General features: G+C 35.8%; 9 protein-coding genes across 11 annotated transcripts; 2 read left to right on the forward strand and 7 right to left on the reverse strand.

Annotated features, from left to right (window-relative positions):
* Nucleotides 1-5,770: 5,770 nt before the first annotated feature.
* Nucleotides 5,771-8,925, reverse strand: LOC120348672 (sulfotransferase 6B1-like). Its single transcript, XM_039418873.2, has 7 exons — nucleotides 8,512-8,925; nucleotides 7,998-8,111; nucleotides 7,253-7,362; nucleotides 6,823-6,958; nucleotides 6,594-6,709; nucleotides 6,178-6,334; nucleotides 5,771-6,039 (listed from the first exon to the last, which is right to left on the reverse strand). The coding sequence occupies exons 1-7, from the start codon at nucleotides 8,729-8,731 to the stop codon at nucleotides 5,927-5,929; spliced, it is 966 nt and encodes a 321-aa protein (XP_039274807.1). The 5' UTR covers nucleotides 8,732-8,925; the 3' UTR covers nucleotides 5,771-5,926.
* Nucleotides 8,926-13,252: 4,327 nt separating this feature from the next.
* On the reverse strand, nucleotides 13,253-49,972 carry LOC120340660 (medium-chain acyl-CoA ligase ACSF2, mitochondrial-like). The gene is made up of 16 exons (XM_039408978.2): nucleotides 46,951-49,972; nucleotides 46,298-46,383; nucleotides 45,559-45,671; nucleotides 43,992-44,120; nucleotides 41,466-41,638; nucleotides 40,949-41,114; nucleotides 40,688-40,783; nucleotides 40,098-40,246; nucleotides 38,380-38,471; nucleotides 38,100-38,173; nucleotides 18,108-18,215; nucleotides 17,365-17,513; nucleotides 16,808-16,949; nucleotides 16,039-16,149; nucleotides 15,854-15,922; nucleotides 13,253-14,337 (listed from the first exon to the last, which is right to left on the reverse strand). Exons 1-16 carry the CDS (start codon nucleotides 47,049-47,051, stop codon nucleotides 14,281-14,283), a joined length of 1,815 nt encoding a protein of 604 aa, XP_039264912.2. The 5' UTR covers nucleotides 47,052-49,972; the 3' UTR covers nucleotides 13,253-14,280.
* On the forward strand, nucleotides 23,662-27,010 carry LOC120340632 (uncharacterized). Its single transcript, XM_039408943.2, has 2 exons — nucleotides 23,662-24,509; nucleotides 25,253-27,010. The coding sequence occupies exons 1-2, from the start codon at nucleotides 23,907-23,909 to the stop codon at nucleotides 26,744-26,746; spliced, it is 2,097 nt and encodes a 698-aa protein (XP_039264877.2). The 5' UTR covers nucleotides 23,662-23,906; the 3' UTR covers nucleotides 26,747-27,010.
* Nucleotides 28,940-38,085, reverse strand: LOC120340642 (uncharacterized). The gene is made up of 11 exons (XM_039408955.2): nucleotides 36,057-38,085; nucleotides 35,819-35,974; nucleotides 35,245-35,419; nucleotides 34,017-34,219; nucleotides 32,876-33,216; nucleotides 32,184-32,359; nucleotides 31,572-31,755; nucleotides 31,335-31,438; nucleotides 30,515-30,744; nucleotides 29,846-30,041; nucleotides 28,940-29,255 (listed from the first exon to the last, which is right to left on the reverse strand). Exons 1-11 carry the CDS (start codon nucleotides 36,462-36,464, stop codon nucleotides 29,089-29,091), a joined length of 2,340 nt encoding a protein of 779 aa, XP_039264889.2. The 5' UTR covers nucleotides 36,465-38,085; the 3' UTR covers nucleotides 28,940-29,088.
* A 1,026-nt stretch (nucleotides 49,973-50,998) lies between the features above and the next one.
* LOC120340670 (glucose-6-phosphate isomerase-like) lies at nucleotides 50,999-60,813 on the reverse strand. 3 transcript variants are annotated; one of them, XM_078111083.1, is made up of 14 exons: nucleotides 60,635-60,813; nucleotides 59,854-59,944; nucleotides 59,473-59,541; nucleotides 59,151-59,270; nucleotides 57,965-58,048; nucleotides 57,414-57,560; nucleotides 55,496-55,654; nucleotides 55,043-55,103; nucleotides 54,470-54,666; nucleotides 53,643-53,849; nucleotides 52,929-53,057; nucleotides 52,708-52,850; nucleotides 51,974-52,091; nucleotides 50,999-51,815 (listed from the first exon to the last, which is right to left on the reverse strand). In XM_078111083.1, the coding sequence occupies exons 1-13, from the start codon at nucleotides 60,754-60,756 to the stop codon at nucleotides 51,974-51,976; spliced, it is 1,647 nt and encodes a 548-aa protein (XP_077967209.1). In that variant the 5' UTR covers nucleotides 60,757-60,813; the 3' UTR covers nucleotides 50,999-51,815. The 3 variants fall into 3 exon arrangements, with proteins under 3 accessions (XP_077967209.1, XP_039264933.1, XP_039264925.1); XM_039408999.2 differs by having other exon boundaries at nucleotides 55,496-55,669; XM_039408991.2 differs by having other exon boundaries at nucleotides 50,999-51,822; nucleotides 55,496-55,669.
* On the reverse strand, nucleotides 60,813-65,030 carry LOC120340650 (putative pre-mRNA-splicing factor ATP-dependent RNA helicase PRP1). The gene has a single exon (XM_039408967.2). The coding sequence runs from the start codon at nucleotides 64,924-64,926 to the stop codon at nucleotides 62,731-62,733; it is 2,196 nt and encodes a 731-aa protein (XP_039264901.1). The 5' UTR covers nucleotides 64,927-65,030; the 3' UTR covers nucleotides 60,813-62,730.
* Nucleotides 65,031-83,166: 18,136 nt separating this feature from the next.
* On the reverse strand, nucleotides 83,167-91,258 carry LOC120348408 (uncharacterized). Its single transcript, XM_039418521.2, has 8 exons — nucleotides 90,900-91,258; nucleotides 88,144-88,254; nucleotides 86,595-86,709; nucleotides 86,263-86,399; nucleotides 85,446-85,552; nucleotides 85,217-85,330; nucleotides 84,386-84,484; nucleotides 83,167-84,090 (listed from the first exon to the last, which is right to left on the reverse strand). The coding sequence occupies exons 1-8, from the start codon at nucleotides 91,080-91,082 to the stop codon at nucleotides 84,012-84,014; spliced, it is 945 nt and encodes a 314-aa protein (XP_039274455.1). The 5' UTR covers nucleotides 91,083-91,258; the 3' UTR covers nucleotides 83,167-84,011.
* A 2,228-nt stretch (nucleotides 91,259-93,486) lies between these two features.
* Nucleotides 93,487-104,324, reverse strand: LOC120348287 (uncharacterized). Its single transcript, XM_039418408.2, has 6 exons — nucleotides 104,059-104,324; nucleotides 95,650-95,789; nucleotides 95,478-95,560; nucleotides 95,231-95,308; nucleotides 94,878-94,964; nucleotides 93,487-94,776 (listed from the first exon to the last, which is right to left on the reverse strand). Exons 1-6 carry the CDS (start codon nucleotides 104,167-104,169, stop codon nucleotides 94,616-94,618), a joined length of 660 nt encoding a protein of 219 aa, XP_039274342.1. The 5' UTR covers nucleotides 104,170-104,324; the 3' UTR covers nucleotides 93,487-94,615.
* An 11,609-nt stretch (nucleotides 104,325-115,933) lies between these two features.
* Nucleotides 115,934-116,986, forward strand: LOC144427222 (uncharacterized). Its single transcript, XM_078116082.1, has one exon. It carries the CDS (start codon nucleotides 115,934-115,936, stop codon nucleotides 116,984-116,986), a length of 1,053 nt encoding a protein of 350 aa, XP_077972208.1.
* The last annotated feature ends 11,384 nt before the right edge of the window (nucleotides 116,987-128,370 follow it).

Consider the following 128,370-nt stretch of genomic DNA (forward strand, 5'->3'; position numbering starts at 1 on the left):
ATAAAATGGACTTCGTTTGCGAGACTCGAATTTTTAAAAGTCGACCCTGCCGAAATCGAACGCAAATTAGTATTTCACGTTGATGACGTATGGGTCGGCGAAACTTTGCATTAGGTCAAAGCGTAAATATATACTACTACGGTCAAAGGCAATTAAAGTATTCTGTGTAGCCTACTTATTTTGAACCGTGTGCTAGTTCTATTGGGCGGTGCACTTGGAGGAAGCTTTTGTGATTTAAATCAATACCAATATCTTTAATTAATATTATTGCATTATGAGAAATTGCAGTAAACTCAACTAATCGAGGTTAAGACGTACTCGAGTTCTGTGCCGAACCTTTTGCTGCAATATATTTTCTAGTGAAAAAGCGCATACCAGGCCATTTTTTTGTCTCAAATGATCTTGATTTTATAATTGATGTGTGTTTACTCTGCTTATCTGATCCTATAACTAGTCTTTTTGTTGTATTTTCGGTATATATAGACCATCTGACTATACCGGTATATGCGCAAACACAACCGTAACGTATGGAATGTGTAGTTGGTGGTTACAGCAGATTTCACAGTGATGAATCTGTCTCGAAGCAGGGAACAAGGAGAAAACTATGAATAAAATTTTCGCAAGTAACCTTCTCTGATGTCTCTCCATGGAACTAAAGTCGAAGGATCGTTTCAGCCCTAAAATTATGTTGAAATCCATGCAAACTCCTACCCACAGCCCGAAACAACAATACCTCACACAGTTATTCAAATTTATTTTTAACATTTTATTACAAGTTTTCATCATATGTAATTCATTCATGCCAATAAATGTGTTGTCACGAATTTCCATTAGTCGATCGATAACAGCTGGACTGTGTTGTTAATAGCAGTGTGCTGGGTTGCCAGACCCCAGCGATCAAAAAAAGCCAAATCAAGACATAAAAAAGCCAGAAAAAGCCAACAATTTTACTAAGTACAAAAGACCCATGATTTGTCAGATTTTAAGCCCTTGGCAACGTACTGATGATGATGTAGAGCCATCAGTTCATTCAGTGAGGCACACAAATAGAAAGTAAAGTTCCTATAGAACTGTAGAAAGTAAAATAAATATCAAGCGGGCAGCATTATTTTACCATTCAATATATACAATACAGGGTGCCGCTTCAGTCTGTCAGTATGTAATATACCTACAATATGTTTCTACTTAAACTTGTGCTACACCTTGAAAAATTCTCCCTATATCGTACTTTACTATTGAAATTTTTTTCACTTTTAAAATTTATAAACCATCAATTTTATTAAAAAATTATCTAACCCCCTGCCGCTCACATGTGGATCACTGATATCTAATTCAGTAATTTTAGCGTAGTTAATCACATCGTTACTGCAATTGCAATTGCAGAATTAAACTATAGCTGAAAGCTCACATAACCCATATCAGGCATAATGAAAATTGAGTTATACAACTATTTTTTGGAAACAGAACGTAAACTGACAAATAACACGAAAAACTATAAAAACGAGGCAATGTTTACAACCCTGCTTGAACTGCACTTATTTCTTATTGGGTATGGTTAAGAGTTAATGTAACAAACAAGGAAATCGATGCTCCAGGAAATCCTAATGTTAAGTAGCTAAGTACAGGTAATAGGCTATTGTTCAGTTGTTACACACTAAATATTGTATTTCATTTGATTTTAATAATAGACACTAGAATAGACTTGAAAAAAGCCAAAAAAAGGCCAAAAAGCCAAACGGAAATTCTGACGCCAAACGCGTTTGAAAAAAGCCCAAAATGGCAAATTTGGCGTTAAAAAAGCCAATATGGCAACCCTGGCAGTGTGCACCGGAAAACAAAGTATACAAATTAAATTGATAGAACTGACCATTATTGGGATTCTACGTTTATCTGGTAGTACCGTAAGGCGTAGAAATTGGCAATTTGTATTTGGTCCATACAAAAGTGTGACTGGGTATCATCATGTATTGACTAAATATTTTATCAAACAGTCAATAAACGAAATAAAGTGGTAAATACTTACTCTAGGATCAGTTTTTCAAAGCCTTCTGACGGGCGGTCAGTACCGGTACGATCATTACATAAAACGCCGTGGCTTGATCCCCTCACATTCAGAACTTCTTATGCATTAGCATGTTTAACAATACATTATTGTTTCAATCTTTATTAAAACAGAGGTTGGACCGTAGTAGTATATATTTACGGTTGAACACCTTACTCGCCAATGGCGAGGGAGCTAATTTCTGGAATGAGTTTTCACGTCATCAAAGGCCGTTTCCAAACCTGGGTCGATTTCCGTTGGAGCGGTTTTAATAATTTATAAGTAGAGGACTAAGTCTACTTTATGCAAGCGTAAACGTTAAAAATCTCAAAAAAATATATAGAATCAAATTTTCCACAAAAATGTTCGCGTTATAACCCATCTTTAAAGAGAATGCACATCAAAAAAGAAAGACTTTCCTTTTCTTTTTGGCCCTACATGGACCATTGCAAGACAGAGAAGAGAGCGAACAGAAAACCCACCTCACTCGGAACTATAGGGTAATACCAACCAAAATGCTTCACAGCCTGCAACAATTTCGACATTACAAAGCACAAACGAGAATATCGGTTGGAAACCGAAGACTTATCGATCGATAGTTGGGGGATCCCCCAAAACAGAAACTGCAGTTTCGATTCATCCGCTCTTGTAACTTGCGCACTGCGCATCGCACACACACACTCGGCGGGTTTCAAAATTCTCTCGCTTTACAAAAATCTAGATCACTATATCAATAATTGATTGATAACTCGCTAATTATACGACATAATTCGCCCAAAATCAATAGGCTTCTGGTCCGAGATAAGATGAATGCACATGCAAAATCTGGAGCAGATTCAATCTCGCTTTCGTGAGATATCGCGTGCATCTAACAGACACACCGACAGACAGACAGACAGACATACATACAGACAAATACCTATCAATATACTTACCGATCTTAAGATCGATAAGTAACAATCAAAATGCCGTACAACATGCAACGACTACAAAAAAAAACGGGCATACGAAGCACAAACGATCAAAATGTCTTACAACCAGAAATGACTATGAAAAATACCTCACACGGCACCACAACCAACGACAACATGTGTGACAATACGATTGATTTCGTTACGAATATAAACGAGTTTTTCTCCTCCACCAAATCAAATGACCTAAAGGGAATTAGCAACTGGTCGGAGTGCGAAGTTGCGGGAAACATTCTAAGCCCTCTGTCAACTCCGCCGAATCAGCCGCAATCCAAACCAAAAAAGCAGTCGTCCAGACTCGAACAGACGTCGACGAAACCGACATCCTCCTGGTAATGCTGCATAACAACGAGGCTCGTGACATCTCAACATCCTTCGTCTTCGACACCACACCCGACGGAATATTCTCAGCATCAGCCACCCTGTGCTGGAATACAATGTATCACAACCAAAAACTATGGACTCAACTCAGTCAAAACTGGATAACTCAGACTACACAAACAAAAGACACCGTGAAAATACCTCATCAGATTTCTCTTTCTCAACTTCCTTGGAAGTTAAATTGGCTGGAAAAAAGTGAGTGAAAAAAATGACAGTGAGTAAATTCGGACCCCACAAAATCAAATTTCATAAATGACATAAAACTAAACAAATTTCGGTAATATCATACCACATATATATACCGGTTGTGGTGAAAGGAAGTCTACCTCATAATGTGGTATATGAAATGGTGATCTCTATTGAAGAGAGAATCATCCATAAAACATTCGTCGGCATAGTCTGGGTATGAAGGCATTGGGCTAGATTCAAGACTGTCCTGATCCATAATATATATATATATATATTTGCGTCGAAGCTTGCGGCGTCGTAGCAACTCAACATAGCAGTAAAGCCCTTTATACCAATATGTGAAAGAGTTGCCACAAAGCGTTACACATTGTTTGCCATCCAAGTTTTAACCTCATAAAACGATTCTGATGCATCGGAATCGATTCTAGTCCACTCCGCGAAGAAACGAATCCGGACTCGATTCCGCCATCCCTACTTAGGACCCATAAACATCAGCATCCGCACACGTATAAGATAAAGATAAGTTTATTTCGACTCCATAATCAGCATAAAAGGCGATAAAATGATTGATAAAAATAAATAAATAAAAACTGTTTATGAAATCAGGAGAGCAAACAAAACCTTGGTTAAGATTTAAAACGTACATAATATACGATAGATTTTTTTTGTAAAAACTGAACTAAAATGAACCACAAATTTGAAACGGGATATTCACACAATTTGAAGCAGTGCACACGATAGTCACAGATGAACGCTTTCAATTGAGGCGAATCAACGAAGCATGTTCAATGTAATTTTTTGGGGTAATTAGCCTCGTCATGTCTGCCAAGCGTGACGTCGTTAATTAAGTAAGATGTGAATCAACCCGATCCTCGCCAGCGTGGGGACATTATCAAACATTAGGGCAGGTATGAGTCCATGAGCAATGCACAGGATCGGTCACGAATTGCGCAGTTGTAAATTGTACTCATTGAGATTTTAACGCCGACCTTGGGATTTTTGTAATGACGATATCTTGCTTAAAAATAATCTTGAGGGCTGAAAAACAACACAAACACAGATCGCATGAATACGATTCCAATCTATTTATTGTTCGCATTTTAGCACGCATTTGATGTTATTTTAGAGTACAGGGTGTTCAAGAAGTACCGCAAAATTTATTCCTTAGAAGTTAAAGAGCACGCCGCAATCGTCAGCTATAATGGCCGAGTAGTTGAAGCGTTGGACTTGGAATCCGATGGGATATTTCCGCGCAGGTTCAAACCCCAAAAACAAACAACAGAAAATTTTCGGATTCCGATTTTAGTAAGTCTGGCTGCTGCCTCGACGTTATTTCAACAGACGTTTCATCGAACCCCCCTTCATAACATTTGCGTCGGAATAATATGCAAATTGCGCCAGAAATTGAAGATCAGAGGGGTGCAAGATACGCTCCCGTACGACATGGAAAAATTTCCCATGTTCCAACCCAATTCTGCTCTTCATAGCAGAATTTTTAATTTTTTTTTCGCTTCGGAATTAAACATAAAAAAACGCTTTTCAATCAGTTATTAAAGCAAGAATGACTTCATTTCATAAATACTTCAATTATAGCATGGGCTTCTTAATAAACTATTGGATGTTTTGCTTTAATTAATATAGTGGTTCTTAACCTTTGTGAGCAAGCCGAACCCCTGCGGTATTCTCCAAGCCTCTGTCGAACCCCAATCGTATGGAACGGCTGAAACGGCGTGAGCAATGAGAGTTTATAAATGGGAAGCTAATTTTGCGCAAGGTTTTGAAATGGATCATTATGGTGTAAACTAAGTTAGGATACAAATAGCATTAGCAAGTGAGTGCTAACGTACGGGTGAAAGTGAACCAAGTGCGAAGGTGCTGTTACAATTACCATTGTTAATATATTTATTACGGAGTTCTAAATTGAAATACTTCTGTAAACGTAGCGCTACTTGACGTAGTATGGCGGAATTGTGAATATTGAATTAAGAAAGCATTTGGTACGGCTGTTCCCCATGCAAAACTTTCTTCAGCAACCCCTTTGGTGTTGCCTTCCTTTGAAATTGGATAAGTCTTTTTAAACACGAGGAGTCAAAAATGAAAGTCTAACTCTAAGAAGCATTGCGTTATGTTTCCAAGACTAAAAATCACTATCGTGACCAAATTCACCCACAATGAAATATGTTCAAAATATTATTTCATAATATATTTACAGACAGAAAAAAGATTGTAAGTTGCAAAGTATGACATGAAACAGATTTCTAAGTAAGTATAATCACATATTGAATATTTTGAAACTAAATTAAAAGGTATAATCGAAAGCATATTAATACGACAAAAATGCAGATTACAGTGTATAATCAAATTTTATTCCAGTGCCAGCTAGTCTTTCTTCTATAATTTTGTCCATAATTTCAGACTGTGCAACAGTAAACTGATCTTTCCATCCACCTACAGTACCTGTGTTGCACATATCAAATTTTTGAGTGATAACGAGTTCATTGAAAACAAACGTTGTGTAAAAAATGTTTTAATTTAGTCTAATCAAAGCTTTATTGATATTGAACATTGATCGAGGAGATGTTCATAAAGTCTTACCTTTTCGCACGTTCATCTTTAAAATTCCAGTTTCTTCTGTTTCTGCCCGTTTCTTCATCGATCCAATTGAACAAGCATCAGAAATTCTCTCAACGTCAATATCATCTAGCTCAACTTCCAAAAACTTTGCAATTCTCCGAATTTGGCCAGCAAAGTCCTACAATATGATAACTGGCTTAAAAAGGACGATACTGAAGTGATGAGGTACTTGACAAATAGGGGAATAGTTAAATGAAAAAGTCTTCTTTCACATTTAGTACGTGTTGTAACTATCCGTATTATCTTACAGCCAGTTTTGATATCCGCATGCTTGTGGCATTATGCTAGAATTGAAGCAAGTATAGCCCAAGTAATTTAACTAAATTCATCCATGATCCAAACCATACATCAAGTAGCAACTAAGCATGTCAATTTACCCTTTTCATATCTTCATAGACTACCACAAGAAAGTTATCATCATCTTTATGTTTCATCCATTCCCGAAGATTATCCGGATAGAATCGTCCTTCTTTAGTACAATTTAAATGTTCGCCTGAAATTTTTGTCGCGCATTGAAATTAACAATAAAATAATCCTGACTATCTAGAAGAAATTTTTGTGTATAGCTAGAAAAGTACTTCACTCTAATCAACTAAATCTACTCACCATTGACGTATTTACTAAAAAATTCATTCCAATCTTCTCCCATTTCCTTTTTCAACGAATCAGGGATCGGAATTTTCTTTGCAAAATGAAACCAAGAAACAGCTTGATCTTTTGGGTTTCGCATCACATAAATCACCTGTAATTCAAACTATGAACATGACCACTTCTCAAAAAATAATCGTATAATTCGTTTGCATATGCGCTTGCTGTCGTGCTTTATCTATATCCAATTAACATTGATGTAAGACTAAGAGTTGTATTATATTGAAAATATGATTTCTTCACGGCATATTTACCGTATATGAAGTCCCTCGGGTAGATGCACTCGCATTGGTGACTTAACAGTGTCAAACAGTATACTGCGTTCAAAAAGTGAGAGTCGACAATATAAATTAACAGGTATGTATATATATATTCATTGTCTTGCTACCTTGCTATTTGATTTTTTGACTCTTTCATGATTGAATATCCCTTCAGCAAGATGAGTTGTGTATACTTGCCTTGGAATTGGTAGTTTCTTTAGCACCTCAAATTTTTGCCCTGAAAAAGTTTTGGTTGAACATCTTTAAACTTAGTTATTCAACTTATTATATGTGAAGTTAACTAGCGACGAATGAATTTGGGAAGTAATTAGGGTATTCTGATGATCATGGTAACTCGATTAGCTTCCAACGCAATAGCCGTTGGAGCCAGGTGGGCATCGTAAAACGTGTTCTACTAACGGTAAATTTATATTTTCAAACAAACAAAATGCAGATTGGAAAAATATGGGTCTTTGAAACTTGTTTGGATCAAAGTAAACAAACATTAGTTTACTTAAGGTTGGTCTATTGAGAACTAGAATAAATTGGATGCTGATCTCACATAAACCACAAGCAGTAGATTGGTCAAAATGGGTCATTGGAACTTACCTGGATCAAGGTCAAAAAAACTGTTTACTTGGAGTCGGTCTTTTGAGACCTAATATCATGGCTTCTGATTGCCGATGAGGTTATGTAGTGATTTAAAAACACAAACCAATTCATATATTTTTGATAATTTATTGCGGTTACACTTCTTGTATCCCGCGTTTTAGTACCTAAGTTTAGTGGCTCTATACTTTGGCCAATCATAGAGGTACACTTGGGTTTCAGGCGGCCTCATAGATAATAAAAAAGTACTAAATACCAACTTACTGTTGCCCATTTCTAGTACGAAGAATGGCATGGGGAGTGACTTCACCAGGTCATAAAGGTTTGCATTCTTGCTGTACACGATCTGTCGTACGACTTCGGTACACCAAACAGTCCCTGAATCAACAGCAAACGCACGAGTAAGCAAAGCGAGCATACAGGTCGCCTATCTCCGAGACAAATAATATTTGCCTAGCATTATTCTTTCAAGGATAAAAAGTGTCCAAAATGAATAATAAATAATCGATTATGGTCAATTTTACCAGACGAGCATTCACCTTTATTGGTTTTAACCATATGACGCGAATGAATCAGCGATATATATATATATAAATCTATGGGTAGAATACTTTAGGTCGTTAAAACATATTTGCGCCAACGGCCCTATTGCACATTTACCAACACAGCTTTGTCGATTACAGAGACTTGAGACTAAAAGTTAAATCAATAATAGCCGTAAAGTAAAATATGTCATTTAGCAAATTGTGTAAGTTTTTTTAACCATTTTTAAACATACCTGTTTTTGGAAAACTTGACACAATAACTGAATTTTCAGGCGTTTCCCATTCTTTATGAACATACTCCGTTGCCTCTTTGCTAAATGGAGGGATTGTACGGTAGCCTTGGTATTCGAAAATGTTTTCGGTAACCTTCATTTCAGAGTTTCCTTGACTGAACTTTGCAGATAGTTGTTTTATCATGAACTGTATGTCATCGTTTATCGTGATCTGTTCCATTTTTTGGTTTCGGGTGTCAATTTTTTATAACTTTATTTCGTGTTAGCTGGAAGTAATAATATTCGGTTAGTATGTGAAGCAAAGAGCTCAAAATCCAACACTAATAGTCATATCGTTCAAACATAAATGCACGGACGAATTACTAACGTATATACGGATCTCTTCATGGGAGAAATGACCGAGAACTTGTTAATTATTTGTATCCGTCCTATCTGTTCACCACTGAAGCAGCGAATGATACCATAGCTAGCAGTCGGCTTATATAGCTTTTGAATCGACGCAAAATTTCTCTCGATTATAATGATGAAAAATTAGAGCAAAATTACCGCCACGTAACAAGAGGCGACGCCACACATGATGACGTGATTCGCCATCGCGTACTATCCACGTTGATAAAAATGACGTCGAATATTTACGTCATAAGTTGAGTAGATAGAAACGAAGTTAGCACTAAACACTCCGGCAAACAGTAAATCACGTGTCATGCTTATTATGATATTGACATTGGATATCGCAAACTTATAATCTCATGACTCGACGCAAATTTTCCCTTTATATTTCAACATACTTTTCTTTACTTTATCAACTACTTAACGTTAACGAGAATAACACTGACATACTAAATTGTTGACATAATTAGCCGCGCTTGAGTACATTTGGGTCGTTACCGTGTATTTCAATATTTTAACCAGGTATTGTTAATAGCGCAGGTTATTCGCCTGAAACAAGGTCGTTGCTCTAATTCATTTCCTTCATTATTTATTTCCCTCGCTCAGTGTTGATTGTCTTTACCGTTCCTTGTTAGTTAGAAATTTGGTTTCATCACGTAACTGCATTGAGGTTTTAAGTGTAATTTGTTATCTGTTATTGGGATAAATTTAATTGTGCATCTTTACAATATAAAAACATTTGGCATTCAATCTATTGTGTGCTCATTGACTTCTGAGGAGTTCAGATCGGAGTTGCACTCTGTTAACGTGTGTTCAATAACACGGGAGTGTGGACACGCAGATAGGGTCATAGCCCCCTATAATTACACTTCACTTACCAAGGAGTTCTCAGGCGAAGCGAAGAATCACCGACATGTTAGTTTAACGATTTCTTACTTTTTGGTGTGATAAGGCGACCTTGCGCATTTATTGCGTGGTCGCTTTAGTTTTAATATTTTATATATATACAGTTTTACAGCCAATTTCTGGAATATTTAAAGCACATTGAAAAGATCAAGCGTTCGTACTGTAGGTATCTATGTCCGAGTGACCCAAGTGTTGATCGGGACAAACATACCAACGACGAGGCACCATTTTTATCCCGGAAGGACTAACTGTGGAATATAGGGGGGTATGTCTAATTCGGTTCCATTACATTTGAACCCACGTACATTTGAACCCATGACAATTGCACCTGTATGCTATTGCACCTATGGAATTTTTTTTGTTTCACGGATAGTTAAACCCATACTAACCCTAACCCATGGGTTTAAGCACCCGCATATAGATTGAACCCGTGGATATACGCATGGGTTCAAATGTACATGAGTTCAAATGTACGGTCACCGTCTAATTCTGATATTGTTGGATTTACAAAAACATCACAATTTTGTAATCTCTCCATTTATATGGATGACGTAAGAAGGCGTCATTTTCGAAAACGTGTGCAAGATGCTGCCGAATACTTTCAGTCGAGTGTATAGTCCAGCCGCGTTATTGATATAGCGAGAGACGGTAATTTTTCTCGTTTCAAATAAAAGTGAGAAAAGTGTGCAGGACGTGGTAAATTAGTGATACTTTCAGAGAAGTGGCGTAGACCAGTGTTTCCCAACCTATGGGTCGCGAGCCAAAACTGGGTCAACTGAAATTCCTCTTGGGTCGCTTGTTTTTTAGGAAAAATCTAAAAGTTACTGATTTCTGTTTGTAGTAAATTTTATTATTTATTCAATATTTGATATTGAAGTGTAGCTCAATAGTAATTCTATATTTGGTATTTATCACAGCGCAAGAATTTGACAGCATCTAGTTTGCCTGAAGCAATGCAATGATTTCAGTAACTCGCTGATGGCAAACCATTTATTAGTGCGAGTTTGAAAGTTTTGTTGGAATGAATGTTTTGTAAAAATTATGGTTTTGTATAAGTATTTGATTCTGTGGCCATAAACACACTACACGCGATTTGGTACCGCATGGGAGCATATCGTTGAGTCGCGAAATTTTACAAAATTTATTTTCATAAATATTTGAGTCGCTTGAAAAAAAAGGTTGGGAATCACTGGCGTAAACTACTGTCAAATATGTGCTCAGTCTAAATCATTCAGTTCTGGGGTTCAAGGGTCTTTGTAATGGGTAAAAATAAAGCAAAGTCTTGGTTGTTTGAATTTTAGCGCACTAGATATGGAGAAATATCCACCTAAACGAAGCCGTGATCACTATTCCGTTAAAAATTATTTTAAAAGCAATTGTCTACTTCTGTATCGTGCTTATTCTGCTGCGTAGCTGATTAAATGATTCTTATGGCCCTTTCTAAAGAGTACAACATTTTTTACAAATATATTTGGTTGGTGTATAATGAAGTAATTGATTAGGGGTTTGTATGGTCAACTCGATGACGCGATGCGACAAATACAGACATTTCCTCACAAGAAAAAAATGCTGCCTTTGTGCACAGTTTTGATGGCTTTCTATCACACACCCACCGGTAACCATTGTTTTGGGATTTTCTGCTCCTACACTCATTTGCAACCATTCAGTGCTACCGAATGATTTTCATTTTGTGATTAGCCATTTTTATTAACTTTGATGTCGGTTAAAATGCAAAGTTGTAGTAGTGGAAATTCGAAGTCGTTTTTACTTTTCAGGTATAAAGCATTACCTGAGACAGTCGGAAAAATCACAGTAAGAGGTCTTTATGTGTACTTTGACAGTATTTGTTTACTGTTGACGCTATTTTCCCCCCAATTTTACTAATCACCCGTCTTTCACAACACGTTGTCCTTTTTGCATCAAAATACTTGATAGGTATGGAAAATATGGCATAAATATTTGTGGTTCGAGATATTCGTGGAGCGATGTTCAATTACGGTACTCAAATTAATAGACTCCTCAAAATCGGATAACCGTTTTGTCATGTTTTACTTCTAAGACATAGTGGCTTGGGCAGTATATATATCTTTGTTCTCGAACTATTTAGGATAAGAAGTAATTTTGCCAATTATTGAGCCCTGAAATAGAAGAAAATAGACGAATCCGCTTCACACGTGGTTGGATTTCAGTGAAGACAATGATTTAATCAGTAGCGGATGATGAAAATGTGCCTAAAAAGGTTAAAGACTACGCCTTGATGTCGGAAGATGAAATGACAAGGTGTGCCCTGGTATTAATATTCCACACAAAACCGTACAGTTCTACTAGGACTGAAAAAAGTTTCAATAGGCTGTGACGTTTACATGTCTGGTAACTGCGTTGTAGATGCAATGGCCAGTGATCGACGAGAGAATAAAAAAAAGTTCTATTTCAAATACTATACAATTATTTATTTCTCAGCGATTCAGACTTTCGGCGATATCGATTGTCTCAAATCCGACCCCCGTAAAATGCATAAAATAACATGTACAACTGCTTCAAAAAAAGTTTTATGTATGGTGACGGTGAGCAAATGTTTTCTGTGAATTTGGGTTGAGAACAAATTCAACCCCCAAATTCACTTAGCTTACAGGGGGGGGGGGGGGGGGGGGGGGGGGCAATATGTTGTGTTGCTACACAACTTGGATACTGTAAATAATATATATTGTTTTCCCGATCTCGGCGCTAGTGTCAGCGGGGTCATCAAATTGACTGAAAATGGAGACAGAAATCGACAATTGGTTCACTTCCATAGCTCTTGAGGTTTGTTCTTGCCAACAAAATCTATTGTATTGGAACGACGATACAAAATCGTCTACTAAGGTAAGAAATGGAATCTGACAAAGGTTTGAAAACACGAAGAGAGGTATTTTATCCGGAAAAACGAATGAAAATGAAGAATTACGAGTTGTAATAGATTCTGAAGAGCTTCGTAAACCATCGACTTTTACTTGAACCCCAATTCCGAACAACAGCTACGCCAAAGTACAATAATGAGGTTCAAACAGACGCTGCCGGTTTTAGGACTTAGTGCATGTTAATTCATGGCGATATGTGGAGTTTATTTATACTTGAGCAACACAAAGAATTGTACCAAGATGGCGATTTTGTTTTCCAGTCGATGATAATTCCGGCGTTAATGGTTAAGGTAGTTTCTGTTTTGACTCGCAAAATTCCGGTAGCTCAGTTCGAGAGCAATTTTACGTGTGTCCCTATCCACGACGAAATTTCGTTTCAAATTTTCAAGCAACAGTTTTTAAAACGATTTTGATCACTGTGACATAAACACTGTGATACAAAATAATAGCTGCGTTATTCGATTTTCTAACTCAAATGTGGTAATTTGAGACGCAATAAACTGGACGTCGATGTCTTGAGCAAGATATATGTACTTTTGCAATAGGCCTTGTGAATCGTTTGTTCTATTGAACACATGTACAATAATTGAATAATGACAAAATTATATTGTTTTGATATTGAACAAAAACTATTGCAAAGTAATTACAACAAAACCCAAACAAATTATGTCCTCCAAAATATCTTCACTTGCACTCTGTTACAAGTGAAAGGTAATCTGCCAGAACAGCATGCCACATAAACTTTAGATGGCCTTCAAAATATTCCTAACTGAAGACAAAGATGAGACCATATGAATAAAATAACGTTTGCTTATCAGTGTCAAAAATATCCTAAGAAAAAAATTCAAACATAAATCAATGTCAGTTAATTACAACAATAGATTGGATCGAGGCACATTCACAATGTAAAACGACCAAACGAGAACGATTTTTTATACACAATTGCATACGTATTAATAAATTAAACTGCGACATTTTGTCGTCACCTATCTATTAGATAAAAATATTTCAACTATACAAACCCTCAGTTTAAATGACCTGTATTCGGATTTACTTTATTGGTCTAATATTAAAATTAAGTAGTTAGATGGAATAAACTGAAAAATCATGTGAGATCACCCAAAGAAAAATGAGTTGATTTGTGGTTTCATGAGATAACTCTTTATTAATAATATATAATGAATTTGCAGTGGCCAATAAGAAGGAAGCCTTTGAAATCCTTTTATTTAATCTCTCTCCGCTCCCTCATCGTGGAAATGTATTTCCATATATCACCATTATTTGAAGCTCATATACAGCATATAGATAATTAGCACGCATGCAATAAGGGATACACGAAGTCTTAAATGATCTAACCAAATGACGCAATAAAAGGCTTAAATTTATAATGGTTTTTATGACATCTTTATTCTCTTAATGTCAATGCTTCCTTCATGATCTCTCATCCTTGAATTAGGCTCAGATGTCGTGTCAATGCGATAAAGGGAGGATATTATTTGTAGTATATGATATATGTAAACTAATGTTATTTAAATTTTTTTCTAGTAATTGATTTTCAAGAGTGGAAAATTATTCTTTATTCCGAAATTCCTAGTTCTTTGCTGTAGTCTTCTCTCATCTTGAATTTTTGCACCTGGAATAGAATTTGGATTTCATGAAGATTCAGACAATTTTTTTTCATCAAATATTTCAAGTTAATATCATTACTGGTATAATTTATCATTATTTTATTACTAGCAAGTTCCGTTAAGTAAAGTGAGTATTGGAAACGAGTGGAAACGAGAGTTTATGTCTCGTGCCGACCATCTATTTGCAATAAATCTCACACAATATCCCTACACTAATGATTTGCATAAATCTCCAAATCTATCTTATTTATTCAAATCAGAAGTGTGCAACATTTTTTTTATCAGTGGGCCATATAACCAACTTGGGACATCTAGCCGGAGCACACAAAAAATATTGATTTTTTCATGTATACAACAAATTTTCTCACAATTCTCACAATGTGAAATTTTATTTATTCGACATTTTGGTGTGACACTTGAAATTTCGAATACTTACATAATTTTTTAAAATCAGCTTTGACGGAAGTTTCAGCAATCTTCCACTGACTGGCCGAATGTTTATCGGTCAGCTGACAAGAGAAAAAAATGCGGCGATCGCCTAGCCTTACACTAATGAAGGCGACATACAAAATTTGATTTGATTTCAATTTGATGTAGCGACAAGAGCAAAAAAAAAACATAAGGAATTTTTGCCCAGTTGACAAGGGCCGCACTAAATGTCTTGGCGGGCCGGGTTGTGGTCCGCGGGCCGCTTGTTGCACACTCCTGCTCTAAATGATGAGCACAGAAGATTATTGGCAAAAGTTCTGTCTCTAATAAATACATTCGAAACTACCGAAGACACACAACACATACGGTATGCATTGTGCCATTTGTCGAGTTCGTTGAAGGAAGCAAGAATTTCACTGATTTTAGCTATTTGGCTGCACGATACCCTTATTGTATTGTCTGATCTGGTTAGGTTTGTAAAAGTTGTTAAAACATACGCAAACCGAGTATAACTCACCTACACATTTCAGCGAAGAAATTTATATTTAACGAAATTTCACAGATATATATTTTATTTTTCAATTATCATTGAGAGAAATAAATGTTGTGTTTAAGCTGCAATTGAGTTTCCAGTAAAATTTTATTTTAAAATTGATTTGGGCCAAACTCTCCACTAGGTGCGCTAGCGTGTAGAGAATTTATCAATAGAAACAAGAGAGCTACGCCCAAATATATGGACACGTCTGTTCGCAGTACAGTCTACAAATATATTCACACCAAGCGAAGCAGTACAGTAGGACACAAAATGGCGTCCGATGTCCGCAGAACTTTTAATGACGTCATAGCAAACAAAAACAAATCTCACAGAGCTAACAGAAATATTTAAAATGAATAAAAATAATAGCCTTCTGGGGAAAAATTCTATCTTCAACCACTGAAAATTTCAAAGCAATTGGTCCAGTATTCGAAGAGAAAAGCGGTTTTTTAATATTTCCACTAGGTGTGTTATTCTGTGTCAAACAACAAGAACAAGAACAACATAATATTGAAACGATCGTTATGTCCACTATGTGTCCAATAAACGTTACATACTTTTCTGGTGACGGTGAGCGGGAATTCTTCAACAAACTTGATATGTTTTGGAATTTTATAATGCGCCATCTGAAAAGGAGTAATATAGAAATTATTCAGGAGTCCGGACATGACCGAAATGATCGTGTCATTCTTTCATCGATTCCAAAAGATAAACTAATAAGTGAAATGAGAGGGAATCCTACCTTTCCTTTGCAAAATGATTTAATATCATCCGGAGTTGCTTCTTCTCCCGCTTTTAAACTGATCCAAGCAGCCACTTCTTCGCCTAATCGTTTATCCGGTACACCGAAAACCTACGAATGTCAAGGTTTTATATCAAAGTAACTCTATATTTTCTAGTTTCAAATTTTTCAGTTTCCATTAATGAATGCTCTACTATTATGCTCAAAAATATCATTCAAACTTACTCGGAAATACAGGAGACTCACCTAGGAGCAGAGTCATGTGTACCATTGAAATGCCAATAGTTATAGATTTACTGTAGTGAGTTATTATTACTGTAAGTTGGACGTCCGGCCAAGCTTGGGGGATGTATTAATGTAGATCTAACGATATCGGTTATATATGTGGAACAGCGACATGGAGGTAGTGTAGAATGTGCTGAAGATATCTTTATTCGAAAATCACAGTCGTTTCATCCATAATTTGAATTATATTTCTGGATGGCATAATATCTCGAAAAACTACAATTGGGTTCTGAATGGTTTTTGAATCAGAACAGCTGATATTATTTATAAAAGCAAATTCTGAAACCTTCTACACAAATATTTTCTATAATTGAATGACGAGTAATTACAAATTCTCTGAACTTCGAGAGAGTTTTTGATTGTTAGCGAAGAAAATTGAATTACGACAATTTTAATGAGGTAACCCATTTCCCACCCTATTTCAGAGTTTCCATTTCCAAACAAATCTTCATTTATTCAATAGCCATGATTAAAAATAGCGAACCTGGACGTTATCAATTTTATCCATGGTATGCAGAATATCCTCAACTTCAGCTGGATAGATATTTTCTCCACCTCTGATAATAAGATCTTTTGTTCTACCTACGATGCGCCCATATCCTTTTCCGTCTAGGGTAGCAATGTCACTGAAAATGTTTATCAAAAAATATCACATTAATTAACAACGTTTCAAATCATCCCCAAAAGACAATTTTGTAGATAAACTACGTCATGTCACCAATAAACAATCCGTATCAGCAATTGAGTGACAAATCCAACACAAATATACAATATGAGAAGGTATTCGACGCAAATTTTCATGAGACAACTGTTCTTTACTTACAGCTTTAAATCGTCATTGAATCGGCCCAAATAAGGCGATAGCCGATAGGTAAGCAATGATAACTACGTTTTGATTTACTAGTTCAAGTACCAAAATCTTCTTTCGGTACGGCAAAGTTTACCCACACAATAACCCGCGACTTTTAATATACGATGTCAACATTCAAGCTTACTACTCTATACGTCTATAGCATCATAAAATGTAAGATAAATGCTTACCCAGTCCTGTACCAACCCTCTTTTGTAATTGCTTCAGCAGTTTTATCTTCGGATTCCCAATAACCTTGCATCACACAGTAACCTCGAATCAAGAGTTCTCCAGGTGTGTTAACCGGAACAATTTCTCCCGCTTCGTTGACGATTTTGGCCTGCAGACGATTACAAACATATTATGTTATTATTGACACATCTAGGGCGGTAAGAGAGCTAGACACTCAAGCAAAAACGCGTATATTATGTACATAAACTCTATATCGCAATACATAAAAGTTGAGACGCAATGCCTTCAAATTGTCGAGACTCAAGAGAAAATGGTCGATGTTCCCCACATTCATATTAGTGTACACAAGGACATATTAGTGAACAAATTTATGTTGCGAGGACCTTTTATTGAATATGAGTCTATTGTCTAACGAAAAAAACAAGGAAAATTAGATAAAAAACAGTTATACAAAAAGTTTTATAAATACATTAGCATTTCTAATCAAATTTAGGTACAAAAATAAAACAGAAACTCGATGTAAACTGTAATATTGGGTATTGCATCAGGTATAAACATATATGGACCATTTGGGCCAACTAGGTCAATGCGTTATTTTCTGTGTTTTATTTGGAACGTATGTAAAGCAATGATCTCGAAAATCACAGATAATCTATGACAAAATCATTACTGGCAATACAGTCAAGCAAAATAATCCATTTTTTGCTCTGCGAAATAACAGTAAAAACTATTCAAAACTAACTTCAGTGAATGGAGCAGGCATTCCTACAGTCTGTGTTCTCATATCGTCAGAATCATCCAAATACGTCATGAAAGTAACGGGACTGTTCTCAGTCGTTCCGTAGGCAACCTGGTAAATAATAACAATATGATAAGTATGAACAGGCTATTACATTGTTATGCAAGTATTATATCTGATTATTCACAAGTATCTGCCCAAGCCAACTTGAGTCGTTTTATGACAGGTTCCCAAGCGTAAACAAACAAAATGTAGCAAGTTTAATAATGAAGTAATAACAAACCTAATATGTATTTGATTTTATTTAAACAATATTGTACATATATATTAATATAAACTCTTGAAGATCATAAGATTTGAATGAAACTTGCGGAATCTATGGACTGTACTGGCGAAACCCTAGGGTGTCGCGGAAACTCGATTAAAAACCTTCGCTATAGAAAACCGAAAATGACGAAGATAGTGGTTTTCCATGTTTTTTCGTTTGAAACAAGTTTTAGCACCACCTGGCCAACCCACAAATGTTAATTAGACTCTGGTCAAGGTCAAATATGATTGCAATACCTTTCCAAGAATCCGATTTCTTTGCCAATTTCACTTCTAAGAAATATTGGGATATCCGTATGTTAATTTTAACGCATCGCTAAAATTACCTTTTTCTACAGCAAATCATACCGACGGCCGTACAAGTTAGATAAAATAAATTAATATAAAAAAAAATGATGAAAATTTAGACTTTGATTATCATAATTGAAAGTATGAAAGTATTCCCTACCCCGGGAAATTGAAACGTTTGACTCCAGTATAAGCATGCAAACTCCTACTCCACAAGCCTATAACTTAGACCCCATATCTGCCTTTACAGAACGTAATTTGTACTTACGATACATGAAAAATCCGAATGACATAATGATCCGATTGCTAATTTATATTGTAATTACTGAGTACAAAGAAAATTTGGTTGGATCAGGTTCGGAAAAGACTTGGATCGGATTCGAGTCGTTACCAATACACAAATTGAATTGAACGTTACCAATACACAAATTGAATTGAACACAAATCTGCTAAAAAATTGGGTACTTCCGTGGTATATGTACTATATGTTAGGGTTAGGCCATCATTTTATTCCGATTTTTCTTATTTTAGTTCTATTACGAGTTCGGGGACTGTAAGTGTTAGCGAAGTCGATATACCCCCTGCCCATAGGTTTCAGTCCCTTTATACAACTTGATGTAAAGTAGGCGAACAAAAATAGTTACCGCCATATTGGTACATACACTTCTGGAGCGCCGAAAATTATAATAGAATCATCCTGCTTATGAGTATATACATGGAGACTCCGGCCCACTGTTAGAAACATTTGTTGAATTTGCTCGCCTTCAAACCAGAATAACCATTTAACCCATAAATATAGAGGGTATACTTTATTTTTCGTATTGTTTAGTTTAAATATTATTATTGGATAATAACAAAACCAGCCAAAGTAATTCACTGTTCTATGAGATATTATAGGCAAATTCTGCGGAGGAATCTTATTGAAAATATAACAAAAAAGTTCGTAAAAATTACTATCATTGGATAGTTATTGTATTAGATGTGATTTATACTTCAGCAACGATGGTAAATAATCGGAAAGGGATCGGTTGCAGGTTTAAGCTCGGAACGGTACTTACTAATCAATCATGCGATATAATTTAACCATATTATTTGCCATGATTTGCGGATTTATATTCACAATAATAGCTGTGCGGATCGTGTGATATTATTGAAAATGTTATACAGTACAGTAGGAAACCTTTTCATGTCGTCACGTACCAGGTGAGTTACTGTACTGGCAAACAGTATGCTTTAATCTTTCCGCTATCTGATTCTATATTGGCGAGTATTTTTGCAAAGTTATATGGGAAAACAAACAACCGAAGTATAGGTATCGAAATGGACAACAAGACGCCACAAATGACTACCTTCCAACCTCGAAATAGTCTATATATGACCTGTATATGTCTTGTACACGTCCGATATTGGACATGGATAAGAAATGATTGACACAAAGAGCATTACATCAATGTTTTTAACTTCGGATTATTTTTCATTTCACAAATAACCTACAATACAAGGATGAAAGTATGATCACGCTGTCCAACTCGAGCTCACAAAGCGCCAAAATTAAAATTAACCCCAATCTCTAGAATTGCGCCAAATTTTGTGGTAATTTTGTAAAAACCATGCACGTAACTAAATGTACATATAGCTAATGTTTATTGGAAATAAAACATACATAAATGGTATTGAATGCATAGCCTCTATAAACTCACATGTGCGCCCAAACATAATTTGGATATATTCTAAACCAAGGAGGTTTATCAAGGAGACAGCGAGTGTGCAAGCTGAGAGTTTCACTCTTCGTGTCTTACTCGGACATAAATTTGAATTGACTTAAAAAAGAAAAAAAAAAACAGTTTATGCGTATGATGAAACAACTATCAGTGAAACTACAGATATTTACATATCCTTTGAAAAAAAAAATAATCGGTTGCGCTTTCCTACAACAGAAATCGGTAGGAAGGTAGGAAAGGTATACTAAATGAGTAACGTTCTCAGAAGTTGTGATGTATTTTTGTTTTCTTAAAATCAGGAAGTATTTGTGAATTGTATGGCTTCCGTCCTGCCAAATCTCCGATAAGTATACATTTTCCCACCATCATTGCCTGACAAAGTCATTCAATTTATTCAGTCAGTCGGAGAGTGTGGTTTGAGACAAAATGATCTTGCGAGACCAAAATCAAACCACTACACACAGACGGATACTTTCAGTTCCTGTAAGCAAGTACTAAAATTTTTGGGAAGATGTTTTAGTAGGAGTTTCAGTGCAAAGTAGAAACTAATAGAACTGGAGACTTTATATTTCAAACGCTTGCTTAGCAATTTACTGATTTAATTCAATATGTTAAGAATAAAAATTCAAATATAAATCAGCGAGAAACGAATCAATGACAATCATGACAGCAATCAATTGAGCAAATTGGCGTCGTGGGTGAAATTTGAATTGAATATTAAATGTACAGGTTCAGTAAATAGTCGGGCGTGAAAAAATCTGATCAATTTCTAGTCTAGAATCTTTTTAGTAATAGTCTAGGACAGGTAACCATATATAGACTGAAAAAGGGAATTGCATATTACAATATGCATCTGACATCTTATGGACGTTCTCGTTGTTAATTCAACGAAGAGTATTTGTTAGACAAGTATTTGATGTGTTTTGCAATTTAGTCATAATACAAATTTACTACAATACAAATTCTTTATTGAACTTTATTAACTGAAGTTATTATTCTAAATACAATAGAAAATATCTTCCAGTGGATTGTATAGGCTACAGATATGTCCTCAAATTTATCAAATTAAATAGAAACTCATCAATAAATTTTTTGCCATTTTCACTTTAAACATAAAATAACAATAAAATAAAAAATGGGTGAAGGTGAAAAACGAACTTGGGCCCAGGGTTGTCCAAAACGAATCGAATATTCGAATGTATTCGAATATCAAAGTATTCGAATAACTTTTCTGCTCTTTTTCGAATAATTCCGAATAGTAGCCACTTTTCGCCGTAAACGTGGTGTTTTGTTTTATGGGAATCTTCAAACGACTTTTTACGCTGTCTCACGTATTGTAATGACGATGAAATAGAATCGGCACTTTGATTGTTTATATTCTGTGCGACCGTACGTCGCATAGTGTTGCGACACATTTGCACGTTTGCGTGGGTGGACATTGCCGACATTCGTCTACGAGGCTTTTAATTTACAAATTCATTTCCATTACGTCAAAAAATTGACAATTACCGTATTTCCGTGCAATAAGTCGCTTTTCTAGGGGGGCGTCTAATTGAGAAAGTATGTAGTTCTATGCGGCCTGTTTTTATTCGCATGAGTCTTCTCAAGCATGATTTGTGTAACCTTATATTTGGGTCTTAGGGTCTGCCAATCATGATATTTGATCGCAGACCGGTTATCGTTACTTTAATAAAGAGAAACACGGCCACCGAGATAAAGTGATTTGTGACCATTTTCGTTATGCCGATTCAGCAGAACACGACAGGGACAGGAAAACACAGCTGTGAAATAACCCATGGACGTACAGTGTATTACTTATCACATTCCAAAATTATTTCAACATTCGGGTTAATAGGTTGTCCAAAATGATTGCCGTTTTACAACTTAAATTTACCACTCAATTGTTAAAAATAGTTAATTTGGTAATATGATTCTACCAAACTAACATGATCTGGTTCTAAACATATAAAATTATTAGCGCATATCAGCATAACTGAACAACAGGGACACAATTTTTCTACCCGTCTTATTGGGGGCCTGTATGGAAAAACCCCTTTTTGGGTGCTAAAAATAGACATCGTCCTATTTGCCATGTGGACTTATTAGCCGGGAAATACGGTATTTATAGCCGTCATTGTTACGATATCCAATAAATTGTCACAAGTTGGAAAAACAAGTCGATTTATTAGAAAATAATTTCTGGCAAATAATTCTGATAACGATAGTTAAAAGCCAGGATGATTTTTTGCAATAAATAATCCAATCAATGACTGGTACCAGCATTTAAAATGTCATGCCGTATTAATTAAATTCTGTTCAATGTAACTCATGGTTGTATCGACAATCTGTGGACATAAAATGTGTGGTAAACTGACCGATATTATTAAATATTGATTCCCATTTTTATATTGATAAAATAATGGAAGTATTAATACCAAATACCACGGGTATTTGTGGACATGAAATACGTGGTAAACTGCCCAATTGTAATTAATTTCGGATTCGCATTTACAAAATAATAAAACTATCACAATTCTAAAATGCAACGGCGATCTGTGGCCTTAAAATGTGTGGTAAACTGCCCGATTTACAAAACATTTCAGTTATGATAATAGAATTAAATTAACGTATTATTACTCAAACATACAACGGCGATCTGCGGACTTATAATGTGTGGTAAAGTTCCCGAATATAATTAATTTTTGATTTGCTTTTTTGTACTCACGAAAAAGTTGTCACAAGTCGGAAAAATAACTCAAATAATTTGGATGATGGTTGGTATTTAAAAGTATGAGCGTTTTACTAGGATGATTTTGTGTTACGCAAATATTCAAATCCATCATCGATACCACTATTGCCGTATTAATTTAATTCTGTTAACATGACTCGTGGTATATAAAATATATACTGCAATAATCTGCAAATATGAAATGCCTGGTAATATAGCTAGGTTGTAACTTGTAGATAGCAGTTATTCCATTGCTTATTATATGGAAATTCCTACATACATTTAGATAAGCTTCAATTTGTGGATTTTATTTTCGAAGTATTCGAAATTTCATATTCGAAAAAAATAATTTCGAATGTATTCGAAATAGTGAACTATTCGGTATTGGCCATCCCTGCTTGGGCCCGATCGAAAGATGTTAGTTTACACTTAGAAATGGGTGCTTTGATCACTGGGACAAAAGTGCGCTCAATCTTATAGTCCGAATCCAGAATCAAACCTAATCCAACTCAGGTCCAAAGATAATAGGAAATCATTGCAATACCTATAAAACGGTTTTAGATATTTCAGTATGGTCTTCGTCAACTAAACTTAAAAAAGAACTTCCACAGCAACTACACTATATATTTAAGATAATGTCTTGTGGAACTCAAGTATTTATGAATAGTCTTAATGCAATTTATCGTAAAAATCTGAGATGTGTTTATTATATTACAGAAAGTCAATTAAAAAAAAACAATGACAAACAATATGGCATCATACATTTTCGTGATTATCTGTATATCGGGATTTACATGTGGTATGCCAGCACCTTTTGAAATGCCAATAAATTCTCTGGTGTCGTACTATGAAGACAAGGATAACGACGCAAAGGCGAATCCGATCCCTTATGATAATTATGGTGCTCCGCCTGATCACTATCCTGCTATTATTCCTGATATGTCTCAGAGTTATTACGATGAAAATTCAACATATCCTGGTATCTACGATAATAATGAATGTCATTCCGTCAGAAACTGTCCGTGGGAACTCCAGAATCCGGAAGATCCAAGCGACCCATACGCCCCTATTTTTCTCGGGCCTGGTTATTTAGGGTTCGGGTTAAATCCCGATGAAGACAGAGTGTGGAAATGTAACGTGGAAGTTGACTGTTTTGCACAAGAAATAATTCCCGAAGATTTATCCAATGATACTGAAGTCCTATTTTTGCGTTCTTTCAATTTTACAACATTGGAAATTGGAAATTTATCTGTTCTACCTCCCCTTATCAAGCTAAGAATTGAATATAGTGATCTAAGGACTATCGAACCAGGAGCGTTCGCAAGCCAACCAACACTTGAGGTGAGCTATGTTATATAAAAAGTATTTAATTCAAAGCAATTAGATGAAAAGATATAGAGAGGGTAGCCGAGGCGGGGGGGTCTTTTAATTTAAGGCGTTATAAAGCACGTCGAAGTCTAAAAACAGTGGCCAGCAAATTTAAAATAGCCAAATGCTTTGGTTACTGAGATATTCGCAATACTAAGATAGAAAACATTGACGATAATAGCAACATTACTCAATGCAAAAATAAAATAAAAGGGCGAATAACGCTTTATTTGTCTTCTCATTTACAAATCAATTGATCTCATGAACCGACCGGCTCTAGTTCAAGTATAGGAACAATTGTAAACTGGGGCTCCCGAAGTATGCGAACCAAGATGGCGGACATCGGAATGTAATATGTGTACTAGGTTAGGGTTAGACCATAATTTTAGGTATAAATACTACGGGAGGCTCTTGGCTAGTCTTCGAACTAATAATAGGACTAAAATAAGGAAAATTGGAAAGAAATGATCGCCTAACCCTAACCTGTTACCCATGTTACGTTCCGATGTCCGCCATCTTGGTTCGCATACTTCGGGAGCACCTGTAAACTTTTGAAAAAAACTCGTAAAATCTGTACTATTTATTATGTTAGCTATGGTGGACCGCTAAAAGACAAAAAGAACTTCCCATTAGTTAAAGTCTCCTCTGTATCTGTTGTCGCTCGACTGAGCATTCAAAGCCAATAGTGTATCATAATCATTCGCTCCATTTTTCAGATTTTAGAATTGGAAGGCAATGACATTGAAAATATCCGACCGTCAACTTTCATAGAACTCAAGGATTTGACAAATTTAGATTTATCGAACAATCAGATTCAAAAACTAAGAAGAAATATGTTTGCTGGTCTCGAGTCTGTTACGGAACTTAGCGTAGGCAGCAACAGCCTGGTCGACTTGGATGGTTATACTTTTGCTGAGATGAACAATCTGGAGGAACTGACGATAGACGACAATAATATAACGTTCATTTCAAACAACGCATTCAGCGGATTGCCAAATTTGAAAAGGCTGTATCTGAATCATAACAGACTAAGTTCGGTACCGACTATCGCCCTGAGAGAACCTCCAAGTCTCATCCATCTACATTTGACTGGAAATCCATTACGTGCCATTTTTCGATCTGACTTTCTTGGTTTAGAGACATTGGAAACGCTTTGGCTCGATGAATGTGAACTAGTTAGTATCGGAAGACGAGCTTTTCACAATAAAAAATTGAAAATGTTAGTTTTATCTGACAACTATCTTACAAAAGTGCCAAATTTGGGTACAATGAGACGATTGCAAACAGTGCGACTTGAGCATAATCCATGGAATTGTGATTGTAATATGACACGTACAGTACGATGGTTAAGGCGACACAGCTTAAGCCCACAGTCACAGGACCCCGAATGCGCCACTCCACCGCACTTCGAAGGTAAACGGGTACTAGAGTTAAGCAATGATGACCTATGCTCTCCGCCACCAAAATACATTCCACGGGTTAGACCACCATTTTCGGAAGTTGACCGTAACGGAGTTATTACACAATGGCATCCTCAACCACGCGCAGATGAAGTAAATGAACTGCCTCCCACTACGAAGAGTTATGAACGGAAAGATACCGCGCTTGGACTCATTCCTGAGGGAGGGTGGTCAAAGTTACCTTATGATACAGACAAACTGTATTCTACCAATATTGTAAGAGATCCTGTGAAACCAATACCTACCATTATTGCTCCCAGCACGGAAGTAATGTCTACTACCCAGCTAGCGACCCAGAGGCCATTGACGACAACAGAGCTTACAACGATGCGAGGCAGTGCCGAGCATGAGACCACGCGTGCCATCAAAGTGCGAGAGACAACTTCAACGACCGGTAACAGATCTGTTGCGGCTATAAGTACTCCAGCGACTACTTTTACAAATATAACCAAATTTCAAACTAGGTTCATCACAGAAACTACGGAGCAAAATGAACAGCCGAATGATTATGGAACGCCCATTTCAGTAACAATTGTTATTGGGCTTGTTGTGGCGGTCATTGTTGTCATAACAATAATAGTTGGAGTACTCTGCATTCTACAGCGATATCATGAATTAAAGGCAGAGAAGCAGAATCCCCGTCGAATCGAGATGAAAACAAACTCTTCTAATAACGTTACAAAATCCAGCTCTTCGACAAAAGAGGTGGTAGAAAATGGAAAAGTAGTGAAATCAATAGAAGGTACATGAAGATATTCAATATGATCAGGTATACCTAATTGAAATTAAAATACTGCCAAAATCCAATCTCTGTATACAATAGCAGTCCCGATTATATACGGTATAGTAAGGATTTCGACGAAATTAAAATTAGGAGCGAAATTCAATTTGTAATTGATGTGGATTAGTGTATATATTCATTTACGTCTTTATATTTCTATAATATCGTGTTTACATTACCATATTTGTATTCCAATCTGGTATAATGTCAATAAATGCTCAGAAAGGCAGTAAGTGATCACGTGTCTGAATGTAACGAAATAGCGGGCAATATTTCCGATAGAATTTACAAAACAGTTTTGAACTGAGGAATGATTTTTCCGCAAAAGAATAATTTTGTGTATACGCAAATAGCTTCTTAACATGTTAAGCGCGTACTCAATAATAAGTTGCCTCTAGTACGATTGTTTCTTTGATTCTTGAAATAATATATCAAACTTCCGCCATTTTAGGGTATAGCGCTATGATAACGCTACTCAACTCAATCACCACCATTACGGGGGCTCCAGTAAGACCAAATATAAAGTTCAGGGCCAAGTGCAGTGACTCAAATGTGGTTTAAAATAAATTAACTTTATATATATTATGTTAAGATTCCGGCAAAGGTGAACGACTTTAGATGCCAAATTACAGCAGCCCTTTCTACATGGCCAAATTAGTTACGATTGACAAGTACTTTAATATTAATTTAGGGCTTTGACCTTCTAGAGTTATTCTTAGGATATGCTTGTTATGTTCATTCACAAAATCGAGATATATATGCAGCACATTGCGTCATTTGGCAGCCACTGCGTACTGTAAAAAATTCGGTATAATATACATGCTGTTTTGATGTAATCCGATGCGATAAACTGAAGACATATAGAAACACATTATTCTTTTAAGTTTGACAATAACATGGCAAATCCTTAAAATTTACAACATTTTTAATACGGCAATCAAATTCACAACTGCCTATAAAAACCTCATAAGATTAAGCAACAAATGATGCCAAGATTACCTTCAATTACGTATTTACACTTCAAAGTCGGAAGTTTCCCAACTGTAGGTAACGTTGTGAAAGTCAGCTGAACAGGAAACTTACTAGATTAACCCTCAGGGAGAAAATAACTTAAAAAAATGAGAAAAGGGCGTAAGGAAAAGTAATACAAAAAATTATGGTTATTTTCAATGATATTATAAATAAAATTGATTTTTCTGGTTCGCAATAATTTTGATCGCAATAATGGTTAAAAGTCCGAATAAGAGCAAACAAAATTGCAAAAATTGCATTTTTTACCAAATATCAATATCGAAATACCGATAACAGAGAACAAATATAGACATTTTCTCATTTTTTCTCTCTGTTTACCCCATGCTAAACAGTACCTGAAAGAATGGGAAACTAAAACTGACTCATAAAAAGGTTAATATTTATCAAACCGCCTGGTACTCACACAAAATACAACAAATTTCTCTTGCAATACTGGAAGCAATACTTGATGAAAAAGTCGCCGAGATGTCTCATTCAACCTCATATCCTTGTAATATAATAACCTTTGACTGGGCAACCATAGGAGACAGAAAGTCGTATCCTTAACTTCATATGGGAAACTGACGTCATAATACCGTGACGTAAAATTTATTGGAAAATATTATATGTGTATATATTATATGTTATATAAGTATATAGACAGGCATCGTATAGCTAAAAATACTAGAATCTCGAATAGAAACCAGTATTTGAATAGTTTCATGTTTTTTGAAATTACAACTGTGTTTTAGCAAATTGAATTTGATTGCTTTTTAATTTCTCGACATTTACTTTTAAATAGTGTTTTTTTTGAAAACAGGAGACTTGAAGAAGTTCAAGTAATTACCATCAGGAGAATAGCTGTGAGGTTACGAACCCGCGAAATTGTTCAACGCAGCATTTCAATATTGAATTGTAAAACGAATAAAAAAAACGCATAGAACGTCCTGAAGATTTGATAAAAATCAAATTTCCTCCACAAAAAATACATTCATAAATGCTAGAAACATAAAAGGCCCCTCATCACCACAATGGCAACACCGAAAATGTAACTAAGAGCAATAACGAAGAAGATAGGTATTAGGGATATAACAGTATAAGAAGTTGGTGTTCGATTCACCCCGACTAAGCCAGACAATACACGCCAAGAATGAAATTTATATTTTTCATTGAAATGATGACGATTTATTTTTGCAGGATAACTCGCACGATTTGTATACAAATACTATAGTAATTGAAAGCAACTAAGAATGTACTACATTTTTATATTTAAAGTATTCATTTTCAGTGCTAAAACGCACTATTCCATGAAAAAGCAAACATTCAAACACAACGCAATTCCGTAACTATATTGAGCAGCAACTTCATCCTCGTGTTTTAAACTCATCTCATATGTATCAACGTTTAACAACGAAAAATTCCGCGCTTCTGCTACTAAGCGATACAATTTCCTCTCTCTGAGATTTTCTGTAAAACAAAATACAAAAGCGGTTACTATATTGGTCTAATTAAAGCCGCGATGCCGCCAAAATGCAAGCCGAGGCTAGCAAAGCGATCACATCGTTCTCATGCAAGAGTGTAAACAGTACACAATCATGTAGTAGGCTATATGCTGCCTAATATAGATACAATTTCCCATTCCATACTTTGTCTATGAATAATTCGTTTTTCATTTTTGGAATATCTGTGCGCAAGAATAACTAATAAAACAGGTAGGGCAAACCACTGACCCAACTTGCGCGTCATAAAGTGACTCGTCATTATTTTTTGGTAACTCGCCATGTCACCAATTAATGCAAGAAACTAAAAACGAAATGACCCCTAAAAACAGAACCCAAAAATTTCTCAATTAATTACGAATTCGAAAATAATAAAAACTTAGGTAACACTTGAACTTCTGTTTGTGAATGAATATACCAAAACGTTTCAGTAATCTAGGACGCTTTGCTAGTTATGTTGACTCTGGAATATGTTTTAAATTCCTAAAATTTCGATTCCAATATAGAGCATTTGTCTTGGGTGGTAAACGCCGCAAGTAATTTTTAAAAAGTACATACCCCTGCGCCGTCGATGCCCGCAGAGTTGTTCGTTTGCAATTAACAACATATTCTCATTTTTCAACTTGAGGGGACTGGAACATATGACCGAATCCATAGTCAAGCTCGGATTTATGGTGGTTTTCAACTTTATCAACCAATCACGGAATGGTATAATTTCACAGTCACATCTCCACGGATTTCCTTCTGTATTTATCTGCAAAAAATGTGATTAATTTGGCACTTTAACAATCATATTTGTCGACCAATGACAAAGATCGTAATGTAAAGGCTGTGATATCTGTAATGTATTACAAGCTCGTACATTACTCGCATTGAGGAAATATCTGTGGTTGGATTTAATCTGATATCAATTTGCGTGAATATAACTGTATTAAATTGGGTATGTAATGCCGAACCGGAAAATTACCGGTACTTTCAAAAATAATATTTTCATATATGACTGCTAGTACAAAACCCTGTTCAGAATGAAAGGTTTATAAATGTCGGATGAAAATGGCGGATACTAATAATTTCAACATTATATATTTTAATAATACATATGGTACATAGTAAACCTTATTGAAGTAGGAGAGAGTGAACAAAAAAGAATCATGCGCCATTCTTCAAGTGCAGTTATACCTAATTAAGTATAGTATGCAAAGCAAAATCCAATACTCAGGTACTCACTTCGATCAATGACGATGATCTTTCAAACGGTGGGAGCACTTTTAGATTGTTATTGCTAATGTTGAGCATTTGAAGACTGTGCAAGCCATAAAAAGCTTTTTTATCCACTTCCTGTATTCTATTTGCTCCCAGCAAAAGCTTGCTCAATCGTGGTTGACGACGAAAATTGTTTGTATTTAGTCTATCAATTCGATTTTGACTCAAATCAAGCCACAGCAAATATCCTAAGCCTGTAAAACGACTCATAATTAATATTCGAGACAGGGTCAAGTCTTTTTGAGTCGACTTCGAAAGTCGATGTTTTCAAATCATTGACGTCATCCGTTTTGTTGCCATGACCGCAAGCTACTCAATGGGTTAGGTACTTTCTTAGTTTTTTGGAACTGAGTATAGCCAAGCTGAGATAGATACTAACAATATAAGGGAGAATACAGTCTACCATGTTTTTTATTTTTATTATTTATCGATATTTTCAACGAAATAAGGCTTTGTCTTATCACTTTAGAAATAGGATATTTTCTAATTTGCGTCAATCCTTGTATGTTGACCTAAATGAAGGCAGCGTTAGCTGATACGAGAGCATGTTCTCTTCAGATGGTTTTGGTTCAATGGATTATACAGAGTATTCTAACTAGTTTAAAGCATGATTAAGGTCCAAGATCATTGGAAAAGATAAACATTGCATGACATGTGATTGTTTTATTTGCCAGCTATAACTTGAACATGTCGTTATAACGGTACTTGTGATATTTATAATCGTCGCAGAATTAGGACAATGGAGAAAGGAATAAAAAACATGTATATGTAGTATTGTAGTTACCTTTAAACGCTTCTGCGGGAACAGAAGTGAATTCATTGCGATCAAGTAGAAGACGCTCCATATCGGGAACCGAACGAAAAGTATTGTCTTCGAGATAATTCAGTCTGTAAATCATAAGTAATGAGCATATGTAACGAATATTGCGCGGTAGGCTTGAATATATTTCGTGCACGAAGTTCGACAAAAACATTCTAAGTGTAAGTAAAAAAACTTAATATTGAATAAAGCCCAACTCACCTGTTACCAGATAGGTAAAGCCAACGTAATCTTTCCACTCCGTCAAAGTTTTGCGGTGAAATAGATTCTAACAGATTGTCTCGGATGTAAATTGAAAATACCGAGGTCAAAGGTCGAAATATACCGGGAGGAAGAATACCAAGGCGGTTTCGATCAAGAAATAAATATGATAAACGCCTGAGCCCTGAAACAAAGTATTTAGTAATATTACAAAATGTGTATGTACTTCGCTGTGATTGCATATTCAGATTTGCATGGGATTTCGAAATCATTTTGTTGCAAAAATGGTCATGGTAATAACTGAAATACTGCAAATAGTTCATTGAACAAAAAGACATGCAGATCTAAAAAAACGAATGTTATCAATAAATATTGAAACCCTCCATATAATCGGCTTTATCCAAACCGTGATAGTCCAACACCATCAAAACGGGCTAAAAATTGTAAGATTACGCGGTTAATAAATGTTGGACGTAAAAAAATAAATTTAAAATTAATTAGGGTTGTCTTCAGACTATGATACACCACGCTTCCATTGGAAGTGTTGAGAGTAAATGCTATTTAATTTAGCATTTTTAATATATATTTCATTATAGGTTTTTGTGCTCTTACCTACAAAAGATTCGGCATCTAGTGTATCCAAATTATTATCTTCCAAATACAGATAAACCAAATTATGTAGTCCTTCAAATGCTCTTGATTCGATCCTTCGTATTCTGTTGTATTGGAGATGTAAGGATACCAGACTTGTAAGGCTAAAGAAACTACCTTCCTGGATCGATTTTATTCTGCAAAATCAGACAATTTAAGAACGTTTGAGTTATATATTTTTTGAGGGGGAGATGGGGGTTAAATAAAAAAGAAATTCATAAGTCTCTTATTGCCTTTACATAATTTCACATTTAATTTCCAATTCACAATTTTTTTTGTCGCAAGGACATCGTGAACTCCAAATCACAAGCTCCATCTATTGTGTATTAGTGTGTTTTATGATTCATACTACGTCAAAATTGAAATAATTCAAACACATTAGGTAGCATGAATATTCTTTGAAATCGTATGATTTTGCTACAAAAGTGGGAGATCAGTAAGAATTTTAAAATTATTTTTTATTTTAAGCTCGGACCGTCGATCGAACCCCAATCGTAAATGGAAAGTCAGGACATAAGGACATATATTTATACAACACCGACGTATACGTGAAAATGGAGAAAATTTCATTCAGACGAATAAAATGCCATAATACGCTTCGAATTAAAATAATCTTGCCCCCCCCTCAATTCAAACATAATAAAAAAACTCACCTATTATTTCTCAAATTAATTAACGTCGTCTCCTCTGACAATCCAGTGGGTACGGACGTAAAACTTTTGCTGTCACAATCTAAATGCTTGAGACTAGTATCGCAAGTACATTTATGAGGACAATAAAATTGTTCCTCCTGATTAGCGTGTTCAACAATGTCGTTTCTCTCCAACGTAATTTGTAGTAGAGGCCGAAATCGATCTTTGTGAAGAGCATAGTATTGTTTTTCGTCACAATATAGGTCTTCTATGTCCAAAGATTTGAATTTACGATCATTTAGGTATGATGGTCCTTTGCATTCAAGATCAAATGCCGTTGATTCGATCCAGCGTCGAAATTCCTGATAATGAGTCAAATTAATTAAAAAAGTGCTCAAACATATGAATACCAAAGAAAACGACTAACTGCAGTACGCAGAACCGGATTTAGAGATAAGAGACCCCTCCCCTCCCAGACTATTTCATTTCTGAGGCGTCTCAAACTATGAAATCAATTATGCCGTCATAATGAACCATTTAAATGTTTATGGTAAACACATTATGGTATCATGAACAAATTTTTAAATTGTGTAAAATACGAAAATTCAGTTACAGGCGATAGATTGGATGATAAGTTGAATTTAAAAACACTTTAAATAATTATTGTTCGATTTTTGTAATAAACTGGTCGAGGGTAGAAAAGTTAATTATTCTTAAATCCGTTTTTGCTTAGGTAAATAAGCATAGCTATATATATATATCGATATTTTCAAATTTTTTTCGAAGACTAAAGGTATTATTAGCGTAAAATACTGAAACTGTTCAATTAATTCAAATTAGTATATTTTGTAATTTATATTAATATATTTTGTTAAAGTAAAGAGGCAGAGTTTATGATTTGGAAAAATCCATTCAATTGGTTGTATTTAATTTTTAACTTTGTAAACCGAAAATATTTGCAACAAGAATTTTTAATCCGATTAGGAAATAAATGAATGTCAGTTTAAAAAATTAAACCGGTGAAATTCTTTAAACAAGCCCTTAAAATCGAATTTAAATAAATAACAGATGAATTGAATATTGATAGTGGATAAAAAAAATTTCATAACCATGGTAACAACTATAACAAGAACAATTTAGCAAACTTCGTCACCAATCATACCTGCATTTTGCAGTCACATTCCCATAAATTGTACGCTAATCCAAATTTACCAAGATTCGGCATTGGAGGCATTTCCTGAATATATTTTAGTTTGTTTCCATTTAACTGTAGCGATTTCAACTTTGGTATTCCAGAAAATGAAGTCGGACTCAGAGATGATATTTCATTGTTTGATAAAAATAGTACAACTAGATTCCGCAGGGCTGCAAGAATGGAATAGATAATCAAATATTCAAATTTTGATTGAGCCACATTATAAGCCGGATTTGTCACTGATTACAGAATTGCAATAATCAAATATTCTGCATAAAAATTTCATTTACAAATAGGGGCTATTCCAAGTGACACTACAAGACAATTCCAGAAATTTTGCATGTTGTTGGATGAAATATATTTTCACATTTTCAGCTACATGTTTTGTTTCATTGTCCAAACAGTTGCTTTATTAAATAGGGGAAAAAATGCACAAAAGTTACACCCAAGACTTACTTAATAGATAAAAAAAATATAGTAAAATATAGCGTGACACTACAGGACGGCAAATCCACCATGCACTAACAGTACGTTGTGTTATGCTGTAAATTTTTGCGATGGTACAGTGGGAGCCCATAATATTTTCTGGTGCAGTAGCTGAACTACCCCTCTATGTGTTGCTCAAGTTACTTAATGTAACACTGTAAATCCATGCCAATAATGTGCATATTGTATGTGACACTACAGGACGTGACACCACAGAACATTTTTCCATTTCGGAATAGCGGCCTCTATCATCTCCTAAAATTCTGGTAATAAATCGTTAAATGGGTGAAGAAATGTCCTACAGCACTGCAAACATTTAAACTTTATTAACTTAAATCCAGTGCGTCAATTCCATATGAAATAACTGTACCACACAATCAAACACTTTGTGTCAGGAATCATCACAAAATATGTCAATTATACCAAAATTTCTACATTTCAGGGCATTTTTTATAAACCATCAAAAACCTGGGTGAAATTTTATATTGTTCGATGAAATGAATGCAGTCCAATAAATTTCCAATGTCTTTTGATATCAAAAATAAAAATAAAATTACTTTTACTACACTTTTTTAAAAAATTGATGGAATTCAACTTTTGCTTGGAATGGCCCATAGGAACATCTCAAATCCCAGAAACTTGTATAGAATTTTGTTTATGAACTACAGCATCGTTACTAAAAAAATTGATTTGATTACCGTATACTTACAAGCAAATGCTTTATCCCCTATATGTTGAATTTTGTTATGACGCAGGCTTAATGTTACAAGACGGAACATTGCACCACCTGACAATGCTTGTGAGGGAACACCATTAAGCTGATTATTATCCATAAATAATTTTCTCAAATTTTGAAGAGGGAAGAACGTCGGTGTTGAAATTAACTGAAAAATATTTGAATTCATAAAAAATAAATCGAAGATTAATGTATTCTATGAAATACATCAAAAATAATACTAATATATTATATAATATACCGGTAATGATGCAAAAAATAAATTTTTTTATTTGATAAAATTCTTATTTCGACATTAATTCATTACGGACATTTTAACAACTAAAATAATCTATTAAAATCAACTGGATTTTATTTACAACACACCAGAATACCTGAAATGGTGGAAAGCTAAATTCTTGCCGCTTAAATATTAATGTAGATGACTTCATTTCACTTGTATTTTATTGGACGATTCTAACAACTATAAAAATTTAGTGAAACTTGCTGAATTTTATTAACAATGCACCAGAAGATTTGAAATGTCAAATATTAAACGAAGGCTTACCTCCAACTTATTATTCGATAAATTTAAAACCTTTAATTTTGACAGTCCGGTGAATATATCATCGCTTATTGATATCATTTCGTTGTTTTTTATATTAAAAACAAGAAGATTTTTTAAAGGTTGAAAGACATCATCTTGGATATCTCCAATAGAATTCTTTAAAAAAAAGTATTTTCATTAGTTTGAATGTTCACATTACCAATAAAGATGACTAGAAACATATTGGAAAAATTCTCACCTCGCTTAGGACCAATTCTCGAAGAGCTGTCAACCCTGAAAACACACCCTGACGCAAGGTTGTTAGTTTGTTTCCTGAAAGACGCAAATGTGTCAATCTGCGTAGTCCAATAAATGCATTTGCGGCAATCTTCCTGATTTTGTTTTCTTGAACGTAAAGATGTGTAAGACTGAGTAGGTGGGCAAATGCATATGCTTCGATTGTGTCAAACTCGTTTCCACGCAAATTCAAAATTCGTGTATTCGCTGGAATATCAGAGACATCGACGTTTCCTGAACGTCCCTGGCATCGAACCTCTCGCTTCCGCACATTACATCGGCAGTTGCTGGGGCACTGGCCCTGGCAACAAGTCCAGCAAACGCATAAGACGAGTATAAATAGAGGCAACCTAGTTATATATGCGCTCATCTTTTCATGTATATTATATGTAAACTTCGAATGTTAAAAAATATCTATATATATACAAATTAAACTATATAATATAAACTACCTACATTATACTTATACAAACTGAGCCTGCTAACTAAAACACTTTACAACATAAACTGTGAGATGGCGAACCAGTCGTGGTCTGTCATCTAGTTGTCTTTCCTTGCTGAGTGATAATCTTATTCTACTACCAATGAAATCCCTGTAAATTCGAACCTATTTACGTTACATTATCGATATAGTATTTTAAACTAATATAGCGGCATAAAGTGTGAAGCTCGGTACGAAATGCAAATCATAATATTCAAAAAATTGCTACAGAGACCAAATTTTGATTCGTATTACTCTCTTAATTCAATAAAACAAAAATCGTCAACCTTTTTGACTGCTGTTCTTGAAGAGCGAAGATAGGGAGGATACTAAATACAACTTATATATCAACTCTCTGACTGGCAAATCATACACTGGCCTTAGATACCCGTCATATTCAGCGGAATGACCTGAGACAGCAAATTTCTGAATGGGATTACAAGTCAACAACTTTTTACGCATTCCTTTCCGTCTATTGAGAAACGGATAGACTACTAACTATTAAAAATCAAGTGAATTTACTTAAATATAAATGTAATTTAAGCGATATCAGCATTATAAATCGAGGTTAATTTTCTCATCTTTTAAAATCTTTGTAATAAAGCTAGCTATGAGTACCGATCACGTTGACTAGTGATAACCATAGAAGGTGACACCAAGACTGCGAAGTATGATTATTTGTTTCCGTAAATAAAACGATCACAATCGTAGCTCCGGGAGGATTCCGAAGAATTATCCCTAATGTACACAGAGTAATTTCACACTTTAGTGTTTTTGAGGTCGACAGAAATGAACTTAAAAAGTACGTACGAGTACACGACATCATGTGGAGAACTGAGACTGTAGAACGCTTTATTCTAATTATTGAAGACTCAAATCACTTAGGATGCCTAATTTGGATGCGTGTACGTACGGTTATCTATAAAACATCGTTTCGTAATCGTTCCAGGGGGCACTGCTCATCCAAATCACCATATAATCTGAACAAGTTGAGGTTTCCTGCAGTGAGACCTTTTCCTAGAACCATCAATTTTACAAAGAATCCATTTCCTATTATTGCTGTATACGCCTGACGCTATATATCTTATCGTCACCCCGTTATATACCATTTCAATTTACTTAAAGTACCGCGCTTCATATCGTTTGTTAGGACATAGGTCCTCCGTTACAATATATACTTCGGGCAAAAAATGTACCAAATACGTTTGCTCGCCATTGGTGCTATATAGGCGTCATTCGCTATTAACGCCGAACACAGTAGACTATGATCAACAGCCAAAAAACTATTAACTTTGAGCTATACAATGAATATTCCTAAAAAACCAACCTTCATCAACTTTGACGATCTAAGACGTCTGTTTCATAAAATACAAAATTTTTAATACGTAAAGGTATTTTGTCTGCATGTCAGGACATATAACCGAGCCCTGACATCGAAACAAACAGGTCGCCACAATTTCAATTTGTTGAGTAAAATATTGGCTGTTAAAAAATTAAGTTTTCAAATACTATTTTCAGACATACCATTATCTTTGCTCCAAATGCTGTATCCGATTTCTGAACAACTTCAGCTGGACAAGATGATCCTGCCATAATACCTGGAAAATTTTACAGTGTACAACTTTGAACGAAAATCTGTTCAGACTCATTCGTAGTTTCGATTTGCGAGAAATGAAAGGTGTATAGGAAAAATGTGTATTCTCATTCATTTCACAAAAAATCATCGGTTACTAAAAAAGAATTTAAATCGGAAACATTTAAGAAACAAGCTGATATTACTTCATTGTTAGAAGGAATTAGTTACCTTTCTCCATTGTGGTGTAATCATGCTTATTGAAATCAGGCTGTGATATCATGTCGATGTACATTGTCGGTGTTCCGTACACGACGTTGCATCTGTGACAAAAATGATTTGAATCCAACTACATTTTATCAACGACTACTAGTAATTTTGGGCAAATATATTTGGTGCACTCCAAAAGTGCTATCAAATGGGTTTCTGTTTCTGTGGGACCAACTACACTTTTTGCTTTTGTATCCGCATACGTATGATGCAGGAATTCTGAGCTATGGATAAGGATAATCATTCTATGGGATCCAACAGTACAATAACTAGGGATGGGACGAGTCCGGTATTTGTCAGATTCGGCGAATCAGAGGCATGGACTCGAGGTCGAGTCAAATCTTCCGAGTCCGTGATGTCATAATAAAAATGCAAAAACAACACGTTTTTACTTTATTGAAGCAATGCGCGCCCGTTTACGTCAGTCGTATTTCTTATCTTCTTGACAAACTGTGCCGTAGGTAGCTGTGGAATTATTTTAGGAGTATATTTCTCTTATTTTTGGCCACGATATAAAAGCAAATGGCGGGCTATGTCAACCTTGGTTGTAAGCTGATTCTTTGTCCACCGGCTTCCATTCTTAGTTTTGAGCGACTATTTATTTAACACAACCGGCCTCATGATGTCGTGTTACGTGACTCCCTGGAGAAAAAAAGTCGAAATTCTTTCTTGGCAATATGAAGAAACCTAGTGTTGACTGAGATACGCCCCATTAATTGCAGAAATTTATGCCGTAGACTGTACAATGTCTCCTGCGCAAATGGTAGAGAGTTGCCACTCGACCATACAATGTCATACAGCTACTAACATCTTTTTATTTTATGTGAAGATTCTACAGCTACTCATTTGGAGTTAATTTGCTTTTGCGCTGATGATTAAATTTGCTCTGAGCTAAAATTTTGGAGATTTTGGTGAAACTTTTTTTGAATTTTCAGGAGAACAATTGTACGTAGTGTACTCTATTTGAAAAAGATAAAATGATCCTTTGAGTTGATTCCCTTCATATTCTGTGTTATAATAAATCGATATAAATGTGTCTATTTATCAGACACTGGCAAATACTTGCTAGTGTTAAAGCATGTTTTATTTCTGCGCGAACAGAAAACTCAAATACATTAAGCATCTTTTTGGTTTATGTACCGAAAGCGTATTCATCAGCATATCGCACAAGACTTATGTTTATAATATCAAATTACTATAGCTTGATAAAGCTTTCCGGGTGGTCGTTAGCTAGGAAAAGGGTGAAATGTAATGTAATAAGACGTGTGTTTTCCGAGATCTAATGCGATCGATCACATAATTCCAACTATATATTGTTTGAACTAAGTTTTAGAAGCGCACAACATAGGCGTCGATTAGTAACAGCATAATTGATTAAGGACTATCGAATCCGAGCTCTAAAAATGCGGAAAAAGTCCGCAAAAGTCCGGATCCGAATCTCGGCCCATCACTAACAATAGCACGAATAAATTTTTGTAACGTTTCGTCTGATAATAACATTGAATCAATTATAATGCTATTAACATTTTCTAAATTTTTGGCTATTATTTTTTTGAGACTATTTTTTTAGCACTTTGTATATAGTCGTATGTGGGCCAACTCTCCCGAATACCCCAAATGAAATTCAAACAATTTATATGCAAATATAAAAAAGATTAAGCTAAAAATAATTCAATTACTTTTCTTGGTCGATCGCCTTCAGGGTTAATGCCGGGTCATATCCAGCGCATGGGAAAACGATGCTACTTCCATAGACTGACATAGCAAGTGGTCCACCAACCATACCAAAACAATGGTAGAGAGGGACTTGACATAATATCTTATGATGCTGCAATTACAAAAATATCTTTATTATCGTCTTGACTAGTTTACATGACTAATTGAAATCAATTAACAAACCAAAAGCAGAATATAAATTGTTCAGTTTTCAAGCAGAATAATATGATCATGTTAGAAAACCAATGGCGTATATGACATCGCAGTATTCGAACAAAGAGACATCATTTCAAAATTTTAAACGTGACATCGGAAGGCGATAAATAACATTAAACATATTCAAAAGGGGAGACGAAAACCGTTAGATTTATTGGTAAGATGTAGTGTAAGTTTTTTTTGACAATATTCAAATCGATACAATCGAAGAGCATGATATATTTATTGATGGCGATTCCTTACAAGGCCTATAGTAAAAGATGATAAGCTATCAAAACCGCCATTTTAATATGAATAAGTACATACAACTCGATGTAATCAATATACAAATACTCACGTAGTCTCCATATCCCAATCGCCTTCCAATATAACGTATGTTGTTTATTATGTTATGATGAGACAATGTCGCACCTTTTGGATTTCCAGTAGTTCCCTGAATAACAGAAGTTTGTTTGCATTTAAACATGCCCATGGTATACTATAAAACAAATAATATAGATGAAAATAAGACCAGTCCATTGATAAGATACAACATTTACAAGATGGCGCACAATCATTTTTACATTAAAGCTCATATCTACGATACTTTGTCACCTACCGAGGTGAACTGGATGTTAATCGGGTCATCAAAGTCCAGCATTCGAGATATGTTTTGTATTTCTGAAATGTCTTTCGTACTTCCTATTTTCATGACGTCATCGAATGCATAAGCACCAGGAAAGGCCTTCGCTCCCATCATGATCACAGTTGACAAGTGGGGTAATCTGATAATAAGATTTTGGCCAGTTAAAACTGGACAGGTAAACTTTCAACGCCTGAATTTTGGCTCTATGGCTTTTTACAAGCTAGAGATTTCAATAAGACACATAATATCATGTGGGAAATAAAGTTGCGATATGAATAAGTAGTATAGGAAGGTTTTCACAGAAATAAAATGGCTGATCAATGTGCAATCACCATGATTTGAGTACATAAATAAATAATTCAACGAAGAGCCATTGACATATATAGGATTTTTTTTATACATACAACGGTCTTGAGGTTCGTAAATGTTTTGTGCGTGAAAATAGCTATTCGTTACAGTAATATACACAATATGACGTCAAGAAACTTACTTTTTGCTTCTCAACTTTCCGGCGTCGCAAGATGATAATTCAGGAGCAAGTTGGGTCAGCATTTCATAGTACTTTTGAGTTTTGTAGGTCACTGCAGATATAATGCCTTTTAATTTTGTCTTGTTAAGAGCAAATTCAAGCTCCCGTATCTGATAAGCTGGGTTCACATTCACCTGATATAAAAATCGATTGTTATTCTCGTTTATACATATATAAATATATCACCGATTCAATTCACTATAAAAAATTTAATCATCAATACCGGTACCGGTATTATCAGATATACCGGTAAATAAAAAATACTATTAAAATCATGGTCGCAGTTAAAGTAAAGTGGGGAGTCTAGCCACTTATTGGGCGCTCCAGAAGTGTTTGTACTAAAATGGAGGATGGAGGTAACTAATTTTGTTTGCCTACTTTACATCAAGTTGTGTAAAGGGACTGATTACTATGGATTTATATTCACTCGGCTAACACAGACAGTCCCCGAACTCGTAACAGAACTAAAATAAGGAAAATCAGAATAAAAGTATGGCCTAACCCTCACCTGGTACAGTGATTTCCCTACACCCCCCCTAAAATTTCAAACACCCCCCTAATTTTGAGGTGCGATTCCACACTGTAATTCCTACCTCAAGTATAATTGTATTCAAATATAACGACTATGACATATTTATCAGTGTAGATGAGGGGTTTCAAACCGCAGTCTGCGGGCCAATCACGGCCCGCGTAACGATTTAAAATGGCCCGCCGAACTTGAGTGAAATAGTTTAACACTTCATGTGGTATCTTTTGAGTTTTAGATATCGTCTATCGTTACATCATTAATTCATTATCACAGTTTGAGCACGTTTATTCCGTAACAATTGAATTATACCGGTATCTTATGTATACGTACGTATGGGTATTAGGATTACACACTGCAGTATTTTAGATATCAGCCGTATATTAAGAAAGCTTAAAGATCACAAAACAAAAATTAGGCACTGAAAACAGACGTTTTTTTTTATACGAATGGCAGCGTTTTTCTTTTTTTATCGAAAGAATCAAACTTCAGCGATTTGTCTTCCTTGCCAACAAAATATTTCAGTTCTGAAGGAATACAACATTATGCGCCATTATGATCAGTTGATGCGCGTATTTCAAAATTTAGTTTATTGTTTAATTCATACAAAAGTCAAACAAACATGTTCAAAAAAATGTGAAATGTGTAACAAAACAAGCCATAAGCAGCCATTCATACGATGTCATATGCTAGATGAGCAAATAACTTCATTAGTCATTATCAGTTGCAAATTACTTGTTGAAAGCCGTGCTTGTTATTCATTTTTCGGGAATTCTATCAGCTAACTATTATATATAAGCATTACTTTTATTACATAACAAACTGCGATGCTAGATGTATCTAAAATTAGGCATAGAGCCTATTTCTCAAAATTTGAGCACGCCCTGAACCCCAGCCGTGTCGTCGCGCACTTTTCCTCGCTCCCTTTTTCTGGCCCTACAATTTTATTCTGCTGTGTATTTTGGCTCGCCGTCAATCAACTTGGGGGACCCCTCATGTACATCGTTTCTCAAATACATACCAATTTTTTAAGAATACAAATAGTTTTATCGCTAATAGCAAATTATTTACCACCCCCTAAATTTCGAAACATCCCCCCTAAAATGAAAAGCTAGGGAACATACTGTGGTACACACACTACGGCAGTACCTTTTTGTATTGCAACTTATAGTTTGTAGTCAGAAATCGAATCGACATTTCGAACTTCCCAGAATTTGACCTGAGAGTTGGAATTTTTCAAATCATCTATAGCTATACTTTCTATAGCCACGAGTTAAAGTCAAAATTTCCAACTAAAGCAGTAATTAAGTATGTCCAGTAATAGGTCGAACCTCGTTATCCTGAAAGAGGAAACTGGGGTAGTCCAAATTACACTTTAACTTTAAAGTTGTGAGCCGTAGCCCCGTAGTCAAATCTTTTGTTAACCAGGAATGAGGATTTCGGAACGACTCGAACTCGGAACTTGGAATAGAAATTTTACTCGACAATATGCACAGTTCTACCATACACAGATTAGAAATATAAAAGTAAAACCAAGCTTGAAAATCTTCTAATTGCTGTTTGGATGGAGGTTGAGGTCGACATAGTCGGAAGCAAGCTTACACTCAGACGGAACACTTGAATTTCGGAGCCATGTTAGAATAAGACAGTCCATGAAATTGAGATATGTTCCCCGTTGTCATGGGACAAAACTATGTTCAATCCCCATATTTATATATATATAGAAATGATGAGTTTGGATGCTTTTTGAAAAAAGTTTGCTCGAGCAAGTCAATATTAACCAATTTAAAGTCAAATAGTTGGTTCAGTGACTCACTTCACTATACAATTACATTGCCGCCGTTCAATAAACCCTATACCAAAACAAATATTTGAAAAGCGATATGATCTCGTGTGGCATGCTTCACTCGATTTATTAAGCGAGCCGCATACCTATACAAACTACACGGATGAATACTTACCAATATGGCTCCTATCCTTGCTGATGCAAATTGTGTGACAACCCATTCCAGGGTGCTTGGTCCCCATATTCCAATGCAATCACCTCTCTTGAAACCGAGACTGTGCAGACTGGCGGCTAGTTGATCAACCTAAAGATATGTTATCGTTAATCATGATCGCAACATTACTTTGTCATATTACAATCCCATATGAATCGTTGAAGGTTTCCAGATTTAAAACAAATTGAACAGGTATATCAATTAAAAAAAAAACTGGATCCATTTTTAGAGACAAGTCGATCAGCCTCGCAAAGGTGCCAACTGTATCTATTCCGACGCAACGCATCAGAATTAATCAGCGTTCATAGTAAAGCGAATCGAACTTATACTAAGCAGTGTATAGGCTTAGAATAAGCCTGGTTGGAGAAAAGTATTAATAATTTACAATTTATTTATTCGTGTTCTCTGAACGGCGTACAAAAAACAGCTTGCTTTACGATTTTGCTGCAAAAGTTAATAATTACATTCCCGATAGAATGTGTTGACATAAGCTTGTACGGCGCTGTAGTAGTCTGTTTCAAAGACACGTAAAATGTATATGGAGTCATTCTCGAATTTTATTGAACAGAAAAATAAACATGGTCCTTGTTCGATTCATTGTTAATCTGCTTGTTAACGTGACCGCTAAACGAGCGGTCAAACAATGCTACGCAATCAGCCTGTGCTTTGTTCTGAGGTAATACAAAGGATTAATGAGGTTACATAAACTAATTTCCTAGAAAACTAGGGAAAACAGATGTTCATATACCCCTTGCAACTGAATCGATAACGAGAAACGAATGTCCGTGACCGAGGCGTACCCAGGATTTTGGAAACGAGAACAATTGGAATCAAAAATTCCCGTGTAACGGCTTCAAAAAACATTCGCCCTGATTATGCCGCTTGTCAAAAGAGCTGACATTTTCAGAGGTTAATGATTTTTCTGTTATGCAAAATATTGAATCCATGACCGATACGAGCATTTAGTTTAGCAATGTTTAATTTTGTCCAACGTAAGTCGCGGTTATAACTACGACAAAACAAAGTATTATACTACTCTAAAAAAAACCACGGCAATCAACGAACATAAAACGCGTGATAAACTGCCCGATTATCTTTAGTTTGGATTGGTATTTAAGTGATCTTACGAATTCGCCAAACTTCTCAATAAAGTCAGGACAAATCTTTCGTAATTTTGAAAGGAAAACGACACCGAAGTATGTAGTTACTATAGTACATACATCTTCATTGTATTTACTGAACGTTCGCGTCAACTTCAAACTTCCGCTAACATGCTGAGGTAAATAGAAACGAGAATAAGGGATCATATAATATTGATCGAATAGCCTTGTGGCTAAAATTGCGCTATTACTAAAGTACCGGTGATTCAACTCTCCTTCTCAGTGGTATGCGTTAAGTGGTATGCTTTTATTATTATATTATCGAGTATGTTGCATCAACATTCGCCGGAAAATGTTCTTGATTTTCATGAGTGAATATATAAGGAAGACTAATGCAAATTATCACCAATTCACTTGCTATAACATACCTCTTGCATGAATTGTTGGAATGTTCTCCGCACTTCATCTTCACAAAATGTCAAGCACTCAACATCTGGATATCTTTCGACTGTTTTAAGAAGAGCTTCACCAACGGTATCACCTAAATTTGAATTATTAAGTAGAAGGTCTTTAAAATGAATGTGAAAACGGAAGGTAATTTAATATTCTTCAAAAAGTTCCAACCAATTTTCAAAAAAAAACTCCACGCGAGGGAGATTATTTGGTTATTTTAGTGAGCACAATACGTTAATGAATTTTCAAAGTAAAGTAATAATGGAAAACCAGTGAAGCTAGTTAATTTCTACTATCACAAAATTGGAAACCGTCGAGACATGTTTTGCAGTAGACATAATTCAGTTTAATAACCCCAGACCATATCACTAGTTTCAATATATATAATTTATTATTTATCCCACTTACACTTAATTGGGATATTTTGATGTATTGGTAATTTATTACATAAATTATGGATTTGAAGCTATCTTGCAAGTTTAGAATAGCATTCGAAGCTTACGCATGCTAGCTATCTATAGCACCCGGACGCTAGAAAAGCATAATGGGGATCTTTTTTCACATACATATACATTGCCAAATTACTCAATATTTACACTATATATTTTAGCTATATATTTATTAATTGTTGATAAATCAATTTTTGAAGCTGCGAGACGGCATAACGCAGCTACACGATAGGAGAATAGCTACTACACAACGAAGCACACTCACCCATAAACGGTAATTGCCCTGGCCCATGGCAGTAGCTCCAACTCAAATGTCTATCGGATTCTGATTTTCGTTCATACTGCAGTCGACTAAACGGAAATGAGTGTTATTAGAATTTACTAGAATTAATCAATGCTTTATTGATAGAAGTAATGAATATCAAACATTTATGACTAGCGCGAAATATATGACAGATATCGCTTGCTAGTATTCCGAAGTTATGAAAGTTCAGCATACAATGCGTCGCTAACTTCGCTAAAACGTACCAATAAATGAGCAATTGAACTAAATTTTGTTTTATATCGAGTTACACAAAAAGATATAAAGGAATCTAATGTTACACGATTTTCAGTTTGATTAGTGTTTCAGACTATTTCTAGTCGAAAATTTGATTGGCGTTATATTTTTAGCCCAACGCATAAAACACACCAATGTATCATACGTAGGAAATAAACGACGCACAGAAGACACGTTTTGTTGTTCACCAAGAAAAGTTTAATTAAATGCCATAAAAATAAGACAAACAGATGCCAATACTAAACAAAACCTTATATATACCATTACAGATACGCATTACTGAAGTAACAGGCCGGACATCGCCCACACGTGCTAAGAACACATAATATAGCAAACAATACCACAAATAGACTTCTTACCTGTACAGTGATATGGCTCGAACTTGCCCAGCTATGTGTCGATGCCTTTTTGAGTTGCTTGCTGCTTTATGTACCGACTGGAACAACGACCTGCGCCCCATGTTTATGCTATCGTAAAACTGAGCTGCAATTATGCTGCAACAAAATATAAGCGGGCAGTCCTAATCGACAAAGAGATAACAACGATGTCCGAAGTGTTTGAATGTTTACCAAGTTGCGACCAACCGTATCCAAAAATGTTTGAGGCAATATACTCCTGAACTAAAAATGTACGAGCAATAACGAGCACGTTCTATTTTTGTTTTTGGTACAAATAATGCGCATCGAGGACATATTTGCAGCATAACGAACTCCGCGGCAGGTTGCTTCATTGCATGTCATATGTGGCGATATGATGCCTCACGCCCTATAGATCTAAGACGTAATGGTTATTTACTTCATGTTGTAGAAAAATATGATATTCTCAAGAGTTATCAAGTGTGCATTGGTGCATATATTTATGACCTTGATAGGAGAGGGTTTCTAAAGGGGATTTTGGGGTAAAAAAGTCGCCACACAACAATAGTCTATTGTATGATAACGCTAAACACCGTATGAGACAGCCGAATAGCCTACAAATTATCGTTTATCACTACTCTGTCCTGATTTCTCACTACTTAGTTTTATTGACTAATACAAAATTTGAGTAGCTGTTGTTTTGGGCCTAAATTTATTCTTTCAGCTGTTGTTCGAATTTACAAATGGAAAATGTGTACGGTAAAATTTTCTTCAACTCGCAAAACATTTTGCTTCGAAGTTGTTATGGCACACCTTAATAGATACTGTAATACTGTAGAAGTTTGCGAAACTTGTATCAACCCACCAACTTCAAAATTCATCGGGTTACTTCAACACACAAAAAAAGCACGAGCTTATCTCTCAAATTTTCTCGCTCACCTTCGTTCGCAACCATAAACAACTCGTATGGTCTCGCCCAGATGATGTCTGCTACGGTTCCATTACATTTGTATTTGCACCCGTAATTTGAACCCACGACAATTACACCTGAATACTATTGTATCAATGGAATTATTTTTTACGTATATTCAAACACATACTAACCCTAACCCATGGATTTTTGCACCCGCATATAGATTGAACCCGCGGATATACCGGTGCAAATGTATGGGTTCAAATGTACGTGGGTGCAAATGTATGGTCACCGTCCGATACTGAATTTGTACCATTGCCGATAAGCAATGTTTGATATGTTTCGCCACTCAGCCTTGGCAAAAGCAGGTCACCATTTAGGACGGTTGCAAATTTAACATCTTGTCGGAATGATCTAGATTTAAAAAGTTTGCGTACAAGAATGGCTGACAGCTCTGATATAAGATCTAGCTTTCAATACCAAATTATTTGGTTTAGTCATATATACATGTCTTAACTGCCAAAATCAATGACTGTGATCAAATTATAAACGGCCGCTAGGATTAGGAATAATCATCACTGATCACTCTTGTCAGGGATCGAAGTCTTTTCAGCTTGCTGATATGAAATCATATTCCAAAGAATCACGATTAGAATTTTGTGCAATTTCACAACTACCTTCAACCTCAGCTTCCCCGATTTGGCTGGCATTTAGTACTGGATCGGCTTTTTTGCTGTTGCGGCTGTTTATTCCTATAAGAATAGTTCTGTTACAAAAAAACAGCTGACTCACGGCGGCGATACCCGTATACTCACACTGAGCAAGCAATTGTTTCAATTGCTATAATTCCTGAAAGAGACGACCTGCAGCAAATAATCTACACGCAATATCCAGACAATTTCCTCGCGTATCATTTCCACATTAACTCCTATTCAGTGTAATGCAATGTAAGATTGATTGATAGCCCGAGGGTGCTTACTATTCACAAGATATATATTGTATTGATCGAAGAAAAGAGGATTTACACTTTAATTTGAGGGCTTCTGTCAATTATTATCATCCAAGATTGGTTGTATTTTCTCGGTAAGTTGCGGAAAATTTGTCCGATTGTCCAAAATAATGAGTTGAAACAGGGTTCCATACGAAAAAGGGTATTACAAGAAAGATTTTGTTAGGTTTGAACACACTGTTACCAATATAGGGGTAATCATTCGAAAAATACCAGTAGGCTACTATGTACGTATGTTTATTTGCCTCAAAATGTAACAGCATCTGCATAATAATTGAACAGTGTAAAAGAGATGGGATACATGTTCAAGATCTTACTGGCCTAAGACAGAGATGTGCGACACGCACTCCTAACAATATAACAGCAGTTTATGACTGCTGCGTTATATTAGGACATTAGAAATGAAATAGGCTGAACAAATAAAACTTCAGAACAATACACAGGACAAGGAGGTACGTCACAACGACGATATGTACAATAGTCAGTTTATGGCACGTCCATGTCCCAGTGTGTCTATGGAGGTAGGGCATAAGTCGCTAATTTTTACAATAAATCTCACGAAGAACGTAAAGATTTGTTCGGGACATAAACTTGCCAAAAACCAACGTTGGGTGAGACCACGGCACCAAATGATTAGGTAAGAAAATGGCAATGGCGTATCCAGGGTATGACAACCATGGCTCGTGCCATGGGCACCGTTTGGATTTGGGCGCAAAATCTGTATAAAGTTTCAATCGTTATATAATATTAAATTTGAAATAACTTTATATATATCCCAATAATGCGACAACTAAACCTTCGTATCGCGATATCATATAATGACACGATGCTATGCGGCAATATGTCATTTACAAGTTGGCGACTGTTTGTTAATGTTTAAATCTAATTTCCTTTTCGGTTTGAAAGCACGTAAACAATTGCAACATCAATAAACCTTGAAAATCTACACGACGAATCCTGTCTTACCTTCCTACATTTCAAATACTCGTAAAGGTAGCTGCTAAACAAGCAAAGCCAAGAGAAATTGCTTAATTAACGGTAACGGTTATATGTAATCAGTAGCGAAACTGTCTCAACTCTGTTTGTTTTCACGCAGACAGAGCGAATGAAAAGACTCACCGCTTACTGTAAGCCGTCGCCTTTGTTCGAGAGTATTTCACCGGGAACGAGGCCAAGACTGTGTGCCTTTTTGGTTTTGTCGGTTCACGCGAATTGAACACCCTGACTAGGATTTACATATTTATCCCGAGGTGTAGGGGAAGAAAGCCGATAAAACGACTTGATCATAGGGCAAACTGTTGTGTCGTGAACTCGGTTAATAGACGATGTTTGTAGATAATCAGAATGGATTACTCGCGCCTCTCGCTCGTTTCATTGTCCTTTGAGTAACCAAACCAGTTCTAGGAAAGTTTATCATTGTGTTAAGTAATTGTCTGAATTCTGAGATAGTAGTACTGAAGTTTACTAGTATACCGAGGGAAATATCATTACCAATATATATACTGACATTAGATCACATCAACCTACCGCGAAGAAAGGATTAACTGGATAAATCTCAATATCCTACTTGAACTGGATACAAATCCTTTATTACAAAAATGATTTGTTTGCATTTGGTGTCTAATGCAATGTTCTTGTGAGAAGATTTTGGTAACAACATCAAGTTCAAAATTGCGTTAGAAAACAGGCAAATAGAAACACAGATGATATCGAAAAATATATACTTACTGGGTCCGTAAATTGTTTCTACACTTTACCTTTGCACCTGGCTTTAGTTAGCGATAACAAACAGTAGTGAACCACCTGCTACTTAAAAGCACCGATAGATAGCTAACTTATTATACTCTGTCGCAGCTTTTCATGAGTTAATATTTAATTACCAGCTACCGCAACTAAATTTTCGGTCCATCGAGTTATATCCATCTACGCAATTAAGAAAACACCCAAAACGAGATAATGCTCAAAACCATGCCCAGGTGAGTGAAAAGGTGGTACTGGCAGTTAGCAAGATTTCCATTGTTATTGGAATTTCGAATTGGAATAATAGCCCATGCGATGTTTAGGTCTAACACACAACTACCGGTATATCCCTATTCCCCGAAATATTTTAATTCATCATATATTCCATATTAATTGTGTGATATATATTTCATGAATATAAACAAGGCATAATTAACAAAATCTTGAACTTCAATATCAGGCATTGGCAAAAACACAAAGAAGCAAGTGTGAAGAACCTTGAAGAGCAAAGTCGAATGCATAAGATAAGAACAATTTGCTCATGTAAATGGTACAAGGGTAAGGTAAGCATTACTAAATGAAACCTTAGATAAGAAGATTTGAAATAATGTGAGACACCACAATAAGAGAATACAGCCAGCTGGTGTGTAACAGGCATTATCGATGTAAACATTACATGGCTGAATAGTACTTCAAATACAATAGCCCACTGAAAGTACGAGAAGCACGATGCAAGATTGCAAAAATAGGGGGTTTGAACTTCAAAACAACCCACTTTTTTGAGACACCAGAACAAGAATCTTACAATTATCCATTATGCAGTTAATCGACTCCAAAAATGCAATTTTATAGAAATTTTTTAGTTTCGATATGATACCCATGTAATTGCATGTGGATGTCTTACTTTTGAATAAGATATAAACTAAGAAATATCATCAGACTGAATTTATAAGACATGGTTTGGCTGCAAAATGTGAGGCATAGACTACTATTTGAATTGATAGCAATGAAGGATCCTTAAATAGAATCTCACGTAACACTAAATTTATCTAACGATTTTTATAAAAAAAAATTGAATTATGTAAGTAGATGTAATAATTAATTGGAAGTGCAAAAAACAAGCTTTTCCAGCAACACAAATATTTCATGCAATTTATTAAGATAATATATAGTTGAAGCGTCGTGCAATTCTTGATGGCCGATATTCTGAAATCCGGAAAAAGTTTAAAACTCAATAGTTTATTTTATTCAGAAACATTACTCATACAATAATTTTTGAAGATAAGTTTATTATCTAGATTTTGTCTATCTGTTTTTTTAAATAAATAATGAAAATATTCAAGTAATAATGATCAATACCATACCTAGGTTGTTTTGATGAAGTTGATCAAATTGTTGGTTGAATCATCATGATTTGTTACAGGACCACATTCCGATAGCTGCGGTTCGATAACTTTCGCAAGTTGTTTTCCTAGTTCAACTCTGTATGAATTGTTAAACATTTCATTTTAGTGATTAATAAATAAAATCCTTGATATTTAGTTTAGTACTGGCAATAATAACACATGTCACTGACCATGTGACCACACTTCGTAGAACATGGCAAGTTGATTTTTGAACGTTGTTTTGAATTTTGGAAACTTTAGATTTTTAAAACCACACACTCGCATCAATCAGAATTTAGGTGACACGATCATCAGATCCTCATAAATTTTTATGTATAAATAATGCGGCCTATTATTCTATAGTATTATTGAATATTTGAAAAACCAAGATTGAATTATCACTCTTTCTCCTATTTTTTACAAACAAAAAAAATGCTCAGAGCAAGGTCATGTACTTATACCAAGAAGAAAAAAAGTAAATTTCTGAGCAAAGTTACAGCAAATTACTGAAAGGACAAAGAGCGACAGACACTATAAAGACTTATAGATGTGAATTGTGAATTAGTAAATACTAATTGGCAGGAACTTGAAGCAGCTATGGTCAATATGATCAGAAAAATAGCTACGATATAGTGTATTTCACAGAACTGAAGTTTTTGGAAATTGACATGAACTGGCAACATACATATGGAATAAGAGTATGATGGACTTACCCCCACTGGTCATATGAATTGATGTCCCAAATGATTCCTTGCACAAATATCTTGTGTTCGTACATAGCTATTAAAGCACCCAATGTGTACGGTGTTAACTTCTTAAACAGGATGGAGTTGGTAGGCTTGTTCCCTTCAAACACCTGAACAGATAAGTGTAGGAAATAATGCCGAAAACATCCAATGAATGGGCAAATGATGCCATGTTAAAAATACAATACCTTGAATGGTAGGATCTGTCCGAGAGCATCAGAACTAGTTCCAGCTTTCATTAGTTCTTCTCTCGCTTCATCTGTAGTTTTTCCTTTCATCAAAGCTTCAGTTTGTGCAAGAAAATTAGCTAGAAGAATCTGATGCCATAGATTTAAATATAAATATCAAGATTAGATATTGGCAAAATGATTAATTATTGGGATAGGAAAACTGGTCCAGATTCTTACATATCTTCTGATTATGTAGTTATGCATACATAGTTACCGTTCTGAATTGTTTATTTTCTATAAAAAGGTGATCCAATAAATTAGATAGTGGTTTTCAATTACTCTTTGGTTCAAGATATTATTACTAATAAAAAATTCTCAAATTGAGTTCAAATTAATTTATTAATACCGTACTTCAGAATAGATTATTAAATTGAAGGTCATGCATATCCTCGTTCCTATTTACAGCATTGGCCATTTGTTGAAAAACCCCAGAAAAAGAATTTTTTTTATAAATTGCGATCAGTGAATGCAAAGAATTAATGATCTACCTACATACTTGTTGGCCTAAAAGTTAGAGCTTTGGATCTATTTATGTTGGCTTCGCAACTTGAAGATCTTGGATTCAAACGCCATGTACAAAACTATCCAGAGTGTAACAATAGTAATAGTCTGGAATATTTTGTTTCTTCCAAAAATTAGGCCATTCATTTAATTTAAAAATATAATGTTCACCCTGTGATGCTTTCCATCAGCTACTGGATTATGAGTTTCAACAGGAGCTAAGAAATCCGCAGGTATAAGTTTAGTTCCTTGATGTATAAGTTGATAAAATGCATGCTGACCATTTGTGCCAGGCTCTCCCCAAACAACAGGACCAGTAGAATAGTCAACCTTAGATCCAGCACGAGTCACAAATTTGCCATTAGATTCCATGTCACCCTGAAATTTAGAAAATCAATGATGAATGAATAAAAATAATTGAGTGTTAGGCGAATACAATATTACAGCACGAAAATTTAACAAGTTGTCTGTTCTTTTAGATTCTTCCATAGAAGCAGCAACTTGTGACTTTTAGGTAGATATTTTCATGGGTACTCCCGAAGTACGTGAACCAAGATGGGGGACACTGGAACGTAGTATGCGTACCAGGTTAGGGTTAGGCAATAATTTTTTTTCTAATTTTCCTTATTTCAGTTCTATTACGAGTTCGGGGACTATCTAAGTGACTTCTGAAGTATTTGTATCTGAAATTATGGCCTGACCCTAACCTGGTATACATACTAAGTTCTGGTGTCCGCCATCTTAGTTCACATACTCCGGGAGTAATTTTCTTGAGCGAATATCCATAAGAAATATACATGTATGAGTTTTCTCTCAGATGACTCTAAATTGTTGTGAATATATACTATGAAAATGCCAAACCATGAATCCAGAGTTTTGTATTCCAGACCACCAAACAACTCACAAGCAAAGGCAATAAAAAAGTTTCGAGACACAATGGGCAATCAATCCAATCACTCTTCATGTAAACTCAACATTCAAAACATGATATACTGTACCTGTTGAAAATATGCTGCAAATCTGTGCATGTATTGATCATAGGGCAGCATAGCATGGGTTTGTGCATCAAAGAAGTTGTTGTACCATACTCCCAAAACAGCTAAGATCACTGGGATATTTTTAACAATTGGAGTTTCTTTGAAATGAGAGTCCATGAAATGAGCACCGGCAAGCAGACGTTCGAAGTTGTCGAAACCTAGAAAAGTTTTGGATTTTCAATATTTTGTTGCTGAATAAGGCAGTGCTTTTAAAGCATCTCCCACCACTTGGGATTTATTAAATTTGGGGTTCCAGAAGTTTTGATACTATAAAAAATCTGCCATACTGATCGTTACTTTTGTTTCACATAATTCTTTAAATTACAATCAGTAAATTATTAGCACATAATTTTGAGAATTTATTTACTGTTTTCTCATTTTTAAATATTGATCTAATGCCAAAAAAGTCGTTACCCTGAGTTAAGTCTTACTGGCGGTTGAATGGGGACTTAGTCCCATCAAGCCTTTGTTAAATGGTGGAGCCTCACTCGAAGCGAGTCATGACCTAAACACTTATTATATTATAATACCAACCTATATTCAAAGAAATCGAAAGACCGATTGCTGACCACAGTGAATATCTTCCACCAACCCACTGGAATAATAAAATTCAGATTCAATTATATAAAGTTATTTCAACATAGGCAAAACAGAACAATCCACTTGTCATCCTGAAATATTATTTTTTAAATACGAAATCATTGGATAATTTTCAAGAGTAATTTGGATAGTCAATATTGGGTATTCAAATTAACTATAATCATTGTTTGCAGTTCTCAGAAGTTAAATCAGACTGAAAATCCAAATTCAATATATCAAAATAACGTATTATTTATTTTCAAATGCAAATATTGTGAAGCGATTTCTAAAACCGACAATTCTACAAATATATTAAATAAAACTATTTCGAACATGCCCAAATCGTTGGCTCATTCAAATTACAAAAATCAATATAATGTAATTTTGCTTTGAAATAAAAAAACTTACATCCCAGAATTCGAACATGTTTTTTGTATCGATTCCAAACTCTGAAACTTTCTGACCATTTGTAGAGAGAGCAACAAAATGTTTTGCAACAGATTCTAATTTCCCCCCAGTTTTCTCTAATAGCCAATTTTTTGCTGAAGTTGCGTTTGTGATCGTTTCCTGTGTGGTGAAAGTCTGTAAAAAATATTGTCATATGACAGGGACGCCGAACCACTGTCCCGTGGGTCACAAACTGACCCATCGCGTTTTATTCGTGACCCGCCAAGGCACGAATAAAATAAAAAAATGCTAACATATCAGTGATAAAACCGGCCTTAAATCAATCTAACAATTACTAAACTATTATAATGTGCCGTCAGGGTTGGGATGGCTTATATTCAAATTGTTAATTTCCGGTGAGGTAATTTTCAAAATCCTAATATTGGACGAATGTCTGCACCGCTGTATGCCCTTATTCAGCTATTAGCTCTGACATCGTTTACGACATAACAATACAATTCTTTGGAACCGTAAAATAATTTGCCGCATCATCCTAAACGTTTGTGGTAATTCATATGCGTGTTTTCGTACTCTAATTTCATAAAATCGAGTGCCATAAAAAGTCCCTGATACAAGTGCTGTATAAGTAAAGCCCTAAACTACACCAACACAAACAGAACTGTTGTATCATGATTTGTTTCAGAAGTTTTTTTATAGATACAAACATTGATTAAATATCTGTGATATAATATAATTTTGACCCATTCATTGAAAAAGGTTCGCCATCCCTGTCATATGATTAGAAGTAGAAGTTTCCATTTAATTCATATTTCTAACTAGTAGTGACTGCATCTTGATCGAGACAGTGGTACTAAACAGTGCGCCACAAGATGATTGAGTACATTGCATAATATCAGACCATTTCTAAAAAATACCATCTGTCTACATCTAGAATTGACATAAAATGATTGAATCCGTTAAAAGCAATGTTGCCAAATGAGAGTACCATTGGCATTGGCTAGAAATGTTATGATTAGGGCTGGGAATGGTTAACCGGTTAATCGGTACAAATCATCTCAGGTACAAATTATCTTGATAATGTACAATTTTTTTGAAAATGATTACATCATCGCAAATTAATCTTCTGTGGCGTTTAATTAGAAAGTGGCGTTTAATTAGAAAGAATATCACTAACTGTATTGGTAAGGACCCAATAAATGTGAAAAATAATTGAAGTACCAAGATTGCTAATTATGAAAATTTGACAATGATAAATTCAGAATCTGTTTTTCTTTATGATATCTCAGAGTAGAATTCGCACGTGGAACACTGAAAATTTGTGACATAAATGAAATTTAATAACGGGTTCGGGTTTTAGTAAAATATTTCCATATGTCCTAAGCAGACTGCATATCTCGTTCAGCAGAGCGATAAGATCACACGGAATTTCTTTGTAACCATTGTGATGTAACAAGCTAAAATTATAAATTATTACGTCAAACGTTAACCGGTTAATTTTGACCGATTAATGGGTAAAGTGTTTCCCCTGAAATTCCCAGCCCTAGTTATGATCATTTACACATAGAAAATCAAAAGTTTGCGCATCACAGTGATCAAATGTGCATATGTTACAGTCGGTACATGATAATCAATACCAGAAAGCAGAAATAAATTTAGTTAGCAGTTAGGTTCCAGCTACTCAAATCAACATATTAAAACATAATAATGGAAAAAATCAACACAAAATAGAATGGTTGACACTTGAGCAGACACACAAAAAGGTTTGTTCAAACAGAGTAAGCAACATAATTTTGTAAATAACATAATCAAAATAAGCATTTTCCTTGTTATTATTGAATTCAATTATAAATATTCGAAAACAACTCTTTCGAGAAAAAAAAACCAAAATATTATTCAATGATTAATTATAAAATCTCACCTTGGAAGCAACAATAAACAGAGTTGTCTCATAGTCCAATTTGTCCAGGACGGTTTGAATATGAGTTCCATCAATATTGGATACAAAATGAGCTCTCGGCCCATCTTTTGAATATGGCTTCAAAGCTTCAGTTACCATAAGAGGTCCCTGAAATATAGTTGATAAAAAAATGGCCTCGACTTGCAGACTATAAAATTAACAAGTAAAAAAAAATTACAACCATATATGTTTGAATAGCCAGGGCAGTCTATGTTTATATGAAACTAATCAAGGCTGAAAGTCATTTTGATTTTTGTAATTTAATAAATAAGGAGTTGGAGTTTAAAATGCATTTTTTCATGGGTATCCCCAGAATATATTTCACATGTTTTTCACCCTATTTGCCAGATTGAAAAAGAGTAGATCTGAGTATATTTCATCCCAGTTTTAAAAAGCAACGACTCTTTTGTTACCAATCTACGGGACTAATCAAATTCATTTATAAAACCTTAGTTAATGTAACTAATTTCATTTTTGTGAATTTAAATTAAACTAAGTTATTGATTACTCACCAGATCAGATCCACCAATGCCAATGTTAACAATATTCGTGATTGACTTTCCTGTGTATCCTTTCCATTCTCCAGATCTCACAGACTAAAACAAAAAATCACTTCAGCCTCTAATATTTATTAGCAAATGAAAATTAGAGCATAAATCGATGGTGGTCGACAAACTGCGGTCAGCAAACCAATTTTTTTGTGGTCCTCGAATTGCTCAAAAATTTATCATCATACTCACACAGATGTGTGTCACAAAAATATTACACGGCGATCATTTTGTAGTAAGTACGATGAGTCGTTTACTTGCCGAGCATGCATAAGATCGGCAAATTGCGGTCAGCAAACAATTTTTTGTGGCGCTCGAATTGCTCAAAAATTTATCATCATTACCACACGCATCTGTGTCACAACTCACAACAATGGCTGTTGTATAGCGATCGTTTTGTAGTAAGTAGCATCAGTCGTTTACGTGCCGAACATGCATACCGTTAGTTGCAGGTGCACTATAATTTCAAGTTCAATGAGGTGATATTATAGTCGAGAATCGATGCAGCCTGCACGCTACCATCAATGTGCATATTTGGCCCAGTAGTACATAGTTTGCCGACCATTGCCTTAATTGCTGTGTTGCCATCGTCAAGTTTGGAACCCATGGGAGTAATTATTAAAAGTTGAAAGAAATCAATTTATGCATTGTACGAACCTAAGTCAATGTGTAAAACATTGGACTTTCTCTATGCTTTCTATGTTTTTGTTATTTTTTTCTCTTCTATTCTCATATTTGCCAGTATCTGGGCATATAGCTCAACCATTTATGCTTGCAAGTCACAAATTTTCATGTTATAAATCTAAACTTCTTGTATGTTTTCCCAACCAGTGTCCAAAATATTACGAAAAATTGAATTCGGAACTAATGAAATTTACATAAATTTGTGGAAATCATAACATTGCAATTGGAAAGGTAAAAAAATTTAAAGATAGTTTTCCAAAACTGAATAAAGCTTATTTTTGCCCATGTGTTAAATGTCAATTGCATATAATGGAAATTTCTATGAAATAAAACTATTCCTAAAATCATGAATGCACTATATTAAATGTATTCAAAAATTCAATTTGTTTTGCATTACTTGCACTAACCCAGTAATATAGTTAGTTAAAATTCCAAATAGGTGTTATCCAACATTATCATTCATCACCTGCGTAAATGCTTTCATTTGTTCCAAAACTTTATTTACATTTGGCATAACATCTTGTCCATCAACCATAATGGGAGCGTTCTTGCGATTTCTCAGTGCAATATGCAGGACAGCTCGATTCTAAAAAATTATGCATATTTAAATAACATTCAAAATTTTTGTAGTGAATTTCTTTATTTTCGAATCATACCATAAATCTATATAATATCTCATAGTAAATTAAAATTTAATTGACGAATATATATATTTCATAAATGAAATTGTATTTTCAATATTTTAAATTATTTCCCAATATCAAATTTTTTTTGGAACCATCCCTTACCTCAGTAAAATTAATCCTCTCTCCCGAAAACATTTTATCTCTTGCAGTTTCCACCTCTCGAGACTTTGCCTTGAAACCATAAAAACGAAAGAGTTAGAATAAAAGTTTGTTTTTTTAGCCAATATTCCAATCCATAATCGTCTTAAAATCATCACTGGGAAATAAATATTTTGTCATTTGAAAATAATATGTTTCCAAGTTCATTTAAAAAATATTGTTTCAAATTCATATGCCAATAATAAGAGAAAACTAATACGATAAAACTACAATAAATATCAGTGCCAATTTATATAGAAAAATAACTCATTATGGGAACTTTATATAATTAGTGAGGTAGGACTGTGTGAAAATACAGAAACTCAATTCTGAATCGTAAAATACCAGTTGAAAAAGATGTCCCATGATTTCCTCATTGACACGGTTTTTCGAGTAATCAAATAACAACGGTCCATCCTCAGTGTCCAACTTGCAACTAAAAAATAAAATAAGAGCTTAAAGTATTATATGTTCAAATACAGAAGAGTTTAATACTATTCCTGATAGCGTCCTTCTTCTAATTGTTAGAGCATTGGATCTAATTTTATCAGGGTTGGTCCTCTCAACCTAAAAATCTCGATCAATAAAACCCCATGCCTAAAACCTAACCTAGATCTTAATAAATCGTGTAGGCCAGAAGTTGCCAAACTTTTCAACGTCCTGGCGTACTTGCTTCAATATAGATAGATCGTGACGTATTGAAAAGAAAATTAACTTGTCTACATTAAATTACGAAAAGGAAGAGTTTCATTACAATTCATGAACTTAATCGATACTACACGTTAGATTGTTTTTGTCATAAATATGATAAAAACGTCGATTGTCCAATAACTGCAAGTTGTACTTCTCTACTATCTAAATTTAGTTCAATATAAGTTCTAAATGTGCATGCAACTGCAATATTTGAGCTTCAGTTTAATTGATGATTATCGCGCACAATGACAGAAAGTCATTGCAAAGCTATACTGCTACTGATTAAATATTTTGCCCTTCGAAATACTACTATAATTCAAACCAAACATAAGAAATGCAAATTGCTACGAAAAGTTAAGTATCAATTTGTTAGTAAGACAATACTAGTATTCAAATGAACACACCTAGTTTCAAAGCTCCTAAAATGACTCACCTAAATTTACTGAAACGATTTTTGTCTGTTTCGAAAAGTTCCCTCATATGCATATCTTTGTACTTTTCATAATCACCTCGCAATAGACTCCATTCCTGTGTCTGTGTAAGTGGTGATGCCATAATGCCTGATATTCTACAATGAGCTATCTTTAAACTAAAACCTAATAATATATCTATCTAATAGGAAAAAAAGCACAAAACATTATATATAACATAAGGCGTAAAATATTACCACTATCAATAGTAAATTTTATTTCACCCTAAATCATGTTCATAAGTTATGAAACAAAACATTTACATACATACAGTTTGCAAAAGTATGGCAGCCTAGAAAATGAATTGAAATTCATAAAAGTGTATGGAATACAGACAAATAAAATTACTGTTTTTTTTTCTGTAAAATTGTCTTCTACAGGCACAAAAATGATAATTTTGACAGGAAATTTACCAGGCAAAAAATGATATCTACAAAATCTGACAATTTAAATTTCGCATTTTGCAATCAACTTCAGAATACAATCCTAGGAACCAAAACATTCCCGAAGCCAAATTTTAACTCAATAAAACAAATAAGTAACCATATTTTTGTAATACTGTAATTGCCAATTTCAAGTATATTTTTCAAATTGAATTTCGAATGATAACATTTCAACAGAGCCTGTTCATGCATAATCCAACAAATATCTGACAATGGTAATGGTGAAAGTAGAAATAACCGATTTAGTACACCACTACAACCAAGCACTTCTGACTTATAACAATCACATTCAGATAGACAAGAATTAGTATTTTATGTTTCCATTTGAGCTTGTGACCAATAGTACTGAGGTGCACCAGACCCATTGCTATGTCTGATATTTCTCACAGATTAAACTTGCATTTGAAGTACATTCCATCTATAGCACTATGATTCAATATATACCCTTTTTATCTCAAAATAGACATAATGTTAACTAATAATTCACTATCAATAATCAAAGCCTGAATAACAAACTTGAATTTAACCCAAATTATCATCAATGGCATCGAAAACCAAATTACAAAAACATAAACCATGGATTCAATAGGACAGAAAGGGGCATAATTGCCTGCTGCCTCTGTACAGGTATATCATACATGTGAAACATTGTTCTAAATTTCTTTGTAGAAATACTTGCCAACACTACAAAAAGGGGTGGAACTGTAGTGTTGTTAATTTGATGTGTTAAAAAGAGGCGGTTAGGTCAGTAATATGATACATGATGAACCTTGACTCGTGTGTGCTTCTGGTTAAATGAAAGAATAGCATAAAAGCTAAGTAGTTCCAATATCAACACAACTTTTATTATGAAAGCATATAAAAACTTGCTGTGACAGAGAAGCGTACTGTGATTACAGAAAAGAAAATTATGGCTGAAATCACAAAATAAATATCATCCAAACTTTTCCAATTTGCAATTGTGAGGCCATGTATAGGTAGTTACTTGAAAGAGTTTAAAAGCAATGAATCTGGTTGAGAGGAAACAAATGGAGGTCTGAAAATAGTTACTAATTCGCTAAAAATAGTCTTACTTTTCGCCAGTTAGGTGAAAAAAATTAACCTCAGTGATAAAGTACAAACTTCAGATTTCTACAATACTGCTTCTTTGCACATCTAGTCAGAATTTATCATAACCAACACCCACAATTTTTAGGTTTTCGAAGGTTTGGGATGCTAAATATAAATTATTTTCAAACTTTTCTCCAATCAATAATATAACACAAGGAACATATTCACAAAAGTAACAATATCTTGTAGAAAACTCTGAAAGACAAAAACATGAGAAAATCAAGCAGCCTGTTTTGTTTCGAAGTTTTAACAGTATGAGATAGTATGAGAGACCTTCCATTTAATGCGTTTGTTTTTCCAGACATTTTGAGCCAATACTCAAATTCACAAACTGTGTGAAATTTGGTTCAAACATAAGAAATTCCCCTGATTCATATCTTCCTTACATTGTATGAGCAAACTCACACATATACAACTTTCACCACCACAAGAGTTCATGAGCACATACATTTATGTGGCTAATGTCTAGGAATGATAGTTACATTTCACATATTGTTATTAATGAATCATTCAGCAGATACACGTTCCCTAGCAGCTTGTTTCGCTATAAGTCTTTCTAACTGACGTTTCGCTTCACATTGGGGAAAGTTGTCCATGTGATAATATTGTGGTGCAATCTTGATTAACCAATCAGCTTTAATATCAGAATTGGTGCGAATGTAATTCTTTGTCGTTAATACAAACTCATTATATAGAACCCATTCGGGCTTGTGATCAAGGCATGTTGAAGGATGTAGCTGGACAACTTGATTATCTTTAACTGTTAAATAGTGACCTGTTCTTTCTAGATGAGCAACTTGCATAAAAAATCCTGAAACAAGTGCTTTTCTAATATTGATGTAATAGTCACGACTAGCAAAGTCAGTACTTCTACGAGGTAGTGCGAATCGATCCATAATTCGTGCTAATTGTTGTCGCACATTGTCAGCTGATGCCATCGATCGATGATTAATGAAGTTGTCATAACACCACTGATTATTGGTTTGGTTTTGCTTGTATGCATGATAAACATTAAGTAGAGTCAAATGGTCTCCATCAATATGAGCAAATCTCATTTTCGCTTCATCAGCAGCTTTTTTTGCTTCGCTTGGTCGGACAAAGCATTGTGGGACAGACAACATGGCAGTAATGCTGAGAATTTCATTGGAGCAGTTATAGTCACAACTAGCAACAAGCATTTTTGCAAGTTGAGGATCGAGAGGAAACTCAGCCATGATTGATCCAAGTTCAGTAAGATCACCATCATCATTGAGTGCAGCTAAGTAGTTGAGTAGTTCCAATGCTCGCATGAGGGTTTCTGGAGCAGGAGGATCCATAAAATCAAAATGTACTAAATCATCGATTCCCAACTTTTTGAGCTGTAAAACAACAGAGCCAAGATTGGAACGTAAAATTTCAGGATATGTATTTTCATGCATTTCTGTTTTATAAGCCTTTTCAGTGTAAAGACGAAAACATTTTCCAGGTCTTGTTCGACCAGCACGTCCTGCTCTCTGTTGTGCACTGGCTTTACTTATAGCAGACACCAGAAGCGATTCAACTCTAATACGAGGATTGTAAACTTTTTGCTTGGAAAATCCAGGATCTATGACAAAGACAATTCCATCGATTGTCAAAGATGTTTCTGCAATATTAGTCGATACGACGATTTTTCTTCCAATAGCTCCATTTGGTTTTTTGGGAGGAGCACTTTCAAAAATACGCTGCTGTTGTTGCGGGGGAAGGGTGGAATATAGTGGTATCACTTTGACATCTCCAACTTCTGACCCAAGATTGTCGATTTCATTTTTTATTCGTCGACATGCTTCATCAATTTCTTCTTGGCCAGTAAGAAACATAAGGATGTCGCCTTCCTCTTCTTCGCAAAGATGAATCTGGATAACGGTTCGAATAGCAGCTTCTAAATAATCACGTTCTGGCTCAGGTGTGTAAAAAATCTCAACAGGATGTGTACGACCTGGGATGCTCAACAATGGTGCATTGTCAAAATAATGTTGAAATTTGCCCGCATCAAGAGTGGCACTCATAACAACGATTTTCAGGTCCGGACGTTGCTTTGTGACTTCTTTTATAACACCCAGGAGAATATCAGTGGCTAATGTACGTTCGTGAGCCTCATCTAGCAAAATAACATTGTAACGCTCCATCAATGGATCGGCCATTGCTTCCCTGAGCAACATACCATCAGTCATGTACTTCAAAATAGTGCGTTGAGATGAGCAGTCTTCAAAACGAATAGAATATCCTACCTCTTGGCCAATCATGACATCCATTTCTTCAGACACACGCTGAGCAACGCTCATAGCTGCCACACGACGCGGTTGTGTACAAGCAACACCCTTTCTTGTAGACACCGCACATGCTGTTCTAACATACTCTGCACACCATTGAGGAATTTGAGTAGTTTTTCCAGAACCTGTTTCCCCAACCAAAACAAGTGTTTGATGATTTTCTAGCAATTTCATGAATTTTTCTTTGTATTCCCACACTGGTAAACCGAGCCGCTTCTTCAAAATGTCATAATATCTTTGTGTATATGGAAGTTGAGTGAGAGGGTTGAGTGGCAATGCAGGCTTTGGGATCGGGATAGAAGTGTGGTTATCTGATTTACGATCGTAATCTCTGTCTCGATCCCTGTCGTGCTCTGACCGCCTTTTTTTCTTGTGATCATCGCCGATATCTAACCTGTGCCTCTTCGACATGCTTTCGCGTAGTATGCGGGAAACAAATTTTCAAAAATTTAGAGAATAAATCAGTGCTGGGCGCCTCCCAAAACCAGAATACACGTGGGATAGACCACTGTGAATCCAGCGGAATTTCAGCGGAAAAATATTCTGCAGTTTTCAAATGGTTCCCATGCGGAAAATGATCTCTTATTACAATATTTATGAGGGATAAATGGATCCTATTTGAAATAATATGTTCCGAAGGAAACAACTCAGACCAAAACATAAGTTTAAGCACATTTAGCTGGTAGTGGTAACTACAACATACATAACTGTATATCACATAAAACAGAAAAACTAAAACGTACTAGAATATATTTGCAGAATGAAAAAAAAATACAAAATAAAAATAGGCTACTTTTGATGGGAACACAAAACATCGGAAAATATTTTTTTCAATGTTACATGCAAACTTTAGGGTTCGAGACCAAATGCGAATGTGATCCGCAAAGTTCCGACAATTTTTAACAGTAATTTTGAATAGTACCAATAGTGATAAGTATTATATATAAAAGTTGAAGGAAACAAAGCGGGACTTTATGATTTATGGGGCTCCAAATACAGGCCAAAAACGAGATTTTCCGAAATTTGAGGCGTACTCGATATATCGAGGCCAAATTCGAATATGTTGCTTAATATGCCGACAACTTTTGACAACGATTTCGATCACATGTATAAGTCAAGTGTCTAACACATAAGTATGATCAACAGCGGAATAAAACTTGACAAAATAGGGCCCTTCAAAAATTGACAAAAAATCAGATTTTGCTATATTTCGTGCGAACTCAATGATTCGATGCCGAATTCGAATATGATCCGCAAGGTGCCGACAACTTTTAACAGTAATTTTGAATAGTAGCAATAGTGAAAAGTATTATATATAAAAGTTGAAGGAAATAAAGCGGGACTTTATGATTTATGGGGCTCCAAATACAGGCCAAAAACGAGATTTTCTGAAATTTTATGCGTACTCGATATATCGAGGCCGAATTCGAATATGTTGCTTTATATGCCGACAATTTTTGACAACGATTTCGATCACATGTATAAGTCAAGTGTCTACCACCAAAGTATGATCAACAGCGGAACAAAACTTAACAAAATATGGCCCTTCAAAAATTGACGAAAAATCAGATTTTGCTGTATTTCGTGCGAACTCAATGATTCGATGCCGAATTCGAATATGATCCGCAAAGTGCCGACAACTTTTAACAGTAATTTTGAATAGTACCAATAGTGAAAAGTAATATATATAAAAGTTGAAGGGAACAAAGCTGGACTTTGTGATTTATGGGCTCAAAATACAGGCCAAAAACGAGATTTTCTGAAATTTGAGGCGTACTCGATATATCGAGGCCGAATTCGAATATGTTGCTTAATATGCCGACAAATTTTGACAACGATTTAGATCACATCTATAAGTCAAGTGTCTAACACCAAAGTATGATCAACAGCGGAAAAAAACTTAACAAAATATGGCCCTTCAAAAATTGACGAAAAATCAGATTTTGCTGTATTTCGTTCGAACTCAATGATTCGATGCCGAATTCGAATATGATCCGCAAAGTGCCGACAACTTTTAACAGTAATTTTGAATAGTAGCAAAAGTAAAAAGTATTATATATAAAAGTTGAAGGGAACAAAGCTGGACTTTATGATTTATGGGGCTCCAAATACAGGCCAAAAACGAGATTTTCCGAAATTTGAGGCGTACTCGATCTATCGAGGCCAAATTCGAATATGTTGCTTAATATGCCGACAACTTTTGACAACGATTTCGATCACATGTATAAGTCAAGTGTCTAACACCTAAGTAGGATCAACAGCGGAGCAAAACTTGACAAAATATGGCCCTTCAAAAATTGACAAAAAATCAGATTTTGCTATATTTCGTGCGAACTCAATGATTCGATGCCGAATTCGAACATGATCCGCAAAGTGCCGACAACTTTTAACAGTAATTTTGAATAGTACCAATGGTGAAAAGTATTATATATAAAAGTTGAAGGGAACAAAGCGGGACTTTATGATTTATGGGGCTCCAAATGCAGGCCAAAAACGAGATTTTCTGAAATTTTATGCGTACTCGATATATCGAGGCCGAATTCGAATATGTTGCTTTATATGCCGACAACTTTTGACAACGATTTCGATTACATGTATGAGTCAAGTGTCTACCACCAAAGTATGATCAACAGCGGAACAAAACTTAACAAAATATGGCCCTTCAAAAATTGACAAAAAATCAGATTTTGCTGTATTTCGTGCGAACTCAATGATTCGATGCCGAATTCGAATATGATCCGCAAAGTGCCGACAACTTTTAACAGTAATTTTGAATAGTACCAATAGTGAAAAGTAATATATATAAAAGTTGAAGGGAACAAAGCTGGACTTTATGATTTATGGGCTCAAAATACAGGCCAAAAACGAGATTTTCTGAAATTTGAGGCGTACTCGATATATCGAGGCCGAATTTGAATATGTTGCTTAATATGCCGACAACTTTTGACAACGATTTCGATCACATCTATAAGTCAAGTGTCTAACACCAATGTATGATCAACAGCGGAAAAAAAACATAACAAAATATGGCCCTTCAAAAATTGACGAAAAATCAGATTTTGCTGTATTTCGTGCGAACTCAATGATTCGATGCCGAATTCGAATATGATCCGCAAAGTGCCGACAACTTTTAACAGTAATTTTGAATAGTAGCAAAAGTGAAAAGTATTATATATAAAAGTTGAAGGGAACAAAGCTGGACTTTATGATTTATGGGGCTCCAAATACAGGCCAAAAACGAGATTTTCTGAAATTTTGTGCGTACTCGATATATCGAGGCCGAATTCGAATATGTTGCTTTATATGCCGACAACTTTTGACAACGATTTCGATCACATGTATAAGTCAAGTGTTTACCACCAAAGTATGATCAACAGCGGAACATAACTTAACAAAATATGGTTCTTCAAAAATTGACGAAAAATCAGATTTTGCTGTATTTCGTGCGAACTCAATGATTCGATGCCGAATTCGAATATGATCCGCAAAGTGCCGACAACTTTTAACAGTAATTTTGAATAGTACCAATGGTGAAAAGTATTATATATAAAAGTTGAAGGGAACAAAGCGGGACTTTATGATTTATGGGGCTCCAAATACAGGCCAAAAACGAGATTTTCTTAAATTTTATGCGTACTCGATATATCGAGGCCGAATTCGAATATGTTGCTTTATATGCCGACAACTTTTGACAACGATTTCGATCACATGTATAAGTCAAGTGTCTAACACCAAAGTATGATCAACAGCGGAACAAAACTTAACAAAATATGGCCCTTCAAAAATTGACGTAAAATCAGATTTTGCTGTATTTCGTGCGAACTCAATGATTCGATGCCGAATTCGTATATGATCCGCAAAGTGCCGACAACTTTTAACAGTAATTTTGAATACTACCAATAGTGAAAAGTAATATATATAAAAGTTGAAGGGAACAAAGCTGGACTTTATGATTTATGGGCTCAAAATACAGGCTAAAAACGAGATTTTCCGAAATTTGAAGCGTACTCGATATATCGAGGCCGAATTCGAATATGTTGCTTAATATGCCGACAACTTTTGACAACGATTTCGATCACATGTATAAGTCAAGGGCCTCGATATATCGAGTACGCCTCAAATTTCGGAAAATCTCGTTTTTGGCCTGTATTTGGAGCCCCATAAGTCATAAAGTCCCGCTTTGTTCCCTACAACTTTTATATATAATACTTTTCACTATTGGTACTATTCAAAATTACTGTTAAATGTTGTCGGCACTTTGCGGATCATATTCGAATTCGGCATCGAATCATTGAGTTCGCACGAAATACAGCAAAATCTGATTTTTCGTCAATTTTTGAAGGGCCATATTTTGTTAAGTTTTGTTCCGCTGTTGATCATACTTTGGTGTTAGACACTTGACTTATACATGTGATCGAAATCGTTGTCAAAAGTTGTCGGCATATTAAGCAACATGTTCGAATTCGGCCTCGATATATCGAGTACGCCTCAAATTTCAGAAAATCTCGTTTATGGCCTGTATTTGGAGCCCCATAAATCATAAAGTCCAGCTTTGTTCCCTCCAACTTTTATATATATTACTTTTCACTATTGGTAATATTCAAAATTACTGTTAAAAGTTCTCGGCACTTTGCGGATTATATTCGAATTCGGCATCGAATCATTGAGTTCGCACGAAATACAGCAAAATCTGATTTTTTGTCAATTTTTGAAGGGCCATATTTTGTTAAGTTTTGTTCCGCTGTTGATCATACTTTGGTGTTAGACACTTAATTTATACATGTGATCGAAATCGTTGTCAAAAGTTGTCGGCATATTAAGCAACATATTCGAATTCGGCCTCGATATATCGAGTACGCCTCAAATTTCGGAAAATCTCGTTTTAAGCCTATATTTGGAGCCCCATAAATCATAAAGTCCCGCTTTGTTCCCTACAACTTTTATATATAATACTTTTCACTATTGGTACTATTCAAAATTACTGTTAAAAGTTGTCGGCACTTTGCGGATCATATTCGAATTCGGCATCGAATCATTGAGTTCGCACGAAATACAACAAAATCTGATTTTTCGTCAATTTTTGAAGGGCCATATTTTGTTACGTTATGTTCCGCTGTTGATCATACTTTGGTGGTAGACACTTGACTTATACATGTGATCGAAATCGTTGTCAAAAGTTGTCGGCATATAAAGCAACATATTCGAATTCGGCCTCGATATATCGAGTACGCCTCAAATTTCGGAAAATCTCGTTTTTGGCCTGTATTTGGGCCCCTCAAATCATAAAGTCCCGCTTTGTTCCCTACAACTTTTATATATAATACTTTTCACTATTGGTACTATTCAAAATTATTGTTAAAAGTTGTCGGCACTTTGCGGATCATATTCGAATTCGGCATCGAATCATTGAGTTCGCACGAAATAAAGCAAAATCTGATTTTTCGTCAATTTTTGAAGGGCCATATTTTGTTAAGTTATGTTCCGCTGTTAATCATACTTTGGTGGTAGACACTTGACTTATACATGTGATCGAAATCGTTGTCAAAAGTTGTCGGCATATGAAGCAACATATTCGAATTTGGCCTCGATATATCGAGTACGCATAAAATTTCAGAAAATCTCGTTTTTGGCCTGTATTTGGAGCCCCATAAATCATAAAGTCCAGCTTTGTTCCCTTCAACTTTTATATATAATACTTTTCACAATTGCTACTATTCAAAATTACTGTTAAAAGTTGTCGGCACTTTGCGGATCATATTCGAATTCGGCATCGAATCATTGAGTTCGCACGAAATACAGCAAAATCTGATTTTTCGCCAATTTTTGAAGGGCCATATTTTGTTAAGTTATGTTCCGCTGTTGATCATACTTTGGTGGTAGACACTTGACTTATACATGTGATCGAAATCGTTGTCAAAAGTTGTCGGCATATAAAGCAACATATTCGAATTCGGCCTCAATATATCGAGTACGCATAAAATTTCAAAAAATCTCGTTTTTGGCCTGTATTTGGAGCCCCATAAATCATAAAGTCCAGCTTTGTTCCCTTCAACTCTTATATATAATACTTTTCACTATTGGTAGTATTCAAAATTACTGTTAAAAGTTGTCGGCACTTTGCGGATCATATTCGAATTCGGCATCGAATCATTGAGTTCGCACGAAATACAGCAAAATCTGATTTTTCGTCAATTTTTGAAGGGCCATATTTTGTTAAGTTTTGTTCCGCTGTTGATCATACTTTGGTGTTAGACACTTGACTTATACATGTGATCGAAATCGTTGTCAAAAGTTGTCGGCATATAAAGCAACATATTCGAATTCGGCCTCGATATACCGAGTACGCATAAAATTTCAGAAAATCTTGTTTTTCGCCTGTAGCCTATTTGAAACCCCATAAATCATAAAGTCCGCTTTGTTCCCTTCAACTTTTATATATAATACTTATCACTATTGGTACTATTCAAAATTACTGTTAAAAATTGTCGGAACTTTGCGGATCATATTCGCATTTGGTATCGAACCCTAGAGTTTGCATGTAACATTGAAAAAAATATTTTCCGATATTTTCGTGTTCCCATCAAATGTAGCCTATTTTTAATTTGTATTTTTTTTTCATTCTCATTTTCATTTCATTTCATTCAATTATATTCTAATACGTTTTAGTTTTTCTGTTTTATGTGATATACAGTTATGTATGTTGTAATTACCACTACCAGCTAAATGTGCTTAAACTTATATTTTGGTCTGAGTTGTTTCCTTCGGAACATATTATTCCAAATAGGATCCATTTATCCCTTATAAATATTGTAATTAGAGATTATTTTCCGCATGGGAACCGGTTGAAAACTGCAGAATATTTTTCCGCTGAAATTCCGCTGAATTCACAGTGGTTGGGATAGACACGCTGAAGACCGATGGCAATACGAAAACGTTGGACAATCGTGCACCACGACTTGGAGGCGAAGTAGAGATGATTTGGTGAAAGTTATAGTTCTCTGGCGCCACCTGTTGACTTTTGCAGATAATAGTCAAATACTCACTAGGGCGGAATGAATTTGAAGACAGAGTTCACAAGATGGACCTTTCCCCGAGCATCGACTTCCTTGTTCACTTCGTGGCATTGGCCAATCCCCAAGATGCAAAAGGTGGCGTAACAATGCTCCCTTTTCGCATCCGCATCGCATTTCGCATTATTCGCTGTATAATTAAGATTAATATATAATATACCTAATTAATATAATATAATTACATCTGCTGATCTGGATTCTGAATTAATTGACTGGAGTGATAATGGAACACAAAGATAATGTCTTTGACGAAAGTTTTCTTTATGAAAATGAGACTGCTGCAAAAACACCGGCAAGCTTCAAGAGGATCTCAACATCAGGAAAAGACCCATCTCTTTCTTCAACATCTGAGCTCGATTCATCTATCAACTTGCAACAATTTCAATTTCCCCTGTACAATTTGAATGATGTTCTCCAATCTAGAGAAGACACTCTTATTAGTAAAATGCTTAACTTGATCGAAACTGCAGTAGACAAAAAGCTTGGGGAGGTATTACCATCTTATCTCGACAAGCAAACCAATAAAATTGAAATCATGTGTAATAAGAATGAAGCAGTTTTAATCAATTTAGCCCAGATTCAAGAACAACTTGGAGCTAGAATTGACAGCATTGAAAAAAACACTTCTTGTTTAAACCAATCTTTAAATGAAGTGAAAATGAAACAAGACAATTTTCAAAGAAGCCAATCTGAAGATAAGCAAAAAGTGTTACATCTTGAGGATTTGGTTTTAAAACAAAAAGCTGCAATAAATGAGTTGCAACAAATGTTATCATCTATTGAGGATGAACTTGAATATGTTGCTGAAGTTCAAGAACATTCACAACAGTATGGCAGGAGGTTAAATCTGGAAATTGTAGGAATACCTTACCAGAAAAATGAAATCACAAACCAGAAAGTAATTGAAGTTGCTAAACTGGTTAATGTTGAACTTAATTATAAAGACATTTCTACCTCTCATAGACTGGTTGCGGGTGAGAAATCTCCAATAATTGTTCGGGCGGCTTGTTCGCTTTTGCAGACGAGACAAGAGGAATGAACTATATCGTAAAAAAGCTAACCTCATTAAAGAGAATGGAGGTAAAATTTTTTTTATAAATGAACATTTAACAGAATGGCAAAAGTTTTTATATAATGAAGCTCGTATTTTAAAAGATCAATTTAAGTATAAATACATATGGACACACTCAGGAAATGTATACGTCAGAAAAAATGAGTCGGCAAATAGTCTGAAAATCTTGAATGAGGATGATCTATATAAAATTCGATAATCATTTATTATTATATACCCTTGTTTATAATCATGAGGTTTTCATGTGTAATTTTATGTTACCATTATTCTAATGTCTTCTTCTAAAAAATGTAAAGTCTGCCATAACCATTTCACAGATAATGATAATTTCATCCTATGCGACTTATGCAATAATCTAATTCATTTTACCTGCTCGTAGCTGAACCATCAGCAGTTTGGTCTGTTAGGAAATTCAGACACTTCTCACCATTGTAATTTATGCTTGATCAGTAGTTCACCAATCAGGGCTGTAATGAAAGACCAATGCTGTTCCACTGCTAATTCAATCAGCCAGTCATGTTTGACTGATGTAGATGACTGGTCACTTGGATGTGAATATATTGATCCTAATAATGTTAAAAAACTGATGTCAAATTGCAATGCAAGTTTTAATATTCTTCATTTTAATGTAAGAAGTTTACACAAAAATAGTCCACAAATTGAATATCTGTTAGGTCCAAGCAAAATATTGCCTGATGTAATGGGTATTTCTGAGACTAAGCTGGGAGAGGCCTCACCTGATGTATCCATTACTGGATATGATTTTATTCGTAAAGACTCTTGCACTAAAGCAGGAGGTGTTGGTTTATATATATTAGAAAGTATCACATTTAATATAAACGACGATCTTAATTTAAATTCTACTGGATGCGAAGACCTATGGATTGAAATTGATCAAGCTGGATCAACCCAAAACACAAAAAACATTATTATAGCTGTTGTATATAGGCACCCATCATATAAATTGGATGATTTCCTTGATAAATTTGTTAAGTCCCTAAATGTAATAAGCTCTAGGGGTGTGTGTGCCTTTATAGTTGGTGACTTCAATATTGATTTGATGAAATATCAAATTGATAATAATGTAACTAAATATGTTGATAGTGTCCATTCTTGTGTTTTTTTATGTGGTATTAATAAACCCACACGGGTTACTAGTTCAACAGCTACTTTACTAGATCATTTTTATTTTAATAAGCTAGAATATAAAACGAATACTAGCATCATAAAATATGACATCTCAGATCATTTCCCCATCTTGGCTCATATACACCTCAAATGCAAGAAGTCACAAATCAAAACACTGAGACGTGATTATAGTAACTTTAATGCTGATAATTTCAAAGATCACTTAAGTCTCGTAGTTGATAAAGATATTTCCAGTCCAGATATAAATAAAAATTTCAATTCAGTTATAAATACAATAAAATCTGTGGTTGACCAGCATATTCCCTATAAAGCTAATTCAAAAAATAGTATACTGAAGCTGAAACCATGGATTTCCAAGGATCTTTACAGATTGATAAAAACCAAAAATAAGATGTACAGTAAATGTTGTAAAAATAGATCTCAGTTAAAGTTAAGAGAATACAAAAAGTATCGAAACAAGTTATCTGGGGCTCTTACTAAGGCTAAACAAGATTATTATAAAGCAGTTCTTTCTCGCTACCAAAAAGATATTGCAAAAACATGGATTCAGGTTCGTGAAATTATTGGCACTTCATCAAAGAAAAACAAATTACCTTCATATCTTATAGTTAATGGAAATAAAATTAATGATGGCAATGCAATTTATACTGCTCTTAACCAACATTTTTTAGAAGTTGGTCCTAAACTTGCTTCACGAATAAGTCCAGTTGCAGCACACCATATGCACACTCGAGTCTTTTTCCTTCGTGATACAACTCCCCTGGAAATAGAACAGCAAATTGACAAACTGGATGTGCACAAGGCTGTAGGTAGTGATGACATACCCATAAAGATTTTCAAAATTGCCAAGTTTGTCTTGTCACCTATTTTGTCTGAAATTTTTAACAAAAGTTTCCATGAAAGTGTATATCCAGATATTTTGAAAATAGCAAAGGTTGTGCCACTCCATAAGAAGGGGATTAAATATGACCCAAACAATTATAGGCCTATTTCTCTCTTATCGCAAGTAGCCAAAATGTATGAAAATATTTTATATAATCGAATCAAATATTTTTTTGAAAAAACAGGTGCTTTAAGTCTCTCTCAGTTTGGTTTTAGAAATAATTATTCTACTGAATTAGCAATAGCTAGGCTTAAGGAAATGATAATGCATAATAGTACAAACAAAAAGATAACATGCGCGATTTTTTTGGACCTCGCTAAAGCGTTCGATACGGTTAACCACTCGATCTTACTGCATAAATTACGCCATTATGGTATAAGAGGGAAATCACTTAATCTTATTGCGTCATATTTAAGCGGACGCCAGCAATATGTTCAAAATCGGGAATTTTTTTCTGAAATGGGCATAATCAAATGTGGAGTGCCACAGGGCTCTACAATTGGCCCACTGCTTTTTTTATGCTATATAAATGATCTACCGGCTGCATCTTCTTTCTATTCCACGCTTTTTGCAGATGATACTTCTCTTTTGAAGTCCGCTTCATCTCTGTCTGAACTTGAGACTGTGGTGAACACTGAAATACAAAATGTTCATATTTGGCTTAAGGCAAATAAATTATCTTTAAATTATTCTAAAACAAAATTTATGCTTTTTTGTAATAAGGGAATAGATACTAGTGATACTACTAACTTCAAACTCTCTTTAGGCAGTAAAATAATTGAGCGAACTAATAGTATAAAATATTTGGGGGTCACGATAGATGATAATTTAAGCTGGAAACCGCATATTAGTCAACTAGCCAAGAAGTTATCACAAACCGTCGGTATTTTTTATAGACTAAGACACATTTTGAATTTAAAAACGCTGAAAGTAGTTTATTATAGTTTATTTCATTCACGACTGCAATATGGAATCCTTAGTTGGGGATCAGCCGCCAAGTCTTCATTACAGCCAATCCAAGTCTTACAAAATAAAATAATTAGGTGTATATCATTTTCAGAGAGGAGTCTTATAACAAACATCCGACTTTTCTGTCAAAATGAAATTTTACAGCTATCTGAGATGCATACTTTAGAAATTGCAAAATTTATGCATCGGCATGAAAATGGCTTCTCCCCCCTGCTTTCAAGGACTATTTTACTCATCTTAAAGATGTACATAAGTATGGTACTAGATCCAAAAAAATTAGATCCTATTTTACACCACAGGTTTCCACTGATGTTGGGAAGCGATCTTTAAAATATAATGGCGTGCAGGTTTGGGGTGGTGTCCCATCTGAAATAAAAAATGTGTCTCTATCTCTTTTTACTAAGAAAATGAAAAGGCTTTTGCTAACAATGTATTCAGATTAGTTAACATTTTTTTTTTTTAAATCCGTCATTAATATGATTGAATATTAAAATATCTATTATTCTTTCAGTTTGCAATATATCTTTAACTTCCGATTGTATATCGGTGTATATTTCCTCAGGATTAGTTTATACTGTTTAACAAGAGAGCTATGCTCAAATATATGGACACGTAGAGCCACATAATTTTAATGACGTCATAGAGAAAGAAAAAAAAAGTAATAGCCTCCTGGAAAAAATTCCATCTTTAACCAGTGAAAATTTCAATGGCATTTGGGGTAGTATTCGAAGAGTAAAGCAATTTTTTTAATTATGATGTTGACGAAAAACAACAACAACATAATATTGTTCGTTATGTCCACTACGTGTCCAATAATTGTCTTACCTTAATATTTATATAACATGGTGCAAATGTGTCTGTGCTATTCTGTTCATTCATATTTCATACTGAGCCCGACTCGGTTATGGCGATCTGTAATGTACTAGATCAGTGATTCCCAAAGTGGGCGATATCGCCCCCCGATGGGCGAAAACGATACAGAGGGGGGCGAAAAAGTCGAAGGGGGCGATTTCGCTAAACCTATTTTTGTTAGGCGCATCATGCACTTGATTACTGTACTCTGCGTGCTTTCGTAGGTTTGAATCAGGTGGGCGATTATCACACGCGAAAGGATTGCTAGACTCGTCCTCGCAGTAAGGTACGGCAGTTTGCGTATCCCAGTGGTCTGCAAAATACGGCCGGAGTAAAATAACCAGACCCGGGACGCTTCACTGAATGGACCTTTCCCCGACCTTTGACCCCGGAAAATTCTTCCTATACTTAACCATTTTAAAATTTTCGGTGCTTATTCTAAGAGTGGTTCGCGACTTGTTGCCTGTAAAATGGGGTACTTGTTTCAAACTAGCATTCCAATTCATACCATTGAACAATGTGTTTTTTAAAAGTACCTAATTTTTGATTACTGTAAATAAACTGAAGATCCTAGGAAGACAAAGTGATGATTGACTTATTTGATTTATATTTAAATTCCCGAAAAAACAACTAAAACTAACAAATATAATGCAAAAATGAGGTAATGTTCACGACCGCGCCTGAAAATCTGTCTGAGTGAGAAATGTGTCTGAGCGGATGCGAAAGGGGTCATTGTTACGTTTATTTTTGCATCTTGCTGATTAGCCAATGTCACGAAGTAAACAAGGAAGTCTATGCCCGAGGAAACACCCAAATATTCGAATATATTGCAATGCAATGAGGAAATTAAATTCATATTCTATTCGAGAGATTCGTTCACTGCTTAATTTTTGTAAGAATGTATCTTCTTAAAAAAAATCTTTATCAAAATTTCACAAACCATGCGAAAATATTCACTTCGATGTTTGAAAGTACATATTTGTGCGAACAATTATTTTCGAAAATGAACATTACAAAGAACTAGGATTAGTGATGCCCATTTAGAAAATGTTCCAATCTTGTCGTCGTAAAGCTATCAAGCGTAATACAGCAACAAGACAGTGTCACAATAAATGTCATTGTAATAATTTTTCAATAGGACGACTGAGTTGAGTTCACGAATTGTCGCAGTTTTTGCGCGCTGTACCGTTTTCAACTTTCAAAAAATATATGCGACCCGCAAAAGACTAGCAACCCTAAATTTTGTCCCACGAGCGACATAAAATTTGCTGACACCTGGGTCGTAGCCGATAGTTGGTCACGACTTCTTCCACATCTGAGTGCACGAATCCAAAACAAATAACTGATTAATTTTATGGACTGGAGGATGTGGTAGGATGAGGAATCGGGGATGAATTTTACCGAAGACTGTTATGGCGCAGGTCATCAGGCTGTAGGGACAAACGAGATGTACGAAAATAATTAATATGAGTTTAGAAAAATTAACTTTGTTTTCTCTATTTTAATGTGAAATGGGGTGTATTTAAGGAGTTAAATGCTATAGGGCAAGAGCACACGGCGGTTTTTGAGAAGGCAAAACCCTGGATTGTTTCATTTCCGACCTCTTATATGATGAAAAGGGATTTTCTGCCGTGCTACTATTGCTATCAAAACAACGAAATCGCCTTTCCATCAGTAAACGGGGTAATTTTAGATATAATAAAAAGCTCGCTGAAGGACACCAAGCTCATCCATCTCCGTAAAAAAACACTATAAACTATGAGTTGTCTTCTTATTTGGTCTGTAATATATTCGTTTCTGGCTTTACATTTTTTTTGTAGTGCTGGGGGGGCGATGAAGTTGTATAAACCACTTTAGGGGGGCGATGGTACAAAAAGTTTGGGAACCACTGTACTAGATCACAATGTAGCACTGGTATTATATATATTTTACACATGTCCTCTAAACTCTATCACAATGTGCTTTTAGTGTTGAATCGTGGAACTAAAATATCTGCCGACTCATTCTCCGTCTTTTTTATATTTATTTTGTGACAATTAATTCCGACTTCCTCATCAATAACAGTGTTAAATTGGTCAGGAGCCTTGATGACCTTCAACGGTCTTGCATACTGGCCAACACAAAACAATGTGTAAATTGGACTACTTCTATAAAAATCATCGATATTGTTTTATACTGTTTTTCATTGTTTTCATTATAGTCTAACTCTCTAAAAATTATCGATATTATTTAATATTGTTTTTTCATTGTTTGTGGAAATAAATCTCTCTCTCTCTCTCCGCTCAGACAGATTTCTCACTCAGACAGATTTTCGAGCGTGGTCGTAAACAATACCTCGTTTTCGCGTTTTTGAACCCTGTTCGTTAGTTTTCAGTTGTGTTTCGGAAACCTAAATATAAATCAGATAATTCAATGATCACTCTGTCTTCCTAGGAGTTTTAATTTAATTGCAGTAATAAAAATTTAGTGTAGAAATAGCTGTGATAGACTAGACTAAAATTGTTTACCGGTACTTTTAAAAAACAGAATGTTGTATGCGATGAAACATAATGATGGTTTGAAACACATACCCAATTTCACAGGCGCCAATTCGCAAAAGCACTCTTAAAATAGCCCCGAAAACTTTGCAATGGTAAAGTATAGGGGGAATTTTTCGGAGGTCAAAGGTCGGGGAAAGGTCCATAGAATAGGATTTCCATATTTATCCCGGGAAGAGGAAAATTGATAAGACGACTTAATTATATGGCGAACAGCCTCTCGTCCGGATACCAGTCCATGTCGAGTATGGAATAAGTTAGCCGGTTTGTTTCCGTAAGCATGGACGTACAGTTTGAATAATATTGTTGGTGTGGATCTTCAAGAACGATCAATGTTATCTCGATCCTGTCTCATTTCTGCATCTGCTTTCATTGTTCCTAATTATTCATGATGCTACAGTCATCGATAAATGAGACGACTGGCGATTTCAAGCCCAAGCGCTTTGAAATATATCAACACACACATGTTGCAGTACGGTATTCGGCATGAGACTCAACTTGTTTCTGAATATTTTTAGATTTCAACGTCTACAAATTCAGTGGAAGAGAATTCCAGTTTGAGTCCAGTAAAACCGGTATGTTAGTCGTTGAGTAGAACACAGGAATTGCTGGTTCACAGATTAATTCACGAAAAAATATTTCGAAATTCAGCATCCTCAATTCATTAGTGAGTGGTGATCTGTAGAAATAGTACTGCCGGTTATTGTTTTTGTTTTACTTTCTAAAGATATGTAAATAAAAATGGACTCTTTTGGATTTTTTTCACACGTGATAACAGTGGCGCAACCAGCGGGGGGGTTACGGGGGTCGTGTCCCCCCCGTTTGAAATTCGTTTTTTTTTTATTACTGTTCTACGTTCAAACAACGTCGTTCTACGGTCATAACAATCCGGTGAAAACTACTTTTTTCCAGTGCTTTATCACCTCGACGTAATTTAACACCGCCCGACTTCAATCATACCTTTTTGCTGTTAGTTACGTAATAATCGCTATCCCCGCGTATATGTTTGTATTCGAAAATGAGATATGTTACCTCAAAAAAGTAGAAATCGCGCGCTGTCGATGCGAATTGAAAGCGACAATAGCATAATGCTATCTCTCTCTCTCTTGTGACGAATACTCTCGTGCTTCATCATCTTGACGCAATGTAACGCCGCCCGTCTTCATGTTATAATAATGCAGTAGATACTCTGAAAATCTGGATACGAAAAATATTTTCGGAAAAATATTGCTTCGATTAACCTAAGATTTTCTACATATAAAAGGCCGAAAACGCCGTACACATCCTACCGCCCCCGTCCACGTTCTGATTTAAAAACATTTCACAATTATTTCATTTTTTATCGCAATCGAAAGCAGCCATGTGTGGCACGGCAATAACTAACAGTCGTCGTGAAAGATTTTCAATAAACTCCGACTTGAAGTGCTTATAAGACGTCGAGGACGTTTTTGGTTGAAATTTTTTACATTTGTTATCGTATATTTCAATTTAGTCAAGATATGTTGTGCGCCACGCAATAAACTTGAAAGCAAATCCTGCCCTAATTAATTGTTTTCATACTCAGTTTCGATAGTTATCGAACTTAACGGGAAATTTTTTAATTTCTTGCAATCTATAAAATAGCTTCTAAATATTATTTGGTTTCTATCGGAGATTTTATCGTTATCCCGATTCCCGACGTCGTTGATAACAATATCGTTCATTTTAAGTTGGAGGTATTGGTTTATAATCAAAAAATTATAACACATAGAATGGAAAACGCCGACTCAAAAAGTAAAACACGTTTTTCCATCTTTATTCTCTATTATTGGCGGACGGAAGTTTGGGAATCGGGTTTAACTAATTTGATTATGATGACGATGGTAAACAAAAGTACACAAACACACCATACCGTTCTTAGTTTTTAGTCGTTATTTCTCTGTCCTTTCTTCTTTCTATGTGCATAATTAAGACCATAAAACGTGTTTTATTTTTGAACTCTGCGCTGATTTGAACATTTCATGTCGGCTGTTATGTATTTTTGTTTGTAAATGAATACCGGTAACTTAAACTGAACGATGTTGTCATCAACGCCGGATGCCCACGAAATCCGCGATAGATATTAAATACTATTTTAAGAGCTATTTTATACGCGCTAAATTACAAGAAATGAAAAAATTTCCTGTTATGTTCGGTCACTATCGAAACTGAGGATGAAAACAACTAATCAAGACACAATTTGCCAAGGACGCATAAACCATCTCGACTAGGTTAAAATACACGATAAGAAGATATTTTCAATCAAAAACGTCCTCGAAGTCTTATAAGTTCTTCAAGTCGGCGTTTATCGAAATTCTTTTTATGTCAGATGTAATATATTGCCGAACCACACATGGACGACGATGCTAGGATATGTGCGCCATATTCGGGAATATTATAAACACGAAAAAACAGTATTTGAAGTTTGCGATATTGAAATTTAAATTCGATTTGGACATCCCTGCATTAAATTAGTCAGTTTTTAGTTGTGTTTCCAAAAATTAGTTGTAAATCAATTATTTCAATTGTCATTATGTCTTCCGGTGAGCTTCAGTTTAGTTTAGAATTTTTCTGGGGTTAGGGTCGGGAAAAGGTCCATTCGCAAGAAGTGCATTTTGTTTTTAGTCTTGACGAATTCACCCAACGAGCACGAGGGAAACACTGAAATTTATTCAAGCCGTGTTTCACTATCCACGAGGCGCAAAGCGAGGGAAACGTTGAAAATAATTAACAGTTTTTCGTTAGCAATTCGCTGGAATGTAATGAACGGCGTTTTGCTACCCACAAGGTGCAAGACATAGCGAAGCGCCGTTAATGAACGAGGGCAAGGTAAACGAAAGGCTGGGATTTAATCGATGACGTTTCCCTTTTAACCACGAGCAATTTATCGTGTTTTAGAGGGCGACACCTAGTGGCGTTGCGACTTACGTCGTGGTTGCACTGTGTAAATTCCGGTCTGACCCCCCCGTTGAAAACGGCCTGGTTGCGCCACTGCGTGATAATAATTGTTGCGGACAATGTAGTTCAGGTCATTTCGAATGTAAAGGCCAACATTACCACATCGATGATAAGGTCTACTATTATAGATGCAAACATAGTCATCTAAGGAGTTTGAATGGCCATTTGTATCAAATACAATCCTGGTTTCATTTATAGCAATTACACGTGGCTCACAATTCAATGAATGTATAGGGCTTTAAATATTGTGTAGTGTTTAGGAGGCTGAGAATCTGATATTGATTGGGAGAGTCATGAAGCCACTATAACACAACCACAGTATTAAACTTAATGTCTAAGAACAATGAGTCATTGGTCAACGCTAGGCCTATAAAATTTCTGACTGGGTACGCGGGAGCAGAGCCTGCTTGCATTTTATCTGTTAATATTGTTTTTCAACTAACATGGAATAAAAAGTCGGGTAATGATCTTAATTTATTCTCATATTGCCATGGTTTTCTAAATTTCGGAATAACGCACATTCTTGAACTCGGGCGTGAATAATGCGCTAATTTGGGAGCCAACCTACAAACACAAGTTCATTTCCGAGGTATTTTAATAAACGTGCAGCAGTTTATTACCGGGTTCACCCAGTAAAGACAGGGTCATCCGGAGTTTATTAGTACATTTTCTAGGATTTGATAAGAGGTTTTCTGGACCACATCGATAAAGAATATCCCGTGGAAACGCGTTTACTTACAACCTCAGGTTCATAATGTGATTAAATCTAAGTAATTCAAAATGCATTATAACATGGATGCCAATGTCCCATCATGAAAATATGAATGGCCAGTAGTTACTACTTAACTAAAAATGCGTGTGTTTACTGTGGTCTGAATAAGATTTCCTCATCGTCATTTTAGATTTAGACAATTCATCAAATGATGATTGTGTAATGTCATGACAGCATTTTATCACAGCTCCCTACTTTCAGGTTATTTTTATAAGTGCCAGTACTGAACCAAGTCACAAAAATATATATTCGCGTATTGTATTAAAAGCCTTACTATTATTATGTAAAGCACAATGAAGGAAGATTACTTTCGTACAACAGTTTTGGCTTCAACTTTCACATTTGTTAACTTTCCAGTCTAATATGAAACATGCATATAAATTTTCTTTATTTGGATTTTATACTATGATCTGCAACAAACAACAGGACATCCGAACAATAACCATGCCATAGAATTTAATAACTTCAATTACAGTAATTATTCTCGCTCCCCTTGCTAACAATACGGGAGAGAAATGACCAAAAATCAAAAGAACTGAAATAATAATCACAGGCAAGAAAGGATCAAAGACAATTTAAAATAAACACCTTCAACTCCCAATGTGTTTCATTTTTACAGAATGTGTTATATCACGAAATTTAGAGTACATTTATTATCTATTATAAATAAAGAATAATTCATATTCCAAACAAGTGGAATAATAAAGCTTCATTATCAATATCCTGTAGAATTAAAAAAACACCTCTTAAAAATAAGGTCAACATTAAACTCCTAATAACGTAACTGCATGTGTTCTTCTGGAAATGAACCTAAATAGGCATTTGAAAAATTCCGTGAGAAAGACAGGATTGATTATTCATTATTTGGAGACAATTTATTAATCAAACACTGATCAGTCACTGATAGAAGAAAAATGCCACCAAAAATATTGGAAAAGTAAGAACTGAACATACACTGAAACCACTTCAGCAAATAACTTAAAACAACATCATACAGACTAAAAGACCTCTAAGTGGATGAAACAACTAAAATCCAAATATAAGAACTATCTACACAAGTGCATTGCAATAAAATTATTCTGGCTAAAGAAAACAAAAAGATGGAGAAAGATAAATAATCAAGGCAATTATATATAGGACAGGATAAAACATGGATACGGAAAAAATCTATGATAATAATACAAAATTACTAAAACAAAAATCAATCACGCAATTTTCATGTTTTGGTTTGAAGCAATAAATATCTTTCAATCTGTTTTGGCAGATGTAGTGATCGTACTGCATCAGGTAAATATCTAAAAAATAAAACGAAAATACAAAAATGAATCAAAAACAAAGCTATTTAATTCCTATTACTCGTGACAAAAACATTTAGCAAAATCATTTCTTGTATGTGTAATTGTTAAAAATGAATTCTTAATATAGAATTCTAGAATATCATACTACTTGGATATGGAAAACCATACCCACTCAGTGATAAAACTTTTATTTGCTATTTACTTCTGCTGTAAAATGTGTAGTGGCAGCAGCAATCACGATTGTACCTGATTCAACTGTATTACTCAAAAATAATGAATTTATATATCTTACTTGTTAACTAACTGTTGTCTTATTACTGCTCTGCATAACGATGCCAGTGGTGCTACATGTGTAGTGATAGATAAGATAAAACCAATAATATCTTCGTGTCTGAAATGAAAGTATTGCAAAATTATTATAAATATAAGTATATATTTTAAATATATATCTTAAATATTATCTTAGAAAGAAAAACGAACGAATAATTTCGACTAGTGTACATTGGTTAGAACGTCAACATAGTTTGAACATACCATAAGCTACGTGGTTTGATATTTTCCTCCAAATGTACGATATATTTTCAAATTCTCGTAATACACATTCAGTCAGAAGTAAATGAAACACAATTCGAAGATAAGACTTAGAAATGTCTTGAAATACCAAGAAAATATCTCTAATCATAGCAGGTAGCAGCAATGTTGAAACCAGTACTGGCTGCCAGGAGGTTTGAAGTAGCACAAGTCAATATGTTCAAGGAAACTCAGGTTTTATTTTCAGATCTACATTTCATTCATTCAATCACAAATTGCATTCATAATTATCAGGGGGTCAGATTTACTGGCAAATGTACCAGGTGGCAAATTTTGCCACCAGTGCAAAAAGCCCTTGCTTTTGTGAGTTTTGTAGTGTTCGATCGTAGAATAATATAAGTGCCCAGTATAATTTGAGATGAATTCCAGCCAAAAGGGTTTCCCAGAGGCAGCGAAAATTTTTGACTTCAGAATTTTTGTTTTTTTCTCCATGTTTTTTATTACTGCTGTTTACGTCCTATGGCAAAACATCAATCTCATGCTAAACTGGACCTTTTTTTTCTCAAAAATTTGATATGAAAGCATTACTAACTCAAGGTAGCGGCTAGTATTTGGGTAAGGAGGAGGTGTTCTCACAACAATCCGACCTGACGCTCTCATTAATACATTGAAGCTGGGATCATCCTCATAGTCATCCAAAACACCCCTGCAAAACAAGGTTTTCATAATTTCATTTGTGAATGATAATAAAAGTAGTTAGCAATTATTATAACTCCCATTGTATTGTATTAATCATTCAATTAAAACATGCAGGAAATTACCCATATCTTGTAATGGCAGATTTGATCAGAGGTGTTTTTCCTGCACAATTTTTTACTGTAACATCTGCACCATAATCCAGTAGTAGTTCTATACATTCATAACTTCCCTGGATAAAATTAAATAGAAAATATTGAGACAATCCTATGCGGCCACTACAGTATGGACATCAGTTAGTAAAGATGTCGCCATCCAGGAAAGAGTTTCATTCTGTCAAAAAGCTAATCGTTATAACAGTTGTAAAGCATTTTTGCAAACATTTGCCTGGTATAGCTTGATATTATCTAAATATCAAAATATTCTAGTTCCTCCGCTTGTCTGGTAGGCAAAAGACATGCAAAATACCCCAGTATTTTATTCAAACCTATGACAAAATTTCAACTACATATTCAGTGCAACATGGAGAATATTGTAAATTCGGAGCCAAATTCACATTTCTCAATCGTTTAAAATGAATGTCATTTAATTAAGGTTGATTCATAGATTTTGGTTGGAAGGTTGAAACAGATTTTGTAAGACCACATTTCTTATCACCAAATTTTTTTCAATGAAAAACTGACACATGTATTTTGGCATGTTATAAACATTTTTGAAGGTTTTGCCGGTTGTCTTGAATTTCCCAATCTTCAGTGTGTTCATTGTTTTGGGCATGTTTTTATGTATGTTGTGTATCAGCTATATCAAAATAAACTTATACTTTTGTGAATTGCACAAGAATGTAGAATGAATTGATTGTAACTACTAGATATCTAAAATCGTTTTATTGATCAACAGATTTCAACTATTTCCATACCTAATGATACCATAAATAGCACTTACTCTCATTGCCGCGAAATGCAATGGTTGATCAGTATTGATACTCAAAGCATTGACAGTTGCTTTGCTTTCTAGCAGGTACTTAGCACATTCAAATCTATTTTTATAAGCAGCCCAATGAAGAGGTGTGTGATCATCACCTGAGATGCAAAATCGTGGTAATATCAATAAAATGAAGGACCTTGAAACAACAAGGGAAACTGGATGATAATCAAAATATTACAAGCAACATAAAAAGAATAGCCTACAAAGTTGTATGATGGATTTGAGATGTGTATTTTGCCACCGCTTATATTTAGGTTTTCAAATTTGGCACTAAATAAAAAACTTTATACCGTCTCTAACATCTGGATATGCGCCATGTTTCAGAAGAATTTTCACACAATCTGCACAAATTTCTGCAGCATAGTGAAGTGGAGATCGACTATTGTGTGCATCTACAGTGTTCACCTGAATAAATGGCAGGTAAAGAAAATATCAACATTAAAGGTATCCTTATCCTGTGATAAGGTATGAAATATATCCTGAATCTGTGGTATGTTTGTCCTTTTCATAAATATGGTCAGCAAAAAAGCAAGTAGGCTACATAAAAAAACAATAATGAAATTTAAAAAATGTTTCTAAAAGATTGTCAAAAAAATTTAAGGAACAATTAAATTATTAATCAAAGAATTCCAACAGCTATGCGGTACCATATCAACGTAAACAACAATCTTTTTCCACCGTATGAACAAACTGGATATGAATTATCATATCCGTTAGTCATAAGCACTCAAACAAGAATTAATCCTTATTAGTCTTGAAGATTTTCAGTAGTTATGAATCATAGATATGATTATTCACAAATTCACTCAGCAGATAGTTCTGCCCACTGAAAATTTCAGATTTTCAGGCATGTTGACACAATCAATATTAAAGTTGTAAGAAATTGTTTTAATGTCGTAAAATAAATAGAAATAACAGGAAATTTTCAACACACAGACAAAATTTATTCAATTTATTATACGTAATCAAAAATTTAACCAGTCATTAACGATCTTCAAAAATGAAATGTTGAAAAAGACTCCTTTGAAAAAAATAAGTCACATTGTGTTGTAAACTTGATACAGTGTGACTCCAAAAAACAATCCACTCTTGATGAAGCACACATTCTGCTGTCACAGCACCTCCAAGGAAGTCTTACATAGGTCTTTACACTTAGAAAAATGCATGGCATAAGTAGACATTTCCCCCTGCACAACACTCTTGACGGGCTGAAAGAACGCTCTCAGGAAAGACTGATCAGCAGTCAGCAATGGCGTCAGGTAGGCACTTGGACTTAAACCCCTTAGATTTTTATCTGTGGGAGTATTCAAAAGACAATGCTTATCAGTAAAATCCTCAAACAATGGTGAACTCAAAGCTGCAAGTGCAACAATTAAGACAATCCTTATAGAGAAGTATGCGCAAATTACAATTTTGCACAGCGGATGCAAGTCTGTCTTTAACGCCCACAAAGTCATTTAGAACATATTCTAAAGGGAACATACTTTTGTGTAAACGTCCTAGATTCCTGAGACTTTTGGGTAAAATCATACACAAACTGAGGTTCAAGTGTAATAAACATTGAATAATTTACTCAATTTTTATAGAATTAAGAAATTCAGAAGTTCTGTTTTTTCTGTATCACTCTGTACATTCATTAAATAAGTATTTGTAAATAAAGTTATGTTAGAAATAAGAAATTCAATTGTTCTTTCGTCTTTTTTTGTAGAATTGGGGATCTAATTGAACAGTAATTGATAAAATGAAAATCAAATACATAAATAAAAGTATATACAATTGATGACTGATAAATTTCCCAAGTATTATTATTAGGCTACTCAGTGATCCTCAGGCACTCACTTCTGCACCAGCATCCACAAGAAGAGTAAGTACTTCAGCATTTCCTATTTTAGCTGCTGCATGAATTGGTCGTAGCATAGAAGCCCCAGGCATTCCATTGGGATCAGCTCCCTAAAAATAGTTTACATAAGTGAAAAAAACATTCTAATCTAGCAGTATTTTGCAATGATCTAGACATCTTTGATAAGATGAATATCAAATCTCAGTACTGCAGTAGGCTATGCTGGTATGAAGTTAAGAAACAGTATCCAGTTATTACAATTCCAGATAAGTATATTTGGGCAGTCAAAACACTTCAACCTGTTAATTATACCACATATCTCACGATTCTCACACTAGCACTGACATAGCAGAATGGCCAGACTTACTAACTTATTGATACAGTCAGGGGCGCAGCCAGGGGGGAGGTTACATGGGTCGTAACCCCCCCCCCCCCTTTGGAATCTTTTTTTTTTTTAATAGTGTTACGTTTACTTGCAATAATTTTATTCTTTGCGTTATCACTTTCGCCCAGCGTCCTAATTTATTATTTATGTTTACGATTCGTTATCTCTGTTACGCGGCAGTGGATCTAGCTGCCAGCGGGGGGTCACGGAAGTGACAATCTACACTAAACATTTTTAAATACAATTGTACTACCTTTCACTTGACACAAATAGCAACGGACGTATCACACTATTGCCGTCAAAACTATTCCACAAGCGCGCTCTCGCCTCGCCACATTCAACGCATCCATACTTTTAATCACATACGTTATCGTTGGTTATCGGCTTATCCCTAATTACGAATTTTAGTTATGTAGTGCATCTTTAACAAGCGATGGCACCAGGATCATAAGCAAATAACAGACAAAATGAATTATTGGAAATGTATGGTTCATTAACAAAGGATTGCCAAATGTGGCAGCATCGAAAAAAGGTGTCATAAAATAATATTCAATCTTCGAAAACAAAGCATTGCAAAATAATGTTCAATCTTCGAGTAAAAAGTATCGTAATATAATGTTCAATCTTCGGGATTTTTGGGTAGCAAACTCGTCCAAGACTCGTTTGGAATCGTCTGTCTGCGAAAAGCAGTTACATGCGTTGTCTTCCAGATCTTTTCAATAAACTGGTAACAATATGTTATTAAATTATATTTAAATTATTATAGTTAAATTATTGCTGAAAGTGAAGAATGCAGCAAATTCGCGACGATTTCACTTTCAGTAATATAGGTCTCGATGCATTGCAATAAAAATTAGAATTTATTAACAGTTAATTGCAACAAGCAAGAGTTTTACATTGAAAGACGTTCCCAATCAATACGATACATGAGCTTGTTTTTAAATGATTGTAATGTTTTATGAAGTTATAAATACGGGAACATCAAATATATTTATTTTGGAAATGGATTGATATTTCGTGACGCACTCTTATGAACCATTGGCATTTGGCAAATATCATTAATTTATGCTATTTCTTAATGTTTCATGATTGCTAATATTTCATTCTATTCTTATTTTACATTTTTTGCGGTATTTCAATTAAAATCATGACGATGGCATTTTATTTAACTGTTGACAATGGGGTAATAATCGGCGATTACTAAAAGGTTGAAATGGGACATGCCAAAACAAAATAAACGAATTGACGCCTGTCAAAGGGGGCAGGGTCTGGCGACAAATAGCCACATGTGTCGGTGTTTCTCTATCATCAGCATTTTCGGCATCACTTTGAAACTCTAAATCGCAAGGACACCCCGCGGAATGAAGACTTTCTTTCGCATAGGGAAATATTTGAATTACGATTGCTGAATAAGCGAAAAAAACAAATGCTTATTTTCTTGCTTGAAACAACGATAAACCAATTTAACCCTGTTGCCAAAAGTAATAGCATGCATTATTAACAAACTGGTAATAATATGTTGATAAATCGCCGCTAAAAGTAGAGAAGCGTTATGTGCAAATATCACAGGAATTTGAATTTGCGACGAATTCACTTTCAGTAATATAGTTAACGGCGCATTGAAATGAAAAGTTGATTGATTTTTTTTGACCAAAGAGAATGGTCGGCGATTGCTGAAAGTAGGACATGCAAAGAAAGGCTAATGAGACACAGCGACGCACATGTTGTTTTGCCATCGTCGGAACATCTTTTTAAAGACCTATAAACGCATTTTTATTTCACCGTAACCCCCCCCTAGAAAAAATCCTGGCTGCGCCCCTGGATACAGTAATAATGTTCTATTGTTTCATGTGCATTCATTCAAAATTGTTTACCAAACGAAAAATAGAAGGAAATGTTGTCTATATTCAGATATTCGGCCCGGCGGTGTGGCTCATCGTGCTAAGCATTAGGAATACGCTCGCCACCGCACCTCTGATTACTCTGCGTGGGTTCGCAGGTTCGAATCCCATGCGGAGATGATCATGTGCGAGAGGATTGCTGGACTCCTCGCCGCTGTTGGGTGGTTCACGTAACCGCTGGTCGGTTACGGCTTCCTCCATCATCAAGTCCATGCTTCTGTGCTTCCGAAAACAAGTAATTAACTAATCCCATACCAGACATGGAATGGTAACCGGACGAGAGGCCGTGGTTCGCCAAATGGATAAACCGTCTTATCGGCTTTTCTCTCCCCCGGGATAAATATGAAAATCCTATCCTATCCTACCGTTTGAAGGGCTATCCTATCCAAATGTTTCTTTTGCAGCTTAGTATAATACAAATCAATAAATTTGATGATTGAATCAACTGAATATGAAACAGAATGCTCACCTTGTCCAAATATTCCTTCACTCTTTCTGACAGAACTTTTTTCGGTGGCGGTAAGTCCAATCTTTCATAGCATGAATCATTATTCCGTAATATCTGATCTATCATTTCCTGTGTCAGGAGATATCGCGTTTGTAAGGCCTCCATTATGTGCCACATATCAACATAGCTATCCCTTGTTGTCATTTGAAAATTAATATTTCTTCGTTACAATCTTTCTAATTGCTCGCCCATGCATCTGCGCAGTTTATGATTACAGAATTATGAGCAAAATTCCATATTATTTATGTAAATTTGGACGGACGACATAGCTATTTTACGCCGACGACCCGTATGTCATTGTTTACATCCGACGCCGCTCTTTGGCGTCATCTTACGTTGTAGGAGTAGATCATTTACAATTTATGAGTGGAGTAAAGGAAAGGATAGGATTTACATATTTATCCCGGGGAGAGGAAAGCCGATAAGACGGCTTATCCATAGGGCGAACCACGGCCTCTCGTCCGGTTACCATTCCAAGTCGGGTATGGGATTAGTTTTACTGTATTGTTTGTTTTCGGAAGCATGGACTTGGTGGTGGAGGAAGCCGTAACCGACCAGCGGTTACGTGAACCACCCAACGACGGCGAGGAGTCCAGCAATCCTCTCGCACATAACCATCCCTGCATGGGATGCGAACCTGCGAACCCACGCAGAGTAATTAGAGGTGCGGTGGCGAGCGTATTCCTAACGCTTATCCACACCGCCACACCAGTGTGGACATTACCTCAACGAGTATAGACCAAAATACAGTATTGGGAATGGGAGCGTGTAGCGGTATCCACCCAATAAACGGAAGGATTGTGTGGGTGCCTGTTACCAATGACTACGTTAAGGTAACCATATCTGAAAAGACAAAATCCCTGACAAAATTTAAACCATGGTAATAATGCCATGGTATAAATTCGCGATGTATCCAAGTGCACAAGCTGCCGTCGCTTTCGCGTGAGAATAGAAAAATACAGAACAAAACGAATGGTGCAAAGTTGTTGCATTTCACTAAATCAACTGCATAATATTCGATACCAGTTTCCATAAAACTTTTAAAGGCAGCGGTGCAAGTACAGATGTCATGATCGCTTCCGTCTTTTTTCGGCACAAGAATTTTTTGTTCAAGTCAGAATTAGGGAACGTTTTTTAGCAAGTACAATCATACACAAAAAGCTGTTGTGATGCTTGTGTACGCATAAGCGCCCTCGACAGTTGTAACTACATCTCCTGTTTTACATCCTGTTGTGAGAAAATAATTCGTCACTTTAGTAGAAGAGGAATCTCCTCTCACTGCTAGATGTTATTTTGAATCCGGAAAACTTTGTAAAAAACCGAGATGTATGTTCCTGATTTACAAACTAGGCATTCTGCTTCTCATTCATTTCTGCCATTCCGAAAGCATGGGTGTCATGCCTTCATATCGTCAGTAAATTTACATTTTCGCTTTGTCATTTTCAACAGTACAAAATTGCAGCTTAATCTTCAGCACTAAACCATAGCACGGAGTAAAGTACAAGTAGCCTACCCGAGGTGCAACCTAAATACCGATTACAAAATGCTGACAAAAAAGGTCATATGTGAAATCAAAATTATCTAAATGCGATGCAATCCACGTTGCACAACAAAGCCTGCATGACATATGTCTGAAAAAATCGCTTTATTGGATTGGTGCGCAATATCTGAAAACCACTCGACTGGTTACCAGTACCGTACTAGTCTATATTGGGTATCTGATTAGCCAGCCAGTTATTCGTTTTCAGATGCACGAGCTTGATGGTGTGCATTTATAGGAAAGGGTTTACATATTTCTTCCGGGGGGAGTTGAAAGTCGATAAGACAGCTTAATCATATGACGAACCACAGCATCTCGCCGGTAACCGTACAAGTTCATGCCAGGTATGGGATTAGTCAGCCAGTTATTTGTTTTCAGATACATGGACTTGATGTTGGAAGCCGTATAACCTACTGCGGTTACGTGAACCACCCTACGGCGGCAATGGAGTCCAAAAAATATTCGAATTTGGACAACCCTACTAATAACAATACAACGATATTCAAATATAAGGACACTACCGTCAGGACGAAGGAGGCGAATAATGCGTGATGGATTTCGGCAGCAGTTCTCAAATTTTTTATTCGCGTGGCGCCAAATTATCAGGGAAAAAATCACCGCGCACTGATGTTTTCAAATAAAACTCAATTTTTGTGATCGTTAATTTGTGCCTTTGTTTGTAAACATGTAGGCCTAGAGAATAAAAGTCGAATTTCCCTTCTCATTTATGCCTGGTTCTCCTTTAAAATGCTAAAAAATTCATTGTATCAAGTGGTCTATCTCTATTGTTACGTAACAATAGAGGAAGACACTATATAACATAAAGTGTAAACGACATAGAAAGGTCAAATGAATTCATCGATTCATATACACAGCATTCAAAATAAGAAGCAATAAAACTTTTATAATTGATACAATATGTAAAGTGCTCAATCATATTTTAGTTATGTTTAACACATTCTGTTAATTTTCGCGGCGCACTTAGCAACTCTCCCCTCTTTCGCGTCGCACATTTTGGAAACCGCTGAATTAATTTAATGATTAGTAATTATTTTAGTCGACGATTCGTGAAACCGCAACAATAACTTATAGTGGGCGTGGCGTAACAATTTTTGCATATATATATCATTTCTAACCGCCACGTAACTACGTCATCCAAAACTTACGTAAGACAACATGCCAAAAGCAATACGAAGTAAGCTTGGGAGCATAAATGCTGACTCTCCGTCGGAGACCCCGCAAACGAGTGAGAAGAACGTTCTATATAAATTTATAGTTCAGTGCCTCGACCTGGCGGAAGCAAGATTATGTCGAGCAATTTGTTGCTAGCACTTCTCCTCACTTTGTATTGCTATGTCACCAAGATGTCTACTCTCATAAACCGAGTTTAATTTTGCATCGAACTTGCTAACAACAAGTTCACTCATTTCAGAAAACTTGCAGATCTAAAACTAGAACGGGTCGGCTGATATCACGACATTTCAAGAACGTATTCGCGGGAAGCCACCGAATCCCACCCATGTATATGCCGGTGCTAAAATCTGCGCGTGCAAATGTACTTGAGTGCAAACGTCAATGGGTGCAAGTGTAGGTGGATTCATAGATGATGGAAACTCTTTTTAGTACTGTAGGTCAGGGCTATTCAACTATTTTTACCGAAGATTCGCATACAAAACTTTAAAAATATTTGGGTCCGGACCTTCCAGAAATTATATTCCGGCATCCCTAAACACGCACTCTCTCGGCAGACTAAAATGAATATTAGCTATGTAAAATTGTTTATTATTGCGTTATAGTTTTTTTCATATATATTTAAACCTATAAAAGGGATTTTATAAAAGGATACTTCAAGAGTGGGGCTAATGATTCAAAATAAAGAATTAGTCGCTGTCCGAATCGAATACCCGAAAGGTCCGCCAGTTGAGTAGTCCTGCTGTAGGTTATGGTTTTCCATTATATTTATGAAACAGTACGACATTACTTTTTTGTAATATGATATCACATTTATTTGTGTGTGGTCATTGGCCGATGGATATTATGCAACAATATTATATTTCATGTCTATAACATGAATTGTAAAAGATATTAGTCAGAAGTCCATGTTTCGTACTTCAATACTCAATTTCATGAGTAGAAATTATTTTTCTTCGATTTCGTATTTTGTGAACCGTCTTCTGGTACAAAATCCTTCCCAGTGTGTAATAGGGGCTTCTCCGTGGTTGGAAAATACATTCCATATGTCCGCGACATCTTTTCCCGTTGGTTGCTTTTTCTTGTGCTTGACGAGGGCAATCAGATCTGAATGAAATGAATTGGAATGAATTAGCCGTTCTCATCCAGTATTATAGTTGAAGCAATACGTTTGGAAAGAGCTATCTATAATTTCTACATAGACTTACTAGAATCGGGAGCACATTTTGCCATAATGAAGTATTCATCATAGTCCGTAAGGAAGAAAAAATTTCCAGTCGACATCTTGTATATCACTAGAAAAAAATTTGAGATAGACAATTTTCTGAACATTTTAATTTGACTAAAATACTTCAACAAGTTCAGTTACAACTCTCATCTGCAAATACATAGAGTCAAAATAATAGAAGTTATTTCACCTATAATTCGCAAGATTGACAATCTTCATATTATTTACATATTTTACTATGATATACTATCAGATTCGTTTATTTGTCTTAGCTATTCTTGGCAGATTATTTGGTTTGATTAACAAATGTAAAGTTTGAATTTCGCCACTTACTAGCTTCCACTTTTTGAAGCCCAGTTACGTTGAGTTTATGCTTGAACGATTCTCTAGAACTTGCTGCCATCGATGGAACTGAAAAAGAGGTTTTCAGAATAAAGAAGTTTACTGGTTATGACAATTTGGATAATTGAGTGTTGTAGTGAATTTCATTGAGCAGTTAAAATATTATTTTGACCAGATATATACTCAATCAGTTTTATATATCGGAAACTAAGTTAAATTTAAACGAGTTCAAACTCACTGAGTTCAGGATTTGCAGTATACGTCCCATCTCCATTATCTATATAGTGAATCAAACTATCTAGTGAGTCTTCAGTTGCTCGGCTTAAAATAATATATGTATGTATAAGTTTTACTTTCATATGATAACAATTCTCATTTTTCATTATTATCAATTAAGCTCAATTGATTACCCTTCTACTTGTAGTGTCATTGTAAGAATGAAGCCATCGTCAACTTTATTGAAATTCCGAATATCATGACAATAGTCAAATCTGTTTTTGCTCGGAATTATATCAATCACATCATACCAATCGTGCATCACTTCACTAATCTAGAAGAATTTTTTTTAAGTTTTAGTTAGAATTAGATAGATAGCAAATATATGCATGAAAACATATTTTGGATATTTTTGGAGAGAGGTATATAGTTAATTGATATGGTGTTAATACAAAATTTAGGTTGCCTTCAAGAGAGAGCAATCTGTATTATCTAAGATTCAAAAGTTACGGAATATACTTTTTGTAATAAATTAGAAACTGAGTACTTTGATATAAGACTTAACTTAAATCTAACTCAAATCTAAGGCACATTTAGTGTGGCGTACCAAAATTGATATCACCACTCAGGTTCTTTCTGCCAGCTTCTTGGACACTGAAGTTGCAATAGATGTCGTTCACAAAACAATCTTCTTGCGGTTCCAATTATAGCAGAGTAACTAAGTTAACTAACTAGATTAATTATACACCTGTAAGAACTTAATACAACCAAATACTCCAATCAGAAATACAATAAACAAATAAAAACACAGTACAAATACCGTAGGATACATACGTAACACAAGATACAGAATTGGTCTATGACGTCACAGTCATGAACTATTTACTTATAATGGGATACTAAAAACCGAGTAAAACATACCTAGATATACATAAAATACCTAGTATGACACTAAAAATACAACACAAATCCTATCTTATCAACAAACACGTAATATACATGGAAATACGCATAGAAATCACACAGGAAATAAACTGCGAAAATAGACTAGTTACGGAAGTGTTAAATACAAGCTAACTAGTAAACAGAGCTATGCCAAACTGGAGAAATAATAAACCTGTACTACTAATATCATTTTACAACACGAATTACATAGATTTACGGCATTAAAACACTATAATAATAACCTAATACACAGAGGAATATCTACACTGCCGGCAGTCTGACAAACCAGCTACAAGAGAAAGTTACACAGTTGTTCACTAGTGACTCAAGTGGTAAGAATAAATATGGGCGTACAGAATAAAACAGAGTTATAGACGTGGTCGTCTCATTACTCCCCCCTTTTTCAGATGGGAAATTACAAAGAAACTTTCCATCTTCAAAATTGAAAAACCATAAAAATGTGAAGAAACTGCAAAGAACTGTACACTCAAATGAAATGTATATCTAAAATCAAAACAATCAATTGTTAAAAGCACTATCACAGTCAAATCAAATGTAATCATCCAAATATCTAGGCCTTCGCCTAGTACGTTGGCCATTATCAAAGTTCGCATCAACTGTAACTTCTTCTGGTACAGTGTCTGGCCTTGAAGAGAAAGGTAATACATCAAAAATATCATGAGCAATCTGCTCATCATTTTCCATAATAGGTTCCACATCAGGTAAAATGTCACATCCAGTTAAGTCAATGTCATTGTCTTCTTCATCTTCATGAAGGTAAGGTCTCAGTTTGTCAACATGCACAATTCGAGAACGTGTTCCCGAATTCTTCTGAATCCTATACAAGTGATTAGGTAAACAGTCCACAATTCGATAAGGTCCAATCCAAGGAATACTCAGCTTACGATGCTTTGGTGGATAATAATACCACACCAATTCATCTCTCTGGAAAGTAAGTGGTTTAACACCCAAATCAAAATTTCGCTTTTGTCTGGTTGCAGCAGCATTTAGATGTTGCCTAGCATGAAGAAAAGCTTTTTCAGTTGCACAGGAAAACCATTCGACAAACGCAGTGTAACAAGGATGAGTAGATGACTCTGGTTTGCCAAACATAACATCAACAGGCATCTCGATTTCTCGTCCAAGCATTAACTTGTTCGGTGAATATCCTGTACTATCATGCACAGTGGAGCGATATGCCATGCAAAGATATGGGAGATGGTCGTCCCAATCATTTCGATTCTCATTTACAAAAGCTTTCAACATCTGCTGTATGGTCCTGTTGAAACGTTCAACTTGTCCATCTGAACGAGGATGATATGGAGTTGTTCGAGTCTTCTGAATCCCGTACAATTGACACATTTCTGAAAATAATTTTGATTCAAAGTCTCTTCCTTGATCTGAGTGGAGAATTCTTGGTACCCCAAATCTCGAAAAGAATTGAGTAACCAATGCATCAGCAGTGGTGTCAGCTCGCTGATTTGGTAAAGCAAAACATTCCACCCATTTAGAGAAATAGTCCGACAAAACCAAAATGTGTTCATTTCCATTTTCAGTTACAGGCAACGGTCCAAGAAAATCAATGGCAATCCTTTCCATAGGAGCTCCAGATATAAGTTGTTTCAAATCTCCCTGTCTTCTTCCGTAAAGCATCTTTGTTGAAGCACAAGACTTGCAAAATTTGCACCATTTCAGAATGTCCCTTTTGAAACCAGGCCAATAAAATCTGCGCCTTATACTCTTGAAAGTTCGATTAGCACCAAGATGACCTGCAGTGCGCAAAGAATGTAGCTTATGGAACAAATCCTGCCTCAAATTTGATGGAACAATCAATTGGATATGCGATTCCTCCGATTTACAATCAGGAATCCAACGACGATAGAGAAGTCCATTATCTACAAAAATCAAATCCCATTGTGACATCAAACGTTTGGTCACTGTTGATTCAGGCATGTATTCTTGAATGTCAGGTTTCTGAGCAGTAAGTTGTTTCCATTTCAAAACAGCAGAAATATCTGGATCTTCACTTTGCCAAGATTTAATTTGTTCATCTGTGTAGGTATCTAGCCAATTACAATCGGAACAGTCTGACGATGATTGACCGGGCTGTTTTGATATTGCACTTACAATAACATTGCTCACAGCCACATCACCATTGGTACCACAATCAGAACAATCTTCTCGTTTGCATTTGCGAACTTGGCGTGACAATCCATCAGCATTGCCATGTTTCACGCCAGGTCTGTGTTCAATCTTAAAGTCATAAGCGCCAAGTGTTAATATCCATCTTGCTAACATTCCTTGAGGTTCACGAAAATTGATCAACCATTTCAGAGCAGCATGATCTGTGCGAATTCTGAACGGTCTCCCGAGAAGAAAATGACTGAAGTGACGAACAGCCCACACCACAGCTAATAGTTCCCGGTGTGTAGCACAGTATCTACGTTGAGACTTGGACATAGTCTTACTGGCATAAGAAAGTACACGTTCATTGTCGTCCTGAACTTGAGATAACACTGCACCAATCCCAAAACCACTGGCATCAGTATCCAATACAAATTCGCCGATTGTCCTCGGAAAGCTAAGAATTGGGGCAGATGTCAGACAATGCTTCAAAGTTTCAAAAGCCTTTTGACATTCAGTACTCCATACAAAAGAAATATTCTTCCTGGTCAATCGAATAAGAGGTCCAGCAATTGTTGAATAATCTTGAACAAATTTCCGGTAGTAGTTCGCTGTGCCTAGAAAACTACGAATATCGCTGACAGAATTAGGCGTTTTCCATTCTTTGATAGCCGCAACATTTCCAGGGTCGCAACAGACACCGTCAGATGAAATAAGATAACCAAGATAAGAGGTGCTCCGACGGAAAAGTTTACATTTCGAGGGCTTCAAGCGTAAACCGGCACGGCGAAGTCTTATAAAAACTTCCCGAAGATTTGAGAGTGCCATTGAGAAATCACTACCATGAGCCAAAACATCATCAAGGAAATTGAAACACCCGTTCCACAGGAGATCACCAAGGATATTGTCCATCATCCGTTCGAATGTTGCGGGAGCATTCGCCAAACCGAAGGGCATCACTACAAAGTGAAAATGACCACGGCCTGGGATGCTGAATGCTGTCTTTTCACGGTCTGCAGGATCAACCTCCACTTGCCAATATCCGCTAGCGAGATCAAGAGTTGAGAACCATTGTGCTCCGTTTAAGGACTCAATGATATCCTCAATACGCGGCAAGGGATATGCGTCCTTGTATGTGACGTCATTAAGCAATCTAAAATCCACGCAAAATCTGGTAGAACCATCCTTTTTGGGAACTAGGACAATGGGAGAAGAATATGGGGAATCGCTGGGTTCTATGACACCCTCAGCCAGCATATTATCAACAGCTTCTTCGGCTATCTTCCTACGCGCCCACCCCATTCGACGAGGAGCCTGCCGAATCGGCTGTGGTGTGGTTGTGATGATCCTATGCTTTGCTGCTGAAGTACGGCCAAGTTCACCATCTGGTCCTACAAATACATCATAGAATTCACAAATCAAGTTGACCAACTGTTCACGTTGACTCGGGGTTAGATCCTCAACGGAATTGACCATGTCATGTAGATGTTCTGGTAATTCAGAAGCTATAACCCGATTATTGGATTCGTCAACTTGAATTTGTGCTACAAGTTGAGGATGTGCAATACCAATCAAAGATCCAGCCCTGATATTAAGTTGTCTGCCTTTTTGGTTCACCGCTAGAACAGGAACAGTGGACTTTCCTGGATCCACTACAGAAGAAATCAGCTGAACGCCATCAACAAGGAAAGAAGAATTCAGCGGTTCAACAAGAGCAGCAACGTCAGACAAATTGCTTTTCGGCCAAGGACGACTAAGTTGTGCAGGGATAACAACCTTAGAATATGGCGGTATAGTAATATCTTCTCGAACAGTTACACGACAACACGGTACAGACTTTTCAGTAAACAGTTTGATTTCATGACCCTCTATCATCATGTGTCCAGATGATAAGTAAAGAACGCAATCATGTTCTCGGAGATAGTCCATGCCCAAAATACCATTAGACATACCTAGGTTGGCAACAACAACAGTGCGTCGCGATGCAAAAGAATCAATAGACAAATCAACTTCCAAAGTACCCAGTGGTAATAAATCATGTCCTCCCACTGCAACAAGAGATTCTTCGAGCGGTGCTAAATATGCTTCTTTCCCACCTATAGCCTCAAAGATGGAAATGTCGATCAGAGTAGTCATAGCACCACTATCTACGAGAAAATTGAACGGTTGATTGTTTACAAGTACCTTCGCATGCCAACTATTGTCATATTGCAAGGAACAAATATTCAGGTCTATATTCTGGTTCGTTGGTCCGTCATCAAGTAATAATTCAGCGGACACTGAGGACCTCAAGCCCGCTGAGTGTCGTTTAAATTTGCGGTCGAAGAGGAAGCAGCTGTTGCAGGATCAGCGGGATTCTGAAGATGTGGACAATCCCGTTTAAGATGACCAGTCTGCTTGCAATTAAAACATGCCTTGCAATCCCTGCCCCAATGACCATGTTTACCACATCGGGGACACGGGTTGCGTGGTACACCATCAAAATTGCGATTGTTGTTAGCGCGTGGCTTAACATATCCTATGATCTCATCCAGTTTTGCTACAAGTCGCTCAAAACTGCTCTCGAGAAACTGAAAAAGGTCGGTTTGCTGATTAGCTGCATCACCAGTGTTACTCTGTTTCACTGCGGCAATGCGAGGTTTAGGCATGTCTCTTCTCTCAGAGTGGTTAGTATCAACAGAGTAATACAGCGTTGCAAGAGACAGTGCACTTTCAAAAGTATCAGGCTGTTGCATGGTAACATGTTTGATCATGCTTTCATCGGTTAAACCGGCGAGAAACTGCGATTTCAAAATATCATCTTGACCAGCAATATCAAGATTTGGGTAAGCAAGAATAACAAGCTCTTTCAATTTGTTACCATAATCCCGTGGCGCTTCATTTGGCTTAATCCTACGACAATGAAATGTAGTACGATATGAGCTCGCATTTCCGGCAGGTTTGAAATAATGATTAAAATGAGCCACAATATCACTATAGCTAGTACGTTTCATATCTGGTAAATCTTTCAACACATTTAGAGCTTGACCTGTCATGCAAGTAGCCAATTCTAATCCTGCAGTGTCGTCATCCCACTGATTATAACTGGTAACCAATTCAAAATGGCATAAATAACTGGGCCACGTCATGACAGTGGATCCATCGAAATACATTGGCTTTTTGGCATTTCTTGCCATCATCGTAGCATTAGCTGTGCTATTGAGAACACTACGGCTAACATTGGCATTTGAGACACTACTAGCGCTCACTGGAGGAGCTGATTGTGTAGCCACTGTAACCATTTTCGGCCTAGTACTAAGTTGCCTTCTGACATTTGTGCCCTCATTACCATTATCATTCAAAAAAGGAATTGTAGGTGCAAGGTTACTCACATGACTATTCTCCAAAAATTTCACCTCTAATGTCTGTGAGAACGCGTTCCGCTTCCCTTCTGGCTGTCCATCTTCTGATCCAAAATCAGAAATTTCATCATGCTTGAGAACAGGCGCTGCTTTTGGAACAACCGTTGCGGGTGTTGAAGTGATCAAGCTGACATCTGGGACATGTGACATGGGCTGCGTTTCTTCAGAATCAGCAACTTTTCCTGTTTTAACCACGCCAGAAATATCTTGCAGCATGTTGTAAACATGTTCAAAAGATGAGCCAATTTTCGCATTCTGGAGTTCAACTGATTCTAGTTGACTTCCAATCTGTTGCACACGACTGTCTATCAGTTGCAAACGACTGTCAGTCTCCTCTTGCTTTTCCAACATTTCCTCTTGTTTTTCTTCTGATTCCTTCAGTTTTGCCTTCAATACCTGTATTTGCAGATGCAAAAGTTCATTCTCCTCTTTGGCTTGCTTTGGTGCCGGTACAATCTTTCTTCTCTTAACCATCTTTCCAAGATATCAGGCAACCGCAATTAAAAAAAATTCGGCAACCTCAAATGTCCAATATTGTCCAAATATTATCCGTCACAGACAAGCCTACTTAATCGGCTTAGTCTTAATAGTCCTTGTGTCAAATAATATATCCTGGCGTGTGCTCGCCAAAAATTCGTATATGTGGCGTACCAAAATTGATATCACCACTCAGGTTCTTTCTGCCAGCTTCTTGGACACTGAAGTTGCAATAGATGTCGTTCACAAAACAATCTTCTTGCGGTTCCAATTATAGCAGAGTAACTAAGTTAACTAACTAGATTAATTATACACCTGTAAGAACTTAATACAACCAAATACTCCAATCAGAAATACAATAAACAAATAAAAACACAGTACAAATACCGTAGGATACATACGTAACACAAGATACAGAATTGGTCTATGACGTCACAGTCATGAACTATTTACTTATAATGGGATACTAAAAACCGAGTAAAACATACCTAGATATACATAAAATACCTAGTATGACACTAAAAATACAACACAAATCCTATCTTATCAACAAACACGTAATATACATGGAAATACGCATAGAAATCACACAGGAAATAAACTGCGAAAATAGACTAGTTACGGAAGTGTTAAATACAAGCTAACTAGTAAACAGAGCTATGCCAAACTGGAGAAATAATAAACCTGTACTACTAATATCATTTTACAACACGAATTACATAGATTTACGGCATTAAAACACTATAATAATAACCTAATACACAGAGGAATATCTACACTGCCGGCAGTCTGACAAACCAGCTACAAGAGAAAGTTACACAGTTGTTCACTAGTGACTCAAGTGGTAAGAATAAATATGGGCGTACAGAATAAAACAGAGTTATAGACGTGGTCGTCTCATTAGAATGAATCTGAAGGGAATATAACATCAGTAAATGTTAACTAAATAAGTAAAAACATATATGTAGCGAATCGCTGATGCTAGTTCAGTAGTAAAATGAGTTAAGTTTATTGAAGCAAAAGCACACTTGAGCACAGCAAATATTGCCGTCTGATTTCAAACACGAATCAACGATCCTCGCTGGGCTGCAACCAGTGGTGGGATTCAACTTTTTTGTCAGTCGGTTCCATCACAAAAGTCATATTTTTTAGTCGGTTTTGTTACAAACAGAACATTGACAATAACCAGTAATGCTAACCAGTTTGCTGATCTGAAATTCCATGAGACGGTTCTATAGAACCGGTGCGAACCGACTGAATCACACTACTGGCTGCAAGCCTAGAACTGTATAAACTGACAGTTACATTGAATTGCAAGTTATCTGCGACTCCAACCTATGCGACCGTAGTGTGTCCCACTTCCATAAGTCCTTCTATAAATAATCATGTATAGGTTTGCGTGTTTATTCCATATTCGCAATACTTATACGGTATAGAGACAGCTACAAAATTACCCAATCAGTAATCGAATAGCTCGCGGAGCCCCCAGGTTTCTCTCGCGTGCGACGGTTCTAAAGAACCGGTGCGAACCGGCTGAATCCCACTACTGGCTGCAAGCCTGCAACTGTATAAACTGACAGTTACATTGAATTGCAAGTTATATGGCACTCCTATAAAAATATTCTCACATTAATTCAATATATAGGCCCTACTTACTTTTATTATATCTAGTGGTTCATACGACACATTTTCCCCACAAAGCTGACCAAGGCAAACATTCGCCATGAAACATGCCATAAAAACAGTATTCGCCAAGCTAGCCATCATTTTCGTTGGAATGCAAATGATGCGTTAAAAGATTCAGAAAGAACCTGACCAATATTCTCAATCGTTATACCATTTATGCAACCTTGCCTATGTGTACTCAGGAGAAAATCTTTTACTGTAAACGATTATATCCCGTACATCACCCAATGATTTCCTGAACGAGAGAAATAAATAGTGCATGCAACTGTTTGAAAAACCAACTGCTTAGCAGATTCGATCTACTTTGAAAATATTAAATTGAGTCACGAATTTGCTAATTCACTGTATTTACTTCTTCACAAAAATTCTAATTTACTTTCAAATCGATCAGTGAGCATTGTCAGGGTCTTGGTATAGGTGGTATTAAATTCTTGACATACTAGGTGAAGATTTGTATACTTATTCCATATATATATTAGGTATGATTTAACTTCGAGTTGAGATTGGGAATCCGGGACTGAATTTAAATTTTCAAATCGGCATTTTCATTCATTCAGAATTAATAAATATAAACATTGTGTAAATTAGCTGAGATTTTTAAAATGCACACATTCATCTCTTCTAATATTGAGGCATGGACAGAATCACTTTGAGGCTGCTAGTCAAGAGCTGAAAAGATTGCGTTCACCCACAATCAATGTCAGTGGAATAATCTTGAGTGTTCCACCCAACTTTTTATAGTCATTTATTGCTGGTTTCCGTCCGCGGCACCCAACTTGAGTTCCACAAAAGGTTTTGTATATGGAATGGCCTTTATTTGATTGTGAATTGGATAGTACAAATTAGAAAAACAAAGGAGAAACAATTGTGAACCATGATTTTAAAGTTAAATGGTAACGTGCTACACAATATATATATATATATTATATAAAGTCAAGAAGTTGGCCTATGATTCTTTTTAAATTGTCGTAGTTAATCTTTTTGTAGTTGTTGGGTAGAGAAGGAAATTCAAATTCTTTATTTAAATTCCCCTTTTTCATTAAGCCTGTTTTGTTTTTATTAAGATATATAGCCGGAGTTTATATAAGCCATGACCATCGACATTGTACATCGTACTGACGCCAGGGTGCCTTTAGGCGACTCCAACCTATGCGACCGTAGTGTCCCCACTTCCATAAGTCCCTCTATAAATAATCATGTATGGGTTTACGTGTTTATTCCATATACGACATACTTATACGGTATAGAGACAGTTACAAAATTAGCCAATCAGTAATCGAATAGATCGCGGAGCCCCCGGGTTTCTCTCGCGGATCCCTTGGGCTCCGTACGGAGCACTTTGAGAACCCATGGTCTACTCATGTATTTATGATAAATTTTGCCAGAACGTTTAGAAGAAAAAAATTCAATCCATCTGTGTTCAAATATTTACATAAAATAAGTAAATATATACTCAGATTCGATAGAAAATATGAAATAAAAAAACTTTTTCGAGTGACACCAATGAGATCACGTCATAAGCTATTTCGAAGTCTAGGAAAATACCAAAGACTGATATTTTATTTGGTAGTGCTATGGCTATGGCTAAAATCGGCGAATGTTTTTATCAGCATGACTTGGGTATTTAGGCCGTGAACATCGGTGTAAAAAAAGTTTTGTTTTGGGGTGGACCGCGACAGATTAAAAACACCTTCTTAGACATTACAAATCTTAAAAATTCCTTGTGCTGCTGCACACCAGTAGTGTTCTAAAACTACTGACTTGAAATAAATTTCACTCCGTGGAATTTTATCGCAGACTAAGGAATTTCTGTAACGGTGTTATAATTAATCGAGCATTGCGATAGAGCGGAGTAAGAGTTGCAGGGACAGCTCATAATGGTGAAATTGGCAAGAATACAAATCAAAACAAAATGCAATCGGGCACTTTGCCACACATTTTATGGTTGTGGATTACCGTGGTATTTTGGAGTGGTGGTGCTTTTATTTTATCGACGCAATCGCAGATTTAATTTATCACAATTAAATGGATAAGGCAACCATTTTAAATAAGTATATCGGTCATGGACTAAATAATTCATTCAACAGGAAAACCATTACATATCCGTTGACAAAGTCGGCTCTTATAACGACTGGCGTAATCTCGAGGACTGACTCAGGATCCGTACTGCGGAGTTTCGAGTCGATAAAAATGTATTTTAATTGTACTAAATTAAATATGCTTTCTGGGATATCATACCAGATCTTTCTAATGAAGACAACGAATTCGCAAAGGGCAATATATATCCAAACTAAATATAATCGGGCAGTTGATCACACTCTGATATGTCCGCGGATTGGCGTGGTATTTTAGATCGGTAATGAGTTTATTTTGACATAAGTCGCCGCAACCGCGAGTTACCTTAAACACAAATGAATTAAAATAGAGAGACATTTTGAATTCTTATAGTTATTACGAGACAGAAAATATATTATACCACGAAAAAGCCGGTATTTTTAACGAACGCGGAGACCATTTCAGGAGCCGTTACATGTAAATTTCCGATTCCATCTTAGGACCTCTCGCCGCCCCCCCGCCCCCTCCCCCCTTTGGGGCGCCCCCCAGTTCAAGAACCACTGATCTAATCGAATGGTGGTAGGCATCGTTTATCATTATATTGAAAAGCAGTGGAGTAATTACACACCTTCGACTTTTGCCAATGCAAAATTACCTGGAAGAGTATTGCTGACCCTGACCTGGAATGAACGTTCAGAAATAAAAATAAAATCCAAATATATATCCTATTTTTCCCAGTGACAGCAATGAGATCACGTCATAAGTTTTTGAAAAGTCTTGGAAAATACAAGAATATAAATGTCACAGTATACTTTTAGATATGCATCAATCGCAAATCGCTTCCACCTAAAACCACTTTGTTCTCTACATCAGGGGTTCTCAAACTTTTTGTGTTGCGGAGCCCTTGAAAAAGTTGACTATTATTCACGGAGCCCCAAAATAAATGTTAAAATTGTTACTTTCCGAATAATATTTCTGAGTAAGTCAAAAGTAATGTACTTATTTTAAATGCTTAACCTCTTTTAATAGGGTTAATACAAGTCATAAATGAATCTAAATGTAAAAGATGAATTATATATACTAAAGCTGTAAACTTGATACTTGACAAACATATTAATAAATTAGGGGTCGGATCTTTTACCTTTAGATATTTTTGAAAGACTTAAAAGGCCGCTAATAACGTACTCGATTGCATTTTGTTACGATCGCCGATTGTTTTCGTCAGCATGGCGGTGTTTATTCTCCCTAAATCAAAAATTTTCCTCGACATATACATGTATTGTTCCACAATGACGACGAGTATTGCTTTTTTGTTCTCGTGGGAAATTATGAGTTCAATGTGAAAAACATGTTACCATATTATAGTCACCGGAGACGAAATGCTAAAAATAATAAAAGGTAAATCCGCAACTCAAATTTCTTGATTGAAAAGCGGCATACTGAAATTTTAAAACTAAAACTTGAAATGGGAGATAACACTATAAGTTTTGTTTCAGCAGACTCACGTCAGATTAAAAACACGTTCATAGACATTGTGAATCAAAAATTTGGTGTTATGTTGGGTTTTCTTTGGTTATTCGTCGTAGTAACTGCGAAACCGAAACACAGTCAATTGTGCGCGCGATGTACCTATTTTTCCATTCTAAAACTACCGACGGAGCCGCATGCAATGAAATAAATTTCCATCTTTCGTATTTTGCCCCGACCTCTTGTTTTTTAAACGGCGACATCTTGCTCGTGAGTGCGAAAGAACAAAATCAAGCTTGACAAATCCCAAGATCGCAAAAATACGACTGCAATTTATGTATAGTTGGCAGTTTTTCGCGTATTTTATGTTATTTCAGAATAGTAGTCTTTCATTTCAGTAATCCTAATAGTAAAATTAGCCAATTCAGTATTTTAAAAAGTAATCGAATAGCTCGCGGAGCCCCTGGGTTTCTCTCACGGAGCCCTGGGGCTCCGTACGGAGCACTTTGAGAACCTATGCTCTACATCATAGGTTCTCAAAGTGCTCTGTACGGAGCCCCAGGTATCCGCGAAAGAAACCAAGGGGCTCCGTGAGCTATTCGATCACTCTTCAAAATACTGACTGAAAATTTTGTAACTGTTCAAAGGAGCAATAACAGCTTTGATAAAATCTGACAACAATATAGCCTCGAAATATGATAAAGAGGCGGAATTAAAAAATGACATTATTTATAAGCAGGAGCGCGGGAGTTACGGATTTACCTCTTTACTGATTATTATTTTTAGCATTTCGTCGCCGATGACTATAATATGGTAACATGTTTTTTACATTGAACTCATAATTCCCCACAAGAACAAAAAAGCAATTAAAGTCGTCATTGTGTAACAATATATGTATATGCCGAGGGAAATTTTTGATTTAGGGAGAATAAACACCGGCGTAAAGATGTTTAAAACACGCTGTTAAAGCCATGCTGACGAAAACAATTGGCGGTTGTAACAAAATGAAATGACGCACGTTATTAGCGGCCTATTAAGTCTTCCAAAAATGTCAAAAAAGAAAAGATTCGACCCCTAATTTATTAATATGTTCGTCAAGTGTCAAATTTACAGCTTTAGTATAAAATTTAGATTTATCTATGACTTATGTTAACTCTATTGAAAAAGGTTCAGCATCTAAATTAAGTAAAGTACTTTTAACCTGCTCAGGAATATTAATCTGAAAGTAATAATTTTAACATTTATTTTGGGGCTCCGCGAATAATATTCAACCTTTCAAGGGCTCCGCAACACCAAAAGTTTTAGAACCCCTGCTCTACATAATGTTCCATTTATTTCGAAAAACCACTTGCATTTTCTTTCCAAAATATCGTATAAATAAAAAAAACTTGTTGGCTTCAAAAATCGGAATTACAATAGAGTGCTTCCAGGCATCCGGAATATTTCCTTTGTAGAAAAGTTCGAGTACCGGTAATATGTTTTCGCATTCCGTTGGCAAGTTTATGAGCATCGCGTAGCAATTTTTGTCTAGTCATAGCGCGGGTTGTAGAACTATAGGTTACTATATTTAGCGGCACCTCGATGATAAAACGAACCAAAATAGCATCTAGTGTATTTACAGCATTACCAAGTACTGAACGTGTCATTAATGAAGCATACAAAATGCTTAACAGAAGTGTTTCGATGATATCTTTTAATAGATGCATCGACATTGGGACGTCATCCACCCGCTTCATTTAAAACGTGTTTTTTTTTACAGATTTTCGTCATATTCCATTTGTGCTACTTTCTCTTGTCAATTTTTTCAGTTATATGATATCGTTACGAGTGATAATGAAGTAAATTTCAATCATGACACTAGTTACACCATGTTACATTAGTGGTCGAGCAAAGCCTGAAGAGTCAACGTAAAATCTATTCAAAGAAAACATTTGCTATAATATCTGTCAAGATTAAATAAATTTAGTATTTTTGAGTGAACCTGGTTAGGTTTAGTACCAAATATAGAACGCCGTTAAGATTAGAGAAAAGAAAATACAAAATACTTGTGGAGGAGAAGAATGTCTATCCATTTCGAACAAAAATTGAAAATAATAAAATACAGTATATATACTGACTTTAGACTAGTTTTTTCTTTGGTATAAAACAGTTCATATATCGTCAGACTAATATAATATAATAATAATAAAAAAAATTGCCTAAGTCAAATTTTAACATTTTGAGTAAATCAAAAAAAACTTCATAACTTTCCCATTTTTCAATCTATTTCAAAATTTTTTTTATCTAGATTTATCTTATCAAATTTTTAATTATCTTAGGATATCTATAACTTCCAAATTCTATTTTATATGCGCTAAAATTGACTTAGGCATTTTTTTTTATTCCCGCACCCTGAGTTAAGCAATATTATTCACATCTTCGCCCTATATTTTCTCTGTACATTCGCTTGACCTATATACTTTGTAAAAGTCCATTCGGCAAATAATGAGAGACTTCCATATTAAACTAGAGCTGCGTGCAGCTTTAACAGGCTTCCCGCGTAAAAAAAACTGAAGACGCGTTTTGCTCACTGGAGCGTGAAAGCGTGGTCAGTCATGCATAAATATGATGAGGGACTTATTATCTGCATGTGATGTAAATTTCAAGTCTCTAAGTAGTGTCGTTCTCGAGAAGAAGATGAAAATGTAAAATCCTATATTGCTCACTGGAGCGTATCGCCGAGGTCACTCATGCGTATCCTTGACATATCGTAACCGGAACATGTCCATTAATCATTGTTATGAATTTCAACCCAATAGCATGTATCAATTTTGAGAAATCGAAAAAAAAACTGAAGACGCGTTTTGCTCACTGGAGCGTGAAAGCGTGATCAGTCATGCATAAAATTTGCAATTTAGGATGGGGGAATTATTATCTGCATGTGATGTAAATTTCAAGTCTCTAAGTAGTGTCGTTCTCGAGAAGAAGATGAAAATGTGAAATCCTATATTGCTCACTGGAGCGTATCGCCGAGGTCACTCATGCGTATCCTTGACATATTGTATCCGGAACATGTCCATTAATCATTGTTATGAATTTCAACCCAATACCATGTATCAATTTTGAGAAATCGCAAAAAAACTGAATACGCGTTTTGCTCATTGGAGCGTGAAAGCGTGGTCAGTCATGCATAAAATTTGCATTTTATTGCTAGCTGAGAACTTCTGCACATTTGAGGTGAATTTCAAGTTTGTAGGACCAATTTGAAAAAAAAATAATAACTAGAGCTGCGTGCAGCTTTAACAGGCTTCCCGCGTAAAAAAAACTGAAGACGCGTTTTGCTCACTGGAGCGTGAAAGCGTGGTCAGTCATGCATAAAATTTGCAATTTATGATGGGGGACTTATTATCCGCATGTGATGCAAATTTCAAGTCTCTAAGTAGTGTCGTTCTCGAGAAGAAGATGAAAATGTAAAATCCTATATTGCTCACTGGAGCGTATCGCCGAGGTCACTCATGCGTATCCTTGACATGGCGTATCCGGAACATGTCCATTAATCATTGTTATGAATTTCAACCCAATAGCATGTATCAATTTTGAGAAATTGCAAAAAAACTGAAGACGCGTTTTGCTCACTGGAGCGTGAAAGCATAGTCAGTCATGCATAAAATTTGCAATTTATGATGGGGGACTTATTATCTGCATGTGATGTAAATTTCAAGTCTCTAAGTAGTGTCGTTCTCGAGAAGAAGATGAAAATGTAAAATCCTATATTGCTCACTGGAGCGTATCGCCGAGGTCACTCATGCGTATCCTTGACATATCGTATCCGGAAAATGTCCATCAATCATTGTTATGAATTTCAACCCAATAGCATGTATCAATTTTGAGAAATCGCAAAAAAACTGAAAACGCGTTTTGCTCACTGGAGCGTGAAAGCGTGGTCAGTCATGCATAAAATTTGCATTTTATTGCTAGCTGAGAACTTCTGCACATTTGAGGTGAATTTCAAGTTTGTAGGACCAATTTGAAAAAAAAATAATAAAAATAAATAATAATAATAATAAATAAATAATAATAAATAATAATAATAAAACACAGGAATACAATAGGTTCCCTGCTGACAAGCAGCGGGAAGCCTAATAATAAATAAACAATAATAATAAAACACAGGAATACAATAGGTTCCCTGCTGACAAGCAGCGGGAAGCCTAATAATAATAATAACTAGAGCTGCGTGCAGCTTTAACAGGCTTCCCGAGTAAAAAAAACTGAAGACGCGTTTTGCTCACTGGAGCGTGAAAGCGTGGTCAGTCATGCATAAAATTTGCAATTTATGACGGGGGACTTAGAGACTTGAAATTTACACCACATGTAGCTACATGTGGTGTAAATTTCAAGTCTCTAAGTAGTGTCGTTCTCGAGAAGAAGATGAAAATGTAAAATCCTATATTGCTCACTGGAGCGTATCGCCGAGGTCACTCATGCGTATCCTTGACATATCGTATCCGGAACATGTCCATTAATCATTGTTATGAATTTCAACCCAATAGCATGTATCAATTTTGAGAAATCGCAAAAAAACTGAAGACGCGTTTTGCTCACTGAAGCGTGAAAGCGTGGTCATTCATGCATAAAATTTGCAATTTATGACGGGGGACTTATTATCTGCATGTGATGTAAATTTCAAGTCTCTAAGTAGTGTCGTTCTCGAGAAGAAGATGAAAATGTAAAATCCTATATTGCTCACTGGAGCGTATCACCGAGGTCACTCATTCGTATCCTTGACATATCGTATCCGGAACCTGTCCATTAATCATTGTTATGAATTTCAACCCAATACCATGTATCAATTTTGAGAAATCGCAAAAAAACTGAAGACGCGTTTTGCTCACTGGAGCGTGAAAGCGTGGTCAGTCATGCATAAAATTTGCATTTTATTGCTAGCTGAGAACTTCTGCACATTTGAGGTGAATTTCAAGTTTGTAGGACCAATTTGAAAAAAAAATAATAATAATAATAAATAATAATAATAATAATAAATAATAATAATAATAAAACACAGGAATACAATAGGTTCCCTGCTGACAAGCAGCGGGAAGCCTAATAAAACACAGGAATACAATAGGTTCCCTGCTGACAAGCAGCGGGAAGCCTAATAATAATAATAAACTAGAGCTGCGTGCAGCTTTAACAGGCTTCCCGCGTAAAAAAAACTGAAGACGCGTTTTGCTCACTGGAGCGTGAAAGCGTGGTCAGTCATGCATAAAATTTGCATTTTATTGCTAGCTGAGAACTTCTGCACATTTGAGGTGAATTTAAAGTTTGTAGGACCAATTTGAAAAAAAAAAAATAATAATAATAATAACTAGAGCTGCGTGCAGCTTTAACAGGCTTCCCGCGTAAAGAAAACTGAAGATGCGTTTTGCTCACTGGAGCGTGAAAGCGGGATCAGTCATGCATAAAGTTTGCAATTTATGATGGGGTACTTATTATCTGCATGTGATTTAAATTTCAAGTGTCTAAGTAGTGTCGTTCTCGAGAAGAAGATGAAAATGTGAAATCCTATATTGCTCACTGGAGCGTATCGCCGAGGTCACTCATGCGTATCCTTGACATATCGTATCCGGAACATGTCCATTAATCATTGTTATGAATTTCAACCCAATAGCATGTATCAATTTTGAGAAATCGCAAAAAAACTGAAAACGCGTTTTACTCACTGGAGCGTGAAAGCGTGGTCAGACATGCATAACATTTGCAAACTATGATGGGGGACTTATTGTCTGCATGTGATGTAAATTTCAAGTCTCTAAGTAGTGTCGTTCTCGAGAAGAAGATGAAAATGTAAAATCCTATATTGCTCACTGGAGCGTATCGCCGAGGTCACTCATGCGTATCCTTGACATATTGTATCCGGAACATGTCCATTAATCATTGTTATGAATTTCAACCCAATAGCATGTATCAATTTTGAGAAATTGCAAAAAAACTGAATACGCGTTTTGCTCATTGGAGCGTGAAATCGTGGTCAGTCATGCATAAAATTTGCATTTTATTGCTAGCTGAGAACTTCTGCACATTTGAGGTGAATTTCAAGTTTGTAGGACCAATTTGAAAAAAAATAATAACTAGAGCTGCGTGCAGCTTTAACAGGCTTCCCGCGTAAAAAAAACTGAAGACGCGTTTTGCTCACTGGAGCGTGAAAGCGTGGTCAGTCATGCATAAAATTTGCAATTTATGATGAGGGAATTATTATCTGCATGTGATGTAAATTTCAAGTCTCTAAGTAGTGTCGTTCTCGAGAAGAAGATGAAAACGTAAAATCCTATATTGCTCACTGGAGCGTATCGCCGAGGTCACTAATGCGTATCCTTGACATATCGTATCCGGAACATGTCCATTAATCATTGTTATGAATTTCAACCCAATGGCATGTATCAATTTTGAGAAATCGCAAAAAAACTGAAGACGCGTTTTGCTCACTGGAGCGTGAAAGCGTGATCAGTCATGCATAAAATTTGCAATTTATGATGGGGGACTTATTATCTGCATGTGATGTAAATTTCAAGTCTCTAAGTAGTGTCGTTCTCGAGAAGAAGATGAAAATATAAAATCCTATATTGCTCACTGGAGCGTATCGCCGAGGTCACCCATGCGTATCCTTGACATATCGTATCCGGAACATGTCCATTAATCATTGTTATGAATTTTAACCAAATACCATGTATCAATTTTGAGAAATCGCAAAAAAACTGAAAACGCGTTTTGCTCACTGGAGCGTGAAAGCGTGGTCAGTCATGCAGTAAATTTGCATTTTATTGCTAGCTGAGAACTTCTGCACATTTGAGGTGAATTTCAAGTTTGTAGGACCAATTTGAAAAAAAAATAATAAAAATAAATAAATAATAATAATACCTACCTACGGACTGTTGCCTTGTCGTGGCAGGTAGGCTTTAGTCCCTTAGTGAACCCACAAACTGTGCTGGCGGGAGTTATAACTCCTGGTAGGGTCACCCATGCCAGAGAGATTGTGGGGGAAAGGGCAAACTAAAACAGTCCACCGCTTGGGAGTAGCGTTCAATACTCCCATCTCATGAAAATGATGGAAAAGAAATCAAGTAAAAAGCACAACGGCGTGAATGGGACTGAGTCAACTACGACCAGTGTCTCGCCCGGTACGGTAGACGGGGTTGTCGACCAGCCGCCTCCGGATCGTCATTCTACTACTGGTCGCCGAAAGTGGAGTAAAGAATCAAATGAAGTGTTAATGAAATGTTATTTGAAAAGTGAACCACAGCTTAGAGGCTATAGACAACGAATGAAACGTTTTTGGGATGAGAACAACTTGTTTGATGCATCAGAACAACGATTAGCAGATCAGATTAGACAAATAAAGTTGAATGGTTGGTTAACTGTAGTCGAAATAGAAAACATTCAAAGGTCAATTAACTCTAGTTCCGATCCATCGCCAGATGAGCCAGAAAGTTTGCCGGAAGTAAGGACAATTGAGGAGGAGGAACAACTTTGTGATTGCCGCGAAAACACCGAAGAAGTGGAAGTTTTAGATTATGTTACAGGAGAATTCTTGAAATAGCCCAAGAACAACGTTTACGCCAAGTTCCTTCAGTTCGAACTATTCCAAAATATAAACTATTCAGAGAAACAAGTGTAATAAACCAGGCCCTAAAAGGAATTAGCTCGACTAACATAACGGAAACAAATAAGTTAATTTATGCCGGAGCAATAGCCGTCACTGAAAGACTAAGCCTCAATGTAAACGGAAGAAAATGTAAAGAGCCAGCCTGGAAATTACGATTACACAATAAGATACAAGAGATGAGAAGAGATATTGACAGACTACAAAAATTTGAAACGATCAAGAAAAATAAACTGAAAAAAGAATTGATGGAGAAATACAGAGTAAAACAGAAAGGATTGTCATGCGCAACTGAAGAACTTCGACAAAGAATAATTGCAACTGCAGCAAAAATCAAGAGATATACAGAGAGAACAAGACAATTTCGCCAAAATAGACTGTTTGACGGCAAATGGAAAACATTACGGAGAAATTCAAATAAAAAGACGAATATTTCAGGGCGATACTCTCTCTCCACTTCTTTTTGTTCTGTGTATGATTCCACTGACGATGGTTTTGAGAAAAACAACACAATCATACTGCATAGGAAAAGGAAAGGAGCGGCTGAACCATCTCTTGTACATGGACGATTTGAAACTATTCGGAAAAAACGACAAAGAAATAGACTCTTTAGTGAAAACTGTACACATTTTCAGTCGGGATATTGGAATGGATTTTGGGATAGATAAATGCGCAGTATTAAGTATGAAAAGGGGAAAAATTACTGACAGTGTGGGAATTTGTTTACCAGATGGGAATAGCATGAGCCAGCTCGAGGAAAGCAATGGATACAAATACCTTGGAATATTGGAATCAAATTCGATAAACGAAAATCAAATGAAGAAACTGATCATCCATGAATATACTAAACGATTAAAACAAATTCTAAAATCAAAATTAAATGGCGGCAACATTATCAAAGCTATTAACATACGTGCAGTTTCGGTAATTAGATACAGCGCTGTTTTTATTGGTTGGTCAAAAAACAATCTTGAAAAGCTCGACCGTAAGTCAAGAAAACTTTTAACAATGTACGGAATGCTTCATCCCAGAGGTGATGTTGACAGATTGTATTTGCCAAGGCAAATGGGGGGCCGTGGATTAATGAGTGTTGAGGACTGTGTTCAAGCAGAGAAGAAAAGTATGACAGAGTATGCAAAGAATAGTGAAGATATTTTGATGAAAGCCGTGTATCGCGAGGGTATTTTGTGTGGCGACGAAGACTCAAATGCATTTAAAGAAAGGAAAATAGATGAAAGAATGGAAAGGTGGAAAGAAAAACCGTTGCATGGGAAATACCTTCGTGAAACTAAAAATATAATGGTCGAGGACTCCTGGAACTGGCTAAAGAAAGGATACCTCAAGAAGGAAACGGAAGGTTTGATAACAGCTGCTCAAGAACAGGCTTTGAGAACAAATGTTATCAAAGCAAAAATCGAAAAGCGGGGAGTGTCTGCAAAATGTAGAATGTGTGATGCAAGAGATGAGACAGTTTTTCATATATTGTGTGAATGCTCAAAATTGGCGCAAAGAGAATACAAATATCGACACGATAATCTAGCAAGAATTGTTCATTGGGAACTCTGCAAACTATACGGCCTTAACAGAGAAAACAATTGGTACGACCACACCCCAGAAAAATCACAAAACAATGATAACGTTACGATTCTATGGGATTTTAACATACAAACAGACCACGTCATTACCCACAGAAGGCCTGATATTGTAGTAATAAATTCATCCAAAATACATGCTTGATAATCGACATAGCAGTTCCGGCCGATCATCGTATTTTATTAATAGAAAAAGAAAAAATAGAAAAATATCAAGATTTATGGAGAGAAATGGGAAAAATATGGAATGTAAAAACGAGAATTATACCTGTTGTCGTTGGTGCCTTGGGTGCAATATCAAACAAGCTAGAAGGGTATTTAAAAGATATGAATTTGCCTAATAGATTGGAATCTTTGCAAAAGGCGGCTCTTTTGGGAAGTGCAAGAATACTGAGAAGGGTTCTTGAAATCTAAGGACGCGGGACGTGTCTCGATTTCAAGAAAATATACACCAGTCAAAGAACTGTGAATAAATTTAACAAACATAATAATAATAAATAATAAAACACAGGAATACAATAGGTTCCCTGCTGACAAGCAGCGGGAAGCCTAATAATAATAATAAATAATAATAATAAAACACAGGAATACAATAGGTTCCCTGCTGACAAGCAGCGGGAAGCCTAATAACTAGAGCTGCGTGCAGCTTTAACAGGCTTCCCGCGTAAAAAAAACTGAAGACGCGTTTTGCTCACTGGAGCGTGAAAGCGTGGTCAGTCATGCATAAAATTTGCAAATTATGATGGGGGACTTATTATCTGCATGCGATGTAAATTTCAAGTCTCTAAGTAGTGTCGTTCTCGAGAAGAAGATGAAAGTGTAAAATCCTATATTGTTCACTGGAGCGTATCGCCGTGGTCACTCATGCGTATCCTTGACATGTCGTATCCGGAACATTTCCATTAATCATTGTTATGAATTTCAATCCAATAGCATGTATCAATTTTGAGAAATCGCAAAAAAACTGAAAACGCGTTTTGCTCACTGGAGCGTGAAAGCCTGGTGAGTCATGCATAAAATTTGCAAATTATGTTGGGGGACTTATTATCTGCATGTGATGTAAATTTCAAGTCTCTAAGTAGTGTCGTTCTCGAGAAGAAGATGAAAATGTAAAATCCTATATTGCTCACTGGAGCGTATCGCCGAGGTCACTCATGCGTATCCATGACATATCGTATACGGAACATGTCCATTAATCATTGTTATGAATTTCAACCCAATACCATGTATCAATTTTGAGAAATCGCAAAAAAACTGAAAACGCGTTTTGCTCACTGGAGCGTGAAAGCGTGGTCAGTCATGCATAAAATTTGCATTTTATTGCTAGCTGAGAACTTCTGCACATTTGAGGTGAATTTCAAGTTTGTAGGACCAATTTGAAAAGAAAAAAATAATAATAATAATAAACTAGAGCTGCGTGCAGCTTTAACAGGCTTCCCGCGTGAAAAAACTGAAGACGCGTTTTGCTCACTGGAGCGTGAAAGCGTGGTCAGTCATGCATAAAATTTGCAATTTATGATGGGAGACTTATTATCTGCATGTGATGTAAATTTCAAGTCTCTAAGTAGTGTCGTTCTCGAGAAGAAGATGAAAATGTAAAATCCTATATTGCTCACTGGAGCGTATCGCCAAGGTCACTCATGCGTATCCTTGACATATCGTATCCGGAACATGTCCATTAATCATTGTTATGAATTTCAACCCAATACCATGTATCAATTTTGAGAAATCGCAAAAAAACTGAAGACGCGTTTTGCTCACTGAAGCGTGAAAGCGTGGTCAGTCATGCATAAAATTTGCAATTTATGACGGGGGACTTATTATCTGCATGTGATGTAAACTTCAAGTCTCTAAGTAGTGTCGTTCTCGAGGAGAAGATGAAAATGTAAAATCCTATATTGCTCACTGGAGCGTATCACCGAGGTCACTCATTCGTATCCTTGACATATCGTATCCGGAACCTGTCCATTAATCATTGTTATGAATTTCAACCCAATAGCATGTATCAATTTTGAGATATCGCAAAAAAACTGAAGACGCGTTTTGTTCACTGGAGCGTGAAAACGTGGTCAGTCATGCATAAAATTTGCAATTTATGACGGGGGACTTATTATCTGCATGTGATGTAAATTTCAAGTCTCTGAGTGGTGTCGTTCTCGAGAAGAAGATGAAAATGTAAAATCCTATATTGCTCACTGGAGCGTATCGCCGAGGTAACTCATGCGTATCCTTGACATATCGTATCCGGAACATGTCCATTAATCATTGTTATGAATTTCAACCCAATAGCATGTATCAATTTTGAGAAATCGCAAAAAAAACCGAAGACGCGTTTTGCTCACTGGAGCGTGAAAGCGTGGTCAGTCATGCATAAAATTTGCATTTTATTGCTAGCTGAGAACTTCTGCACATTTGAGGTGAATTTCAAGTTTGTAGGACCAATTTGAAAAAAAAATAATAAAAATAAATAATAATAAATAAATAATAATAATAAAACACAGGAATACAATAGGTTCCCTGCTGACAAGCAGCGGGAAGCCTAATAATAATAAAACACAGGAATACAATAGGTTCCCTGCTGACAAGCAGCGGGAAGCCTAATAATAATAATAAAACACAGGAATACAATAGGTTCCCTGCTGACAAGCAGCGGGAAGCCTAATAATAATAATAAATAATAATAATAAAACACAGGAATACAATAGGTTCCCTGCTGACAAGCAGCGGGAAGCCTAATAAAACACAGGAATACAATAGGTTCCCTGCTGACAAGCAGCGGGAAGCCTAATAATATGACACGAAAGCCAAGTCAAAATTCGATATTCCTCCTTAATCATAATTTGACTTTGATGAACATAAGAATAGATGTCAGCCCACAGGCCAGATGTATTGTATTCAATTGATACAAGGAATGTAAAATTTCACAACTCAAGCAACAAACAATATAATAGAATCAAAACATAAATAACTCTTTTGAACCTAAAACATCAACATAAACAAACAACTGTAATCATGAATTTATAGTAGTATACTTCAAGTTTGTATAATCTACTCGTGAGGAAGGTTGTCATAAAAAGTATGACAGTCAATTGGCATAATTGATTTCATTTCTTGAAGATCATTAAATTTCCTTGCACAAACTGGAATACGAGATCTGAACATTGGCACCCATTGACTTTGAACATTCTGTACACGGTGTGTTAGCGCTTTCCAAATTGCTTTCTCAAACGAAAGCTTGTAACGAATAGCCTACTACCATCACTTTCGTACTTCAGGGCACGCAAATCATGCACTCTGGGATCTCCTACTCTTTTTCCGGGTCTAATGCTTTGAAGGAACAATTGATTCATTCTTTTGAAATCAGTGTGCTTCATTTGGCGAACATGATATGGTGATGGATGGATTCTTGCGGATTCCATAAGTACGATCAAATCTCTTTCAGAAAAAATGTCGCCTGCGATCTTTCGTTCAATGACGCTGTGCATCGAGTCACATTCCATTTGTGTATGTCCAGCCACCAAAATTTTTTGCTCTATATCTATGTTGTAAGTTCTTGCCAGACTAGAATATGCATTGGCTACCGTGCTATTCCTATTTTGGTAACCACATCCATCGCTCCAAACTATGATATGCTTCAGCTCGGGATTATTACAAATGATTCGCTTAAAATGCTCAAACTGCAAGTAAGCAAATACTTTACTAGAAAAATTGCCTTCAGTTTCATTCCAGACGTAACAGTAACCTGCTTTTGATTTCGTATAATATGAAGTGAAATTGTGTACCTGTAGCTTAGTTCTGTAATATGAGATACTAGCTCTCGTTCTAGGACATAAAAGCACGGCCTGTAGATCCATCGTCCAAACAGATTTATTTGCACCTGCAGAATCTTTGTCGGGTATCTTTTCTTTTCTAGCATCATCCTTCAGTTTGATATGCAAGCTATACTCAACTGTACTCATGTTACCATGTTTGTAACCTACACACTTATCACACTGATCCTTTCGGGGAATGAAAACTGAGTATTTATATTTGTGGAAAATTTCGTTGAAATAAGCTTCACTAACGACTCTCCTGTTTTCTTCCTCTGCAACATTTTGGTAATGTCTGTGGAGGGCAGATATTGTGGTGCCTGGATACAAAAATTTTATGTTTCTGTAACTTGGCAATTTTCTGCAATAATGCGAGTCTACAGTTGGTAGTGTGCTGAGCCACTCTTTTATAAACTCTCTATCCCTTTCACTTACTTTTGCACACTTTCCACTTTTCGGACCTGCTTGAACAACAGCTGTTTGGTTAGAAGAGGTTTTATCTTTAATCCAAGATACCAAAGTTCTGCAAGGCATACCAAACGTGGAAGCAAACATTTCTTTGCAGACTGACAGCTCAGAACCATTCGAAAGCTTTAGTTTGTAAACATATGAAGATTTTCTCCTAGATACAACGGATGATCTTTGTTGTTTAACCTCATGTGTCCCAACCAGAGTAGGCTATTTATGAAAATTTTGCATTCATTCCAAGTCGTCATAGACCAAAATTTAATGAACATAGCAAGTCTTTGATCTTCATCTACAACGTTACACTGGCGAGTTTTGACTTTGCTACAGAATGCAGATCTACATGGTGGCCATGGTTGACGATTGGGCACATTCTTTCCTTTCCAGTTTCTATATGATTTTCCACGGAGGCGCCTGATTTTTCCTTTATTTTGTTTCCATTTATCGTGCACTGGTCTCTTTTCTCGGTTAGGTGAGGGCTCGTCATAGATTTCAATAGTGCCATCTGATCTTGTAGAGCCTTCATTGGTATTGTCCGAAATACTCGTCGTGTCCAGATTATCGAGACTTACATCAATATCCAGTACTTCGTGAAACGGTAAATACCCACTTCCACTATATAAATATGCATCGGAATCCCCCTCGCAACCATCGAGCTGAAGCTCTATAAAACTTCCAACTTCATTCACCTCATCTGTGAAAATTAAATACGAAAACATATGAAGATCGCTCGCTACTATCGCCGAATAAATCCGCATTTTTTGGCGTTCAATAACTTACCACGTGTCATACACTATCATTTGCAGAAGCATTTCCAAGTAGAGCATAGTTTCTCAGCTTCCTGGACTCCATACTGTTAATATTCGATCACTACAATTACTTGCCGGTAGCGTCCAGATGTTGAAATATATATATATTTTACTAATTTTAGTACACCCTACTTGAACCAGAAAGCGTTGCTAGTCGAAGAGTGTCGTAACGACACCAGAACGTACAAAAACTGGATGCGGAAAGGCGTGTTCAAATGTGCCTATCTCAATTATAGTCAGTTTAGGCAAAACCAAAATCTGCCTAAGTCCACTTCCTGAGATAGGCAGATTCGTTTTTGCCCCCTAGCGGCTGATTTATACCAGATATGAATGTTTAAATAACATAGAAAGATAGATCTTTCCCCAACGAATCCAGCGATACCAAAATCTTAAAATCGACAAAAAGTGACCTCGGCAATTTTTTTTTAGTGTGACGATATTCTAAATGTTTTAAACACTTTTTACAATATAACAGTACAACTTTTTTAAATTGGCGTCGAAGTGTTGTTTTTGGATATTGCTTTCGATGATTTATCGATCTTTTGTTCTCTACGTGTGCACTTGTAATCTTGGGGTCACCTTTTGTCACCTCTTTCAGAAGGCGCAGTCCGTCTGTCTGAGGTACCAATGTAGCAAAGAACATTTGCTGGTTGTTGGTTGCTTGTGTCACGGACCATATAGTGTCGGTGTTTATGTTGTGTACCTATATATTTTTGTTTATATGCTCACCCTTTATTCTATGCTCTTTTATCGGGTCTGAGTATTGTGGTAACATCCGAATTTGTATTATAAAGGGGGATGCACACATCCACGGCTTGTCTACGACAGCTCACGGCAAGTTCGTCCGGCTGCTGGCGGGTGTGATGCAGACATCACCGATTCTGCGCATGACTTAGCAGATCGAGATTTTCGCGCGGCTGATTTTCTCGCTGCTACGGCTCTAGATTCAGATTCAGATTCAGATATTTATTTCCGTCATGCATAATATTACATTATTAAAACAAAGAACACAAAAATAATTCTATTGAAAAAAAAAAAACACAATATTTCGATTGCAATTGACGAGGAGCCGCGAATAAACTATAAAGTCGTCGTGTCAGCGACACCAAAATTGCCGTGGTCAGCAGCAGATGACGTCAAATAACTAGTATTTAGAATACATTTGGAAAATGTGGATCGAAGATAAAACGTCACTTAAGAGAGAATTGTTTAAAAGGAAAATAAGTTGAAACGAGAGAGTCAGTCGGAAAAGGAGTTTGTACCGTCAATTTATTTTCGTAGCGTCATGCTCGGGTGAACACAGTATCAACGACGCTGCGTTGCTGAGATAAATAAAAGGGGAATTCCCAGCAATGTCACTATACGAATATGAAGATTAGTTTTGGAGTTAAGGCTACATAAATGAAATGAGATCAGGGCAGTAGAATTAAATATATGAAAGATTACGCAATAATGAATCATAAAGAAGAAATTTAAGACATCAAAGCTTGTGTAATAAAGGTGAAAATATTCAACAACAATGAAAAGGAATGATATGCAGCAATAAAAGCATCACATTTGCAAAACTGGCATCAAGAACCCTATCAGAAATGACCAACCTGGTGACTGGCAAATTACTGAATGTTATAAGCATTGAGGTACAGTTTTTGGACACGTAGTGGACATAACGATCGTTTCAATATTATGTTGTTGTTGTTCCTGTTCTTTGGCACGTTTTTAAAAAGTCGCTTTTCTCTTCGAATACTGGACCAATTGCTTTGAAATTTTCAGTGGTTAAAGATTAATTTTTTCGCTAGAAGGCTATTACTTTTATTTATTTCAAAATTTTGCGTGAATTCTATGAAATTTGATATTTCGTCTAAAATTTTGCTGTATTATTTTTTATCCATGGGAACACGGATTTTAGTCAGTGTCATGACTGGCTGTACGTTTTGATTCTGCAAAATTCTTGCTACTGGAAATTCAGAACTGTTTTGAGGGTACCGGTAGCGTCAAAGGTATCGGTAAGGACTGATTCGCTCTGGTCTAACGTGTCCATATATTTGTGCGTAGCTCTCTTGTTTTAACTCTATTTTGAACGTATTATAGGTCTTGGAGCGGATAGTAACTGGGAGCATATTCCAAAGTTTTATGCCCATGTACTTTATGGAATTTTGTGTACGACTGGATGAATAGCGGGTCATAAAATAAGAGCTATTGGTGGAGGAACGTGTTGCATAAGAGTGGATAACGCTTTGCTTAACGAAATAGCTAACGAACGCAGCAGGCAATTTATGGTGTTGGTGCATGATTTTAAGCACTTCAATTTTATAGATGTCAGTAATTTTAAAAATCTGCATCTTATAATAGTAGGAGTCTAGATTTGACAAGAGTCCGGCATTAGTAATGGCTCGAATCGCCCTATTTTGCACAACTTCAATGCGACGTATTAACATTTTTCTTGCTGAACCCCAGGCCGCGATGCCATATTGGATATGAGACTGGAACAGAGCATAATATACCATACGCAGAGTTGACATTGATGTGTATGGACGAAGCCTGTACAACATCCCTGCCGACTTAGATAATTTAACGGCAATGCTATTTATTTGAATATCCCAGTTTAATTTATTATCAATATGGATGCCAAGATATTTATAAGATTCCACGTTTTCAAGAATAGTCCCCCCGATTTGAATTTTAAGACCATCATTATGTTTGGATTTATTAGGGGTTATCAGCATAGTCTTGGATTTGTCCACATTTAGAGTTAGTTTGTTAAGTTCCATCCATTTTACAACTTTATTTATTTCAGTATTTACTCTGGACTCAAGCACATTATGAGACTTATCACTATCGAGGAGGTTTGTGTCGTCGGCGAACAATTTTGATAATAGTGTGGAACTGCGTGATAGATCATTGATATAGATCAGAAACAGAGTCGGCCCCAAGCACGAATCCTGGGGGACCCCGTGGGTGACAGGTAAGACAGTGGAACAGTATGAACCGATTTCTACATATTGAGTTCTATTTGTCAAGTAACTAGTAAGAAGGTGATTGGCGTTCCCCTTTATACCGTAATGCCACAGCTTGTAGATCAAGATTTTGTGGTTGACGGTATCAAAAGCTTTTATCAGGTCGAGAAAAGTAGCACTGACATAGGCTTTCCTCTCCAATTCATCATATATATGAGATATTGTATCTAGGATCGCGTGTGACGTAGAGTGGTTGCTTTGAAAACCGAACTGTGATTTATTTAGTATGTCATGTTTTGTAAAAAAGTTCATAAGTCTTCTATGAATTAGACGTTCAAATACCTTATCAATAGCAGATAGAATGGATATAGGTCTGTAATTTGAAATATTTTTTTTGTTACCAGATTTAAAGATTGGAATTACTCTGGCGATTTTCAGTGAAGATGGATATATTCCTATTCGAAGTGAATTATTGAAGAACTCTGTTAGACAAGGTGCTATGATGTCTGCTACATACTTGAGGAAACGACTGGGAATATTGTCAGCGCCAACCGCTTTCCTCTCATTCAGACTTACTATTTCCGTGATCAATTCATTCACTGTTGCTGGACTTAGGAATATTGATTGATTTACACGTCTGCCAAGAAATGATTTAAAGCCATCCATATCGTTGGAAAATTTAGTACAGAGGCTGGAGCCAACAGTGGAGAAGTATTTATTAAATTCCTGAGCAATCAAGAGACTATCTTTAATGGTCCTGCCATTGTCTAGTTGAATTTCATTGACACTTTCATCTTTTTTACTTTTTGTAGATGTAATTTCATTGATAATACGCCAAGAGCACTTAGGGTTGAATTTTTTTTCCACAATCAGTTTTTGGTAATACATTTGTTTAGCATTATCTATGGCGCGTGTTAGTGAGTTGCGATATCTTTTGTAGTATGAGCATTGAGTACTATTGCCCTTTAAATAGTGAGATTTAAAATCTTATGTCTTAGTCGAATGTTATCACGTAATTCTTTGGTTATCCAAGGTTTTCGTTTTATCTTTTTTTGTCGCCGTGACAGTGGTCTCAATGGAGCATGGCGATCGATTATGCGAGCAATAGAATTTGTAAATTCTACAAATGGTCTATCAAAATTATTGCAATTAAGGTCTAACGTTACAAAGCGTTCATTAACTATGTCCTGTATATCAAACCGAAATACATCAATACAAAATGAGGACATTTTCCTTGAAATTATGACTTCTTTTTTGGTGGTTGGTTTTATGCCTTTAAGACAGCACATGATGGGGAAATAATCAGTGATGTCTGATGAGATTACATACGAGTTGAATTTCACATCAGTCAAGTTTGTATACATGTGATCTATTAGAGTGGAAGAAGTACGTGTAATTCTAGTAGGCTTAGTAATGAGGGAAATGGCGTTAAAAGAAGTAAGCATATCGGAATAACGAGAAATTTGGGTGTTACTAGATGTTGCGAGTAAATTGATATTAAGATCTCCCACAATTATAAAATGCTTTTTAGATAATTTTGAGATGCGGTTTTCAACAGTGCTTGCGAATGTAGGAATATCATTTCTCGGATGTTTGTAAATAATGCCAATGCTCAAATTATTGACCATGTTTGTTAAACTAATATCAAACCACAAGTCTTCACAATTGGGATAATTTAGTTGATAGTCAGTAACTTCAGTAAAATTGATGTCATTTCTGATATAGGCACCCACGCCTCCTGCTTTTGAAGCAGAAGAGGCATGAATGAATCTGTACCCACCAATGCTTATGCTAGAGAAAAGAGTATTTAGTTTTGTTTCACTCATTGCTATTATATGGGGAGGAATAGTGAAATTGGATAATAGCTCAGTTAATAGGTCAATATTTTTTTGAATTGATCGAATGTTGAGGTGAATGATTGTTAGGTCAAAATCAACTCTAATATCAGTCAAATTTGATACTTCTATGTTCTCACATAGGCAATTAAAAAAATTAGTCATTTACATTGGTGGGAATATAAGAAGTGGACATATATACAGTTAATAACAGTAAGAATTATTAACTAGTCATGAATATTATAGAATGACCTACTTTATTAAAAGAAGATCATCTTCTGTAATGATGGGGATGGTAGTAGTATCCAGGTTCTTTTTAATGAGAACTCTTCCATTATTTGTCCATAGAAACCTATATCCACAAGCTTTCTTTAAGTCTCTGGCCTTGAAAAATAAGTCCTTGTTGGTATCCGTCAGATTTTCGATGACAAATATCTTTGATGCCCTGGGAATTTTTGGAAAAACAGAAGAAACATCGAGTGATTTGAGTTTGCTCCGGTTCGTTAGTATTCGATCTCTTGTTTTTCTATTGATAAATTTGGCAATTATTGGTGAAGGTTTCTTCTTATTATTTTTTGATAGTCTGTGGCAGTTTGAGATGTCGAATGATTGTAAAGGAACATCAATTTTCAAGCACAATTTGGTTACCAGATTTTCACAGTTTTCACCAGTTGTATATGGAATATTGTGAAACTATCTACGACAAAGTAGAAGTATGCTGGACTTTATCGCATTGCCGTGGCATGCCTGTGCTAGCTTCTGCAGTATTTAGTAGTAACCTGTGTCTGTGTGGTGATGTTTCTTTGGTATGATTTGTCTAAATTGCAAGTCCAGCCTACGTGATAAACTACCGGTACCTGTGTCTGTGAACGTGGGCTAGTACAAGAGAATTTCGAATCGATTTCATTGTTGCGCTAGGCCCAGTTTTATTATTACAACCAGCGGTCAGCAAGGAAAATAGGTACCGTATACAGAAAATGGATCCCACTCGTAATGGAATCTCAAGACTCAGCTCTAAAACGACTGTGATGTATATGTTGTATCAAGACATTTGGACTTCCAGGTGAGTACAGTACGGTATCTAGACTACAGCTATGCAGCCAGAGAGTACGGTATGGTAGCCTACTGGTGCTTAGTTCATTAGTTCCGGTACGGTATAACTGTATATTAGCATGAGGACATATGTTCGCACAAAATCCTGGTTTTGCGCCTGTACAATTTTGAGATTCAGCTTGAATCAAAAAATCAGTAATTGAGATTTATAAAGCTGTTAAGTGTACCAGTATTTTAGTATAGTAAAAATAAACTACTGATTACCGATAAAATGCTCAATTACGGTATTTTTATTGTCAGATACCATGCTAGCTTGCCCGTCATTTTTAATGTGCATACAAATAAAATTATACGACTCGTACTAAGTTTGTGTGTTCTATAACAGGGAAATGTGGGCCCATGACCTGATTCTACATGGAAGTGACAAGTCTGAATTCTTATTGGCAGAAGAAATTTTGGAATCTTCCGACGAAGAAAAATGCCATCAGTATTTTCGAATGCAAAAGTATCAATTTGAATATTTGCTCGATAAAGTTGAAGACACATTTTGGCCAAGTGCCATACCAGCCAAACGAAGGCTAATATTGACTATTCGGTTAGTATT

This window comes from Styela clava, chromosome 1 (genome assembly GCF_964204865.1).
Source record: "Styela clava chromosome 1, kaStyClav1.hap1.2, whole genome shotgun sequence".
Taxonomy (NCBI): Eukaryota; Metazoa; Chordata; class Ascidiacea; order Stolidobranchia; family Styelidae; genus Styela; species Styela clava.

Bases quoted from the DNA above. Each gene is read 5' to 3' on its own strand.
- LOC120348287 (XM_039418408.2), bottom strand. From the start codon at position 104,169: ATGATGGCTAGCTTGGCGAATACTGTTTTTATGGCATGTTTCATGGCG. The intron at 95,790-104,058 runs GTAAGTAGGGCC...AAATTCTTCTAG, and splicing joins AACCACTAGATATAATAAAA to ATTAGTGAAGTGATGCACGA. The intron at 94,965-95,230 runs GTAAGTGGCGAA...ATTTTTTTCTAG, and splicing joins GCTTCAAAAAGTGGAAGCTA to TGATATACAAGATGTCGACT.
- LOC144427222 (XM_078116082.1), top strand. From the start codon at position 115,934: ATGAAAAGGGGAAAAATTACTGACAGTGTGGGAATTTGTTTACCAGAT.
- LOC120340670 (XM_039408999.2), bottom strand. From the start codon at position 60,756: ATGGCATCACCACTTACACAGACACAGGAATGGAGTCTATTGCGAGGT. The intron at 59,271-59,472 runs GTAAGGGATGGT...ATAATTTTTTAG, and splicing joins AGAGGATTAATTTTACTGAG to AATCGAGCTGTCCTGCATAT. The intron at 52,092-52,707 runs GTAAGTCCATCA...CAATTCATACAG, and splicing joins AATTCATATGACCAGTGGGG to AGTTGAACTAGGAAAACAAC.
- LOC120340650 (XM_039408967.2), bottom strand. From the start codon at position 64,926: ATGTCGAAGAGGCACAGGTTAGATATCGGCGATGATCACAAGAAAAAA.
- LOC120348408 (XM_039418521.2), bottom strand. From the start codon at position 91,082: ATGACAACAAGGGATAGCTATGTTGATATGTGGCACATAATGGAGGCC. The intron at 85,553-86,262 runs GTAAGTGCTATT...AATTTTATCCAG, and splicing joins TGCATTTCGCGGCAATGAGA to GGAAGTTATGAATGTATAGA. The intron at 84,485-85,216 runs GTTAGTAATGCT...CTTTCATTTCAG, and splicing joins AATACTAGCCGCTACCTTGA to ACACGAAGATATTATTGGTT.
- LOC120348672 (XM_039418873.2), bottom strand. From the start codon at position 8,731: ATGGAACAGATCACGATAAACGATGACATACAGTTCATGATAAAACAA. The intron at 8,112-8,511 runs GTATGTTTAAAA...CTGTTGATTCAG, and splicing joins GTCAAGTTTTCCAAAAACAG to GGACTGTTTGGTGTACCGAA. The intron at 6,710-6,822 runs GTGAGTAGATTT...CAAAAATTTCAG, and splicing joins TTTTAGTAAATACGTCAATG to GCGAACATTTAAATTGTACT.
- LOC120340632 (XM_039408943.2), top strand. From the start codon at position 23,907: ATGACAAACAATATGGCATCATACATTTTCGTGATTATCTGTATATCG. The intron at 24,510-25,252 runs GTGAGCTATGTT...TCCATTTTTCAG, and splicing joins CAAGCCAACCAACACTTGAG to ATTTTAGAATTGGAAGGCAA.
- LOC120340642 (XM_039408955.2), bottom strand. From the start codon at position 36,464: ATGAGCGCATATATAACTAGGTTGCCTCTATTTATACTCGTCTTATGC. The intron at 34,220-35,244 runs GTAAGTATACGG...CCATTCTTGCAG, and splicing joins AGGGGATAAAGCATTTGCTT to CCCTGCGGAATCTAGTTGTA. The intron at 30,745-31,334 runs GTAACTACAATA...GTCGTTTTACAG, and splicing joins TCCCGCAGAAGCGTTTAAAG to GCTTAGGATATTTGCTGTGG.
- LOC120340660 (XM_039408978.2), bottom strand. From the start codon at position 47,051: ATGGGGCGCAGGTCGTTGTTCCAGTCGGTACATAAAGCAGCAAGCAAC. The intron at 44,121-45,558 runs GTATGTTATAGC...ACATATCTTTAG, and splicing joins TCCAACAATTCATGCAAGAG to GTTGATCAACTAGCCGCCAG. The intron at 41,639-43,991 runs GTAAGTATTCAT...TTTTTATATCAG, and splicing joins CAAGGATAGGAGCCATATTG to GTGAATGTGAACCCAGCTTA.